General features: G+C 40.8%; 1 protein-coding gene across 1 annotated transcript; it reads right to left on the bottom strand.

Annotated features, from left to right (window-relative positions):
- Positions 1-41,128: 41,128 nt before the first annotated feature.
- On the bottom strand, positions 41,129-119,524 carry LOC308268737 (cytochrome P450 3A2-like; the record flags this gene model as incomplete). Its single annotated transcript, XM_080703845.1, has 12 exons — positions 119,438-119,524; positions 105,013-105,065; positions 102,757-102,856; positions 87,379-87,492; positions 87,027-87,115; positions 81,700-81,848; positions 71,496-71,623; positions 70,232-70,298; positions 57,507-57,667; positions 56,072-56,298; positions 45,222-45,384; positions 41,129-41,224 (listed from the first exon to the last, which is right to left on the bottom strand). Exons 3-12 carry the CDS (start codon positions 102,808-102,810, stop codon positions 41,129-41,131), a joined length of 1,248 nt encoding a protein of 415 aa, XP_080559971.1. The 5' UTR covers positions 102,811-102,856; positions 105,013-105,065; positions 119,438-119,524.
- Between the last annotated feature and the right edge of the window lie 24,655 nt (positions 119,525-144,179).

Below are 144,179 nucleotides of genomic sequence, written 5' to 3'. Positions count from 1 at the left end.
TTTTTTTTTTGGTGGTACTGGGGTTCCTGGAAGCCCTTCTACTTCTGGGCTACACTCCCAGACCTATTTTATATTTTTATTTGGAAACAGGGTCTCCTAAGCCAGCGTGTGTGGCTGGCTTTGAACCTGCGCGATCCTCCTGTCTCCACCTCCCAAGCGCGGGGATTACAAACGTGTACCACCATGCCCGGTGTTATAATTTTTTTTCTTGGTGCATTATATTCATACATCATATTGGGGTAAAAAACTTGTATGTAAATACATGTACACATCACTGATTTAACCCCTACCCAATTCCCACCCCATTCCCTCCCCATCGCTCCTTCCATTGCTTGGCTTAGTGGTTGACTTCAATATGTTTAAGTACGTTGTCTGTTTTAGAGAATTTCCTTCTTCCCATCCCCTCATTTAGGTTGTCTTGTTTGCTGCTCTATAGAATTTCCTTTTTCATCTAGAGTTCCTCCTATGACCCATTTCTCCTTAGCTTTCACATATTAGGGAAAGTATCTGATTTCTTATTTTTTGTGACTAACTAATCTTACATAGCATAATGTCCTCCAGTTCCATCCATTTCCCTGAAAATTATGTAATAGAGGATTTTTTTAACTTCTGAGTAAAATACCATTGGTGTACATATCCCACAGTTTTGTAATCCATTCATCTGTTGATGGATATCTTGGCTGGTTCCATAGTTTGGCTATGGTGAATTGTGCAGCTATGAACATAGATACACATGCATTAGTTTGGTAATTTGGTTTCCTATCTTTTGGATAGATACCCAGAAGTGGTATTGCTGGATTGAATGGTAAATTTGTTCCCATTCTTCTGAGACTTCTCCATACTGTTTTCCAAAGTGTTTGCACTAATTTACAATCCCACCAACAATTGTTTAGAGTTCCCACTTCTCCACATATTCGCCAGCATTTGTTGTTGTTTATGTTTTGAATGATTGCCACTCTAGTTGGGTAAGGTGAAATCTCAGGGTAGTTTTGATTTGCATCTCTCTGATTGCCAATGATGTTAAACATTTTTTTCATGCATTTATTGGCCATTTGAATTTCTTCTTTTGTGAAGTGTCTATTTAGTTCACTAGCCCATTTTTTATTGAATTATTTGTTTTTTTAGTATTGAGTTTCTTGAGTTCTCTAAATATTCTAGGTATTAGTCCTCTATCAGAGGAGTAGGTGGCAAAAGTCTTCTCTCATTCTGTTGGCTCTTCATTGAGGTTCTTGATAGTTTCCTTTGCTGAAACTTTGCTCTTCAGTTTCGTGAAATCCCATGCATTGATTCACCTTTTAGTTTGTTGTGCCTTTGGCCATATTTCCAAAAGTTATCTACAGATTCAACACAATACTCATTAAATTACCAAGATTATTCCTCACAGACATAGAAAAATCATTTCTTAAATTCATTTGGAACAACAACAAAAACCAGAATAGCCAAAGTAGTACTCAGCAACAAAAATCATGCAGAAGGAATCACAATACCTGACTCTAAACTTTATTACAAAGCCATTGTAATAAAAACAGCATGGTACTGGCACAAAAACAGATACATAGACCAATGGAGAAGAAAATAAGATCCAGAAACAAATCCACACACAGACAATTGATTTTTGACAAAGGGGTCCAAAACATACACTGGAAAAAACATAGCCTCTTCAACAAATGGTGTTGGCAAAACTGGTTACCCATATTGTACCAGTATTGGAATGGCCTAGGAAGATTTGGGAAAGCTCTGATTATTAATATATTTCAAAAGAAAATAATTGACATATTTCAAAATAGTTGTGTCAAAATGGCAGCAGACATGGGTAAAGAAAGGACTTGGTTTCTGCCTAAAACAGGCAGCTATTCCAATGTAAATCAACCTACCTCAAAGTAATTAACAAATCAATAGAGGAGAGAGAGGGCTTCTTCTTTCTAAAGACGGGTCTAAGTGATGATCTAGGGAGGATGGGGCAGGGTTTGACCATGCCCTTCATGAAAGGAGACACCTCACCACACCTTGCTAGGGGAGGTACCTTACAGGGTTAAGGGGAGGTACCTTACAGGGACGTTTACAATGTCAGAGTCATGCAAACAAGATTGAGGTCATGGGTATAAAAACTCTGGTCCACATGTAAGCCTTTTGGTGTATTCATTTTGAGTCACCCCCCCATGCCATTTTGGCATGGGGCTGTATTTCTATATTCTGTATTTCTCTCTTTCTAATAAACTTCTTTAAATCTTCAGCAACTGTCCAAGCTATGCATATTTATTCTTAGCTTAGGACAAGAATCCATGATTTTTTCTTCTGTTTGGGGTCGTTTTGGATTTTGTTATGGGTTGGGGAAAGTGTGTCCAGGACCCTCGCAGGGGTTCCCTGGAAACAGTTTCCACAAACCATATTCTCCCAATCCATAACACATATGAATAAAATTGGAAATTAATCCCACTTTCTCACACTGCACAAGAGTCAATTCAAGATGGATCAAAGAGGACTTCCGGGAAGATGGCAACCGAGAAAAGCGGGGCTTAAGAGCCTCGCTAACAACCAATCTCCATTACCACAAAATCAGCGCCTTTCATAGCCAGAAAACACCATCACCAGAGAAACAAAAAAATCACCAGGCTCCAGAGAGAAAGCGGTCTGAGAACAGAGGTCAGAGCCACAGAGGAGATACACTGGACTCACGCCCGAGGACGTGGCAGCAGCACCATACTGCCGGTGGCAGCGGCGAATTCAACGGGCGGCTACAGCAAGCCAAGGTGAGCCGCTGTAGAACAGCTGGACGGGATTTTTCAGCGCAGGGAACATCTAAAGCTCCCAGTGGCTGAGCTCAGCACACGCTGCAAGAACTCAGAGTGGAATTCAAAACCAAGAAGAAATAAGCCAGCCTCACGGCTGAGGGCATAGCAGCGGCGCCATATTGCCACCGGCAGCAGCAGCAGCGAATTCAATGAGTCCAGTACAGCTACATCTGCGAACTCAAGAACAGTGAGTCAAATTGCGGGCCACAGAGGAGAAATCCCAGTACTGTACTTCCTGGGACTTGACCCAGTGGGGGAGTGGCGGTGGCAGAGATATCACACCATAGGAGAACGTGCAACCTGGCACCCCCTATAGTTTAAAGCAGCCTCTATTGATTCCCTGGGTCGGAGACTCTGTGATACAACCCAGTAAAGGAGTAGTGGGGTCTGAGATACTACAGACTTGAGATCCAGAGCACCTTAAGCGAAGTCATAGTGACCTAAGGGAAGAACCCAGAGAAGGCACAAACTTCCGAAATCATGGGAAAGAGGAATAACACTGGAGCAATGAATGCCCACAAACCCACAACATCAGAACCCAATAAAACAGAAAACCAGAGATTTCTAGAAGATCAAATCAGGAAAATAACTGTAGAAATAATAGAGGTGCTTCGAAAAGAACTCAGAGAGAGCCAAAAAGAGATAAAGGATGCAATGAATGAAGTAAAGGCCTCAATTCAAAGCACGAACAACAGATTAGACCACATGGAGAACAGAATCTTGCTCTTAGAAAATGATCATTCCAAAAATGAACACATAGTTTCTAATCTAGAAAAAAATATCCAACAGCAGGAATCTGACATTGAAGAAATATGGGCCCATTTTAAGAGAGCTAACCTAAGAATAATTGGAATAGAGGAGGGAAAAGAAAGTGATACCAAAGGGATCAACAATCTCTTCAAGGAAGTAATAGCAGAAATTTTTCCAAACATAGAGCAAGAGGTTGATACACAGATCCAGGAAACTTATAGAACTCCCTTTAGACAGGATCGGAGAAGAGGATCCCCACGCCACATAATTGTCTAAATGACCACTGTGGAAGCCAAGCAGAGAATCTTAAAGGCAACAAAAACAAAGAGCCAAGTGACATTCAGAGGCAAACCAATTAGAATCACTCCAGACTTCCCAAACCAAGTCATGAGAGACAGAAGGGCTTGGAGTAATATATTCCAAACTCTGAAAGAAAATAACTTTCAGCCAAAAACTTTCTACCCAGCAAAATTTTCTATGAAATTAGATGGAAAATAAGAAGCTTCCATGACAAACAGAAACTGAAGGAACTTATGTCTTCAAAACCAGCGCTAGAGAAAATACTCAAAGAGATTAACTACAAAGAAGAAATAGGTAACACACACCAGAACCAGAGAAACAAGATTTTCCATCCAAGAGACAACTAAGATTGGTTATCTGTGGAGATTCATTATTTATGTTAGTCTTTTTTTTTCATTGCTTTTTCTCTATTTTTATTCTCTAATTCATTTACCTCTAATCTTTTTTTATTAATTTATTTTTAAATTTGTGCATTGTAGTCATATATCAATCCCATTGGAGTACAAGACTTGAGAGGATATACAAGCACACATCATCCAGTTAGCCCTCCTCCAGCCCCCCATTCCCTCCCCCTCCCTCCATCCCACACTTCTTTGGTGATTTACTTTGATACATTTGTTTATGTACCTCCTGCGTTTTAAAGAGGCTTCGTCCTCCAGTATTACATACCCTCTGATTGGTCACATTAGTTGCTTCACTATAGGGCCCTTTCTATAGCTCAACCTCTTCCTGTTGCCCTTTTCCTCCTAGTTATTGCTGATTAAGAGAAGCGTCTGATTTATATTTTCTGCGATATTTCTCTGTGCATGCTGCGTTGCAAGTACCGATCCCACTCTTGATGGTCCCAGTAGTGGCCTGGCTACTCAGTGGACTGATCCAGACCTCGCTGACTCAAGCAGCGGCCTTGCCTCATGGGAGGCCCCAGTTCTGGTCTCGCTGGCCCCTGCACCGGTCTAACCCCTAAGCTGGTTTTGGTCCCGGCCTTGGAGGCCGCAGGAGTGAACTTGCCTCACACCAGGCTCCGATGCTGGCCATTGGCCCCTGCACCTGCCTAACCCCTTGGCAGGATTCCAATCCCGGCCTCGGAGGCCGCAGCACCGGCCTAGCCTCACGGCAGGCTCCAATGCCGGCCTCGTTGGCCCCAGCACCGGCCTAACCCCTCGGCAGGTTCCGTTCCCGGGTTAGGAGGCCCCAGCACCGGCCATGTCTCACGGCAGGCTCCGATGCTGGCCTCGCTGGCCCCAGCACCGGCCTAACCCCTCGGCAGGCTCTTATCCTGGCCTCGGAGGCCCCAGTACCGGCCTTGCCTCACGGCAAGCTCCAATGCCGGCCTCACTGGCCCCAGCACCGGCCTAACCCCTCGGCAGGCTCCGATCCCGGCCTCGGAGGCCCCAGTACCGGCCTTGCCTCGAGGCAGTCTCCGATGCCGGCCTCGCTGGCCCCAACACCGGCCTAACCCCTTAGCAGGCTCCAATCCCGGCCTTGGAGGCCCCAGCACTGGTCATGCCTCATGGCAGGCTCTGATGCTGGCCTCGCTGGCCCCAGCACCGGCCTAACCCCTTGGCAGGCTCTTATCCTGGCCTCGGAGGCCCCAGTACCGGCCTTGCCTCAAGGCAGGCTCTGATGCCGGCCTCGCTGGCCCCAGCACCGGCCTAACCCCTCGGCAGGCTCTTATCCCAGCCTCAGATGCCCCAGTACCGGCCTTGCCTCAAGGCAGGCTGATGCCGGCCTCGGAGGCCCCAGCACCAGCCTTGCCTTACGGCAGGCTCCGATGCCGGCCTCGCTGGCCCCAGCACCGGCCTAACCCCTCGGCAGGCTCTTATCCTGGCCTCGGAGGCCCCAGTACCGGCCTTGCCTCACGGCAAGCTCCGATGCCAGCCTCACTGGCCCCAGCACCGGCCTAACCCCTCGGCAGGCTCCGATCCCGGCCTCGGAGGCCCCAGTACCGGCCTTGCCTCAAGGCAGGCTGATGCCGGCCTCGGAGGCCCCAGCACCAGCCTTGCCTTAGGGCAGGCTCCGATGCCAGCCTCGCTGGCCCCAGCACCGGCCTAACCCCTCAGCAGGCTCTTATCCTGGCCTTGGAGGCCCCAGTACCGGCCTTGCCTCGAGGCAGTCTCCGATGCCGGCCTCACTGGCCCCAACACCGGCCTAACCCCTCGGCAGGCTCCAATCCCGGCCTTGGAGGCCCCAGCACTGGTCATGCCTCAGGGCAGGCTCCGATGCCGGCCTCGCTGGCCCCAGCACTGGCCTAACCCCTCGGCAGGCTCTTATCCTGGCCTCGGAGGCCCCAGTACCGGCCTTGCCTCAAGGCAGGCTCCGATCCCGGCCTTGGAGGCCCCAGCACCGGCCTTGCCTCACGGCAGGCTCCGATGCCGGCCTCGCTGGCCCCAGCACTGGCCTAACCCCTCGGCAGGCTCTTATCCCGGCCTCGGAGCCCCCAGCACCGGCCTTGCCTCACGGCAGGCTCCAATGCCGGCCACACTGGCCCCAGCACCGGCCTAACCCCTGGGCAGGCTCTTATCCTGACCTCGGAGGCCCCAGTACCGGCCTTGCCTCATGGCAGGCTCTGATGCCGGCCTCGCTGGCCCCAGCAGCGGCCTAACCCCTCAGCAGGCTCCGGTCCCGTCCTCGGGGGCCCCAGCACTGGCCTTGCCTCACGGCAGGCTCCGATGCTGGCCTCGCTGACCCCAGCACTGGCCTAACCCCTCAGCAAGTTCCGGACCCGACCTCGGAGGCCCTAGCACAAGCCTTGCCTCATGGCAGGCTCCAATGCCGGCCTCGCTGGCCCCAGCATCGGTCTAACCCCTCTGCAGGTTCCAATCCCAGCCACAGAGGCCTCAGTAATGGCTTTGCCTCACAGCAAGCTCCGATGTCGGCCACTGGCCCCAGCGCCCGCCTAACCCCTCAGCAGGTTCCGATCACTGTCTCTGTGGTTATTATTTCAAAGGTTCCAAGTGTAATGTATCAGATCTCTGCCTTCCCCGAGTATTGGCCACTGGCATTGCCACTGCCTCCACCGTTTCAAATCCTTCCCAGGCTCTTTTTCCACTCTGAATGTTGTCCAGTGTTCCTAAGCATGCGTGATGGTAGCATTCGACATTTGGTGTAATTTCTCCAAAAAAATAAAGTTGGTAAGATCCGGTTTCTGCTTCTCCTGAATACAAGTCTCCACCACCATCGCGGAGAACTCTTTCAACACCGCATTTCTCCTTGGTCTCCGCTAAACTCTCTCCTTACAGGTGATGTCTGAGATTCTTAACAATATAGAGAAATAGCAGTCCTCTTTCACGGCTAATTTTTCCATAAGTTCCAGTGCATTTAGATAAGTTTTGTCTGCATCTCCAGTGTCCTGGCTTCCATAACGGCTTTCTTACCTCCTCTCCGATATTTTTCTTTATATTTTTCTGTTCTGGGCCCGGTTTCTCCAGGGGTCTGGTGTGCTACTCGCAGTTCGGCCTGGGGCCCAGTGTCCCGCGACCCGGGCCCCAGCTGGCGTGCCCCGCGCGCGACCCCCGCCCAGAACCCAGCATCTTACTGGGCCTGGTTTCTCCAGGGGTCTGGCGTGCTACGCGCAGTTCGGCCGGGGCCCAGAGTCCCGCAACCCAGGCCCCAGCTGGCGTGCCCTGCGCACGACCCCCGCCCAGAACCCAGTGTCTTACTGGGCCTGGTTTCTCCAGGGGTCTGGCGTGCTACTCGCAGTTCGGCCTGGGGCCCAGAGTCCCTGCGACCCGACCCGGGCCCCAGCTGGCGTGCCCTGCGCACGACCCCCGCCCAGAACCCAGTGTCTTACTGGGTCTGGTTTCTTCAGGGGTCTGGCGTGCTACTTGCAGTTCGGCCTGGGGCCCAGAGTCCCTGCGACCCGACCCGGGCCCCATCTGGCGTGCCCCGCGTGCGACCCCCGCCCAGAACCCAGCGTCTTACTGGGCCCGGTTTCTCCAGGGGCCTGGCGTGCTACGCGCAGTTCGGCCTGGGGCCCAGAGTCCCTCGACCCGGGCCCCAGCTGGCGTGCCCTGCGCGCGACCCCCGCCTTTATGTTAGTCTTTTACCTATCTCTAAATTGTATTGTTTGCCTTTATTGTTGTTAATTTTTAGGATTTCTAGTTGGAATATTAATATACCTTCAAATACAGCAATTGGAAATATTTTTTCCCATTCTATAAGTAACTTTTAACTCTGTTTACATTGTCTTTGGATATACAATATGTTTTTATTTTTTAGGGAGTTTGTATACTCTTCTGTTGCCTGTGCCATTGAAATCATATCCAAGAAATCACTGCCAATTTCAATGTTGTGAGGCTTTATGACCCAGATATTCTTCTAAAAGTTTATAGTCTTAAGACTTATATTTAGGTCTTTTATCTATTTTGAGTTATTACTTGTATATGGGATTACATAAGGGTCCAATTTTATTATTTTCCATGTAAGTATTATTTTTCAACAATATTTAGGTAAAAGATTATTATTTCCTCCACCAAATGTTCGTGGAAACCTTGTCAAAAATAAATTGATAATATAGGGAAGAATGTATCTCTAGGCTTTTATTTAACTCCAATGGTTTATATATCTGCCTTTAGAACAGTACTACACTGTTTCAATTATTGTAGCTTTATATAGTTTGAAATCAGAAAATATATATCTTCTAGCTTTGTTCTTTTTCAAGATCGTTTTGGGTATCTAGAGTCCATATTCCATATTAGGATAGATTTTTTTTGAAAAATAAATATATAAATATTTGATAGTTTCACCTAAAAAAATAGAAATAAATATATTCTTTGGTAAGAAAGAAAGCAAAAAGAAATACTGAAATGTTATCTTTAAGTCATCAAAAGCTTGGTATCAGACAAATGAAATGGTTATGTGAGATTATCATTTTTAATTTTGGATAATTTGCTATAATACTAGATGTCAACCACTAAGCCAAGCATGGGAGGGAGGGATGGGGAGAGAATGGGGTGGGGATTGGGTGGGGGCTGACTGGGCGATGTGTGCATGTATGTCTACAAAAGTTTGTATCCCACTATGATGTATGAATACAGTGCACCAATAAAATAAATTTAAAAAAAAGATGGATCAAAGACTTGGAAATTAGACTAGAGACCTTAAGGCTCTTCAAAGAAGGCATTGGTCCTCTGCAACACATAGGCACAGATAAAAACTTCCTCTCTCCATTCGTAATATTGAAATTGGTATTGATATACTTTTATTGGCTCATTGTAACCATACATCTTATTGAGTTTTAGTGTGATAGAAACATATATATCATAGAACCTGGATATTGAATACTATTAATGTATCATTATGTGCCTATTACCTGCCACATCCACCACCCACCCACCTGAGTTCCCTGTCCACTCACAACCAGGATATCATCAAGAAGGAACCTGAACTGTGAAAGGTCCCTATATTGTAGCTGAATGCACTCTTGAGGAAAGTTGAGTTTGCACATACTTCAATTTTCTAAGGAACTTCCAAGTCTCCTGTGCTTATTTTCTGTGTTTTAACTCTATGATATCTTTTGGAAAAGATAAAGAGTTAGAATGCCTTTGTTCCACTCCACAATAACAGAAAATACTAACACAGAATTGCAGAGATTTTCAGAAGGAAAAATAAGAACTTTAAAAGTAGAAATGATGCAGGATTTTTTAAAAGAATTTAGAGAAAGCTTTAAAGAAATATAGGAAAAAATTTATTCTGTTTTCTGCAGGGACACAAGATCTGGAGAATGTTGAAGAGCATTCTCTTTATTTGAAGTGATTAACTGTACACATAGGAGAATGAGCTGTCCTGATGATGTACTCCTAGAATAAATAAATTCTGAAGATTTTGAAGCATCAGCAGTATCAAGAATCTATTTCATAGCATTCTAGAATTATGACTTCTTAAAATATTATCTACTACTACTATTACTACAACTACTATGTTTTAACACTGTTTCTTTGTTAAGGATATGAAGGTAAATTATATATATTGTTGAATGTTTTAAGGGAGTCAAATCTAGTGGGCAGAGACACAGCCAACAAGAATACAAGTTCATTAATCATTTATTTTCATTAATTTCCAAGAGGGAAATTAACATAGCACATAGACCAAAGTAGTAAGGGAATCTGGTTAGCCAGGAAGTTCAGGGAAGCCCATTTAGAAGAAATGGTATTTTTTAGCTGAGACCTTAAGAATGAGGCCTCATCCCCATAATAGGTCAGGGGAGGGCTTTCCAGAAGGTAGAATCATCAATGCAAAGGTGCTGAGACAGTACAGGACTTGTCCTTCTTTGATGAGAGACAGAAGGCCTGTGTACTGGAATGTGCTGAGTGAGGTGAGAGGTTGAGCCTGGGGAGTGTGCAGACACTTAATGACCATCATCAAGATCTGACTTGATCATGTACAGTAGGTGTATTATTAACTGCATTGGTGCTCTGCCTCTTTCTTTGCCCCCTTTGAGATTTGGCCAGAGTGCTCAACATGGGGAAATGTGTAAAATATATTTCTTTCCCTGATACAGGGGAGAATAATGGAGGTAATTGCAGGTTTGTAGGATTTCAAGGCTCTAAAAGAATGGTAAAAGGTGAGGTTTTCTGTCTATATAGCTGAGCAGACAATGCCAGTCCCAATTAGTGTCCAGGATATTAACTCCCTGAACACTTGTGACACCTGAAGGTCCTCACAGTGTGTGGTTTGATAGCAAGAACTGGTTTTCTGTAAATGATAAAGAGTCAATAGTCCACTGTTAGCAACTTATGACCTCTGAATTATTTCTCAACTCTAGCTTGAACTTCTATGTCCCCTTTCTCACACAAGAGAACACATTATACAATCTTATGTTACTGTATAACTTTTGTCCTCTCTGAGCCACTAGTTGAGCTTTTTTCATATGAAGTAAACATTTATGGAGTGTCTGAAAGAGGTCAAGTATTGAGATTATGCCATGTTCTGTAGAAATGCTCATGTCTCGGCAATACATCAAGTTTCAGAGGTAGAGCAAGGGTGGAATACAGAAGTCAATGGGTTTGTTGCTTTGAATACTTCCCTTACCATATTCTACCACCATGAAGTCCACCACCAACTAGGGATGGAACCTTTGAAACTGTGCACACAAATAAATTGTTTCTAAGTTGCTTTTTTTTTTTTTGTACTGCAGATTGAATCCTGGAGCATTCTACCTCCAATTTACACCCCCAGCCCTATTTTATTTTTATTTTAAAACAGAGAATTGCTGGGTTGATAAGAGTCTCACTATTCACTATAAGTGTCCTCAAACCTGTGATCCTTCAGTCTAGCCTCCTAAGTACTGGAATTACAAACTTGCACCACCATACCCAGCTTCTAAGTTGTTCTTCACAGGTATTTTTGTCACAATGACAAAAAAGCTAGCTAAACAGAAACTGGTATTAGTAGTTATGTAGTTGTTGTTTCTAACCTTCTAATATGTGTGTTTCAGAGTACACTGAGACTGGTTTGTGGAGATGTTTGGAGATTCAGGCAAGTACAGCCTTAAAAGGTTGTATGTCAAACATAATGGGTAATGATTCTGTGGCCACTCTGAAGGCCAGAATGTGTGTGTATATACATACACATACCAAGTTTTTTTAGCTAGCTTGTTTTGTCATTGTGACCAAATACCTGTGAAGAACAACTTAGAAGCTGGGTATAATGGTGCAAATTTGTAATTCCAGTACTTAGGAGACTAGACTGAAGGATCACAGGTTCGAGGACACTTATAGTGAACAGTGAGACTCTTATAACCATATATATAAGAATATGCTCACAAAGTTTCAGGTACAAGGAGAACTTCATAGAGAATTTTACTAGACACTATTCATGTTAAATTCTGGCAAAGGATTTGTTTAAATTTTCTTCTATCTTTAGACTTTCTGTGAAGCAAAATTTCAATGCTGTTGACTAATAATCAGTTAAAAGAAGTTAAAGAACCTGGGCATGGTGGCACACTTGTAATCTCATCGTTTGGGAGACTGAGACAGGAGGATCGCACAGGTTCAAAGCCAGCCTCAGCTACTTAGTGAGGCTCTCAGTAACTTAGTGAGACCCTGTTTTCAAATAAAATATAAAATAGGTCTGGGAGTATGGCCTGGAGGTAGAAAGCCTCTGGGTTCTACTCCCAGTACCACAACAAAAAGAAGTTAAGGAAGCATATCTTTCAGGTAGTGGCTTGAGTATTGCTAGCAGCCTTTTTCTAGGTTTATTGTGAAAGTCAAAAGTAGAAAGTAGAGAAAAAATGTGTTAGAAATTCAGAGTGTGACAGGATAGGGCATGGAAAACTGAGGCTAAAGAAGATACAGTTGCTTAGAGATTCTGACTACTAAAGATATTTTATTTACCCTGTGCCTTTGAGAGCTGAAAGCATGTAACTTGCTTTTTTTTAATTTTACAAAGGCTCATAGCTAAATTTTTGCCTTAAGTTTTCTGAGAAGAAACTTAACTTTGACTTGTGAGTGATGTTGGAAATATTAATACTATTAGTACTGTCTTGGTCAGGATTCTCACTGTCTCAATCTGACCACATAACTTAGAAAAAGGAAGAATCATTTGCTCACACTTTCCTTTGAGATTTTGGGGTTCCGTACACATAAGGCTGGGGACTCTGGATCTCAGGGAATGGTGACAGAAATTGGAAAGGACACTGCAGGATTTAGCTCTTACATAACAGAGGCCAGAAGCCAGAGAGAGTAATAAACAAGAAAGTAGATACAAAGAGACATGCATAACCACACCTCCACAGACCCACCTCTTTCAACCATGCCCCACTGCCCTAAGTTTCCAGGATAGTGAAATATGCTAAGATTACATCTCTCAAGATTTTACTATATTAACACTGAAAATTTATAAATGAGACTTTTAGGGGGCATCCAATATTTACCTATGACATTTCAACATTGGTTCCTGAAGAAATCATGCCCATTTCAGAATGCAAAATGCACTCAGTCCATCTGCAAGAGTTCCCAAAGTCTTAATAAGTCAAGCATCACTCAAAACTCCCAAATTTCAAAAGCTTCTCAGAGACTCAAGGTGAACTTTTGTGAGTTTCCATAAAAGAAAAAGAAAAATCAAGAAAAAATGCAACTTACATGCATTCAATATACAATAGCACAGAGTAAAGATTTGCATTCCGAAATGAATGAATAAAACCATAAGGAGGAATTCACCAAAAGAATATTGAAATCCAACAAAGCAAGCATTTACTCTTGGAGCTCCATTTCTGGCATCCAGAGCACATGGCAATAGGAAGCAATCTCTAGGGAGCCATGGCAGCAACACCCCTGTGGCCTGGGTGATTGGAAGGGACAGCATACTAACCCTGGCTCAATGGCTCACAGCTTTAAGCCTTTTTTCATGGACATTCCAGGCTTCTGGCATTTCTAATCACAAGGATTTTTCTTGCAGCCTTGTCTTCACCCTCACAGCTTTACAAATTGCCCATTTGGACTTGCTTGCAGGGATTCTAACCTTGTCATATGTTGCCTGGATTCTCAGGCCTTCCTTTAAAATCTGAGGGAAAGTCTCTATAATACCCCTTTTTGTTAGCAAAGTTAGCACTATGTGAGTATAGAGATGGAATACCAACAGAAAAGGTAATATGCCCTTTTTAATCACTGCTGCCATGCTCCTCTCCTTCATGACCATGGAAGAGCCAGATCCCAACATGGGTAGGGCTGACCCTGTCTCCACCTAGGTCACAGAGAAGAAATTTGAGTGAAAATTGTGGACCTGTTTCCTTTCTTCCCCAATTGAACTTTAAATACTCCAACCCAATCTTTGTTTCTATCTAAAACATTTCACCTCCTTTCAGTCATTTTTCTTAATTGTGCAGCACCATCTCCTTGGGCCCCATTTTTAAACATGCTTCTCTGGTCATACTACCAATATATAAATTCTCTCTGCTTTATTTTTCACTCCATAAATTCCATGTACAATGCACTAATTGCTTATCTCAATATTCACAATGCAGTTTAAATATTTTGCTGTTTTAATATTTAATATTTTAAATATTCTGCCAGTTTGTTAATCAGTTCATGATGTTAACTTTATCCTCTTAAAAAATTTTAGGACATGGGAGGATGCTGATAATTTTTTTTGAAAAAGTCTAACATAAGTGACATCTATCCCATTTTCCTATAGAGTCCCATTTGCACTCAAAAATCCCCTGAATACAGTCTCTAATGTCTATCTTACAAGCAACATTCTGACCCTTCCAAATTCACCCAAAAACAGTTGAAAAAATTTAAAACCCACATGAATAAACTTAGATATATCTGGGGCCTCACTCCTCTGGTAACAATATCTATCATAGGACCCTGCTTCAACATACCATTTCAAGTACTCTTGTAGATGGACTAAATATGTTTTATATGGTGAGCTGAGCATGAGATTTCAGGGGCACCAGAGACAGAATGTTATTGTTTGGGTATGTGATGCAGTGCAGAAAGATTCAGAGGTGAAGCATGACTAGAGAAGTTGGGTAATTAGAGGTGTTGTCCTGAGGATTATATGTGTCACTAGCTTCCAATAACATAAACAGGAAATAAAGATAGCCTCTTTTATAAATGGTGCTGGAAAAACTAGTTATCCATAGGAAGAAAAATGGAAATAAGTCCCACTCTCTCACTGTACACAAGAGTCAATTCAAGATGGATCAAAGACCTGGAAACTAGACAAGAGATCTTGCAGTTATTGAAGAGGGCATAGAACCAACACTCCAATATATAAGCATGAATTTAAAAATTCCTCAACAAGAACACAAAAGAACAATAAATTAAAATAAGTATTAATGCATGGGATTGCATTAAACTGAAGAGCTTCTGTGCAGTAGAGATAACTATCCAAAACATCAAGAGAGAGACAACAAAATGGGAGATCATTGCCAACTATTCCTCCAATAGAGGATTAATATCTTGAAAAATGCAAAGAACTTGAGAAACCTAGTCAACAATGTAACAAGATTAAGAGCTAGAAACTTTAAGAAGTGATTAGGCCACAAGGGTTCTGTTCTTATGAATAGATTAATGCGGTTATTGCATGACTGCTTAAGTTATTGCAGGATTTGATTTCTGTTGAAGGTAATGAGTTCATTTATCATTTATCTCCCTTTTCTCCTTTACCATTTTTGTCCACTCCCCACTTCCTTTTTCCTCTCCCAACAATGAGTGTCCAGTTACCAATGCTACATTTATACTTTTACACATATTCGGATGTAGCTCCTCCATTAATCAATCTCAGCCTTTTTCTTCTCCTATCCTTCCATTCTAGCTTTGTTGAGGTTTTTTCTCCATTATCTGGACTTCCTCTGGTATTCTTAATACTCCCTAGTTTGGGCATATTAGAGAAAACATGTGTCTCTTCTCTATCTGTGCTTGGCTGATCTCACTTAAAATAATGTTCTCTAGGTCTTTCCATCTTCTTCTGAATGACATATTTTGTTCTTCTTTATAGATGAGTAGAATTCCATTGTGTGTATTTTCCATAATTTTGCAATCCATCATCTGTTGATGGAGACCTAGGTTGGTTCCATATTTTGACCATTACAAATTGGGCTGCTATGAACATGGGTTCATATGTTACTGTAGTTCTCTGATTTCAACCCCCTTGGAAAGATACTCAGAAGTGGTATAGCTGGATCATATGGTGGATCCACTTCCAGTTTTCTAAGGAATCTGCACACTGATCTCCATAGTGGCTGAACTAGTTTGCACTCCCACCAACAGTGTAAAAGAGTTTCTTTCTCAACTTCCTCACCAGAATTTGTTGTTTTTTTTTTATTTCTTTATGCTTGCCACTCTGATTAGGGTTAGATGGAATCTCCACAGTTTTAATTTGCACCTCCCTAATGTAAAGCCACTCTAATGTGTGAAGTGATGTGGAAATGGTAGGCTTTAGTTTTTCAGAAACAGACTCAAGGATGGAAAGGAAAATGAATACTCTGATACAACTCTCCTTCTTTCCTTTCCCCTAAAATCTACAGGAGGACTTATTCTTCAGAATATAGTGGGTAAAATGTATGTCACACTTTCCTCTCCTCAGCACTCATCAGTGGTCATGCTAGGTCCTCAACTTGTCCCTGTGTAGAGGCAGAGTTTTGAGCAACACCCTTTCAGAATGCACTGTGTACCTGCATCCACAGTCTGTCTATTCATGGGCAAGGCTCAGCCTTTGGAAAATACTAAGGACTTTGAGCTATAGAGCTTAATGATCTAAATTTACATCAAGGCTTTGATAGTAATGACTTATGTAACCTTGGATAGTTAAGTTAACCTTTCTGGTGATTAATATATTCATTTGTAAATGACCATTCATAACAATACACATGTATAAAATAGAGGTGATAACACTTAACTCACTGGGTTGTTGCAGGGATTATACCAGTTAAGTTAGGCCAAGTACTTAGAACAGGAAATATTAATGCTCATTTTCTGAGATAAATGTGTGTGTGTGTGTGTGTGTGTGTGTGTGTGTGTGTGTGTGTGTGTTACTTTTTTCTATAGATTCAGTCTCTCAGGAGCCCCTGTAGAAATCAGGCTTAGGTACACCATGGCAACTGTCTTCTCCTACATCCAGACTATTAAGTAATTTTGCTGCAGTCTTTGCCGAGAAGCTCTTGATTAGTGAATGGACTGGAGAAACTTGGAGACCTTAGGTGATATACAAGATAAGGAGAATAATGAGGAGAAGGTGAATATCTTAGAAAGTCAAAGAGTCATAGAGACTGAGAGAGGGAGGCAGTTATCAGTGTCATGTGATTGGGAAAAGGGGAAGCTTTGTCTGCTTAGGTCAATTCTGGTTCTTTCTCTAATGTTCACATCAGGAAAGAATCCCAGACATTCAGTATTGATAGAGATGTTTATTATACCTGTGTTATTGCTGTACCATAATTACTTATTTGTCTCTATCATCAAACAGAATAACACCTGAATCTTAGTCAGCTTTGAACCTTAAATCATAGGGCAGAGCTTTGAAAGCGTATGGTTATGCTTCCATACAAGAGTGAGTGGATGGGAGATGAAGAGTCATTTGGGTGCTCATCCAATGCATAATATCTTCAGAAATGTTCAATGTAACCATTAGTGTACAAACTCTATGCCAGAAAATGATTGTTCTGCCAGTCATGGTGGCACAGCTTACAATCCCAGTACTTGGGAGACTGAGACAGGAGGATTGCAGGTTTGTGGCCAGCCTCAGCTACTTAGTGGGGTCCTCTGCAACTTAGTGAGACCCTGTTTCGAAATAAAGAATAAAAATTAGGGCTGGAGGTAGAAAGCCCCTGGGTTCAATAACTAGTACCACAAAAACAATATGATTGTCTGTGTAATTAAATGATAGAAAGAATATGTTTTTTGCTGCTATTCTCTGCAGAGAAAGACTATTGCATTGGTTAAAATGTGATGCTGGCTTCTTTTCATTTTAGGCAATGTGAGTTCCTGCACTTGGTGTAGATATGAACCACTACAGCTAGAGCCTAAAATGTTTTGGAGGAAGGGGAAATATTTGAGTTTCCACATGGATTTGGCTTCCAAAAAATAATGAATTCTTTGGATTTATGAAGATTTTAATAGCTGTGGGTTAAAACTATGATCTTTCCTTGTTTTAATGTGTTCTGTGAACCTCCTAATTGGAAACATAGAGAGAAGCCCCACATATCAATTCTTAGTATCTTTATGAATTGAATCCCTGCTGAGATGAGATAGGGTCTTATTCTCAAATACTGAGGGTGAGTTGCTGAGAGAAAATAAATGTAAAGATGGGAGATAAATTTCAAAGGATTTTCTATTGCAGTCTTAAGTCTGGCTATTTCTCTTTTTGACCCTTTTTGGAGGATGGCAGTTGTTGAGTAATTGTGTTACAAAGGATTTTAAACTCTTTTCACATTATCTTTATATTTAATATATTTCTGTGATCCAGAGCTGTTAGTCAGACAAGGAGTAAGAAATGCATTGAATAAACTAAACTTTTGATTCTATAGTCCCTAGTGATTGCTTCTGAGCTTCCCTTATATATCCTTTCTTGATAGTCAAGCCTGTTGCCACTTCTTTAACTACCTTGCTACAGAACTCTATCTACATAGAGATTACATAAGTATGTCACATATACAACTCCATCTCATTCCACTGGTTTTTCTCCCACTCTGCATGAGACTGTGTGCTAGCACACAGACATCTACCTGGAAGGTATTCAGCAGTTTGGCTTTGATTCACTGCATGAATAAGTAGATGCCTTTGTTTTTTTTATACCTGAATGGGACAACTATAAAGTTTAGTGGGTATTTCCTGGAAAAGGCCTTTACTCAAAGTGACAAACTATGACATTAAACATTTCAGAATGTGCCCCAACATCCCAATATGTTCAATAATATATTTGAAGGAACTACATAATGGAGAGAGTTTTAGTTTGAAGTATTTTGAATTAGTTGAAATTAGAAAAATGTGGTTGTATAACACCCTAAGCATTCCTAAATCCCATTGACTTGTAGTTTTTAAATGATTGATTTAGTACTTTTGGGAAGTTGGCAACTGAGAAAAGCAGTGATTATGAGTACTTCTGACACTTGAACTCTGTTGTCTCAAAAACAGCACTTTACATAGCCAGAAAATACCCTCTGTACAGGAATAAAAACTATAAATACAAGGGACAGAGAAAAAGAAGATTAAAAGAACAACCAGAGATCAGAAAAGAAACCTGCCCACCTTGTGCCTGTGCCATCTTGCCTTCACAGCAGCAGACTCCAGAGACAAAAAGGAAAACAAGGAGCAGAAGTGAGCAGCTGCAGATGAGTCAGTTGTAATTCATCAGATCTTCTTGGGCAAAGACTGGCTAAAACTTCCAGTGGCCATATCGACCACACCCTCCAGAGATTCAGAGAAGAGCTCAAAACCAGAAAACAAATATGCCAGCCTTGTGGCCGAGGGCTCTGCAGTGGCACCATCTTGCCGGCAGTGGCTGGCTTCAACATGCCCACCAGAGATCCAGACCAGAGAGCACCAAAATCACAAGTGAAACAGTGGCCTCTGCAAAACAACTCCCAGTGCTGTGCTCCAAGGGACTTGCACAGCTTTGATAAACTCCCTGGGTCTGAGATCTTGCAGTTCAACCCACTGATGGAGTAGTGATGGCAGGGATTACCACACCCTAGTTGCAGGTCCACACAGTAAAACACCCAGCCCAGTGTCCCCAGGGTCTTGCGCATCCAGGAATAATTCCCTTGGTCTGAAACTGTGCAATACAACCCAGTGAGGGAGTAGTGGTGGCTGAGATTACCACAACCTCCACAGATCCAGAACACCATGAGTGAAGTTGTGGTGACCTGGAGAAGAACCCAGACAAGGTAGGAGTGGAATCTGCTGTTGATCATATTAGAAGCTCAGACAAACTCAGGCTCTGATCACTGGGAAGTGTGGGGGGAGTCCTACACTTAACATTAAACCCAATGAGTAGGATCTCCAGGAATACCACAGACCTCCCAATTGTAGTGAAAGGGGAGGTCATTCTAGCCCAGCCCTAGCTCTGGAGAACAGAGACTCCTACATTGAGTTTGGTGTCAGAGACCTATGCTACCAACAGAGGAGAGACCTAGGCTCCAAATCTGTGAAAAGTGTGGAGGGTGATCTTCTATCAGTATTAAATCCAACCCCACCTCCGAAGCCAGGATCAGAGCCTGCCGAGGGGTTAGGCCGGTGCCGGGGCCAGCGAGGCTGGGATCGGAGCCTGCCATGAGGCAAGGTCGGAGCTGGGGCCTCCGAGGCCATGATCGGAGCCTGCTGAGGGGTTAGGCTGATGCTGGGGCCACCGGCCAACATTGGAGCCTTCCGTGAGGCAAGGCTGCTACTGAGGCCTCCGAGGCTGGGATCGGAGCCTGCTGAGGGATTAGGCCAGTGCTGGGGCCAGTGAGGCCTGAATCAGAGCCTGCCGTGAGGCAAGACCAGTGCTGGGGCCTCCTAGGCCAGGATCAGAGCCTGCAAAGGAGTGAGGCTGGAGCCAGGGCCTGCAAGCCTGGGATCAGAACTTGCCATGAGGCAAGGCTGGTGCTGGGGCCTCCGAGGCTGGGATCGGAGCCGGCCGAGGGGTGAGGCCAGAGCTGGGGCCAGTGAGGCCGGGATCAGGGCCTACTGTGAGGCAAGGTCAGCGCTGGGGCCTCTGAGGTCAGAATCGGAGTCTGCCAAGAGGCAAGGCTGGTGCTAGAGCCAGCAAGGCCAGGATCAGTGTCTTCCAGGTGGCCAGGCCAGTGCTGGGGCCTTCAAGGGTGGGATCGGAACTTGCAATGCAGCATACACAGAGAAATATCACAGAAAATAAAAAATCAGATGCTTTTCCTAATATGCAAAAACTAGGGAGAAATGGGTAATAGGAGGAAATAGGTAATAGGAGGAAATCTAGTTGAAGAAAGGGTCCTATGGAGGAGCAGTTAAGGTGACCAATCTGAGGGGATGGGATGGGGAAGATGGAATCTCTTTAAAACACATGATGTTCGTAAACAAATATATCAAAGTTAACCACTAAATCAAGCATGGGATTGAGGGAGGGAAAGGGAATGGGATGGGGATTGGATAAAGGCTAATTGGATGATGTGAGCTTGGATATCCTCACAAATCTTGTATTCCATTGTGATGTTTGACTATAATGCACCAATAAAAATATATTTTAAAAAAAAGGAGCCCCAACCTCTTCTGTCCACTTCAGTCTCTGCTAATTGAAGGACCAGGATAAGGGCATTCTTGTTCTTAGGGCACTCATTTTTCCAGTGCCTCCCCTTCCTCCATTAGGCACATTGGTTTCTATTTGGCAGAGAATGCTCCTGGCATCATTTCTTGTCTCTTACAGACCCTTTCCTAGGACCAGTGGACCCACCAGAGGGGGGTAGTTAATAAAATCTTTGCCACTCACTTAGCCTCTTTATCCTCTGGAGAATCTCTGTTATTGAAGACTCACTGGGCAATTTCCACCAATTCAGACAGCACCTTTCCCTTAAAGCCCTCCAGTTTCTGTCATTTTTTTTCTAATATCTGGGGCCAATTGAGAAACAAAATCCAGATTAATGCCTCCACCTATTTGCAGGGGCCTCTGAGTTTATGGGCATATAAAGCCAGTAGGCTTCCAGGAGGTGCTCAAGGAAGGCACTCCGTGCTGCTGAGGGCCCCTGAATTGTCTCACTTACCTTAGATAAATTTGTGAGATTTTAAGCAGTTTATTGGACCACACAGAGAGGAATCTGGCAATACTGGTCCAGAAACTCCTTAACTCTGTCACCATTGGGGTTCCAGTTTGAGTTGGTGCTCAGGAAAATGGCCTCAAGATGGCCTGAATCTGAAGTAGGGTGTCCACTGGGACCCAGGACAGACCACTGCGCTTCATGGCAACTACACTCCCACACAGGCAAAGAATTGGTTTCCCTTTGGGCCCATATACATAGCTTGTCCAAATATGAGAAAGGGATAATAGGGGAAGGATTTCTGGATAATCAGGGGAGAATGAGGCAGATGGGGAAACAGAAGGGGGAAGCAGAGGATAAAGTGAATTTAGGATGGAGTCAGGGTCTGAGGACTCTTTGGGAGTTTGAAGAACCTCTGGAGGATTAGGGGCCAAGAAAAGGGAAGAAGAGGAATTAGAGACCTTAAGAAAAATAACTCTCTTAGTCCACAGTTGCAAAGTGCTTGAAGGTAGGGAGATCATGTGGGCAACCTGAAAGACAAACTTTAAGCCACTTGTTTTTATCAAAGAGGGTATCTATCCAGACTTGTATATATGCTGCTTGATCTGTATGTTCTGGTTGACCAAAAACAACCCAGTGAAACCTGAGGGCTGTAGGAAGGTCGGTGGTGCCCTCTGGTGGCCAGCTGATGTTAAAAGCTGGCCTATGTATCTCACACAATCTTGGGAAAAGAAAAGGGTCAACTAATGTGCCATATCCAGCAGCGCAATTCTGAAAATAGTCAAGAAAGCACTGGAGGACAGTGGGGCATATGTCCGCTGATGATCGTTGCCCATGATATAGCCCAGCAAAGCAAGAGCACACTACCAAACACAGGCAGGCCACAATATCAAGACAAAGACAAAGACTGGCCACAATATCAAGTCAGACAAAGAATGGCCACAATATCAAGTCAAAGACAAAGACAAAAACTAAAGACAAAGACTAAAAGACAACAGATATTTGACCAAAATGGCCTTAGTGAGTGAGGCTGAGGAACATCTTCTTAGGAACTCCCCTCTACCCTCTTTGCTGACTCTAAGACAAAACTATTGGATATGCACACAATGAAATTTTACTCATCCCTAAAGAAGAACAAAATTATATCACTTGCAGGAAAATGAATGAAACTAGAGAACATTATGCTAAGTGAGACTAGTCAGTCACAAAAAGTAAAAAATTGGATGTTTTTCCTAATATTCAGAAGTTAGGGAGAAAAAGGGTCATAGGAGGAACTCTATACAAAGAAGGAGAAACCATAGATGAGCAAATAAGGTGACTTAACTGAGAGTGATGGGAGAGGGAAAGAGGAAAATTCCCTAATTTGCAAGACATACATTTATGAGAAGGAGGGAGTGGGGAGAGAATGGGGTTGGAATTTGGGAAGGGCTAATTGGGTGATGTGTACATGTATGTCCACACAAGTTTTTTATCCCAATATGATGTATGAATTTAATGCACTGATAAAAAATAAAAATGAATAAATAAATAAATAATAAAAATTTAAAAATAAAAAGAAAGAATTTTGAATTTTTTAGCATAAAGAAAGTATAAATATTAATTACACATGTTTCAAAACAACACATGGCACTCTATTAATATGTACGATTACAACTAACAATACAATTTAGAATAAATTATGTGAACAAATGAAATTCATGTAACATAAGATTGACCATTTTATTTATTTATTTTTATTTATTTATTTTTTATTGGTGCCCTGTATTCATACATCATAGTGGGATACAAACTTTTGTAGACATACATGCACACATCGCCCAGTCAGCCCCCACCCGATCCCCACCCCATTCTCTCCCCATCCCTCCCTCCCATGCTTGGCTTAGTGGTTGACATCTAGTATTATAGCAATTTATCCAAAATTAAAAATGATAATTTCACATAACAGTTTCATTTGTCTTGATACCAAGCTTTTGATGACTTAAAGATAACATTTTAATATTTCTTTTTGCTTTCTTTCTTACCAGAGAATATTTTTTTTATATTTTTAGGTGAAACTATCATATATTTATATATTTATTTTTCAGAAAAAAAATTTATCCTAATATGGAATATGGACTCTAGATACGCAAAACGATCTTGAAAAAGAACAAAGCTAGAAGATATATATTTTCTGATTTCAGACCATATAAAGCTACAATAATTGAAACAGTGTAGTACTGTTATAAAGGCAGATATATAAACCATTGGAGTTAAATAAAAGCTTAGAGATAAATTCTTCCCTATATTGTCAAGTTATTTTTGACAAGGTTTCCACGAACATTTGGTGGTGGAAATAATAATCTTTTACCTAAATATTGTTGAAAAATAATAATTACATGGAAAAGAATAAAATTGGACCCTTACCTAATCCCATATACAAATATTAACTCGAAATAGATAAAAGACCTAAATATAAATCTTAAGACTATAAACTTTTAGAAGAAAATCTGGGTCATAAAACCTCACAACATTGAAATTGGCAGTGATTTCTTGGATATGATTTCAATGGCACAGGCAACAGAAGAGTATACAAACTCCCTAAAAAATAAAAACATATTGTATATCCAAAGACAATGTAAACAGAGTTAAAAGTTACTTATAGAATGGGAAAAATATTTCCAAATGCTATATCTGAAGGTATATTAATATTCCAACTAGAAATCCTAAAAATTAGCAACAATAAAAGCAAACAATACAATTTAGAGATAGATAAAAGACTAACATAAATAATGAATCTCCAAAGATAACCATCTTAGTTGTCTGTTGGGTGGAAAATCTTATTTCTTGGGTTCTGGTGTGTGTTACCTATTTCTTCTTTGTAGTTAATCTCTTTGAGTATTTTCTCTAGTGCTGGTTTTGAAGACATAAATTTATTCAGTTTCTGTTTGTCATGGAAGCTTCTTATTTCCCCATCTAATTTGATAGAAAGTTTTGCTGGGTAGGAAATTTTGGGCTGGAAGTTGTTTTCTTTCAGAGTTTGGAATATGCTACTCCAAGCCCTTCTGGCTCTCATGACTTGGTTTGGGAAGTCTGGAGTGATTCTAATTGGTTTGCCTCTGACTGTCACTTGGCCCTTTGTTTTTGTTGCCTTTAAGATTTTCTGCTTGGCTTCCACAATGGTCATTTTGACAATTATGTGGCGTGGGGATCCTCTTCTCTGATCCTCTCTAAAGGGGGTTCTATAAGTTTCCTGGACCTGTGTATCAACCTCTTGCTCTATGTTTGGAAAATTTTTACTATTATTTCCTTGAAAAGATTGTTAATCCCTTTGGTTTCACCTTCTTTTCTCTCCTCTATTCCAATTATTCTTAGGTTAGCTCTCTTAAAATGGGCCCATATTTCTTCAATGTCAGATTCCTATTGTCGGATATTTTTTTCTAGATTAGAAACTATGCGTTCATTTTTGGAGTGATCATCTTCTAGGAGCGAGATTCTATTCTCCATGTGGTCTAATCGGTTGTTTGTACTTTGAATTGAGGTCTTTACTTCATTAATTGCATCCTTTATCTCTCTTTGGCTCTCTCTGAATTCTTTTCGAAACACCTCTATTATTTCTACAGTTATTTTCCTGATTTGATCTTCTAGAAATCTCTGAATTTCTGTTTTATCAGGTTCTGATGTTATGGGGTTGTGGGCATTCATTGCTCTATTGTTATTCCTCTTTCCCATGATTTCGGAAGTTTGTGCCTTCTCTGGGTTCTTCCCTGGGTCACTACGACTTCACTTAAGGTGCTGTGGATCTCAAGTCTGTGGTATCTCAGTCCCCACTACTCCTTTACTCGGTTGTATCGCAGAGTCTCAGACCCAGGGAGTCAATTGAGGCTGCTTTAGACCATGGGGGGGTGCCAGGTTGGGCGTTCTCCTATGGTGTAATATCTCTGCCACCACCACTCCCCCACTGGGTCAAGTCCCTGGGAGTACAGTACTGGGATTTCTCCTCTAGGGGCTGCAATTTGACTCACTGTTGAGTGCGCAGATGGAGCTGTCATGGACTCGGTGAATTCGCTGCTGCTGCTGCCGGTAGCAATATGGCGCCGCTGCCACGCCCTCGGCCGTGAGGCTGGCATATTTCTTTTCTGTTTTTGAACTCCACTCTGAGTCCCTGCAGGGTGCGCTGAACCCAGCCCCTGGGAGCTTTAGCTGCTCCCTGCGCCAAGAAAACTGCCGAATCCCGCCCAGCTGTTCCGCAGCAGCTCACCTCGGCTCACTGTCCGCCGCTTCTCTCTGGAGCTTGGTGAGCTTTTGAGTGCGATGGTCTGGTGGCGTCCGGTGAACTCGCCACTGCCGCCAGCAATAAGGCGCTGCTGCCACGTTCTCGGGCGTGAGGCCGGCGTATCTCCTCTCTGGTTTCTGAACTCCGTTATGAGTTCCCTTCCTCTCTGGAGCATGGTGCTGAAAGGCAAAATGGCGCCTGCCGCTTCATGCCGTGGCTCCGGCTGCAGCCCTGCGGTCTGGTTTCTGGTGTCTCGTTTTTCCAGCCCTCTTTTTCTCTGTCCCTTAAAATTACATTTTTTGTTTCTCTGCTGATGGTGTTTTCTGGCTATGAAAGTGCTGATTTTGTGCTAATAGAGATTGGTTGTTAGTGGGGCTCGTAAGCCCCATTTTGCTCCATTGCCATCTTTCCGGAAGTCACAACTGATTTCTTTAGGTTGATTTTGTATTCTGCAACTTTGCTGAACTGTTAATCAATTCCAGAAGTCTTTTGCTTGAGTTCATTGGATCTTCTAGATAAAGACTCATATCATTTGCAAATAAGGAAAATTTTAGCTCCTCTCTTCCTATTTGAATTCCTTTTATTTCCTTCTCTTGACTAATTGCTGTGACAAGAGTCTCAAGGACCATATTGAAAAGGAGAGGTGATAATGGGCATCCTTGTCTTGTGCCTGATTTTAAAGGGAATTCTTGCAGTTTTTCTCCATTAAGTATGATGTTGGCTTTGGGTTTATTGTATATAGCCTTGATGATGTTGAAATATGTTTCTTCTATTCCAATTTTCTGCAGTGTTTTTAACATAAATGGGTGTTGGATTTTTCAGCATCTATTGAAATGATCATGTGGTTTTTGTTCTTAGTTCTATTTATGTGGTGAATAACATGTATTGATTTGCATATGTTGAACCAGCCTTGCTTTTCTGGGATGAAACCAATTTGGTCATGGTGTACAATTCTCTTGATATGGTTTTGAATGAGTATAGCTAGTATTTTGTTTAGAATTTTTGCGTCTATGTTCATTAAGGATATTGGTCTGTAATTTTGCTTTCTTGAAGTATCTTTATTTGGTTTGGGGATTAATGTGATACTGGCCTCATAGAAGGAATTAGGAAGAATTCCATCTCTTTCAATTTCCCGGAACAAGTGGTGAAGTATTGGTATTAGTTCTACACTGAAAATTTTGTACAATTCAGCTGGGAACCCATCAGGGCCTGGGCTTTTCTTTGTTTGCAGAATTTTTATTGCCATTTCTATTTCTTTGTTTGCTATTGGTTGGTTTAGGTTTGCTATGTCCTCTTGGTTCAGTTTAGGTAGGTTATATGTGCTTAGAAATCTGTCAATTTCTTCCATGTTTTCCAGTCTGTTGGAGTATAAATTCTCAAAATAGTTTCTGATGATCCCTTGAATTTCCCCTCTGTCTGTGGTGATATCCCCTTTTTCATTTCTGATTTTAATAATTTGAGTTGATTCTCTCTTTCTTTTGATTAGGTTGGCCAGGGGTTTGTCAATCCTATTAATCTCAAAGAACCAGCTTTTTGTTTTGTTGATTCTTTGAATTGTTTTTTGTTGTTGTTGTTCTCTATTTCATTTATTTATGCTCCGATTTTAATAATTTCTTTCCTTCTGCTGGCTTTGGGATTAGACTGTTGCAGTCTTTCTAGGACCTTGAGTTGTGTCATTAGGTTGTTTGCTTGGTGGATTTCTGTTCTTATGTGGGCACTCAATGCTATAAACTTTCCTCTCAACACTGCCTTCAAAGTGTCTCATGATTTTGGTAAGTTGTTTCTCTATTTTCATTTAATTCCATAAATTTCTTTATTTCTCCCCTAATTTCCACTCTTACCCACTCATCGTTCAAGTGTATCATTCAATCTCCATGTATTTAAATAGTTTATTTTGGATTTCCTGTTGTTTATTTCTACTTTCATTCCATTATGGTCTGAAAAGATGCAGGGAATTATATTACATCTTTTGAATTTGCTGGTGCTTGCTTTGTGTCCCAGGATGTGATCTATTTTGGAGAAGGTGCCATGGGCTGCTGAGAAGAATGTGTATTCTTTTGTTCCTGGTTGAAATATTCTGTATATGTCTAATAAGTTCATTTGGTTTATAGTTTTCATTAGTTCTGAAGAGTCTTTACTCATCTTTTGCCTTGAAGGTCGATCCACTGGTGTGAGAGGTGTATTGAAGTCTTCCACTATTACTGTATTTGTGTCTATTTGAGATCGTATGTCCAAGAGGGTTTGTTTTACAAATGTGGCTGCACCCACATTCGGGGCATAAATATTTACTATCATTATATCTTCTTGGTGGGTTGTTCCTTTTAATAAAAGGAAGTGCCCTTCTTTGTCTCTTCTGATGTGTTTTAACTTCAAGTCTGTTTTGTCACTGTTAATAAATTCTGTACAATTCCCAGGTTCTGTGTATTTCCTACCTGTAGTCAGTGCCTCTGCACTCACCACCCTAGACTCAGGCCTGTGCTTCCCTACAACAGGGGTGGAGGATGTCCAAAGTAGACTTGGAACCTCCCCCTGAGGCCCTGTGTAGGTATTGCATCTCAATGAATTTTCCTGTGTCTCTGGAAATTCTAACTGGGCTAGCCCATGTTGTCCCAAGATGCACCCTGGACAAAGGGTTGCTGGTCCCTGGACACACACACTTACTGCCAGGTCCCAGAGTGCAGACTGGGTGCACTGCTATTACTGGACCCTGGTGTGAGTGGGCGCAGATGCCTAGTGCCTTGTCCTGGCCTCCACCAGGGTACACAGGACTGTGCTCTAGACTAGAACTGAGTCTCCAGCTGCTGGGCAGGCGCAGACACCCACCGGTGGGCCAGGGGTATGGGGTGGGCACACACGGGTCCGGGGGCGCAGGCACAGTGCAGGGTCCAGCAATGGTCTCTGGCTCCAGCAGGGCACACAACAGTAGCAGTAGGGTTCAGGGTGTGTGGCGCGCATACACGCTGGTGCTGGCCCCAGTGCGTGGGCTGGGGGCCCAAAGAAATCTCATGGGCACACAGAGCTTTGGCCACCCGGGAAGTAGGCCAGGCTGGTGAGGTAAGTGCCCGGGCTATGGAGGGGGGGGGATCTAGGTGCACAAGGTGAGCACCGAGTTTATAGGTGGGGGTGGCTCAGGCACAGGCAACTAGTGGGGATCCTGGGGTGCAGATCGGGCACATGAGGACAGTGCTGGGTTCTGGGGCAGGGACAGATGCCCAGGGCCAGTGCTGGCCCTGGGGCGCACGCTAAGACCTGCAGCTTCCCTGGACACACTCAGATACCTGGCTTCCTTGATCCAGGCATCTGTGGGACTCACTGTGCTGCTGTGGTCCCGTCTTTGGTGAGCACACAAGATTTTGGCATGGGTGCCGCTCGCTGCTTAAGATGAGACTCTATGACCATTTTCAGTCTCTTGGGTTATTTTGCTATGGTGGTATCTGTCAGGACTAGGGAATGCAGTTTGGGCCAGCAGCCCGCACTGGTGTGTGTGTGTGGGGGGGGGGGCGTTGTGTCTGCAGCAGGTCTGATGCCTGAACTTTCTTCTTCTACTTCTACTTCTTTTTTTTTTTTTTTTTTTTTTTTTTTTCAGTGGATCTTGAGTTCAGGGTTTCTGGATTCCTTCTGCTGAGGTACCTGGATCTATTTTGGTTCCTGGGATATATTTATTTTGTTGGTTAAGACACTGCCTTCTAAGTAGTTGAACTTTATTTGTTTGAGCTACTGAGAAGTGCTGTGTTCCTCAGTCACCATTTTGAATCTCTAGAAAATATTTTATAATGCAAGAACAAAATATATACTACAATTTTAAATCTTTTTAAATATTTAAATGAATATCCCAAATCACAACATTAATTCCATTATAAGATAGGTATATAAATTCAAGTGCTGGACTACAAAACAATCATCACTCACTTGCATGAAAATTTCTCCATAGAAAAAAGGGTAGATGATAAGTTTGATTTCTTATTTTGAGAGAATATGAGTCATTAAAATCATTTTGTAAACAAAAATTATATAAGCATATTTTATGACATGTAAATTTTGGCTTCTCAAATATTTTTAATGTAATGATATCATGTAAAGTTAACTTGCTTTTACAATTGACTCTAAATATTATATTATTTTCATGCCAATTAAACATTTAATGTGATTTGGTTAGAAAATATTAAAGCTAAAGAAGTATAATTTATTTTACAGTATGCTTAGATGTTTCTTTATGAAATAAAGGTTCTATGTAATTATTTTCTAAAAGTGAAAATTATGTATACCAAATGTACTTTACCTCCAACAATTAAATTTAACGTTTATGACAGAATCAATTCAAAACTGAATATCAACATGTTGTGACTTACTTTTCTAATTACCAGCAGTTAAATGAAATACAATTCAATTAAATTTAATTAAAATAATTTTTAAAATTGCGTAGTTAAACCAATCTTCCAGAAAAAAAAGGTCAGTAAAGATGCCTCAGAACTAAAGAACATCATTAATCAAATGGACCTCTGAACACATATAAAATATTTCACCCAACTACAGTGGAGTATACATTTTTCTCAGCTGCTCACGAAACCTTCTCCAAAATAGATCACATCCTGGGGCATAAAATGAGTACTAGTTAATTCAAAAAATGTTACATACTTCCCTGTGTCACTTCAGACCATAACAGAATGAAATTTGAAAGCAAATATAAGAAGACCCAGAGAAACAACATAAATATGTGGAGACTGAACACCACACCTCTAAATGAAGAATGGGTCATGAAAGACATAAGAAGTGAAATCAAAAAATTTCTAGAAACAATGAAAATAAATATACAACATATCAAACCTCTGGGACAGTTTGAAGGCAGTATAAGGAGGAAAATTTATGGCACTGAATGCTCACATAAGAAAAACAGAAAATCTTCAAATAAATAATCTAATGATACACCTCAAAGCCCTTGAAAAGCAGGAATAATCTAACCCCAAAGCCAGTAGAAGAGAGGAAATTATTAAAATTAGAGCAGAAATTAACGAAGTAGAGAATAAAAAAAATACAGAAAATAAACAAAACCAAAAGCTGGTTTCTTGAAAAAATTAACAAGATTGATAAACCACTAGCCAACCTAACTAAAAAAAAAGAGTCTTATGAAGATAAGAGATGAAAAAGGAGACATTACTACTGACAGTATAGAAAAACAGAGGATAATCAGAAACTATTTTGAAAAACTATACTCCAACAAAATGGAAAATCTGGAGAAAATTGAAAACTTTCTGGATAAATACAACCTTCCTAAACTGAGTCAAGAAGATATAGAACACTTAAACCAACCAATAACAATCAAAGAGACTGAAACAGCAATAAAAAGCTTACCATCAAAGAAAAGCCCAGGACCAGATGGTTTTCCAAGTAAATTCTATAAAACCTTTATAGAAGAGCTAGCCCCAATACTCCTCAAATTATTTCATGAAATACAAAAAAAGTGGGACTCTCCCAAACACATTCTATGAAGCCAACATTATTCTAATACCGAAACCAAATAAAGACATTCAAGGAAGGAAAACTACAGGCCTATATCTCTGATGAACTTGGAGGCAAAACTATTTTTTAAAAAAATATTAGCAACACACATTCAAAACCACATCAAGAAAATCATACACCATGACCAGGTAGGGTTCATCCCAGGGATATAAGGCTGGTCCAAGATGCAAAAATCAATCCATGTACCTCATCATATAAACAGAATCAAGGCAAAAATCACATGATCATTTTATAGACACTGAAAAAGCATTTGATAAAATCCAACATCCATTTATGATAAAAGCACTGCAGAGAATTGGAATAGAAGGAACATGTCTCAACATCATTAAGGCAATCTACAATAAGCCCACTGCCAACATCATATTAAATGGGGAAAAACTTCAAGAATTTCCCCTAAAAACTGGAACGAGACAAGGATGTCCACTATCACTTCTCTTCAATATAGTACTAGAGACTCTAGCCAGAACAATAAGGCAAGAAAAGGAAATAAGAGGAGTACAAACAGGAAAAGAAGAACTCAAACTTTCACTATTTGCAGATGACATGATACTATATTTAGAAAACCCAACAAACTCAACCAAAAGGCTTATAGAACTGATCACCAAATTCAGCAAATTGTCTGGATACAAAATCAATCTTAAAAAACCAGAAGCTTTCCTGTACACCAACCATAAATCCACTGAAAAAGAAATTCATAAAAAACTTCCACTCATGATCTCCAACAAGAAAATAAAATACCTAGGAATAAACTTGACCATGGAGGTAAAAGATCTCTACAAAGAAAATTATAAAACACTGAAAAAAGAAATCAAAGAAGATCTTAGAAGATGGAAAGATCTTCCATGTTCATGGGTTGGCAGAATAAATATCATTAAAATGGCCATCCTCCTAAAAGTGATCTACAGATTCAATGCAATGCCCATTAAATTACCAAGATCATTCCTCACAGACATAGAAAAATCAGTCCTTAAATTTATCTGGAATAACGAATAGCCAAGGTAGTTCTCAGCAACAAAAACCACGCAGGAGGAATCACAATACCTGACTTTAAACTGTACTACAAAGCCATTGTAATAAAAACAGCATGGTACTGGCAAAAGAACAGATATATAGAACAATGGAGCAGAATAGAAGACCCAGAAACAAGTCCACACACTTTCAGCCAATTGATTTTTGACAAAGGGGCCAAAAACATACACTGGAAAAAAGATAGCCTCTTCAACAAATGGTGTTGGCAAAACTGGTTAACCATATGCAGAAAATTGGATATTAATCCCACTTTTTCACCCTGTACAAAAGTCAACTCACGATGGATCAAAGACTTGGAAATTAAACCAGAGACTTTGAAGCTCCTTGAAGAGGGCATAGGTCCAACACTACAACACATAGGCACAGACAAACATTTCCTCAACAAGACCCCAAAGGCACAACAAATTAAAAGGAGAATCAATACATGGGATTGCATGAAACTGAAGAGCTTCTGTTCAGCAAAGGAAACTATCAAGAAGTTCAATCAAGAGCCAACAGAATGGGAGAAGATTTTTGCCACCTACACCACCAATAGAGGACTAATATCTAGAATATACAGAGAACTCAAGAAACTCAACACTAAGAAAACAAAGCATCCAATAACAAAATGGGCAAGGGAACTAAATAGACATTTCATGAAAGAAGAAATTCAAATGGCCAAAAAGTGCATGAAAAAATGCTCAACATCACTGGCAATCAGAGAGATGCAAATCAAAACTACCCTGAGATTTCACCTAACTCCAACTACAATGGCAATCATTCAAAAGACAAACAACAACAAATGCTGGCAAGGATGTGGAGAAGTGGGAACTCTAAAACATTGTTGGTGGGATTGCAAATTAGTGCACTTTGGAAAACAGTATGGAGAGGTCTCAGAAGAATGGAAACAAATCTACCATTTGATCCAGCAATACCACTTCTGGGTATCTACCCAAAAGAAAGGAAATCAAACTACCAAACTAATGCATGTGTATCTATGTTCATAGCTGCACAATTCACCATAGCCAAACTATGGAACCAGCCAAGATGTCCATCAACAGATGAATGGATTACAAAACTATGGGATATATACACAATGCTATTTTACTCAGGTATTTTTTAAAAAACTCAATTACATTATTTTCAGGGATATGGATGGACCTGGAGGACATTATGCTAAGTGAGATTAGTCAGTCACAAAAAATAAGAAATCATATGCTTTCCCTAATATGTGAAAGCTAAGGAGAAATGGGTCATAGGAGGAACTCTAGTTGAAAAAGGAAATCCTAGGGGGGAAGAGAGAAAATCTCTAAAACACATAATGTACTTAAACATATCAAAGTCAATCACTAAGCCAAGCAAGGGAGGGAAGGACGGGGAGGGAGAGAAACAAGATTTTCCATCCAACAGACAACTAAGATTAGTTATCTGTGGAGATTCATTATTTATGTTAGTCTTTTACCTACCTCTAAATTGTATTGTTTGCTTTTATTGTTGTTAATTTTTATGATTTCTAGTTTGAATATTAATATACCTTAAGATATAGCATTTGGAAATATTTTATCCCATTCTATCAGTAACTTTTAACTCTGTTTACATTGTCTTTGGATATACAATTTTTTTTTATTTTTTAGGGAGTTTGTTTACCCTTCTGTTGCCTGTGCCATTGAAATCATATCCAAGAAATCACTGCCAATTTCAATGGTGTGAGGTTTTTTGACCCAGATTTTCTTCTAAAAGTTTATAGTCTTAAGATTTATATTTAGGTCTTTTATCTATTTCGAGTTAATATTTGTATATGGGATTAGGTAAGGGTCCAATTTTATTCTTTTCCATGTAATTATTACTTTTCAACAATATTTAGGTAAAAGATTATTATTTCCACCACCAAATGTTCGTGGAAACCTTGTCAAAAATAACTTGACAATATATGGAAGAATTTATCTCTAGGCTTTTATTTAACTCCAATGGTTTATATATCTGCCTTTAGAACAGTACTACACTGTTTCAATTATTGTAGCTTTATATGGTTTGAAATCAGAAAATATACATCTTCTAGCTTTGTTCTTCGAGATTGTTTTGGGTATCTAGAGTCCATATTCCATATTAGGATAGATTTTTTTCTGAAAAATAAATATATAAATATATGATAGTTTCACCTAAAAAAAAAGAAAAAATATTATCTGGTAAGAAAGAAAGCAAAAAGAAATGTTGAAATGTTATCTTTAAGTTATCAAAAGCTTGGTATCAGACAAATGAAACTGTTATGTGAGAGTATCATTTTTAATTTTGGATAAAGTGCTATAATACTAGATGTCAACCATTAAGCCAAGCATGGGAAGGAGGGATGGGGAGGGAATGCGGTGGGGATCGGGTGGGGGTTGACTGGCAATGTGTGCATGTATGTCTACAAAAGTTTTTTTGTATCTCACTATGATCTATGAATACAGTGCACCAATAAAAAAAACATACACTGGAAAAAAATATAGCTTCTTCACCAAATAGTGTTGCCAAAACTGGTTAACCATATGAAGAAAATTAGAAATTAATCTCACTCTCTCACCCTGCACAAGAGTCAATTCAAGATGGATCAAACACTTGGAAATTAGACCAGAGTCCTTGAGGTTCCTTGAAGAGGCATTGGTCCAACACTGCAACACATAGGCACAGATAAAACATTTCTCAACAAGACCCCAAAGGAGCAACAAACTAAAAGGTGAATCAATGCATGGGATTGCATGAAACTGAAGAGCTTCTATTCAGCAAAGGAAACTGTCAAGAACCTCAATCAAGAGCCAACATAATGGGACAAGAGTCCCACCTCTGACAGAGGACTAATATCTAGAATATACAGAGAACTCAAGCAACTCAACACACACAAAAAAAAACAAATAATCCAATAAAAAAATGGGCAAGTGAACTAAATAGTCACTTCATGAAAGAAGAAATTCAAATGGCCAATAAATGCATGAAAAAATGTTCAACATAATTGGCAATCAGAGAGATGCAAATCAAAACTACCCTGAGATTTCACCTTACCCCAACCAGAATGGCAACTTTTCAAAACACAAACAACAACAAATTCTGGAGAGGATGTGGAGTAGTAGGAACTCTAAAACATTTGTGGGGGATTGCCAATTAGTGCAACCGCTTTGGAAAACAGTATGGAGAATTCTCAGAAGGGAACAAATTTACCATTTGATTCAGCAATACCACTTCTGGATGTCTACCCAAAAGGAAGAAAACCAAACTACCAAACTAATGCATGTGTATCTATGTTCATAGCTGCACAATTCACTATAGCCAAACTATGGAACCAGCCAAGATGTCCATCAACAGATGAATGGATTACAAAACTGTGGAATATGTACACAATGGAGTTTTACTCAGCCATAAAAAACACAATTGCAGCACTTACAGGGAAATGGATGGAACTGGAGAACACTATGTTAAGCAAGATTAGTCAGTCGCAAAAAGATAGAAATCGGTTGTTTTCTCTAATATGTGAAAGCTAAGGTGAAATGGGTCATAGGAGAAACTCTAGGTGAAAAAGGCTATCCTATAGAGAAGCAAATAAGGCAACCTAACTGTGAGGATGAGGGGGGAGGGAAGAAAACTCTTTAAAGCACATGATGTGCTTATTCATACTACGGTAAGCCAAGCATGGGAGGGAGTGATAGGGAAGGAGTGGGGTGGAGTCTGGGTGGGGGCTGGCTGGGTGATGTGTGCATTTATGTCTACACAAATTTTTTTACCCCATTATGATGTATAAATACAATCCGCCAATAAAATTTTTTAAAAAGATTAAAAAAAAAAAAGAAAAAGGAAATCCTATAGAGGAGCAAACAAGACAACCTAAAGGAGAAGAAAGGAGGGGGAAAGAGGTAAATCTCTAAAACACACAATGTACTTAAACATATGGAAGTCAACCACTAAGCCAAGCAAGGGAAGGAGGGATGGGAAAAGAATGGGGTGGGAATTGTGTAGGGGTTAAATCAGTGATGTTTACATGTATGTTCACACATGTTTTTACCCCAATATGATGTATTAATATAATGAACCAATAAAAAAATTTAAAAAATAAAAAACATGAAAAAAAGAATTACAGAAGACAGTTACAGCCCCAGGCCATTCAAGAGATGTGCAGCAGGTCATTTGATATGTAGATATCTTGCCCTGTCTCCAACCAGATCTGCTCTGTCTCAGGAACAGACCTTCGTACCTTTTGTTGCACTCCCAAATGTTTTAAGTTGCTTATTGGGAACCTGGGATTTCCTCACATCCTTGAGGAAGTTTGCCTTTCTTTAGAAATGTAACAAGGCCCTAGGCTCTTGTGCTTCTTCTATTCCTTGAAGGCCCTGGCTTTCTTCACTACCAACGATGTATTTTAAAATTGAAAATCTTTTCCAATACTGGTACATTAATACATTTTGAAACCACTTCCCAGTACTGGTACAGTGCTGACCCCCAGATGATTATTTTTTATTTTAATTTTATTTTATTTTTTAATTTTTTTTCTATTTTTTTTTCTATTTTTTTTTAACTCTCAAACCTGCTGTTGCTGCTGCCGCAGCATGCTCTGTGCAGACGCGGCAGAAAACCTCTGCCTATCCAGCCTCTGCTGGTCACATGACCGCTCTTACTGCCTGTGGCAGCAGAGAACACCTCTGCCTGCTTAGCCACCAACCACCTGGCCTCTGGCCACTGGCAGTTGGCCGCCAGTGCCACCTGCCCCACATCCACCCAGGACCTGAAAAGCACTGCGCCTGCTCCATTTGCCTCTCAAACCTCCCACAATCGTAGTTTCAGCTCTGTGCTCACTGCCAGAAATCTCCGCCTGCTTTGTTCCACCCAGCGCGCATCCAGGCTTGGCTTGCAGGGACAGCTCCATTCCCTGCTACCACTCTGTCCCGCCGGCCCTGAGCCAGGCTTGCCGTGGTGCGGGACTCCGCGTCTGCGATGTGCCCCCTGCCATGCATCTGGCAGCTGCACTGTGCACTCGGCACCATTTTAATTCTGCCTTGCACCAGGCAGCCATGCCATTTTACCCAGAAGCCATTTTACCCAGCAGCCATTATACCCAACCGCTGGACCTGGATCCACCACTGGCCCTGGATCCGCAGTTTCTCAGTGTTTCTGCTCAGTCGTCACTGGTCAGCAACACTTTACTTCATTAAGCTTCCTTTCCTTCTCTGGGCCAGTGGGTCCTGGCATCTAGCCTCTCCCAGACTTGGGCTCACGGCTGTTAAAAATCCAAATGTCTGCTGGGTGTGGTGGCACACGCTTGTAATCTCCTCGCTTGGGAGGCGGAGACAGGAGGATCGCATAGGTTCGAAGCCAGCTGTGCTGGCTTAGGAGACCCTGTTTCCAAATAAAAATATAAAAAAATATGTCTGGGAATGTAGCCCAGAGGTAGAAGGGCTTCCAGGAACCCCAGTACAGCCCCCCCCCCAAAAAAAATTCAAATGATCGGTCATGTAAAGAGAGTAGAGATGTCTGTCTCAACCACAACCCCCTTCCAAGGACCCCCACTGGAATTATAACGACAGGGGTGAGAGAATAAAAAAAACAGAAATCACATGATACTATGCCTTCTTGATGGCATGTGAGATACCTCCCACAAAGCAGCTAATTATGATAAGCTTAAGGAAATCATCCAGGTTACGGAAGAAAACCCAGCTATTTTTCTTATTCAGTTGCAGGAGGCTTTTACCTTCTCTACCCACTTAGGTACATCTTCTCAGGCAGGCTCTGTAGTATTGGCAACTCATTTTGTTGGGCAATCAGCCCCTGATATTTTTTTTCTTTCTTTTTTTTTTTTTTTTTTTTTTTGGTGGTGGTGGTGGTACTAGGGTTCCTGGAAACCCTTCTACCTCCGAGCTACACTCCAAGACCTATTTTTATACATTTTTAAATTTGGAAACAGGGTCTCTTAAGCCAGCGTGGCTGGCTTTGAACCTGTGCGATCCTCCTGTCTCTGCCTCCCATGTTTTCATTTGACCAGACTGACCCAAACCCACTCACTGCTGAAAAGAGTGGCATGTGTCTCCCTCAGGAAAAATGCGACTATCATATTAATAAATCTAGTGACAATCTACCTCATATCTGAAAGGGCTCCAAGGGCTAGAATCTGCTGAGAAATTTCCTTTATGGGCAAGGGCTGCTCTCATGATTTGCCATTTCTTTTAATAGCTCCTCATCTGTTAAAGTCTCCTTGAATGCACATTACCAAGCTGTCCAGGGTAACCTCCAACTCCCACTGCAGCTGTACTCCCACCTGCCCACTTCCAGAGGACATGACCTCTCCTGGCCAAGGGTCCTCCTACGATGCCCCCTGACAGCAGGAAATAGCTTAAGACTTGGTCTCTGCTCATTATCACCAAAAGGCAGGGATGATAAGTGGGGTCCCTCCCCTCCCCCACGTGATCTCCCAGCAGAAATAGGAGGCAGAACCCTGGAGATGGAGATGTTGTCAGGTGCCTTGAGACCAGGCCTCATGAGACTACAGATGTCAGGAGAGAATCAGCATTCTCACGCTTAATCCCACCCCTCAAAATACCAGCTTAAAATCAGAAGTACAGCTGGGCGTGGTAGCGCATGCTTGTAATCCCCGCACTTGGGAGGCAGAAACAGGAGGATCACTCAGGTTCGAAGCCAGTGTGTTGGCTTAAGGGACCATGTTTCCAAATAAAAATGTAAAAATTGGTCTGGGACTGTAGCCCAGAGGTAGAAGGGCTTCCAGGAACCCAAGTACCACACAAACACACACACACACACACACACACACACACACACACACACACGCAGAGTACTTCTGTCCAGGCGGAGGGTTAACTCAGCTGGCTGATCCAGACTATGGCAGCATGACTATCAGGGAGGGTGGCTCATGGGTCCCTTCCCCCAACCGGCTGATCTCATTTCAAACCCTGAAGGTGCTGAAGTTTTAAGTTTTGATTCTTTTCATTAAAAGCAGATTTTCTGATACTTCACTGGCTGCTTGCCTCCTTCATCTCCCCAAACCTTTCAATCTTTACACCAGTATTATTGTATTGGAAATTATGTGTGATTTAATGTCACAAAAACATTGTTTTATGAAAGTAGCTGAACCTGTGTTTGGGGCATAAATGTTGACTATCATTGTTTTCTCTTGTTGTACTGTTCCTTTTACCAGTAAAAAAAAAAAAAAAAAAAAAAAAAAAAAAAAAAAAAAAAAAGACCATCTTTGTCTCTTCTACTAAGCTTCAGTTTGAAGTCTAACTTTTCTGATATCATAGTTGCTACTCCTGCTTGTCTTGGAGTTCCATTGGCATGGATTACATTGCTCCACACCTTTACCTTAAGTTTGTGACTATCTTTATTATAAGGTGTGTTTCTTGCAAGCAGCAGATAGATGGATTCTGAATTTTAATCCATTTTATCACCTTCTGTCTTTTTATTGGGGAGTTGAGGCCATTTATGCTCAGTGTGATTATTGAGAGATGGTTTTTAATTCCTAACTTATTGAGATTTAACTTCTATTTGAAGTAGTGTTTGTTCTTCTTTGCTTAGTTGTTTGTGATGGAAATTCTTATTTGTCTGGTTCTGGCATGTATTACTTATTTTTTCTTTGCAATTAACCTCTTTGAGTATTTTTTCTAGTGCTAGTTTGGAAGACATAATTTCCTACAGCTTCTATTTGTTGTGGAAAATTTTTACTTCCCTGTCTAATTTGAGAGATATTTTTGATGGGTAGGAAATTTGGGGTGCAAGTTGTGTTCTTTCAGAGTTTGAAATATGCCACTGGGTCCTTCTGGATTTCATGACATGATTTGGGAAGTCTGGAGTGATTCTAATTTGTTTGCCTCTGAATGTCACTTGGTCTTTTTTTGTTGTTATTGTTGCTCTTAAGATTCTCTCCTTGGCTTTTACATTGGTCAGTTTGACTAGCAATAAAAGAGATGCAAATCAAAACTATTCTGAAATTTCACCTAACTCCAAATTGAATGGCAATAATTCAAAACACAAACAACAACAATGCTGGTGAGAATGTGGAGACATGCAAACTCTACTATATTGTTGGTGGGAAACAATGGAACAGCAATCACTTTGGAAAACAATATGGAGGATCCTCAGAAGAATGGGAACAAACTTACCTTATGATCCAGCAATATCACTTCTGGGTATTTACCAAAAGAGTGTAAACCAAACTACCAAATGAATGCATGTGTATCTATGTTCATAGCTGCACAATTTGTAATTGCCAAACTATGGAACCAGCCAAGATGTCCATCAACAGATGAATGGATTAAAAAATTATGGGATATATACACAATGGAATTTTACTCAGCTATATAGAAAGACACAACTCTGTCATTCATAAGGAAATGGATGGAACTGGAGAACATTATGCTAAGTTAGATTAGTCAGTCACGACAAATAAGAAATCAGTTGCTCTCCCTAATATGCAAAAGCTAGGGAAAAATGGGTCACAGGAGGAACTCTAGACAAAGAAGGGGATACTATAGATAAGCAAATGAGGCAACCTGAGGGAATGGGAGGCAGGGGAGGGAAATTCTCTATGTGCGTGAAGTACATTAACAAACATATCAAAGTCCATCACTAAGCCATACATGAAGAGGGAGGGAGAGGTAATGGGGAGGGAATTGGCTAAGGGCTAAATGGGTGATGTGTGCATTTATACCTCCACCATCTTGCACTCCCTTAACATGTATGACTACAATGCACCAATAAAAAGCTTAAAAAGACATCACATATTTTTGAAAAGATATATTTACTTATATTCTCAACATAATATCTATTATGTAATAATATAAAGAAAACACTAGACATTACTAAGAAATTCCTAAGAAAGGTTTATAATGTACATGATGTACATTTACAGCCATATCAAAGTTAATCACTAAGCAAAACAAGAGAAAGAGTAAGGAGGGAAAAAGGGTGGGCTTGGGAAAGGGCTGATTGAGTGATGTGTGCATGTATGCCTCTACCATCGTATACTCCATTAAGATGTGAGACTACAATGCACCAATTAAAATATTAAAAAATTAAATTACTAATAAAAGTTTAGAAATCAAAAGGAATTCATGATGTTCATAGGAACAGAATAAGATATTTCCAGAAACAAAGATCATGACTCAATATAATGTATGCAAGTGATTTTCTCATTTTCTTTATATTACACAACAGGTCATACTCTACAAGCACACTAATCCAATGTGATAAACTAACAGAATTCTTAATCATTCATCAAGGGCCATAAATTAGAGCACTATTCACGTAGGTTTTATTAAAAAGTAAACAAAATTATCTGGAATATTGCAACACAGGCTGGAAGAAGAACAAAACAGAAGTCTTCAGGGAATATCAGGCTCCATTTGTGGTCCCACCTCTTGAAACAACCTTTAGAGTAATTGGCTTTTGGGGTTCAAGAATTGGTTTTCTGCTTAATTTCAGTGGAACCTACAGCAATTGAACAAGCACATTGAGAAGCAATAAACAATGTATCAACAACCACAGAATAAAAATAGGGAGATACACTAACAACATTAATGTTTTACAAACACAAAAAGCCCCCTTTCCCATCATCTGTCCTGTGTTTCTGTTACCTATTCTATAAGCTATATCAAGAATTAATTGAAAATTCATCCTCTTTCTCAGTAAAATATTTATTAATTACCTATTCTATAAGGGGTGTAAGACAAAATTCTGGTTGTTTCTGTGCTTCCTTGATTTAAATTGGAAATTTAAAAAATGAATGTCAAAAATTAAAACCAGATTCTTAGACATTATGGCAAACTGTTTTTGAAATATTATATAAAGTTAATTTGAGGATACCTAAAACATGCAAGGTGACCCTAAATCAGTACTATAAATTGTAATGCTATAAGCAGTCTTCAGCTTCTGAAGAGTCTAATCACTCCTTCCAATGGATCCTACTCAGTTTCATGAAAAAAAATGTCATTAGAAAGCATTATGCCAGATGCCTTACATTTCTCCTTGGCTCAAAATTGTAGTGTAAATGGAGAACTATCTAGTCCTACACTGCTTTGACTAATGCTTTAGCCCATTCTCTTCAGTATTGCATGGGGGCCTGAGACAAAGTACTTTTCTAAGTTAAGCAAAGGGCAAACAATAGTTCTGGTGATTGAGGAGTATCAGCTGGTAAATGAGTAGGATGTTTTCATGGAGTATTGATACCATGCCTGGTGTGCCAAAGTCCAGATTTCTCTCAACTATGTCCATCGTGTTTACACCCTATATCAAAGATACACAGCTGCACCCAAAACACAAATAAGACAACAACCTCCTCTACTCACTCTTCTTCCAGGAAAAAGCCCAATAACTGAGCACAACTTTCTCTAGTTCTAAACGCTTGCTTGCATATGATATACTTTTGTTCTTTTCTTTATGGCCAAAGACAAAATTCTATTGGCTTGTGTTATCCATTGACTAAAACTTGAATTAAAAGGAATAAGTTTTAAAATTTTAAACCAGATTTTTAGTTATTATGACAAACTTTTTGGAAGACTATATGAAGTTAACTTGTATCATGACCCTAACTAGCTATTTTATATTATAATTTTATTAGTAGTCTTCAAGTTCTAAAGTGTCTAGTCAACCCTCCCAATCAATCTCATGCAGTTTTTTTATTGGTAAAAGGTCTATAGGAAGAATTTTGTTTGATTTCTTCCTTTACTTCTTGGCTTAAAATAGTACTACAAATGGGGAGTTTTGAGTCCTATGCTGGCTTAATTAAATTTTAAGCACCATTCTCTTCAGTGGTGGGTTGAGACCTCCAACAGAGTACTCTTCTAATATCCATAGAAGTATTATCGATTTTCCTGGAGATTGAGAAATGGGAGCTTGTAGATTTCCAGGGAATATCTATGCAAACCTGGTGTGCCAGCGACCTATTTTCTCTCACACCCAATGTGGATACATGCTACAAGTCAAATACACAGCTTCCCCAAAGACATAAAAAATATGATAACTACATCTACCATCCTCTTCTTCCAGATAAAAGCCTATGATGAGGAAGAGTTTGAATATTAAATGCAGCAGTCCCTGATATTAAGTTTATTGAACATTGCTTCATGTGAATCAATGACCACTGCTCATAAAGTTCTTTAGGGGATATATTTCAACCATTTCTATAAATTTACCACATTATTATTTTATTATTTCAATGGACATATATTTGCTTTCCTTGTTGACAAAAGATACCCATACAAACATTTGCTAAACATTTGATTTAAAATAGTTTGAAATTTGTATTAAGAAACTTCAAAATAATTGCAAATCACTCTTTAAACATCTTCTGAGCCAGGGTGGTGGCACATGCTTGTTATGCCCACACTTGGAAGGCAGAGACAGGAGTGTTGTGCAGGTTTGAAGCCAGCCTCACTGGCTTAAGAGACCCTATTTCCAAATAAAAATATAAAATAGGTCTGGGAGCATAGCCCAGAGGTAGAAGTGTTTCCAGGAACCCCAGTACCACCAAAAAAAAAACCCCAAAATCAAGAAACATCTTCTGAGGTTCTTCCATGGACACACTCCTTCAAGTATCCATTGCATGTTTATGGATGGAATAAAATAAGGTTATGTAGAAATGGAGCAGATAAATGCAAAGAAAATCTACAGAAACAAAGTTGATTGTTTATTAATAATGTGTTAACTTAGGCTGTGATAAGAAGCCTGAAGTAATGAGTGACAGAGAAGAGAGTGAAAAGGCCTATTAGCAGACAGAGAAGGCTCCTGAGAGGGCTTTTGGTATTGAATTAGTAGATGAAGGATGAGAACAGAATAAAGAGAAATGAGGGAATAAGTCACATTTTTATTATGAGAATGTACAAGGCACCTGGTGTGTCTGGAGCAGATCTCTTGAATGCACATGAAAACTAATGCTAAAGCCAAAGTCTATGTTTTATTTTAGAATATCTGAGATGACCTGGATTTTCTGAATATATAAAACTTTTTTGTCATTCCCATGTACAGTCATGTATCAAGAACCATCTTCATGAGGAAGCCTTGGTAAGTTCTGATAAGGAAAGCATCACAATGATATCTTAATACTGTGATTATACTAACCTGTGGTTTTGAATGTGTCCATCTCCAGATGGCTTCAAACTACATTTCTAAGTTCATGTAATTTCAAGAAGACCAGACATAATCATGTCATGTTAATCTTACCTAACTCCACATTGTGTTTTTTGCTGTTCTTTGTACAGACACAGACTTACAGCTTTAGAATGAAGCTATAAAAATGAGCCTTAAATCTCATACCTGGATCCAAATAGATAATTTTTTTCAATTTTTAAAAACTTATTGGTGCTTGGCTAATCTCACTTAACATAATGTTCTCTAGGTCTTTTCATCTTCTTGGAAATGACATGATTTTGTTCTTCTTTATTGCTGAGTAGAATTTCATTGTGTGTATTTCCTGTAATTTTGCAATCCATTCATCTGTTGATGGAGACTTAGGCTGGTTCCATATTTTGGCTACTGCAAATTGTGTTTCTATGAAAATGTGTATGTACTTATCACTGTAGTTCTTTGATTTCAACCCCTTTGGAAAGATACCCAGGAGTGGTATAGCCAGATCATATGATGATCCATTCTCAGATTTCTAAGGAATCTCCACACTGATCTCCATATGACAAACTAGTTTTCACTCCCATCATCAGTGTAACAGATTCCTCATTCCCCACATCCTTGCCAGCATTTGTTATTTGACTTCTTTATGTAAGCCACTGATTGAGGTTAGGTGGAATCTCAGTGTAGTTTTGATTTGCATCTCCCTGATGGCTAATGATGCTGAACATTTTTTATATATCTGTAGACAAGCACAGAAAGAGAAGGGACATATGTTTTCTCTAATAGGCTCAGGCTAGGGAGTATTTGAGGTATCAGAGGGACTCGGATAATGGAGGGGAAACCTCAGAAAAGCCAAAAAGGAGGGGTAGGGGAGGAAAGAAGGTTAAAGTTAAGTAATGGAAAAGCTACATTCAAACATGTGTATACATGTAAATATGACATAGTTAACCTAGACACTCAGTATTGGGAGGGAGGGAAAAAGGGAAGTAGTGAGGGGAGAGCACCCAATCCTGTATGAATATATGCCATTGTCAACATGATCCACATTATGATGTGAGACTGCAGTGCATCATAAAGAATTAGTAAATAAATAAATATCAAAGATTTCCACCAACAAAAATCTCCCAATTCTATAAGTAAAAATTGCTTATTCTCAGTTAAAAAAAAAACCTTATTGGTGCTCATACCTGGATCCAAATGGATATCTTATTTTCATTTTTTGAAACTTATTGGTTCATTATAATTATACCTTTTCTAAGGAACTTATTATTAAAAGATGAGTGATAACATGCCTTTCAGCAATACACCCGTCCATTTAAAAAAGACTTAAAACATGATACATCCAGAAATATTACTTTCTCACCTGTGTTTCTTTACAAGGATAAAAGGAGAAGTTCTGCAGTAATTTGACAAGGGCAAGTTTCATGTTCATGAGAGCAAACCTCATGCCAATGCAGTTCCTGGGTCCACTTCCAAAAGGCATGTATAGATAAGGATTGATGCTGTCTTTGTTCTTCTTACTGAACCTGGTTCCACAATAGTAGATGAAAATGACTAAATGAAATATACAAATAAGGATTACATGTTTCTGTGTCTCAACCCTCCTAAAAGGAATATACACGAACTTCTGAGGACTGGTCATTGAAATCCTGCTGTAGTTATTTTGCTCTCAAAACGGTAAACTAAATATATTTTCTGATTTCATATTAATGTATGAGTTTATTCACCAATTATGCATTTTCCTGATGCTTTTTCTTCTCTCCCCTCCACAAAATGGCTTAATAACAAGCTCAATAAGCCTACTTATTGAGATGAAGTGAATGAAAGCTGTTTGAAAGAATACCTATTCTGAAAAAAATGTACACAGATACATTCATTTGATACTGAGTAAAGATGAAAAGTTTTCAAAAATACATTGTTTCACCAAATGGTTCTGAGAAAACTGGATATAGATAGATAGATAGATAGATAGATAGATAGATAGATAGATAGATAGGATAGATAGATGATAGATGATAGATAGGATAGATAGATGATAGATAGATAGATAGATAGATAGATAGATAGATAGATGGATGAATAAAACTGGACACCTATTTTTCACTCTGCACAAGCATGAATTCAAACTAGAACAAAGACATGGGATTTAGACCAAAAACTTTCTATCTTAAATAAGAGTATGTAGGGTCGACACTACAAAGTACCTGGAATCACTTCTGCAAAATGACCTAAGGCTCTGTAAATAACAGCAAGATAAATGGGATGGCACAATATTAAAAAGCGTTTACTTTCCAGGGGTGGTGGCACATGCTTGTAATTCCAGCATTTGGGAGGCAGAGACAGGAGGATCACACAGGTTTGTAGTCAGCCTTGTTGGCTTAAGAGACCCTGTTTCCAAATAAATAAAAATATAAAATAGGTCTGGGAGTGTAACCAGAGATAGAAAGGCTTCCAGAAACCCTAGTACCACACACACAAAAAAAGCTTCTACACAAGAAAAAAAAAAACAGGACTGTGAAGGGAGAACTGGGTGTGTTGGTGCACGCTAGTAATCCCATTATTTGGGAGGCTGAGACAGGAGAATCCGGGTTTGCAGCCAGCCTCAGCTGCTTAGTGAGGCCCTCTGAAACTTAGTGAGACCCTGTTTTAAAATAAAGAATAAAAAATAGGACTGGAGGTGTAGCTCAAAGGTAGAATGATTCTGGGTTCTATCACTGGTACCACACACACACACACACACACACACACACACACACACACACACAGGAAAAATATTGGCCATTTACTCTTCCAACATAAAATATAATAATATCAAGAATATACAAAGAACTAAAAAAGTTTAAATGACAAAAAATCTCTCAAAAATAAAAAGTAAACATTAGAAACTGCAAAATACATAGGAAGATTTAAGGGACATATCAATACATAATTGATGAATGTATGAACATGTCACAGGGAAGCACATTAATTTGTATAATTAATATATGTTAATTTTTAAAGTAGAAATATAGTCCTGGTGCATTGTTCCACACATGTAATTTCAGCTATTTGATCTAATGGTGAGAGAGGTGTGTTGAAGTCTCCCAGTATTATTGTATTTGGATTTATATGTGACTTAATATCACAAAGAGTTTGTTTTATGAAAGTAGCTGCACCTATGTTTAGGGCATAAATGTTGATTCTTGTTATTTCCTCATGCTGGATTGTTCCTTTTACCATTAAAAAATGACCATCTTTGTCTCTTCAAATAAGCTTGAGCTTGAAGTTTAAATTGTCTGATAGCATAGTGACGACTCCTACTTGTCTTCAAATTTCATTGGCATGTATTACCTTGCTCCAACCGTTTACCTGAAATTTGTTTTTATCTTTACTTGTAAAGTGTGTTTCTGCCCTGGGCCCCTGACCCTGGGCGGGTGGGCAGGCGCTGGCGGGGCGCCCCTAGGCGACCCCCCTCTCCACCTGGAAGGACCCCATGTTCTGGGCCCCTGGGCCCCCGACTCTGGGCGGGTGGGCAGGTGCTGGCGGGGTGCCCCTAAGCGACCCCCCCTCTACCCGGAAGGACCCTGTGGTCCGGGCCCCTGGCCCCAACCCTGGGCTGGTGGGCAGGTGCTGGTGGGGCAGCCCTAGGCAAACCCCTCTCCACCCAGAAGGACCCTGTAAAAAAGGAAAAGAAAAAGAAAAAAGGAAAATATCGGAGAGGGGGCAAGGAGGCGGTGGCAGATGCCAGGATACTGGAGATGCAGTCAAAACTTATCCAAATGAACTGGAATTATTGGAAAAAATCCCCACTAAGGAGGACTGCTTCTTCTATACATTGTTAAGAATCTTGGACATCACCTGTAAGGAGAGAGACTTTAGCAGAGACCAAGGAAAAAGGCAGTGCTGAAAGTGGTCTCTGCATTGGCGGTGGAAAATTGTATTCAGGAGAAGCAGAAATCGGAGCCTACCAACCTTATTTTTTTTTTCTTTTTGGAGAAATTACACCAAAGGTTGAATGCGACCATCGTGCATGCTTAGGAAGAATGGACAACATTCAGAGTGGAAAAAGAGCTTGGGAAATATTTGAAATGGTGGAGACAGTGACAATGGCAGTGGCCAGTACTCAGGGGAAGCAGAGATCTGATACATTATACCTGGAACCTTTGAAGTAATGACCCCAGAGGCAGAATGCTACCACCACCACGCACCCTCGAGAACGTGGGACAAATAGTTGGACAAAGAGGGTGCTTGGATTAGAGCCTGCCAAGGGGTGAGGCCGGCGATGGACACAGCAAAGCTGGGATTGGAGCCTGCTGTGAGGCAAGGCCAGTGCTGGGGCCTCTGAGACGGGGATCAGAGCTTGCCGAGGGGTTAGGCTGGTGTTGGGCTTAACAGCCGGCATTGGAGCCTTTCGTGAGGCAAGGCCTTTATTGAGATCTCCGAGGCCGGGATGGGAGCCTGCCGAGGGGTTAGGCCGGTGCTGGTGCCAGCGAGGCTGCGATCGAAGCCTGCCATGAGGCAAGGCTGGTGCTGGAGCCTCTGAGGCCGGGATCAGAGCCTGCTGAGGGGTTAGGCCGGTGCCAGGGCCACTGGCCGGCATCGGAGCCTTCCGTGAGGTAAGGCCACTATTGAGGCCTCTGATGCCAGGATTGGAGCCTGCCAAGGGGTCAGGCTGGTGCCAGGGCCAGCGTGGATGGGATCAGAGCCTGCCGTGAGGCAAGGCCAGTGCTGGGGCCTCCAAGGCCAGGATTAGAGCCTGCTGAGGGGTTAGGCTGGTGCCGGTGCCAATGAGGCCGGGATTAGAGCATGCCATGAGGCAATGCCGGTGTGGGGCCTCCGAGGCTGGGATCAGAGCCTGCTGAGGGGTTCAGCCAGTGCCAGGGCCACTAGCCAGCATCGGAGCCTTCCGTGAGGCAAGGCCGCTATTGAGGCCTCTGAGGCCAGAATCGGAGCCTGCCAAGGGCTTAGGCTGGTGATGGGGCCAGCAAGGCCGGGATCGGAGCCTGCCGTGAGGCAAGGCCGGTGCTGGGGCCTCCGAGGCCGAATCAGAGCCTGCCGAGGGGTTAGGCCAGTGCTGGGGCCAGCGAGGCTGGGATCAAAGCCTGCCACGAGGCAAGGCCGGTGTTGGGGCTTCTGAGGCCAGATCAGAGCCTGCCAAGGGGTTAGGCCGGTGCTGGGGCCAGCGAGGCCGGGATCAAAGCCTGCCACGAGGCAAGGCCGGTGCTGGGGCCTCCAAGGCTGGATCAGAGCCTGCCGAGGGGTTAGGCCAGTGCTAGGGCCAACAACCGGCATCGGAGCCTTCCGTGAGGCAAGGCCATTGAGGCTTCCAAGGCCGGGATGGGAGCCTGCCAAGGGGTTATGCCAGTGCTGGGGCCAGTGAGGCCAGGATTGAAGCCTGCCACGAGGCAAGGCCGGTGCTGGGGCCTCTGAGGCTGGATCGGAGCCTGCCGAGGGGTTAGGCCGGTGCTGGGGCCAGCAAGGCCGGGATCGGAGCCTGCCATGAGGCAAGGCCGATGCTGGGGCCTCCGAGGCTGGGATCAGAGCCTGCTGAGTGGTTAGGCCGGTGCCAGGGCCACTGGCCGGCATCGGAGCCTTCCATGAGGCAAAGCCGCTATTGAGGCCTCTGAGGTCGGGATCGAAGCCTGCCGAGGGGTTAGGCCAGTGCTGGGGCCAGCGAGGCCGGTATCGGAGCCTGCCGTGAGGCAAAGCCAGTGCTGGGGCCTCCGCGGCTGGGATTGGAGCTTGCTGAGGGGTTAAGCCAGTGCTGGGGCCAGTGAGGCCGGTATCGGAGCCTTCTGTGAGGCAAGGCCATTATTGAGGTCTCTGAGGCCGGGATGGGAGCCTGCCGAGGGGTTAGGCTGGTGCTGGGGCCAGTGAGGCCGGGATTGAAGCCTGCCATGAGGCAAGGCCAGTGCTGGAGCCTCCGAGGCCGGGATCAGAGCCTGCTGAGGGGTTAGGCCGGTGCCAGGGCCACTGGCCGGCATCGGAGCCTTCCTTGAGGCAAGGCTGCTATTGAGGCCTCTGAGGCCAGGATCGGAGCCTGCCAAGGGGTCAGGCTGGTGCCAGGGCCAGCGTGGCTGGGATCGGAGCTTGCCATGAGGCAAGGCCAGTGCTGGGGCCTTCAAGGCTGGGATTGGAGCCTGCTGAGGGGTTAGGCTGGTGCCAGGGCCACTGGCCAGCACCGGATCCTTCCATGAGGCAAAGCCGCTACTGAGGCCTCTGAGGTCATGATCGGAGCCTGCCGAGGGGTTAGGCCGGTGCTGGGGCCAGCGAGGCCCTGATTGGAGCCTGCTGAGGGGTTGGGCCGGTGCTGGGGCCAGTGAGGCCAGGATCGGAGCCTGCTGTGAGGCAAGGCCGGTGCTGGGGCCTCTGAGGCCGGGATCAGAGCCTGCCGAGGGGTTAGGCCAGTGCTGGGGCCAACGAGGTCAGGATTGGAGCATGCCGTGAGGCAAGGCTGGTGTGGGGCCTCCGAGGCTGGGATCAGAGCCTGCTGAGGGGTTCGGCCAGTGCCAGGGCCACTAGCCAGCATCAGAGCCTTCTGTGAGGCAAGGCCGCTATTGAGGCCTCTGAGGTCAGAATCGGAGCCTGCCAAGGGCTTAGGCTGGTGATGGGGCCAGCAAGGCCGGGATCGGAGCCTGCCGTGAGGCAAGGACGGTGCTGGGGCCTCTGAGGCTGGATCAGAGCCTGCCGAGGGGTTAGGCCAGTGCTGGGGCCAGCGAGGCCAGTATTGAAGCCTGCCACGAGGCAAGGCCGGTGCTGGAGCCTCCGAGGCCGGGATCAGAGCCTGCCAAGGGGTTAGGCCAGTGCTGGGGCCACCGAAGCCGGGATCGAAGCTTGCCATAAGGCAAGGCCGGTGCTGGAGCCTCCGAGGCTGGGATCAGAGCCTGCTGAGGGGTTAGGCTGGTGCCAGGGCCACTGGCCGGCATCAGAGCCTTCCGTGAGGTAAGGCCACTATTGAGGTTTCTGAGGCCAGGATTGGAGCCTGCCGAGGGGTTAGGCCGGTGCTGGGGCCAACGAGGCCGGCATTGGAGCCTGCCATGAGGCAAGGCCGGTGCTGGGGCCTCCGAGGCCGGGATTGAAGCCTGCCAAGGGGTTAGGCTGGTGCTGGGGCCAACGGCCAGCATCGGAGCCTTCCGTGAGGCAAGGCCATTATTGAGGTCTCAGATGCCGGGATCGGAGCCTGCTGAGGGGTTAGTCCGATGTCGGGGCCATCGGCTAACATCAGAGCCTGCCGTGAGGAAGGCTGGTGCTGGGTCCTCTGAGGCTGGGATCGGAGCCAGCTGAGGGTTTAGGCCAGTGTCGGGGCCAGCGAGGCCAGAGCAGGGGCTTCCCATGAGGCAAGGCCGCTACTTGAGCCAGTGAGGTCTGGATCAGTCCACTGGGTAGCCCGGCCACAACTGGGGCCATCAGGAGTGGTATCGGTATTGCAACGCGGCATACACAGAGAAATATCACAGAAAATTAAAACCAGATGCTTCCCCTAATCAGCAATAACTAGGAGGAAACGGGCAACAGGAAGTGGTCGAGCTATAGAAAGGGCCCTATAGTGAGGCAATTAGGGTGACCAATCAGAGGGTATGGAATAGGGGAGGATGGAGCCTCTTTAAAAAGCAGGAGGTACATAAACATATGTATCAAAGTTAATCACCAAACAAGCATGGGATCGAGGGAGGGGGAGGGAGTGGGATGGGGACTGGATGAGGGCTAATTGGATGATGTGTGCTTGTATATCCTCTCAAGTCTTATATTCCAATGTGATGTATAATTACAATGCACCAATAAAAATAAATTAAAAAATAAAAATAAAGTGTTTCTTGCAAGCAGCATATAGATAAATTCTGGTTTTTAATCCATGTTTCCACTTTATGTCTTTTTATTGGGGAGATGAGACCAGTTACTTTGGAGAGATAATTTTTAATTCCTAACATGTTAAAATTTTACTTCTGTTTGAAATACTGTTTGTTCTTCTCTTCTTAGTTGTCTGCTAGATGGAAATCCTTGTTTCTTTGGTTCTGAGGTGCATTACTAATTTCTTCTTTTCAGTTAATCTCTTTGAGTATTTTTTCTAGTGATAGTTTTAAATACATAAATTCCTTCTGCTTCTGTTTGTCCTGGAAGATTTTTAGTTTCCCATCTAATTTCAGTGATAGTTTTGCAAAATGGGAAATTATTGGCTAGAAGTTTTCTTTCAGAGTTTGGAATATGTTACTCCAGGCCCTTCTAGCTTTCATGACTTGGTTTGGGAAGTCTGGAGTGATTCTAATTGGCTTGCCTCTGAATGTCACTTAGCCTTTGTTTTTGTTGCCTTTAAAATTCTCTCCTTGACTTCTACATTGGTCATTTTGACTATTATGTGGCATGGGGAACCTTTTCTCTGATTTTGTTTGAAGGGGGTTCTATAAATTTTCTGTACATGTGTGTCAATCTCTTGCTCTATGTTTGGAAATTTTTCTGCTATTACTTCTTTGAAAAGATTGTTGATTGGTTTCACCTTTTTTACCCTCCTCTATGCCAATTATTCTTAGGTTAGCTATTTTTAGATGTGCCCATATTTTTTCAATGTCTAATTCTTGCAATTCCTGCTGTCAAATTGTTTTTTCACGTTAATTTTTAAAGTAGAAATATGGGCTTGGTATATTGTTGCACACATGTAATTTCATCTTTCTTTCTTTCTTTCTTTCTTTCTTTCTTTCTTTCTTTCTTTCTTTCTTTTTTTTTTGTGGTGGTACTTGGGTTCCTGAAAATGCTTCTACCTCCGGGCTACACTCCCAGACCTATTTTTTATATTTTTATTTGGAAACAGGGTCTCTTAAGCCGGCAAGGCTGGCTTTGAACCTATGTGATCCTCCTGTCTCCACCTCCCAAGCACAGGGATTACAAGTGTGCACCACCATGCCCAGCCTGAAATTTCAACTATTTCTGAGGCCGAGGCAGGAGGATCACAAGTTTGAGGCCAGCCTGGGAAATTTAGTGTGACCTGTCTCAAAATAAAAAGTGCTGGGGATACAGCTCAGTATTAGAATGCCCCTAGGTTTGAACTCCAGTACCAAGAGGTAAAATATGTATCTTTTTTTTTTTTTTGGTAGTACTGGGGATGGAACCCAGAGGCTTTCTACCTCTGGGCTATATACCCCAGACCTATTTTATATTTTATTTGGAAACAGGGTCTCACTAAGTTGCTGAGAGCCTCACTAAGTAGCTGAGGCTGGCTTCGAACTTGCGCGATCCTCCTGTCTCAGCCTTCCAAGCGCGGGGATTACAAGCGTGCACCACCATGCCCAGCTCAAAATATGTATCTTTAAACACTGAAATTTTATTCAAGATGGGGATATATTGCCACTCTCAAAGATACATAGAAATTGAACTGAGGAAAGGAAAAGCAAATTCCTGCTTCAACTGACACTTAAGTTGGTCACATGATACCATAAGATATATGCATTGTAAAAGTGCACATATGTACTGATGAAAGATCAGAAGAAAATCTATGTCACTATTAAAAATATTTTTCTTTTGCCAGGCGTGGTGGTGCATGCTTATAATCCCCGCGCTTGGGAGGTGGAGACAGGAGGATCACACATGTTCGAAGCCACCCTCGCTGGCTTTAAGAGACCCTGCTTCCAAATTTAAAAAACATAAAAAACAGGTGTCTGGGAGTGTAGCCTGGAGGTAGAAAGGTTTCCAGGAACCCAAGTACCACCAAAAAAAATTTTCTTTCTTATGCTATCTTTTCTCAATTCCTCCCATTCTTTGTCATACTCCACCTTTTCCTTCTCTCCTTCCTTTTTTTTCTATTCTCCCCCTTTTCTTCCTTAATCTTTCAAAAACGTTTTTTCTTCTCTTCCCTCTACAAAATGGTTAAAGTCAGACAGATTACAAGGTCAAATGTTACTTTTCATATTCACTGAATTTCACTGACTTTCTTGCTTATCTCCTCTGAGTTATAAATTACTGAAAATTTGAATCTGTGTCTTATCCCGATCTTATTACCTAATATTTGATTATATGAAAAAACATTGATTTGGAAAGGTGGAAGGAACATAAAAAATATGCTTTTAAAATTCCTTAATGTAGCCAGGCATGGTGGCGCATGCTTGGAATTCCCCTGCTTTGGAGGCAGAGACAGGAGGATCATGTAGGTTCGAAGCTAGACTCGCTGGCTTAAGAGATTCTGTTTCCAAATTTAAAAAATATATAAAATAGGTCTGGGAGTGTTGCCCGGAGGTAGAAGGGTTTCCAGGAACCCCAATACCACAAAAAATTCCCTAATGTATATGAAGTACATTCACACATGGCTCACACTTGTAATCCCAGCATTTGGGAGGCTGAGACTGGAGGATCGCGGTTCACAGACAGCCTCAGCTACTTAGTGAGGCCCTCTGCAACTCAGTGAGACCCAGTTTCAAAATAAAGAATAAAAAATAGGGTAGGGGCTGTAGCTCAGAGGTTGAATGTCCCTGGATTCCATCCCCAGACCCCCCCCAAAGAAAATAAAAATAAAATAAAATAAACTGCATGATCAAGCTCCTAACACATTTAAACATGTATTATCTGGTTAATGAATGAACCACAGAGAATAGTGAGTGGTCCCTGAGTTTAAAGTTGTGAAGTTACAGGAGGTAGAAGTGCTGAGTGTAGAGGATACACAGAAGTTCTGTGGCCAGAAAACAAAGAATTCAGTCAATTGTAGTAGTCGTCCAAAAATTACTAGATACAGAATCAGTGTTGACACTAGGGACACCAAGCCATTTAGAACAAAGTCTAAGTGCTCAAGCCAGCTGGCATGCCAAACAATGCCTTAAACACTCCATTCTCAATTTTGTTTACCAATACAATAAGAAAATACTCTTTCCACAGTAAAAAAAAAAAATGCATCCAAAGGCCAACTGTCACTACAAATTCCAAGATACACATTCTGAAATCACCTGCAAGAGAGAATTTCTCAGATGTCTAGAGACCAGATGACGGCTTTGGAAGAGGCACCAATTATGAGAAGGCTGACCACAGACAGCAGCCAGTGACAGGACCCAGAAGACCTGTGCTCTATCCTATATTCAGTGAGGCTGCCTGGACCATCAGATAAGAGGATTTCTCAGGATATCAACATACACTCTTAAAATAGCACTGAAGAAACGAGAAAAAAACCTTTAACAAAATGTAAGATGGAAATGTTTTCTAAATCTTTCAGTAAATTAAGAGAGTGAATGGGGACTGTATAGGAAAGCTAAAAGGAGTAAATAGCCTCCACACCTGAAAAAAGATAGTGTTTTATAAATTATAAAAGTTATATTCAGTCATCAAAAATATATGTTTGTATAATGTGATAGTGAATCATTTAAAATTTACTGCAAACAAAGCATCGGATTAAAATAAAAGTAATATGTGATACACTTGTTTGTAAATATACATAGGTAAAGAAATATATTTTATATCCTAAGCTATACCCCAACCTTATATCATATAATGAAAGAGATTTATCTTAATGTCTTGGGGATATATTTGATCCATGTTTCATTTTTCTGAAGTAAGATTTGAGCAGTTTCAAAAATTCTCACTTTGTACGGAAGGAAAAATTTGAAAAACAAAAAGTCAGACAGGCATAGTGATGCACATCTATAAATCCAGCCTATGAGAGATTGAGACAGAAGAATTGTGGGTTCAAAGACAGTCTCAGCATATTAGTGAGACACTTTTTCAAAGGGTAAAAAATTTGATGCTCTCCCTAATATGCGTAAGCTAGGGAGAAAAAGTGTCATAGAAGGAACTCTAGACAAAGAAGGAGAAACCATGGATGAGCAAATAATGTGGCTTAACTGAGGGGGATGAGAGAGAGGAAGAAGAAAATTCCCTAATGTACATGAAGTAGATTCACAAACATATCAAAGTTGATCACTAGGCAAAACATGAGAAAGAAGGAGGAGGGAAGGAATGGGTGGTAATTGAAGAAGGGCTAAATGAGTAATGTTTGCATGTATGCCTCTGCCGTCTTTTACTTTATTAAGATGTATGACAAAAATGCAAGGCACCAATAAAAATGAAAATAAAGAAATAAAAGTGCTAAGGTGCAACTCAGAGGTAGAATGCTCCTAGGTTTAAAACTCTTTACACAAAAAAAGGATATGGATTCAAATGAATAGATTCAGAGGAATTAATGTATGTCATCTCCAGTAAGAGACATCATAATATCTTTTTACCAGCCTGGTTAAGGGTGGGTTGCCTCTCCCAGGAACCTTGTACCTTTCAGGACAAAACTCTTCAGGTTCTGGCCAGTGTTTTGGATCATTTTGAAGAGCATAGATTGGTATAATCACTAAAATCCCTTTGGGAATGAACACTCCATTAAGTTCCACATCTTTCTTACAGACTCTCTCAAGTCTGTTAACAATTGGATATAATCTGAGAGTTTCATCCACCACCATGTCCAGATACTCCATCTCTCCCAGAATGTCATAGGTGGGTAGTGCCTTTAAAGAAAGAAACAAAACTTGATTAACAGATATTCATATTTTTCTTTTAATTCAGTCTAGGCAATACCATTGAAATGTTAGGCATTCCAAAGAATGAATTATATTGGTAAAAGACCTAAGCACTTACAAAGAATTTTAATTTTTAATTAATAGTATGATGGTTATTTATCATGCCTTTTAATGTGCTTGCTGTGTGAAATCATTGTGAGTATTAGAGAAATTTAGGACAATCTCACACTGGGGCCTATAATCTTCAGCACTGCTTTCAATCTCTTTTTTCCTTCTCATGTGAACAAACAGGACAGACTATGATTATTAGTCAAGTAAAAAATGCTAAAGTTCTTGTCACATGTCAAAAAAGATACCATATGTCTGTATCAAGGAAATATGGAAAAAAATAAGTCCCCTGTTTTACATAAGGCTTTTCACTTTTTAAATCCTGCTTTGTAACTCTTTTGGTGGTATATTTAAAACTTAAGAAATGCACTATATTAAAGTGACACTCTATAAATAATTTAGAAAGAAATTAGACACTGTCTACACCATTATGAAAAAAGGTTAGAGTTGGATGCCATCAGAATACATATATTCATTTTTAGTGAAAATTCTAAGAAAGGATAGGGGGCTACATTTATCCCCATTCTCTGTTTCAGGGCCAGTTTTCTGGCTGGTGCGTCAGGGCTTAACTGTGAACTCCAAAGATGCTTTGTGTCCACATCACTAAAAAACCAGCCCCACCAACCCCAGCATCCAGGTCTATTCACACTCAAGAGGGAAGGCATTTTCTTGCTTTACCACTATCTCTAAGACTGGAGTGTGCAGATGTGTGGAGCAGAGTAGAATCAGCTGGGACAATACCAGTCTTGCTCAGTTGACAGCCAGGCCAGAGTTTCTGCGGCAATTTCAGTATAGATAAGTATACAGACATTTCATCAAAAAGCTCATTGTTACATGCAATAGAGGTTTTGTGAATAATTCTCTGTATTATTTTGCTAAAAGCTAAGGAAAATACCAGGTCCAGTGCCTTATTACAAAAATCTCCTTTTTATACAAATAACATTTATTTCTATGCTCTTCAGATGCTTCATAGTGATGGTGAAATAATTCAAAGTTGGTTCCACTTGTAAAAGTTCTTTCAAATGACAAAGAGGCAATCTTGTTGTGGTTTCATCTCTGCCCTCACTCTCCAAGTTCCTTCCACCCACCTTATTGGGCAAAGCTGCATCAATCTCCTGCTGCAGTTTCTTCTGGACATCAGGGTGAGTGGCCACTGCATACATAATGAAAGAAAGAGCATTGCTTGTGGTCTCATAGCCAGCAAGAATAAACATGATTGACTGGGCCGTGATCTCCACATCAGTGAGTGCTAAAGGAGATGAAACATTTAAAAATCAAACATCAGCATAGCACATCATAGTATAGATTAAGAGAAAGTCAAATTTAGCTCTTACACACCCAGTGAGAAACATGGAAAAGCAATTTCTTTACACTGAGTTTTCACTCTGATATTTATCTTCGAGAGGCAGGAAAAAAATTATTTTAATCCAGTTAGTCCCAATGTCTGCACAACTTATACCTATCTATTCCTCCTCCTGCAATCCTCACTAGTACTATAGCTGGGAAATATCAAAAGATAATATTGCCAAAAGAAAGGGAAGATGGCGACCAAGTAAAGCAGCATCTACACATACTGCTGACATTTGATCTCAATAGCTTCAAAAATAACACCTTATAGACCCAGAAAATACTATCAATAGAGAAATAAAAGCTATAAATACAAGGGACTGAGAAAAAAAGACTAGAAGAACAACCAGAGAGCAGAATTGAAACCTCCCTGATGTGCATGTCATGGCTGCTGCCAACCCATTGCCATCTTACCTCACAGAACCAGATTCCAGTGATACAAATAAGGAGCTGAATTGACCAGTTGTAGTCCAGACAGTTGTAATTCAGCAGTTCTTTCAGCACATAGACCAGCTAGAATTCCCAGCAGCCAGGCCATCACACTCTCCAGGGATTCAGAGCAGAGATCAAAACCAGAAAACAAATCTCCAGCTCCACAGCCAAGGATGTGGCCTCAGTTTTATATTGCCAGCAGTGGCAGTGAGTTCACCACACCCATGAAATCTCCAGCCCAGCACTCACCACAATCAAAACTGAAATAATGGCCCCTACAGAAGAATCCCAGTGCTGCACACCCAGGGACTCACACAGCTTTGATACACTTCTTGGGTCTGAGATCTTGCAATTCAACAGAGTGAAGGAGTAGTGGTGGCAGAAATTACCACACCCTACTTGCAGTTCCCAGAAAGAAAACACCCAGCCTGGTACCATCAGTGTCTTGCACAGCAGCGACTATCTCCTAGGGTCTGAGACTTTGTGATAAAACCCAAAGAAGGAGTGGTGGCAGCTGAGATTACCACACCCTCCAGAGATCCAGTACACAATAAGTGAAGTCAAGGTGATCCGGAGAAGAACCCAGAGAAGGTGGGAGCAGGATCTGCTGTTGATCATATCAGAAGCTCAGACTGACTCAGGCTTTTATCAGTGGAAAGTATGGGGGTGTTTTTTGTGCATTTTTTGGGATTTTGTTTCATTTTTATTTGTTTTGTTTTGTTTTTTTACACCCTCTTTTCAAATCCTCTCCCAAGCTTCTTCCCTTGTACGTGCTAACTCTTTTCTCTCTCTTTTCTGTCTTTTCTCTTCATTTTATCACATCCTTGTCTTGTATTAAATCCATTTCATATCACTATACCAGAAACTCTACATTGGTTAATAGAATACTACTACATTTGTACTATCTATAATCTCTAGTATATACTACCTTACCAAATTCATACATTCATACTATTCTACCCTATCTGAGACCTTACCCTATTCTACCATTTACTCCTTCACTTCCCTCCTTAATCAACCTTCACTGTTGAGTAAAATACAAATTGCCCTTTGATATACCAGATGACACCTAGAGACAGAGAGAAATCTACCAAAAGCAACAGGTAGAAACTTCTGAAATTATGGGAAGGAGAAACAACAATGGAGCAATGAGTTCTCACAACCCCACAATAACAGAACCTGATAACAGAGAAATGAGAGATCTCCAGATCAAATAAGGAATATAACTGTAGAAATAATGCAGAATGTCAGGAAAGAATTTAGAGAGTCTGAAAGAAATAAAGGATGCAGCGGGAAGATGGCGATCGAGAAAAGCAGGGCTTAAGAGCCCAGCTAACAACCAATCTCTATTACCACAAAATCAGCGCCTTTCATAGCCAGAAAACACCATCACCAGAGAAACAAAAAAATGTAATTACAAGGGACAGAGAAAAGAGGGCTGAAAAAATGGGACACCAGAAAAAAAAAAAAAAAACGGACTGCAGTGCTGTGGCCAGAGCCGCGGTGCAGAGCGGCAGGCGCCATCTTTCCTTGCAGCGCCAGCCCCAGAGAGGAGGGGGACTCAGAACAGAGCTCAGAGCCACAGAGGAGATACGCCGGCCTCACGCCCGAAATGCGGCAGCAGCGAGTTTACCGTACTGCTACGGCTACAGACCAACACACTCAACCGCCCACCAGGCTCCAGAGAGAAGTGGTGGACAGCGAATTGAGGTGAGCCACTGCAGAACAGCCGGGTGGGATTCAGAAGATTTTTCGGCGCAGGGAGCATCTAAAGCTCCCAGTGGCTGGGCTCAGCACATGCTTCAGGGACTCAGAGCGGAGCTCAAAACCAGAGAAGAAATACACCAGACTCACAGCCAAGGGCATGGCAGCGGCACCATATTGCCACCGGCGGCAGCAGCAGCGAATTCACCGAGTCCACTACAGCTCGATCTGCGTACTCAACAAACAGTGAGTCAAATTGCGGGCCCCAGAGGAGAAATCCCAGTACTGCACTCCCAAGGACTTATCCCAGTGGGGGAATGGCGGTGGCAGAGATATCACACCATAGGAGAATGCCCAACCTGGAACCCCCCATAGTCTAAAGCAACCTCTATCGACTCCCTGGGTCTGAGACTGTGCTACAACCCAGTAAAGGAGTAGTGGGGTCTGAGATACAGACTCGAGATCCAGAGCATCTTAAGTGAAGTCATAGTGACCCAAGGGAAGAACCCAGAGAAGGCAAAAACTTCCTAAATCATGGGAAAGGGGAATAACAGTGGAGCAATGAATGCCCACAACCCCACAACATCAGAACCTGATAAAACAGAAATTCAGAGATTTCTAGAAGATCAAATCAGGAAAATAACTATAGAAATAATAGAGGTGTTTCGAAAAGAATTCAGAGAGAGCCAAAAAGAGATAAAGGATGCAATCAATGAAGTAAAGGCCTCAATTCAAAGTATAAACAACCGTATGACCACATGGAGAATAGAATCTCACTCTTGGAAGATGATCACTCCAAAAATAAATGCATAGTTTCTAATTTAGAAAAAATATCTGACAGTAGGAATCTGACATTGAAGAAATATGGACCCACTTTAAGAAAGCTAACCTAAGATTAATTGGAATAGATGAGGGAAAAGAAGGAGAAACCAAAAGGATCAACAATCTCTTCAAAGAAGTAATAGCAGAAAAATTTCCAAACATAGAGCAAGAGTCAATACACAGGTCCAGGAAACTTATAGAACTCCCTTTAGACAGGATCACAGAAGAGGATCACCACACCACATAATTGTCAAAATGACCAATGTGGAAGCCAAGCAGAGAATCTTAAAGGCAACAAAAACAAAGGGCCAAGTGACATTCAGAGGCAAACCAATTAGAATCACTCCAGACTTCCCAAACCAAGTCATGAGAGCCAGAAGGGCTTGGAGTAACATATTCCAAACTCTGAAAGAAAACAACTTCCAGCCAAAAATTTCCTACCCAGCAAAACTTTCTATCAAATTAGATGGGGAAATAAGAAGCTTCCATGACAAACAGAAACTGAATAAATTTATGTCTTCAAAACCAGTGCTAGAGAAAATACTCAAAGAGATTAACTACAAAGAAGAAATAGGTAACACACACCAGAACCAAAGAAACAAGATTTTCCATCCAACAGACAACTAAGATTGGTTATCTGTGGAGATTCATTATTTATGTTATTCTTTTACCTACCTCTAAATTGTATTGTTTGCTTTTATTGTTGCTAATTTTTAGGATTTCTAGTTGGAATATTAATATACCTTCAGATATAGCATTCTATCAGTATCCCATTCTATAAGTAACTTTTAACTCTGTTTACATTTTCTTTGGATATACAATATTTTTTTAGGGAGTTTGTTTACCCTTTTGTTGACTGTGCCATTGAAATCATATCCACTGCCAATTTCTATGTTGTGAGGTTTTATGACCCAGATTTTCTTCTAAAAGTTTATAGTCTTAAGATGTATATTTAGGTATTTTATATCTATTTTGAGTTAATATTTGTATATGGTGTTAGATAAGGGTCCAATTTTATTATTTTTCATGTAATTATTATTTTTCATCAATATTTAGTTAAAAGATTATTATTTCCTCCACCAAATGTTCACGGAAACCTTGTCAAAAATAACTTGACAATATATGGAAGAATTAATCTCTAGGCTTTTATTTTTTATATATCTGCCTTTAGAACAGTACTACACTGTTTCAATTATTGTAGCTTTATATGGTTTGAAATCAGAAAATATACATCTTCTAGCTTTGTTCTTTTGAGATAATTTTGAGTATCTAGAGTCCATATTCCATATTAGGATAGATTTTTTCTGAAAAATAAATAAATAAATGTATGATAGTTTCACCTAAAAAAAAGAAAAAATATTCTCTGGTATATAAATATTCTCTTGTATATAAATAAGAAAGCAAAAAGAAATATTGAAATGTTATCTTTAAGTCATCAAAAGCTTGGTATCAGACAAACAATACTGTTATGTGAGATTATCATTGTTAATTTTGGATAAATTGCTATAAAGTAGATGTCAACCACTAAGCCAAGCATGGGAAGGAGGAATGGGGAGGGAATGGGGTGGGGATCGGGTAGGGGCTAACTGGGTGATGTGTGCATGTATGTCTACAAAAGGTTTTTTTATATCCCATTATGATGTATGAATACAGTGCACCAATAAAATAAATAAATAAAAATACAAAAACATTTTGGCAACCAAAAAAAAGGAAATCAATCCATGTAATTCATCATATAAACAGAAACAAAACAAAAATCACATGATCATTTCAATTGATGTTGAAAAAGCATTTGATAAAATTCAACATCCATTTATGATAAAAGCACTGCAGAGAACTAGAATAGAGGGAAGATATCTCACCATCATAAAGGCAATCTACAATAAGCCCACAGCCAACATCATATTAAATGGGGAAAAATGTCAAGAATTTCCCCTAAAAACTGGAACAAGACAAGGATGTTCATTATCACCACTTCTCTTCAACATAGTACTAGAGACTCTAGCCAGAGCAATAAGGCAAGAAAAGGAAATCAAAGGAGTACAAATAGGAAAAGAAGAACTCAAACTTTCAGTATTTGCAGATGACATGATACTATATTTAGAAAACCCAACAAACTCAAACATAAGACTTATAGAACTGATCAACAAATTCAGCAAAGTGTCTGGATACAAAATCAATCTTTAAAAATCAGAAGCTTTTCTGTACACCAATCATAAATCCACTGAAAAAGAAATTCAGAAAACACTTCCACTCAGGATGTCCCACACAAAAAAAATAAAATACTTAGGAATAAATTTAACCAAGGAGGTAAAATATCTCTACAAATAAACTATAAAACATTGAAAAAAGAAATCAAAGAAGATCTTAGAAGATGGAAAGACCTGCCATGTTTTTATGGATAGGCAAAATAAATATCATTAAAATGGCCATCCTTCCAAAAGTGATCTACAGATTCAATGCAATGCCCATTAAACTACCAAGATCATTCCTCACAGACATAGAAAAATTAGTCCTTAAATTTACTTGGAATAACAAAAAGTCCAGGATAACCAAAATAGTTCTCAGCAACAAAAACCATGCTGGAAGAATCACAATACCTGATTTTAAACTATACTACAAAGCCATTGTAATAAAAACAGCATGGTACTGGCACAAAAACAGATACATTGACCTATGGAGCAGAATAGAAGATCCAGAAACAAGCTCACACATTTTAAGCCAATTGATTTTTGACCAAGGGGCCAACAACATACACTGTTCAAAAAATGGTTTTGATAAAACTGGTTAACCATATGCAGAAAATTGGAAACTAATCCCACTCTCTCACCCTGCACAAGAGTCCATTTAACATTGATCAAAGACTTGTAAATTAAACTGGAGACCTTGAAGCTCCTTAAAGAGGGTGTAGGTTCAACACTGCAACACAAAGGCACAGATAAACACTTTTTCAACAAGACCCCAAAGGCACAACAAATTAAAAGGTGAATCAATATGTGGGATTGCATGAAACTGAAGAGAATTCTCAGATAATGGGAACAAATTTACCATTTGATCCAGTATACCACTTCTGGGTATCTACCCAAAAGAAAGGAAACCAAACTACCAAACTAATGCATGTGTATCTATGTTCATAGCTGCACAATTCACCATAGCCAAATGATGGAACTAGCCAAGATGTCCATTAACAGATGAATGGATTACAAAACTGTGGGATATGTACACAATGGAATTTTACTCAGCCATAAAGAAAAACACAACTGCAGCATTATCAGGGAAATGGATGGGACTAGAGGACATTATGCTAAGCAAGATTAGTCAGTAGCAAAAAGTTAGAAGTTGGATGCTTTCCCTAACATATGAAAGCTAAGGTGAAATGGGTCATAGAAGGAATTCCAGGTTAAAAAGGAGATCCTATAGAGGAGCAAATAAGGCAACCTAACTGTTGGGATGGGAGGAGGAAAAGGAAACTCTTTAAAGCACATGATTTACTTATTCATATCATAGTCCACCACTAAGCCAAGCAGGGGAGGGAGAGATGGGGAGAGATTGGAGTGGGGACTTGGTGGGGAGTGGCTGAGTGATGTCTACACAAGTTTTTTTACCCCGTTATAATGTAAAAATACAATGCTACCAATAAAAATTTGAAAAAAAAAAGACGGAAAGATCTGCTTTGCTCTTAGATAGGAAGAATAAATATTATCAAAATGGTCATTCTACCAAAAATGATCTACAGAGTCAATGCAATCTCTATCATAATACCAATATCATGCTGGGCATTGTGGTGCATGCATGTAATCCCTGCGCTTTGGAGACAGAGACTGGTGGATCATTCAGGTTCTAAGCCACTCTCACTGGCTTAAGACACCCTGTTTCCAAATAAAAAATATAAAAAATAGGTGTCTGGGAGTATAGCCCGGAGGTATAAGGGTTTAGAGGAATTCCAGTACCACCAAAAAAAATACCAATATCATTTTTCAAAGATGTAGAAAAAAATTAGTCATAGATTTCATATGGAAAAACAAAAGACCTAGAATAGCTAAAGCAATCCTCCACAATAGGAACAATGCAGGAGGCATCACAATTACTGACTTCAAATTATACTACAGAGATATAGTAATCAAAACAGTATGGTAAAACAGCATGGTAAAAATAGATACATAGACCAATGGAACAGAACAGAAACAAACTCATACACTTATAATCAATTGATTTTCAACAAAGATGCCAGACATATATGGTGAAAAAAGATAGCCTTTTCAACAAATGGTGTTGGGAAAACTGTTTATCCAGTCATAGAAAAATGGAACTAAATCCTTACCCCTCATCCTGCAGAGGAGTAAGCTCTAGTTGGATCAAAGACCTGGAAGTTACGCCAGAGACTGTGAAGCTACTAGAGAATGGCAAAAGTCCAACACTCTAATATATAGGCACAGGTAGTAACTTCTTAAACAAAACCCCCAAAGTTCAGGATATGAAAAAAAGAATTAATAAATGGGATGGCATTAAATTAAAAACTTTCTTCTCATCAAAAGAAACCATCAATGCTGGGCATGGTGACACATGCTTGTAATCCCCACATTTGGGAGGCAGAGACCGGAGGATCGCGCATGTTCAAAGCCAGCCGCACTGGCTTAAGAGACCCTGTTTCCAAATAAAACGCATAAAAATAGGTCTGGGAGTGTAGCTCAGAGGTAGAAGGGTTTCCAGAAACCCCAATACCACACACACAAAAAAAATCAAAAGTCCAAAGAGAAAACCTACAGAATGGGAGATCTTTGTCAGTCATCCCCCTGATAGAGTACTAATATCTAGAATTTTAAAAAAAGAATTTGAAAACTTTATACTAAAAAAGCCAATCAACAAATGAACAAATAAACTGAATAAACAGTTCACAAAAAATAAAAATGGCCAATATATACATGAAAAAATGTTCAACATCATTAGCAATCAAGGAGATGCAAATCAAAACTACACTGAAATTCCATATAACCTCAATCAGAATGGTAATCATCAAGAAGTAAAAAATTAATAAATGTTGGTGAAGTTGTGGGGAAATTAGAACTCTTCTACATGATTGGTGGGATTACAAATTAGTTCAGCCTCTATGGAGAACAGTGTGGAGATTCCTCAGAAAACTGGGAATGGACCCACCATGTTAATCTGGCTATACCACTCCTGGGTATCTTTCCAAAGAAATTAAAACCAGAGAATTACAGTAACATATGCATACCCATATTTATAGCAGCACAATTCACAACAGCCAAATTACAGAACCAGGCTTCTGGGAAGATGGCGACCGAGAAAAGCGGGGCTTAAGAGCCCCGCTAACAACAAATCTCCATTACCACAAAATCAGCACCTTTCATAGCCAGAAAACACCATCACCAGTGAAACAAAAAATCACCAGGCTCCAGAGAGAAAGCAGACTGAGAACAGAGCCACAGAGGAGATACACCGGCCTCACGCCTGAGGCCGCGGCAGATGCGTCAGCAGCGCCATACTGCCGGCGGCACCAGCGAATTCACGGGACGGCTACAGCAAGCCGAGGTGAGGCACTGCGGAACAGCCAGACGGGATTTCTCCACGCAGAGAGCATCTAAAGCTCCCAGTGGCCGAGCTCAGCACACGCTGCAGGGATTCAGAGTGGAAATCAAAACCAAGAAGAAAAACACCAGCCCCACAGCCGAGGGCGTAGCAGCGGCGCCATATTGCCACCGGCGGCAGCAGCACCGAATTCAGCGAGGCCAGTACAGCTACATCTGCGTACTCAAGAACAGTGAGTCAAATTGCGGGCCACAGAGGAGAAATCCCAGTACTGTACTCCCTGGGACTTGACCCAGTGGGGGAGGGGCGGTGGCAGAGATATCACACCATAGGAGAACGTGCAACCTGGCACCCCCCACAGTCTAAAGCAGCCTCTATCGACTCTCTGGGTCAGAGACTCTGTGATACAACCCAGTAAAGGAGTAGTGGGGTCTGAGATACTACTGACTCGAGATCCAGAACACCTTAAGTGAAGTCATAGCGACCCAAGGGAAGAACCCAGAGAAGGCACAAACTTCCGAAATCATGGGAAAGAGGAATAATACTGGAGCAATAAATGCCCACAACCCCACAACATCAGAACCCGATAAAAGAAAATCAGATATTTCTAGAAGATCAAATCAGGAAAATAACTTTAGAAATAATAGAGGTGCTTCGAAAAGAACTCAGAGAGAGCCAAAAAGAGATAAAGGATGCAATGAATGAAGTAAAGGCCTCAATTCAAAGCACAAACAACCGATTAGAACACATGGGGAACAGAATCTCGCTCTTAGAAGATGAGCAATCCAAAAATGAACGCATAGTTTCTAATCTAAAAAAAATATCCGACAGCAGGAATCTGATATTGAAGAAATATGGGCCCATTTTAAGAGAGCTAACCTAAGAATAATTGGAATAGAGGAGGGAAAAGAAAGTGAAACCAAAGGGATCAACAATCTCTTCAAGGAAGTAATAGCAGAAAATTTTCAGACATAGAGCAAGAGGTCGATACACAGGTCCAGGAAACTTATAGAACTCCCTTTAGACAGGATCGGAGAAGAGGATCCCCATGCCACATAATTGTCAAAATGACCAATGTGGAAGCCAAGCAGAGAATCTTAATGGTAACAAAAGCAAAGGGCCAAGTGACATTCAGAGGCAAACCAATTAGAATCATTCCAGACTTCCCAAACCAAGTTATGAGAGCCAGAAGGGCTTGGAGTAACATATTCCAAACTCTGAAAGAAAACAACTTCCAGCCAAAAATTTCCTACCCAGCAAAACTTTCTATCAAATTAGATGGAGAAATAAGAAGCTTCCATGACAAACAGAAACTGAAGGAATTTATGTCTTCAAAACCAGCACTAGAGAAAATACTCAAAGAGATTAACTACAAAGAAGAAATAGATAACACACTCCAGAACTGGAGAAACAAGATTTTCCATCCAACAGACAACTAAGATTGGTTATCTGTGGAGATTCATTATTTATGTTAGTCTTTTACCTATCTCTAAATGGTATTGTTTGCCTTTATTGTTGTTAATTTTTAGGATTTCTAGTTGGGATATTAATATACCTTCAGATATAGCAATTGGAAATATTTTATCCCATTCTATTAGTAACTGTTAACTCTGTTTACATTGTCTTTGGATATACAATATTTTTTTTATTTTTTAGGGAGTTTGTATACTCCTCTGTTGCCTGTGCCATTGAAATCATAACCAAGAAATCACTATTATCTATTTTGAGTTAGTATTTGTATATGGGATTAGGTAAGGGTCCAATTTTATTCTTTTCCATGTAATTATTATTTTTTAACAATATTTAGTTAAAAGATTAATATTTCCACCACCAAATGTTCGTGGAAACCTTGTCAAAAATAACTTGACAATATAGGGAAGAATTTATCTCTAGGCTTTTATTTAACTCCAATGGTTTATATATCTGCCTTCAGAATAGTACTACACTGTTTCAATTATTGTAGCTTTATATGGTTTGAAATCAGAAAATACATATCTTCTAGCTTTGTTCTTTTTCAAGATCGTTTTGGGTACCTAGAGTCCATATTTCACAGTAGGATAGATTTTTTTCTGAAAAATAAATATATAAATATATGATAGTTTCACCTAAAAAATAGAAAAAAATATTCTCTGGTAAGAAAGAAAGCAAAAAGAAATATTGAAATGTTATCTTTAAGTCATCAAAAGCTTGGTATCAGACAAATAAAACTGTTATGTGAGATTATCATTTTTAATTTTAGATAAATTGCCATAATACTAGATGTCAACTACTAAGCCAAGCATGGGAGGGAGGGATAGGGAGAGAATGGGGTGGGGATTGGGTGGGGGCTGACTGGGAAAAGTGTGCATGTATATCTACAAAAGTATGTATCCTACTATGATGTATGAATACAGTGCACCAATAAAAAAATAATAATAAAAAAATAAAAAATAATAAAATCAAAAATAAAATAAAATAAAACAAAAAAATTACAGAACCAACCTAGGTGTCTATAAACAGATGAATAGATTACAAAATTATTGGAAATATATAGTATGGAATTCTACTCATCAATAGAGAACAAAATTATGTCATTTGCAAGAAAATGGAAGGATCTGGAGAACATTTGTCAAGTGATAGTATCCAGCCACAGAAAGCAGAGGGTCAAACATTTTCTCTAATACACCAAAGCTAGGGAGTAATTAGGATACCAGAGAGACTCCAGATAATGGAGGAGAAGCCTCAGTGGAGCCGGGAAAGTATTCTAAGAGGAGGAAACAGTGAGGTTCTTTAATAGAATTACTACCATCACCTACACATAAAATATGAAAATACCAATGTCAATATCAGTACTCTGTATGAGGAAGAGTGGACATGGGGAGGCAATGGCAGGGGTGGAGACACTAAGTGCTATATGCATGTATATGTCACTGTCAGCATGATTTACATTATTATATGAAGACTGTAAATTATCAATAAAAGCATACTAAAAATAAAAAGGAAAAAAACAAAAAATAATATTGCTATCTAACATATGCCATATTATCAGTATACCACTGAAATTTTTATAAAGTACCTTAGCTATAAGAAAAAATGGGGAGACTTGGTCCCTCAGGAAACTTTAAATTATTCTATCAAAAACATATCTAAAAATTGTTAAGAAAGTTTGTAATAATAAGGCTTCATTGTGTGGTAAATTCAAGAATCATCCATCTAAACATGTTTGGGGAACACAGGGAACAATACTGGACTACAGAGAAACTCTGACTCTAAATTAGTTGTCCATAAACCAGTATGGTGGCCCATGTCTGTAACTCCTGTACATGGAATGTTGAAACAGAAGAATTTTATGCACATCCTAGGTGGAGAAGAAGATATTTTACCTTTGAGAACCATTAAGTAATAGAAATGAATGTACAAAATTCATAGAACAATGAATGTATAAAATTTATAGAACAATTTATAAAAATTAGAAACAAAAAATAAAATAGAAAATGGGTCTACAGAAGGGTATTGGGCATAAAATATAAACAATAGGATCAGGTGAGTGGAATTATCAGTGCCTATTCAACAATGAATGTTGTTTCCACAGTGCATGGCCCCATTAGAAACTTTTGTTAGATCAAAAAGAGGGAGGGAAGCAGGGAATGAGAGAGAAAGGCAGAGAGAGAGGAAATTATCTATAGATAGATGTGTAGAAGCATATGTAGACAAATATGTGTTCACAGTGCTATACAAATATTAGTCTATCTCTGCTCTAGAATCCATTGAAAATGGGTAAGATATTTATAGGGTAATTATCAAACCATTGGAAGCTTGGATTTGACAATAATGGAAATGTTGTGTTGGTAGCATACAGCCATATGTCTTTCTGAAATTTGGCAGAATTTCTCCTCTGCATGGGAAACTTCCTACTCATTTCCAGAATAATCCCTCCCTCTGAGCTTATCTGTCAGTAGACTAATGGAGCATCCTTGATTACCTTTATGGGGCTCTGAGTCTTTGAAATTCTGGGAGTTCAGCATCAACTGAAGAAAATCCACTCGGTTCTGGAAAGAGAAATTTCAAAGAAAGAAGGTCACTCATGAGGTCAGAAGTAAATAAGTACAGAACACAAACACCTGAAAATTTGGGTCCTATAAGCCCAGAATTTGGGCTGAGCATGTCTGATCAACAACAACAAAAAAAAATTCATCAGCAATCTTTGGAAACAAAGATGTTTTCTGAATGAAAATCAGCTGTGGTTCCCAAGGTTTTTGGTTTTGCTCTCCCTTGTCCTAGTCTTCTCTGGTTTCTAAACACAGCTTCCTGGCAAGAGAGTGGATGAATCTTTCCTGTCACACTTGCTAGCTCACTAAGAGGGCCAGATTTTAATCCTATCTCATCTCCAGCCTTAAGTTAAGGAATGGCCTCCTGGATTTCCTTGTTGCCATTTCTACAAATTCTTACCAGGGTTTAGTGTGTGTGTGTGTGTGTGTGTGTGTGTGTGTGTGTGTGTGTGTGTGTGTCTTGAGATGCTCCAAGCTCACAGAACACTATAAAAATCTCAGTGAACCTGGAGTAACAATCCTGGGTCTGAGACCTGCAGACATCATTCTTTGCCAATATAAAACATGGTGACATTATAGTACCATTCAAATAATGTTTAAAAATATTTTACACCCTGTTAGTCACAAAAAGTAAAAAATGATATACTCTCCCTAATATGTGAAAGCTTACAGGAGGAACTCTAGACAAAGTGAAATCATAAATGAGCAAATAAGGTGACCTAATCGTGGGTGATGGGAAGGGAGAAGAGGGAAATTCCCTATTGTACATGATGTACATTCATAAACTGTCAATGTCAATTACTAAGCCAAACATGAGAAGGTATGTATTCCTCTACCATTTTGTACCCCATTAAGATGCACAACTACAAAACACCAATAAAAATAATGAAATAATTTACATCTCTGAATAAAGTTTTGAGGAAAAGAGTAGAAAGATTTCTATTTCAGCAATACTAAATCCATAGCATGATAATTTTTATTCTTATTCTTAAATGTTAAACACTGTGTATCAAGTTCCTCTTATCAATTTTCCCAAACTTGACCTTCTTCGCTACCCAATATAAATGCTCTCCTGCTCAAACCTAGAATCCTCCATCAACCTTTAACAAATACAGATAAAATACACAAATTTTATGTGAGTCCAATACATTATCAAGAAATGAACATACTCATGTTTACCACAGAGTCATATTTTACCTTCTGTCTACCATCAAGACGATTTTTCTTCATCTTTTTTACAAATTGCTGGAAAAATCTTGTAGAGTCTTTTGGAAAAATGGAAATATTTAACTTCTCAAATATTGGAGTAAGGAATGGAAAGATCACTACAGAGAAAAAAATAAGTATTAATTAAAAGGCAAAATGTAGCTGGAGGAATTGCACAATCTAAAAAACTTATATAGCATATGCTCCTCAACTACTGTGGATGAAGTCAGAAATCAAGCACAGAGAGAAAACTGGGAAACTCATAAATATAAGGAAATCAAATGATGCATTCAATAATGACTAAAGGGCCATAGACCTCAAAAGACCAATTAAAAATTCTTTTCTGGAGACTTCCAGAAAGATGGTGACTGAGAAAAGCGGCATTTATGAGTCCTGCTAACACTCAATCTCTATTGCCACAAAATTAGTGCTTTTCATAGCCAGAAATAACTATCAGCAGAGAAATAGGAACTGTAAATACAAGGGACAGAGAAAATGAAGACTAGAAGAACAACCAGAGACCAGAGAAGAAACCAGCCCGCATCGTGGTAGTGGAGCTGCGCTGACACCATCTTGCCTCACAGCATCAGGCTCCAGAGAGGAAAGATAAACTAGGAGCTGAGAAAAACAGCTGCGGATCATTTGGGTGTAGTTCAGCAGTTCTTTCAGCACAAAGAGCGTCTAAAGCTCCCAGTGGCCAAGCTCATCATGCCCTCCAGGGACTCAGAGCAGAGCTCAAAGCCAGAGAAGAAATACACCAGCCTCACGGCTGAAAGGGTTGAAACAGCGCCATATTTCCAGCAGTGGTGGAGAGTTCACCATGCCTGGGACAGCTCCAGATCAGTGCACACAACAACCATAAGTGAAATTGTGGCCCCTACAGAAGAAATCCCAGCACTGCACCCCCAGGGACTTGTGCAGCTTTAATAATCTCCCTGGGCCTGAGATTTTGCAGTCCAACCTAGTGAAGGAGTAGTGGTGGCAGAGATACCACACCCTAGTTGCAGCTTCCCATAGGAAAACACCCAGCCCGACACACCTACAGTCACTGCAGCCTCAATTAACTCCCTGGGTCTGAGACTTTGCAATACACCCCAGTCAAAGAGTAGTGGCAATTGAGATAACCACAAACTCAAGATCCAGAAAACACTAAGTGAAGTCGTGGTGACCCGGGAAGAACCCACAGAAGGCACAAACTTCTGAAATCATGGGGAAAAAGTACAATAATGGAACAATGAACGCCCACAACCCCACAATATCAGAACCTGATAACACAGAAACCCAGATATCTCCAAAATATCAAATCAAAAGTATAACTGTAAAAATAATACAGTATTGTGGTACCCCCTGGAAGGTCCAGAGGCCCAGGCCACAAGGTCCCGGCCCCAGGCGGGAGGCACATGCAGGGCCTGCCAGCACCCCACAGAAGGTCTGGAGGCCTGGGGCGCAAGGCCCCCAGCCCCTAGCAGGGGGTGTGCTCAGGCCCACAAGCACCCCCCAAAAGGTCCGGAGGCCCAGGCCATAAGGCCCCTGCCCCAGGCAGGGGGCATGCTTGGAGCCCACCAGCACCCCCTGGAAGGCCTGGGGCCTGAGTAGGAGGCCAAGCCCGAGTTCTGGAGGTCTGGTACCAAACAGGAGGCCCTGCCACAAGCTACAGAGGAACCCAGCACTGCTGTGCTGAGCCAGGCCGTGGTGCACTTAGAACAGCAGATGCTGCTCTGCGTGGTGAGGCTGTTGAAAGGGAGGAAAGAAAAAAATTCATCGCTACTGAGTGCCTGATCCCACAACCTCCTCAAACCACACATGCTGTCTTCTCTTATTTAAAAAAAGGGAAAGAAAAAAGAAATTAAAAATATTGGAGAGGGGTTAAGATGGCCGTGATGGCAACAGGATACTGGAGATGCAGACAAAACATATCCAACTGAACTGGAACTTTTGGAAAAATTCCCCACGAAGGAGGACTGCTTCTTCTCTAGATCATTAAGAATACTAAAAATCACCTGTAAGGAGAGAGTCCAGCATAGACCTAGGAGGATGGTGCTGGCAGCGGTGGCAGTGATGGCAGTGGAGGCTTATATTTGGGAGAAGCAGAAATCTGATCCAACCCATCCTGATCTTCTGAAGAAATTACCCCAAAGGTCGAATTCAACCGTCGCGTAGGCTTAGGAACACTGGACAGCATGCAGTGTCAGAAAAGAGCTTGGGAAAGATTTGAAATGGTAGAGGCAGCAGCAATGACAGCAGCAAGTACTCAGGGGAGGCAGAGATCTGACACAATACACCAGGAACTTTTGAAGAAACAACCCCAGAGGCAGAATATTACCACCACGCACCCTCGAGAACATGGGACAATCTGCTGGGTGAAGAGGGTGCTCAGATCGGAGCCTGCCGAGGGGTGAGGCCAGTGACAGGGACAGCAAAGCTGGGATTGGAGCCCGCCATGAGGCAAGGCCGGTGCTGGGGCCTTCGAGGTGGGGATTGGAGCCTGCCAAGGAGTGAGGCTGGTGCCGGGCCCAGCGAGGCCAGGATCAGAGCCTGCTGTGAAGCAAGGCCAATGCTGGATCCTCTAGGACCAGGATTGGAGCCTGCAGAGGGGTTAGGCCAGTGCAGGGGCGAGCAAGGCCAGGATCGAAGCCTGCTGTGAGGCAAGGCCGGTGCTGGGGCCTCCAAGGCTGGGATCAGAACCTGCTGAGGGGTTAGGCCGGTGCTGGGGCCAGCGAAGCCAGGATTGGAGCCTGCCATGAGGCAAGGCCGGTGCTGGGGCCTCCGAGGCCAGGATTGGAGCCTACTGAGGGGAAAGACTGGTGCTGGGGCCAGCGAGGCCAGGATCAGAGCCTGCTGTGAGGCAAGGCTGGTACTGGGGCCATCGAGGCCATGCTAGGAGCCTGCCATGGGGTTAGGACAGTGCCAGGATCAGTGAGGCTGGGATCAGAGCCTGCCGTGAGGCAACGCTAGTGCTGGGGCCTCCGAGGCTGGGATCAGAGCCTACTGAGGGGTTAGGCCGGTTCTGGGGCCAGCGAGGCCAGGATCAGAGCCTGCGCTGAGGCAAGGCCGGTGCTGGGGCCTCCAAGGCCATGGAGCCTGCTGAGGGATTAGGCTGGTGGCAGGGCCAGCAAGGCCGGGTTCAGAGCCTGCCGTGAGGCAAGGCCAGTGCTGGGGGCCTCTGAGGCCAGGATCGGAGCCTGCTGAGGGGTAAGGCCGGTGCTGAGTCCAGCGAGGCCGAGATCGAAGCCTGCCATGAAGCAAAGATGGAGCTGGGGCCTCCAGGACCAGAATAGGAGCCTGCCAAGAGGTTAGGCCAGTGCCAGGGTCAGCAAGGCTGGGATCGGAGCCTGCCATCACGCAAAGCTGGTATTGGGGCCTCCAAGGCCGGGATCAGAGCCAGCCAAGGGGTTAGTTCAGTGCAGGGGCCAGCGAGGCCAGGATCAGGGCCAGATGCTTCCCCTAATTAGCAAAAGCTAGGAGGAAAGGGGTAACAGGAGGTCGGGTTGTAGAAAAGGCCCTATTGAGAAGCAATTAAGGTGACCAATGAGAGGGGATGGGATGGGGGAGGATGGAACCTCTTTAAAACTCAAGAGGGTGGACTGCCTGTCCCCAACCCTGGGTGGATGGACAGGTGCTGTCAGGGCACCCTTAGGCGACCCCCTCCCCACCCAGAAGGACCCTGAGGTCCAGGACGCCCAGCCCTGACCCTGGGCGGATGGGCAGGCACTGGCGGGGCACCCTTAGGCAAGCCCCTCCCCATCTGGAAGGACCCTGAGGTCCGCGCTGCCTGGCCCTGACCCTGGGCGCATGGGCGGGCATGGGCGGGGCACCCTTAGGAGACTCCCACCCCACACACCTGGAATGAAAAAAAAATTTTCATCATTACCGAGTGTCTGAACCCACATCCTCCCAAAACTACACATACTCTCTTCTCTCTTTTTTTTTTTTTTAAAAAGGGAAAATAAAAAAAGAAAAATATTCGAGAGGGGTTAAGATGGCCGAAGCAGCAGCTAGAATATTGGAGATGCAGACAAAACATATACATCTGAACTGGAACTTTTGGAAAAATTCTCCGTGAAGGAGGACTGAGGCTTCTCTACATCTTTAAGAATCCTGGACATCACCTGTAAGGAGAGAGTCTAGCAGAGACCTAGGAGGAAGGCGGTGGTGGCAGCAGTGGCCGAGATGGCAGTGGAGACTTTTCTTTGGGAGAGGCAGACATCTGATCCAACCCACCCTGATCCTCTGAATAAATTACCCCAAAGGTCAAATGCTACCGTCGCACATACTTTGGAACACTGGACATTGTGCGGTATGGGAAAAGAGCTTGGGAAAGATTTGAAAGGGTGGAGACAGTCGCATTGGCAAGTGGCAAGTACTCAGGGAAGGCAGAGATCTGACATAATACACCTGGAACTTTTGAAGAAATTACCTCAGAGGTGGAATACTACCACCATGCACCTCGGGAACGTGGGACAACCTGCTGGGTGAAGAGGGTGCTCTGATCAGAGCCTGCTGTGAGGCAAGGCAGGTGATGGGGCCTCCGAGGCCAGGATCAGAGCCTGCTGAGGGATTAGGTCGGTGCCGGGGCCAGCGAGTCCAGAATCGGAGCCTGCCGAGGGGTTAGGTCAGTGCCGGGGCCAGCGAGGCTGGGATTGGAGCATGCCTTGAGGCAAGGCCGGTGCTGGGGCCTCCGAGGCCAGGTTCAGAGCCTGCCAAGGGTTTAAGCTGGTGCCAGGGCCAGCAAGGCCAGGATCAGAGCCTGCCGTGAGACAAGGTTGGTGCTGGGGCCTCTGAGATGGGGATCAGAGCCAGCTGACATGTTAGGCCAGTGCCAGAGCCAGTGAGGCTGGGATCGAAGCCTGCTGTGAGATAAGGCCGGTGCTGAGGCCTCCAAGGCTGGGATCGGAGCCTGCCAAGGGGTTAGGTCAATACCAGGGACATCGAGGCCAGGATCAGAGCCTGCTGTGAGGCAAGGCTGGTACCGGGGCCTCCAAGGCCTGGATAGGAGCCTGCCAAGGAGTTAGACCGGTGCCGGGACCAGCGAGGCTGGGATCGAAGCCTGCCTTGAGGTATGGCTGGTACTGGGGCCTCCAAGGCCAGGATTGGAGCCTGCCAAGGGGTGAGGTCAGTGCTGGGGCCAATCAGGCCAGGTTCAGAGCCTGCCATGAGGCAAGGCCGCTACTGAGGCCTCCGAGGCAGGGATTGGTGCCAACCGAGGGGTTAGGCTGGTGCCGGAGCCAGAAAGGTTGGGATTGGAGCCTGCCGTGAGGCAAAACTGGTGCTGGGACCTCCAAGGCTGGGATCAGACTCTGCCGAGGGGTAAGGCCAGTGCCAGGGCCAGCGAGGCCGGGATCAGAAACTGCTGTGAGGCAAGAACGGAGCTGGGACATGCGAGACCAGGATAGGAGCCTGCCAAGCAGTTAGGCCAGTGCCAGGGTCAGCGAGGCCGGGATTGGAGCCTGTCATGAGGCTAGGCCGGTGCTGGGGCCTCTAAGGCCAGGAGCAGAACTAACCAGCTGAGGGGTTAGTTCTGTGTGGGGGCCAGCAAGGCCAGGATCAGGACCTCCCATGAGGCAAAGCCGGTGCTGGAGCCAGCAAGATCGGGATAAGAGTCCCCTGGGTGGCCAGGCCACTACTGGGGCCGTCAAGAGTAGGATCAGAACTTGCAATGCAGCATGCATATAGAAATAGCACATAAAATAAAATCCAGATGCTTCCCCTAATTAACAAGAACTAGGAGGAAAGGGGTAACAGGAAGAGGTCGAGTAGTAGAAAAGGCCCTATTGAGAAGCAATTAAGGTGACCAATCAGAGGGGAGGGGATGGGGGAGGATGAAATATCTTTAAAACTCGTGAGGTGTGTAAACAAATATATCAAAGATAATTACCAATTAAGCATGCGATTGACAGAGGGGGAGGGAATGGGATGGAGATTGGATGAGGACTTATTGGATGATATGTGCTTGTATATCCTCTCAAATCTTGTATTCCAAAGTGATGTATGATTACAAAAAAATAATAAATAAAATATATATATAATAAATAAATAATAAAAAGAAATAAAACTCAAGAGGTACATAAACAAATGTATCAAAGATAATCACCAATCAAGTATGGTATCGAGGGAGGGGGAGGGAATAGGATGGGGATTGGATGAGGTCTAATTAATTTGGTAATTAATTTGTGAGACAGGGTAAGATGGCAGCAGCCCAGCCACCGCAATGAACATGCATTTCTCGGAGAAGCCCTGGACATCAGATTTTGGTTTAATACCTGATTGGGACAACTTAAGGAGACATTTCCAGCTGTGATTTTCTACCTAGAATTCAGGAGAGAGTGGATAACGGTGAGATTAGAAGCAAGAGGACAATGAGGCGCCAGCCACACAAGAAAAATGATATCTGGAAGAACTCTTAACAGCACACCTTGTAAGAAAAATAATCCTGGTGTGGTGGAGGGTGCCCGGAAGACTGGGCGGGAAGCTGGCTGCATGTCCAGGGCAGCTCAGCACAGGGATAGGAAGCCCTCCCACGTGTCCCAGGAGCTCAGAATAGAGACAGGAAGCCCAGCTGTGTGTCCCAGGAGCTCAGCGCAAGGGCAGGAAGCCCTCCCACACGTCCCAGAAGCTCAGTCCACAGGTGGGAAGCCCACCCACGCATCCTGGGAACTCAGGGCACAGAAAGGAAGCCCTCCTGCAAGTCCTGGTTGCTCAGCATACAGGCGGGAAGCCCTCCCCCGCATCCTGGGAGCTCAACACAGGGACAGGAAGCCCAGCCACGCATCCTGGGAGCTCAGTGCATCATTGGAAAGCCCAGCCGTGCATCCCAGGAGCTCATCCCTCAGGTGGGAAACCCAGCTACCACCACTCACACTGGGGAATTTGGGACAACATGCTATGTGAATAAGGTGTTCAGAAAAGAACTGAGAAGGCTGTGGCAGTGGCAACAGTGGTTAGTAGTGGGTAGAGGCAGAGATTCAATCCAATCCACCTCATAAGTTTAAAGAAATACCCTCAAAGGTATACAGCTACTACTGCATATGCTCAGGAATTGTGGAAAACAAACTGTGGAAAAGGTGTTCAGGAGAGAACCGAGATGGCAGCAGAGGCAGCAGCAGTGGTGGTGACCAGAATTTGGAGGGGAAGACAGATCCAGTCCAGTCTACCTTGAACTTTTGAGGAAATCTCCCCAAAAGTAGACTGCTCCTGCAACACATGCTTGGGAATTCTGGACAACATGTTAAGTGGTAAAAGTGTTTGGAGAGTTTCAGAGGGAGTCCCATGTAGTCAGGATGGGCTGCCACGCTGCGTGTACTAGGAGTCATCGGCCCTCATGGTCACCACGCTCCCCTGTGCAGAGCGGGAGGCCAGGGTGCATGTGGAGCAGCAGAGCCTGCTCTCCAAAGTGAAGCTGTGGACCTCTGCCTTTGAAGGGAAGACAAAATTCATTGACACTTAGGTATTTGAGGTCACAGCTTTCGCAAAAGACATATACTACTCTCTCATGTTTAAAAAGAAAAATTGAAGAGCTCCAGGCAAGGTGGCACATGCTTGTAATCCCCACATTTGGGAGGCGGAGACAGGAGGATAGCCCAGGTTCGAGGCCAGCCTCACTGGCTTAAGAGACCCTACTTCAAAATAAAAATATATTTTAAAAATAGGTCTCCGGGAGTATAGCCCGGAGGTAGAAGGGTATCCAGGAACCTCAGTACCACCAAAAAAAAAAAAAAGTAGAAAAAGGGAACATCTGTAGATGACCTCCTCATAGTTACAGAGACCAGAGCCTGATGCACAGCAAGGCTGGTACCGGGCCCTCTGAGGCCAGGATAGGAGCCTGCTGGGTGGCTAGGCCAGTGCAGGGGCCAGAAAGGCCAGGATCAGAGCCTGCCATGAGGCAAGGCTGGTAATGGGGCCTCCAAGACAGGGATCAGAGCCTGCCAATGGGTGAGACTTGTGTTGGAGCCAGTGAGACCGGGATCAGAACCAGCCATGAGGCAAAGCTGGAGCTAGGGCCTCCAAGGTCTGCCAAGGGGTGAGGCTGGAGCTGGGGCCAGTGAGGCTGGGATCAGAGCCTGTCGTGAGGCAAGGCTGGTGCTGGGGCCTCAGAGGCCAGGATCGGAGCATACCATGAGACAAGGCCAGTGCTTGGGCCTCCGAGGCTGGGATTAGAGCCTGCCAAAAGGTGAGGCCAGTGCTGGGGTCAGCATGGCTGGGATTGGAGCCTGCTGTGAGGCAAGGCCAGTGCTGGGGCCTCCAAGGCCGTAATTGGAGCCTGCCAAGGGGTGAGACCAGTGCCGGGGCCAGCAAGGCCGGGATCAGAACTTTCCGCGAGGCAAGGCTGGGGCTGGGGTTTCAGAGGCTGGGATCGGAGTCTGCCGAGGGTTGAGGCCGGTGCTGGGGCCAGCAAGGCAGAGATCAGAGCCTCCCATGAAGCAAGGCTGGTGCTGGGGCCTCCTAGGCCAGGATCGAAGCTTGCCAAGGGGTAAGGCCAGTGCTGACAGTGAGGTCAGGATTGGGGCCTGCTGTGAGGCAAGGCCAATGCTGGAGCCTCGGAGGCCAGGATCAGAGCCTGCTGAGGGATGAGGCTGGTGTCAGGGCCAGTGAGGCCAGGATTGGAGACTGCCATGAAGCATGGCCAGTGCTGGGGTCTCCAAGGCCGGGATCGGAGCCTGCCTTGTGGCGAGGCTGGTCCTGGAGCCAGAAAGGCCGGGATTATTGCCTGCCATGTTGTGAGGCTTTAGCTGGAGCCAAAGAGGCTGGGATAGGAGCTTGCCTTAAGGTAAGGCCTGTTCTGGGGCCTCTGAGGCCAGGATGGAGCCTGCCATGAGGCAAGGCTAGTACTGGAGCCAGCGAAGCAGGATTAGAGTCTGTCGGGTGGCCAGAATGGTGCTGGGGCCTTCAAGAGTGGGATCAGAATTTGCATTGGGGTATACACAAAGAAATATCACAGAAAACAAAAAAAATCAGATGCTTTCCCTAATATGCAAAAACTAGGAAAAATGGGTAATAGGAGGAAATCTGATTGAAGAAGGGGCCCTATGGAGGAGCAATTAAGGTGAACAATCAGAGAGAATGGAATGGGGGAAGATGGAATCTCTTTACAACACATGATGTATGTAAACAAATATATCAAAGTTAATTACTAAATCAAGTATGGGATTGACGGAGGGGGAGGGAGTGGGATGGGGATTGGATAAGGGCCAATTGGATGATGTGTGCTTGGAAATCCTCAAAAGTCTTGTATTCCATTGTGATGTTTCCCTAAAATGCACCAATAAAAATATATTTTAAAATATCAAACATTTAATAAAAGAAATTAATTTGTGAGGAAAAAGAAAAGAAAGCTCAGTTCCAGATGGCTTCAATGCTAAATTTTACCAAACATTTAAAGAATAGCTAACACCAAATCTTCACAAACACTTCCAAATTTAGAAAAATAGTAAATACTTCTAAATTCATTCTATAGTTCCAGTATTACTGTGATACAAAAACCAGATGATTGTATAAAAAAGGAAAACTGCAAATAAATATGTCCTGACAGGAATGCAAAAGCACCACAGCTAATGTGGGAAATATTTTATCAGTTCCTTAATATGTTAAGTACATAAATGCTTATAATTCAGCAATTCCACCCCCAAGTATATGTCCAGAAGTACTGAAAACAAGTGTTCAAACACAATATTGGACATAAATTAATGATATCACTATTTACAATGACCAAATGTAGAAATAATATAAATATCCATCTACTAATTAATAAATATACAAAATGCATTAAATAGATATATTGTTCATTGAAATAACATAATAATACATGTTTTACTTGAAAACATTACTTTATCAAAAATGCCAGTAACAGAAGACCACATGGTCTATTATTTTAATTCTGTGAGCTGTCCAGAATAGGCACATCCACAGAAACAAAGTATATTGGTGGTTGTTTAGGACAAGTGGGTTAATGTTGAAAGTGAAAATCCAAAAGTTTTCTTACTGAAGAAAAATGTTCTATAATTTACAGTGGTGATAGGTGCACAAGTGTTTGAAAGTACAAAATCACTGAGTTCTATATTTTAAGTAGATGAATTATATAGCATGTGGAATTATATCTCTAAAAATTATTTTTAAGGGAGGCCAAGAGAGAGAGAGAGAGAGAGAGAGAGAGAGAGAGAGAGAGAGAGAGAGAGAGAGAGAGAAGAAATAGTTTACCTACCTACTGATAAAAACAATGGATCAAAAAAATCGAACTTTAGGAGCTTCTTTGTTTGGGCCACAAAGGGATCATGTGGGTTGTTGAGAGAATCAACATTCACTCCAAATGATGTGGCAGTGATCACATCCATGCTATAGGCCCCAAAGATGCTGAGTAGAAAAAGAAATGCAAAATTAAACCTTGCACCTCTTTTCAGTCCTGCTACCTGTGAAGAAAGAAGTGAGCCAAGATGTCCATCAATAGATGAATGGATTACAAAACTGTAGGATAAGTACACAATGGAATTTCACTCAGCCATAAAAAAACACAATTACATCATTTACAGGGAAATGGATGGAATTGGAGGACATTATGCCAAGTGAGATTAGTCAGTCACAAACAATAAGAAAGCAGATGCTTTTCCTAATATGTGAAAGCTAAGAAGAAATGGTCATAGGTGGAACTCTAGATGAAAAAGGAGATTCTATAGAGAAGCAAATAAGACAACCTAACTGAGGGGATGTTAGGGGGAAGAAGGAAACTCTCCAAAGCACATGATGTACTTAAACATATCAAAGTCAACCACTATGCCAAACATGGGAAGGAGGAATGGGGGGGGGATGCAGTAGGGGCTAACTGGGTGATGTGTGCATGTATATCTACACAAGTTTTTGCCACATTATGATATATAAATACAATGCACCAATAAAAAATAAAAAATAAAAAAGAAGTGAGAATAAATTTATATGACCAGGCAAGATAGTCAGACCCTCACATTGTCAGAATTACCTGCTGGACCATGTGATGAGCCTGTGCTCCTATCACATTCACTTGTGAGCTCCTTATCACATGCAAATGGCACAGCTTCCCTGTGCTAGAGGTGATGGAGACATTCAGGTGAGTTAAACTCACCTCTGAACTCAAGGAACAAAATCACAGAGACATAGAGACTCATAATCAGACAAATTACAGCAGTATGAGTGGAATGTGGACATTAATAGAAGTGTAAACACTGAGCATCAGCAAGACAGGTGGAGAAATTGACTCTTCTTAGGGGACTCAATTAAAGTTACCTTGACCTATGTCTTGCCCAAGCACAGTATCTCCTCTGAACTGATTTTTCCTCAGTCCATCATGCTACACCAACATCCTCTTCTGAGCCTCAGGAACATCATCCTTACTTCTCCATACCCTTGCTACAGCCCTGGAGAAAACTTTTCTTTCCCAGGTCCAAGGATCGAAGGTTTTCCTGAAGGAAGAGTCATTACTGTGCCATGTAAGAACTAAGACTATTCCCATTAAAATCAATAATAAATCAGACAATGATTTTAAATGGCAGAACAGAGGGAGTCTGCAAATTCCAGCTGTTTTATGATTTGGAATTGAACCAAGAGATAATACTTGCAAGAGAAGAAACAGAGTCTGAACTCAGAAGAAGAAATACAGTTATAACTTTAGCTGCATCAGAAGATCCACAAAGAGCAGATGTCTGAAAAGACCTCTGTGCATCTAATCTGGTGAATGAGGAGCTGAGGTGGGGGCCATTGGATGATCCCATGCTGGAGCTGGCAGCTGTGTTAAACTATTCCAGCCAGCAGTTAGACATGTCTAAATTTGGAGTCTATGCCTTGGAAATCCATATTCAAAGGCACAGAAGTCTCCAGGTCCTGCAGAGATAATTTTCACTGAGGGGAGTTGGTGTTATTGCCCTTTTAGTGGAATCCTTGGATGGCCCTGCAATCCAGATGTTCAACAGAGATCAGCATCCACTTGTCCATCAGAGTGTGTTGATAGAATCTCTCCAAAGTGGCTAACAGTTTCAAAGTTCCAATCAAACCTAGACCCCTACTGCAAATCCAGTAGTGTAATTTATCACATAAACAGAACTAATGACAAAAACCATATTATTATCTCAACAGACTCAGAAAAAAGCATTTGTCAAAATCCAGCACCCATTTATGATAAAAAAAAAACATTAAAGAAATTAGGGATAGAAGGAACTTACCATAATATATAAAGGCAATATGTGATAATCCAATGCCAAAATCATGAATAGGGAAAACTGAAAGCATTTGCTCTAAAATCAGAAACAAGGGAAGAATGTCCACTATCCCCACTCATATTCAATATTATTTTTGAAATCTTATCCAGCACAATTTGGCAAAAGAAGAAAATTAAAGAGATACAAATAGACAAAAACAAAGAGAAATTATCTTTTTCAGGTGATATGACTCTATACTTAGAAGATCCAAAAATAATAATAAAACATTATCCAGAAGAATTCCAGTGCTGAAACACCATTTCATCAAAATGTCCAGGTACTATATTAACATATAACAATTAAAAGCTTTTCTATACACAAACCCACTGAAAAGGAAATCCAGAAGGAATTCCATTCACAATAGCCTTAAAAAAGTATGTAGGAGCCAGCCATGGTGCTGCACACTTGTAATCCCAGTATTTGGAAGGCCAGGCAGGTGGATCACAGATTTACACAGCCAAACTCAGACTTAGTGAGGCCCTCCACAACTTAGTGAGACTCTGTTTCAAAATAAAGAATAAAAAATAGGGCTGGTGCTATAACCCAGAGATAGAATGTCCCTGGGTTCAATCCCCAATACCACAAAAAAGTACTTAGGTACAAATGCAACCAAAGAGGTAAAATATTTCCTCAATGAAAATGATAGAACACTGAAGAAAGAAATTGAAAAACGCAGAAGATGGAAAGACCTCCCCATTTCTTGGTAAAGCAGAATAAATATCATGAAAATAGCCATACTACCACAAACAAGCTACGGATATAATACAATTCCTAATACAATACCAATTTCATTCTTCACTGAGCTAGAAGAAAGAAACAGTCCTAAAATTTATATGAAGGGATAAAAGAGTCAGAATATCCAAAGAAATCCTGAGCAATAAGAACAATACAAGAAGGAATCAGTACGTAAATTCAAATTAAGTTATAGAAATACAGTAACAAAAATCACATGGTACTGACAAAAATCAGACACATAGATTAATGGAATGGAATAGAAGAGAAAAATAAATTAGATAAAAGAGGAGAGGAGAAGATAGAAAGAAGAGAACAAATCCTTATATGCATAGTCAGTTGATTTTTGCAAAGTGCCCTACACATATGCTTAGTTGGAAAAGACACCCTTTTCAAAAAAAAAGGTATTGGAAAAACTGGATATTCATATGTAGAGAAATGAAAGTGGGCCTCCATCTCTTGCCCTGAACAAAGTCAACTCAAAAGGGTTCAAAAACATTAGAAATTATGCCGGCATGGTGGTGCACACTTGTAATCCCAACATTTGGGAGGCTGAGACTGGGATATCATGATTTGTGAACAGCCTCAGCTACATAGTGAGACCCTTTGCAACTCAGTGAGGGCCAGTGTCAAAATAAAGAATAAAAAATAGGGCTGGAGGTGTAGCTCAGTGGTAGAATGCCTCTGGGTTCTATCTCCAGTACCACACACACACACACACAAAAAAAAATAGAAATTAAATCAGAAATTCTTCAGCACGTAGTCACTGGTAGAGACTTCCTCAACAAGAAAATAAAATTGAGAATTAATAAATGGGATTTCATCAAATTAAAAAATTTCTGTATAGCAAAGTATACAATCAAGAATTTAATGAGAGAGCCAAAAGATTGGGAGAAAATTCTTCAAAGCTACTCTTATGATAGAATACTATATCTAGAATATTCTAGAATAAGGAACTCAAAAAATTAATTCCAAAAAATGGGCTACAGAAATGAATAAACACTTCCAAAATTAAGAAACACAAATGGCTCAGAATGTGAAAAAATTTTCAACATCATTAGCAATCAGGAAAATGCAAATCCAAACTACCCTGAGATTTCATCTAACCACGATTAGAATGGCTGTCATCCAGAATACAAACAATAATAAATGCTGGAAAGGATGTGTGGAAATAGAAATTATTTTACATTATTGGTAGTATCATAAACTAGTACAACCTTCATGGCAATCAGTATGGTGATTACTGAAAAGATTAAGAATGTAACCAACGCATAACCTAGCCATACCTCTTGTAGGTACCTTTCCAAAAGAATTTCTGTTAGAAAGCCATAATAATAAATGCATGCTCCCCTTTATCAAATCACAACTCAAAATAGGCAAATTATATGGGAAAAAGTATGCTCACGACAAATATATAGATAACAAAAATGTGGCATATACACAAAATGGAATTTTACTCAGCCATAAGGAAGAACAAAATTATGTCATTTGCAGGAAAAAGGGTGAAACTAGAGAATATCATATGAGGTGAGACCAGCCAGTCTCTGAAAACGAAGGGTCATATATTTTCTCTGGTATGTGGAAGCTAGAATAAAATAGGAGACAAAAGAGACTTCAGTAAAGTGAAGGGAAAAACCCATAGAATCATGAGAAAAGATTGGAGGAGGAAATTGGGGAGGAGGAAAATGATGACTGAGGAAGAGAACAGTTCAAATAAGGATAGGTCTATTTAAGATTTCACTACCAATCTCACTAATATATATGGGGAGGAAGAACAAAATTGGGAGGGGTTGGTATGGAAAGGAAAATATGCTATGTGGTGAGTGCATGTATGTTTCTTGAATCTCATTATTATGTAAAATTATACTATCGATAAAAAATTTTTAATGAATAACAAATCAATCCAAAATGAATATAGCAATATGTGAGGTAACTAATCACATGTCCCAGTCTGCCTAGGACACTCTGAGTTTACACCTGTTGTTCCTGTGTAATTAAAAGTGTCTAAAAAAATAAAAATGCCCCCACTTGCATAATTAATGATACTGATATTCTACACTTATCCTTTCTACAGCCTTATTTCTTTTTACTTTAGAGGAAGGAAAATTGGTGGGGATTCTAATACTGAGCATTCTCCTCATATTCTTATCAAAAGCAGAGTTTTAAGTTGTTCCGAGTTCCACATTGTAACTTTCCTGTCCTGTTACCTGCCTCTCACTAGGTATCAAGCACTTTCTTCTCCCACTATTCCCTAGTCTCAACAACTCCCAATGTAGATATGAGTATGTTTCTCTTTTATAGAGTATTTATTTTGTCATCTAAGGACATTCAAGTTGAAAGGTAAAAGCTAAACTAACCCTGGCTCCTATACACAAAGGAGGGGCACTTTTTTCACACAGCTCTGCCTACTCCTGGAGCCACCTGTTCTTGGGTGGCCCATTGAAGTCTTAACTCCACACCTCAGCTTCTCTGTGGTCAGTGGAGTAACTCAACAGTGAAGAATTTATCTCCCTTGCAGGCAACTAGAGTATGCTGTGACTCAACTTTGAACTCCAGTGGTTACACCGATACTTACTCTTTCATGGTGACAGGCTTGCCTTTGTCTGCTTCTCGCCTCAGGTTTTCAACCAACACATCTCCATACTTATCAATGATGGGGAACATCTAAGCACAAAACATAAAACCATCTACAGTTAAACATGAATAATCAAATCCTGAAAAGATAAGACATTGATAAACATGAAGTAGTATGTGACATTTTACAATAAAATTTAGAGAGATTAATGTAGGACATAGAGACAAAACACCATTCTTAGGAATCACTTTCTCAGAAGACCAACACTTGCAAAGGAAATATGACTTCACTTTGAACCTGACCCCCTGATTCATTCTTTAAGCTTTTAATAAAAGTCCTCTTATTTTCTAACCTCCTTGAGTTTTCCACTGGTGAATGTTGGAGATAACACCATTCTAATTCTCTTCCATTCTTCATCTTCAGATATGAAGATGGCTTTCTTCATAAATCCCATTGGACCAAATTCCTAAAATTAAAAAACAAAAGATAATTCATCTCAAAATTTGGCAATGTTTACAGTTGTGTAACATCCTAAGCAAACATCACTTTTTAGTTTAGTTTAGTTTAGTTTAGTTTAATTTAGTTTAGTTTTTGTGGGTCTGGGTATGGAACCCAGGAGCATTCTACCTCAAAGATACACCCCCTGCCTATTTTTTATTCTTTATTTTGAAACAGGGCCTCATTAGTAAGGCCCTCATTAAGTTACGGAGGGCCTTACTAAGTAGTTGAGGCTGTCCACAAACCACGATCCTCCAGTCTCACCCTATTGAATGCTGGGATTACAAGAGTGCATCACAATTCCTGGCTCACTTTTTTTAAATAAAATTTTATTGGTGCATCATAGTCATACATCTTAATGAGATTTTAAAAACTTGTGGAGATATACATGCACACATCACACAGTCACTCCCTACAGTGTCCCTAAGCCATCCCTCCCCATACCTCCTTCCCATACTTGGTTTCCTGATTAACTTTGATAAGTTTGGGGTTTTTTTTTCCATATATGGTCAAGTTATTTTTGACAAGGTTTTCAAGAACATTGGTGAAGAAAATAATATTCTTTTCACTAAATATAGTTGAAAAATAATAACTACATTTAAAAGAATAAAATTGGGCCCTTACCTAACACCATATACAAATATTAACTCAAAACAGATAAAAGACCTAAATGTAAATCTTAATACTATAAAAATTTTAGAAGAAAACCTGGGACATAAAACTTCACAACAGATGGACTTCTGGGAAGATGGAGATGGAGCAAAATGGGGCTTATGAGCCCTGCTAACAACCAATCTCTATTACCACAAAATCAGCGCCTTTCATAGCCAGAAAACACCATCAGAAGAGAAACAGAAAATGTAATTGTAAGGGACAGAGAAAAAGAGGGCTGGAAAAACGAAACACCAGAAGCCAGACCGCAGTGCTGCAGCCGGAGCCGCAGCATGAAATGGCGGGCGCCATTTTGCCTTGCAGCACCAGGCTCCAGAGAGGAAGGTAACTCATAACAGAGCTCAGAAACCAGAGAGGAGATACGCCGGCCTCATGCCCGAGAACGCGCCAGAAGCGCCTTACTGCTGGCGGCAGTGGCGAGTTCACCAGACAGCACCAGACCAACTCACTCAACGGCCCACCAAGTTCCAGAGAGGAGCGGCGGACATTGAGCCGAGGTGAGCCGCTGCGGAACAGCCGGGCGGGATTCAGCAAATTTCTCGGTGCAGGGATCAGCTAAAGCTCCCAGGGGCTGGGCTCAGTGCACCCTGCACGGACTCAGAGTGGAGTTCAAAATCAGAAAAGAAATACGCCAGCCTCACGGCCGAGGGCGTAGCAACGGCGCCATATTGCTACCGATGGCAGCAGCAGCGAATTCACCGAGTCCATGACAACTCCATCTGCGCACTAACAGTGAGTCAAATTGTGGCCCCTAGAGGAGAAATCCCAGTACTGTACTCCTAGGGACTTGACCCAGTGGGGGAGTGGTGGTGGCAGAGATATTAAACCATAGGAGAACGCCCAAACTGGCACCCCCCATGGTCTAAAGCAGCCTCGATTGACTCCCTGGGTCGGAGACTCTGCAATACAACCCAGTAAAGGAGTAGTGGGGACTGAGATACCACAGACTCGAGATCCACAGCACCTTAAGTGAAGTCGTAGTGACCTAGGGAAGAACCCAGAGAGGGCACAAACTTCCAAAATCATGGGAAAGAGGAATAACAATGGGGCAATGAATGCCCACAACCCCACAACATCAGACCTTATAAAACAGAAATTCAGAGATTTATAGAAGAGCAAATCAGGAAAATAACTGTAGAAATAATAGAGGTGTTTCAAAAAGAATTCAGAGAGCCAAAGAGAGATAAAGGATGCAATTAATGAAGTAAAGGCCTCAATTCAAAGTACAAACAACCGATTAGAACACATGGAGAATAGAATCTCGCTCCTAGAAGATGATCATTCAAAAAATGAACGCATAGTTTCTAATTTAGAAAAAAAAATCCAACAGCAGAAATCTGACATTGAAGAAAAATGGGCCCATTTTAAGACAGCTAACATAAATATAATTGGAATAGAGGAGAGAAAAGAAGGTGAAACCAAAGGGATTAACAATCTTTTCAAGGAAATAATAGCAGAAAATTTTCCAAACATAGAGCAAGAGGTTGATACACAGGTCCAGGAAACTTATAGAACCCCCTTTAGAGAGGATCAGAGAAGAGGATCCCCACGCCACATAATTGTCAAAATGACCAATGTGGAAGCCAAGCAGAGAATCTTAAAGGCAACAAAAACAAAGGGCCAAGTGACATTCAGAGGCAAACCAATTAGAATCACTCCAGACTTCCCAAACCAAGTCATGAGAGCCAGAAGGGCTTGGAGTAACATATTCCAAACTCTGAAAGAAAACAACTTCCAGCCAAAAATTTCCTACCCAGCAAAACTTTCTATCAAATTAGATGGGGAAATAAGAAGCTTCCACGATAAACAGAAACTGAAGGAATTTATGTCTTCAAAACCAGCGCTAGAGAAAATACTCAAAGAGATTAACTACAAAGAAGAAATAGGTAACACACACCACACCAGAGAAATAAGATTTTCCATCCAACAGACAACTAAGATTGGTTATCTGTGGAGATTCCTTATGTTAGTCTTTTACCTATCTCTAAATGGTATTGTTTGCCTTTATTATTGTTAATTTTTAGGATTTCTAGTTGGAATATTAATATACCTTCAGATATAGCATTTGGAAATATTTTATCCCATTCTATCAGTATCTTTTAACTCTGTTTACATTGTCTTTGGATATACAATATTTTTTTTATTTTTTAGGGAGTTTGTATACCCTTCTGTTGCCTGTGCCATTGAAATCATATCCAAGAAATCACTGCCAATTTCAATGTTGTGAGGTTTTATGACCCAGATTTTCTTCTAAAAGTTTATAGTCTTAAGATTTATATTTAGGTCTTTTATCTATTTCGAGTTAATATTTGTATATGTGTTAGGTAAGGGTCCAATTTTATTTTTTTCATGTAATTATTATTTTTCAACAATATTTAGTTAAAAGATTATTATTTCCTCCACCAAATGTTCGTGGAAACATTGTCAAAAATAACTTGACAATATATGGAAGAATTTATCTCTAAGCTTTTTATTTAACTCCAATGGTTTATATATCTGCCTTTAGAACAGTACTACACTGTTTCAATTATTGTAGCTTTATATGGTTTGAAATAAAAAAATATACATCTTCTAGCTTTGTTCTTTTTCAAGATTGTTTTGGGTATCTAGAGTCCATATTCCATATCAGGATAGATTTTTTCTGAAAAATAAATAAATAAATGTATGATAGCTTCACCTAAAAAAAAAAGAAAAGAAAAAAATATTCTCTGGTAAGAAAGAAAGCAAAAAGAAATTTTGAACTGTTATCTTTTAGTCATCAAAAGCTTGGTATCAGACAAATGAAACTGTTTTGTGAGATTATCATCGTTAATATTGGATAAATTGCTATAAAACTAGATGTCAACCACTAAGCCAAGCATGGGAAGGAGGGATGGGGAGGGAACCGGGTGGGGATCAGGTAGGGGCTAACTGGGTAATGTGTGCATGTATGTCTACAAAAGTATTTTCTTTATACCATTATGATGTATGAATACATTGCACCAATAAAAAATAAAAAATTAAAAAAAAAACTTCACAACATTTAAATTGGAAGTGATTTCTTGGATATGATTCTAAAGGTGCAGGCAAAAAAAAGAATAAACAAACAAACTTCATAAAAAATATAAAAATATTGTATATCCAAAGATAATGTAAACAGAATTAAAAGTTACTGATAGAATGGGATAAAATATTTCCAAATGCTTTATCTGAAGACATATTAATATTCCAAATAGAAATCCTAGAAATTAGCAATAATAAAAGCAAACAATACAATTTAGAAATAGGTAAAAGACTAAAATAGATAATGAATCTCCAAAGATTTTTATATGACCAATAAACACATAAATATCACTCATCATTATCATAATATAACTAATCATTAAGGAAATACAAATAAAAACTACAGTAAAATACTACTTCACGTTTGTTAGGATGGCTACTTAACATGAATTACCTTGCTCCAGCCCTTTACCTTGAGTTTGTTACTATCTTTACTTGTAAAGTGCGTTTCTTGTAAGCAGCAGATGGATGGATTCTGGTTTTTAATTCATTTTGCCATTTTATGTCTTTTTATTGGGGAACTGAGGCCATTTCCATTCAGTGTGATTATTGAGAGATAACTTTTAATTCCTAACATGTTTAGGTTTTATTTCTGTTTGAAATACTGTTTATTCTTCTTTGCTTAGTTGTCTGCTGGATGGAAAACCTTGTTTCTCTGGTTCTCTGGTGTGTATTACCTATTTTGTCTTTGTAGTTAATCTCTGAGTATTTTCTCTAGCGCTGGTTTTGAAGACATAAATTCCTTAAGTTTCTGATTGTCATGGAAGCTTCTTATTTCCCCATCTAATTTGATAGAAAGTTGTGCTGGGTAGGAAATTTTTGGCTGGAAGTTGTTTTCTTTCAGAGTTTGGAATATGTTACTCCAAGCCCTTCTGACTTTCATGACTTGGTTTGGGAAGTCTGGAGTGATTCTAATTGGTTTGCCTCTGAATGTCACTTGGCCTTTTGTTTTGTTGCTTTTAAGATTCTCTCCTAATCCTAAGAAAGGTGGGAATAGATCCACCATATGATCCAGCTATACCACTCCTGGGTATCTTTCCAAAAGGGTTGAATTCAGAGAAATACAGCAACATATGCATACCTATGTTCATAGCAGCACAATTTGTAATAGCCAAAATATGGATCCAACCCAGATCACCATCAACAGATGAATGGATAGCAAAACTGTGGGAAATACACACAATGGAATTCTATTCAGCCATAAAGAAGAACAAAATTTTATCATTTGCAAGAAGATGGAAAGCCCTGGAAAGCATCATGTTAAGTGAGATCAGCCAAGCACAGAAGGAGAAGATACACATGTTTCCTCTAATATGCCCAAACTAGAAAACACAAAGGATACCAGTAGGACCCCAGATATTAGAGGGGAAATACTAGCTAAGTTTTAATGGAAAGATAGGAGAGGAGAAAGGCCGATCTTGATTAAGGAGCATCTTCACCTGAACATGTGTAAAATTATGAATAAGACATGGTTAACCTGGCCAACCATTGGTGGGGGGGGGAGAAAACGGGGGCGGGGGGAGAGGGCACCAAATATAGTGTAAATGTATACTATTTATGTTCAATAAAAAAAATTGTTAAAAAAAAAAAAAAAAAAAAAAAAAAAAAAAGATTCTCTCCTTGGCTTCTACATTTGTCAATTATGTGGTGTGGAGAACCTTTTCTCTGATCCTGTCTAAAGGGAGTTCTATAAGTTTCCTGGACCTGTGTCTCGACTTCTTGCTCTATGTTAGAAAACTTTTCTGCTATTATTTCTTTGAAGAGATAATTGATCCCTTTGGTTTCACCTTCTTTTCCCACCTCTATTCTGATTATTCTTAGGTTAGCTCTCTTAAAGTGGGCCCTATTTCTCCAATGTCAGATTCCTGCTGTCAATTTTTTTCCTAAGTTATAAATTATGCATTCATTTTTGAAGTGATCATCTTCTAGGAGCGAGATGCTATTCTCCATGTGGTCTAATTGATTGTTTAAACTTTGAATTGATGGCTTTACTTCAATGATTGCTTCCTTTATTTCTTTTAGACTCTCTCTAAATTCTTTTTGAAAACCTATATTATTTTTATAGTTATATTCCTGATTTGATCTTCTGGAGATCTCTGAATTTGTGTGTTATCTGGTTCTGATATTATGGGGTTGTGGGCATTCATTACTCTATTGTTGTTACACTTTCCCATGATTCCAGAAGTTTGTGCCTTCTCTGGGTTCTTCCTTGGGTCATGATGACTTTACTTAGGGTGCTCTGGATCTCAAGTTTGTGGTAATCTCAGCCACCACTACTCATTTACTAGGTTGTATCATAAAGTCTCAGACCCAGGGAGTTAATCAAGGCTGCATAAAACCATGGGGGTGCCGAGCTGGGCATTTTCCCTTGGGGAACTGTGACTAGGGTGTGGCATCTTTGCCACCACTACTCTTTCACTGGGTTGAACTGCAAAATCTCAGACCCAGGGAGATTAACAAAGCTGCACAAGTCTCTGGGGATTTCTCCGCTGCAATTTCACTTATGGTTATTGTGCACACTGTTGCAGGCGTGGTGAACTCGCTGCTGCTGCTGCTGCTGCTGCTGCTGCTGCTGCTGCTGCTGCTGCTGCTGGCAATATGGCGCTACTGCCATGCCCTTGGCCATGAGGCTGGTGTATTTCTTTTCTGGATTTAAGCTCTGTTCTGAGTCCCTGGAAGGCATTATGAACTTGGCCACTGGGAGTTTTAGATGTTCTTTTCACTGAAAGAACTGCTAAATTACTCCTGAATAATCCGTAGCTGCTCACTTCAGCTCCTTGTTTGCCTTTCCTCTCTGGAGTCTGGTGCTGTGATGCATGATGGCGCTGGTGCAGCTCTGCAATCCAGGCTGGTTTCATTTCTGGTCTCTGGTTGTTCTTCTAGTTTTCTTTTTCTCTATCCCTTGTGTTTATATTTTTTATTTCTCTGCTGATAGTGTTTTCTGGCTATGAAATGCACTGACTTTGTGGCAATAGAAATCAAGTGTTAGCAGGACTCGTAAATGCTGCTTTTCTCAGTTGCCATCTTCCCAGAAGTCCTGGCTCAGTTTTAAAAGTAAAAATATTTGTGACTATCTATCTAGTAGTCACTAGATCCCATGCTAGGTGTTCAACAAATGTCTATCAAATTCCCTGACCTCCTATGAGGAAGGAAGGTGCGTCTAGTCACTTAGTGTGTTTTCAGACCTTTACGATACAGCTTTTTGTTTACTGTAGTTCCCTCTAGTAATGAGGACACTCTGCTCCTAAGGAATATTTAGGGGAAAAAACCTAGTGCACTTTTCAAGACTGTGAAAAATACAAACATATTGGTGACATATACAAGATACTTTGGTAAATGGATTTTGCCTCAGAAAAATTCTATATCCACATAAATCCACAACATAAAAAATTGAGAAGAAAATGACTGATATTAGATGATTTTGTTTTGAAGTGTAGTTAAGGAAAAGCAAAGATTATTCATTTTACTTTACCCTTCTTACATATTTTATAACTATAAGTCATTCTAAAGTGGAATCTCCAGCATTCATTTATGATAAAGTATCAGCAAATAAAATGGGACAGGAATGTCCTCACATTGGTTAACAGAACCTGGAATTAAAGCCTTTAGCTGACATAACAGTAAAAGGGGAAAAACTGAATACTTTTCCTAAGGATCAGGATTAAATCTAAAATTCCTGAACTAACCATACTTTTCAACATCATCCTGACTGATGGAGCAGAATACAAGATGAGAAACAAATTCACACAGAGCCAATTAATTTTTTAAAAGGGGCCAGAAACATACACTGGAATAAAGATAGCCTATTTAACAAATGGTATTGGCAAAATTTGTTACCCATATGCAAAAAATGGAAATAAATACAATTTTCTCACTTTGCAAAAGAGTTATTTCAAAGATGGATCAAGAGAGACTTCCAGGAAGATAGTGACAGAGAAAAGCGGGGCTTACGAACCCCGTTTAAAACCAATCTCTATTACCACAAAATCAGTGCCTTTCATAGCCAGAAAACACCATCAGCAGAGAAACAAAAAATGCAAATACAAAGGACAGATAGAAAGAGGGCTGGAAAAATGAGACACCAGAAAGAAACCAGACCGCAGTGCTGTGGTCGGAGCTGTGGCACAGAATGGTGTGGGCACCATTTCCCCTTGCAGCACCAGGCCCCAGAGAGGAGGGGGACTCAGAATGGAGCTCAGAGCCACAGAGGAGATACGCCGGCCTCACAGCCGAGGATGCAGCAGCAGCGCCTTACTGCCAGTGGCAGTGGCGAGTTCACCGGATGGCACCAGACCAAGGTACTCAACAGCCCACCAGACTCCAGAGAGGAGCAACAGACAGTGAGCCAAGGTGAGCGGCTGCTGATCAGCCGGGTGGAATTCAGCAGATTTCTCAGCGCAGGGAGCATCTAAAGCTCCCAGGGGCTGGGCTCAGCACACCCTGCAGGGACTCAGAGCAGAGCTCAAAAACAGAGAAGAAATACGCCAGCCTCACGGCCAAGGGTGTGGCAGTGGTGCCATATTGCCACCGGTGGCAGCAGCAGCGAATTCACTGAGTCCACTACAGCTTCATCAGCGCACTCAACAAAGTGAATCAAATTGTGGCCCCTAGAGGAGAAATCCCAGTACTGCACTCCCAGGGACTGGACCCATTGGGGGAGTGGTGATGGCAGAGATATTACACCATAGCCACAACTCCCCACAGGAGAACACCCAACCTGGCACCCCCCATGGTCTAAAGCAGCCTTGATTGACTCCCTGGGTGTCTGAGACTTTGCAATAAAACCCAGTAAAGGAGTAGTGGTGACTGAGATACCACAGACTCGAGATCGAAAGCACCTAAAGTGAAGTCGTAGTAACCCAAGGGAAGAACCCAGAGAAGGCACAAACTTCCGAAATCATGGGAAAGAGAAATAACAGTGGAGCAATGAATGCACACAACCCCACAACATCAGAACCTGATAAAACAGAAATTCAAGTTTTCTAGAAGACCAAATCAGGAAAATAACCGTATAAATAATAGAGGTGTATCAAAAAGAATTCAGAGAGAGCCAAAAAGAGATAAAGGATGCAATCAATGAAGTAAAGACCTCAATAAAGTATAAACAACCAATTAGACCACATGGAGAATAGAATCTCACTTCTAGAAGATGATCACTCCAAAATGAACGCATAGCTTCTAATTTAGAAAAAAAAAAATCTGACAGCAGGAATCTGACATTGAAGAAATATGGGCCCATTTTAAGAGAGCTAACCTAAGAATAATTGGAATAGAGGAGGGAAAAGAAGGTGAAACCAAAGGGATCAACAATCTCTTCAAGGTAGTAATAGCAGAAAATTTTCCAAACATAGAGCAAGAGGTTGATACACAGGTCCAGGAAACTTATAGAACCCCCTTTAGACAAGATCGGAGAATAGGATCCCCATGCCACATAATTGTCAAAATGACCAATGTGGAAGCCAAGCAGAGAATCTTAAAGGCAACAAAAACAAAAAAGGTCCAAGTGACATTCAGAGGCAAACCAATTAGAATCACTCCAGACTTCCCAAACCAAGTCATGAGAGCCAGAAGGGCTTGGAGTAACATAGTCCAAACTCTGAAAGAAAACAACTTCCAGCCCAAAATTTCCTACCCAGCAAAACTTTCTATCAAATTAGATGGAGAAATAAGAAGCTTCCATGACAAACAGAAACTGAAGGAATTTATGTCTTCAAAACCAGTGCTAGAGAAAATGCTCAAAGAGATTAACTACAAAGAAGAAATAGGTAACACACACCAGAACCAGAGAAACAAGATTTTCCATCCAAGAGACAACTAAGATTGGTTATCTGTGGAGATTCATTACTTATGTTAGTCTTTTACCTATCTCTAAATGGTATTGTTTGCTTTTATTGTTGCTAATTTTTAGGATTTCTAGTTGGAATATTAATATACCTTCAGATATAGCATTCTATCAGTATGCCATTCTATCCGTAACTTTTAACTCTGTTTACATTGTCTTTGGATATACAATATTTTTTTAGGGAGTTTGTTTACCCTTCTGTTGATTGTGCCATTGAAATCATATCTAAGAAATCACTGCCAATTTCAATGTTGTGAGGTTTCATGACCCAGATTTTCTTCTAAAAGTTTATAGTGTTAAGATTTATATTTAGGTCTTTTATCTATTTTGAGTTAATGTTTGTATATGGTGTTAGGTAAGGGTCCAATTTTATTCTTTTTTTGATGTAATTATTATTTTTCAACAATATTTAGTTAAAAGATTATTATTTCCTCCACCAAATGTTCATGGAAACCTTGTCAAAAATAATTTGACAATGTATGGAAGAATTTATCTCTAGGCTTTTATTTAACTCCAATGGTTTATATATCTGCCTTTAGAACAGTACTACGCTGTTTCAATTATTGTAGCTTTATAAGGTTTGAAATTAGAAAATATACATCTTCTAGCTTTGTTCTCTTTCAAGATTGTTTTGGGTATCTAGAGTCCATATTCCATATTAGGATAGATTTTTTTTCTGAAAAATAAATAAATGTATGATAGTTTCACCTAAAAAGAAAAGAAAGAAATATTCTCTGGTAAGAAAGAAAGCAAAAAGAAATATTGAAATGTTATCTTTAAGTCATCAAAAGCTTAGTATCAGACAAATGAAACTGTTATGTGAGATTATCATTGTTAATTTTGGACAAATTGCTATAATACTAGATGTCAACCATTAAGCCAAGCATAGGAAGGAGGGATGGGAAGGGAACGGGATGGAGATTGGGTAGGGGCTAACTGGGCAATGTGTGCATGTATGTCTACAAAAATTTTTTTATCCCATTATGATGTATGAATACAGTGCACCAATTAAAAAAAAGTGAAAAAAGATGGATCAAAAGCTTAGAAATTAGAACAGAGACCTAGAGGCTCCTTGAAGAGGGCATAGGTCCAACATTGCAACACATAGGCACAGATTAAAACTTTCTCAACAAGACCCAAAAGTCACAACAGACAAACAGACTAATAAATACATTGGATTCCTCTAAACTCAAGAACTTCTGTAAAGCAAAGGAAACTATCAAGAACCTCAACCAAGAGACAACACAATGAGAGATTTTTGCCTCCTATTCCTCCAATAGAGGGTTAATATCTAGACTATAAAGGGAACCCAAAAAACTCAACACTAAGAAAACAAATGATCCAATCAAAACTGGGCAAGTGAACTAAATAGACACTTCACAAAGAAAGAAATTTAAATGGCCAATAAATGCATAAAAATGCTCAGCATCATTAGCAGTCAGAGAGATGCAAATCAAAACTACCCTGATATTTCACCTAACTCCAACTGAAATCACAATCATTCAAAACACAAAAAACAACAAATGCTGGCAAGGATGTGGAGAAGTGGGAACTCTAAAACACTGTTGATAGGATTGCAAATTAGTGCAACCAATTTGGAAAAAAGTGTGGAGCAACAGTGTGGAATTAATTTACCATATGATCTAGCAATACCACTTCTGGGAATCTACCCAAAATAAAGAAAAACAAACTATCAAAATAATATGTATATCTATGATCATAACTGTACAATTCATCATTGCCAAACTATAGAGCCAGCCAATATGTCCATCAACAGATGAATGATTTACAAAACTATGGGACAACTACACAATGAAATTTTACTCAGCCATAAAGAAAAACACAATTACATCATTTACAGGGAAATGGATGGAACTGGAGGACATTATGCTAAGTGAGATAAGTCAGTCACAAAAAATAAGAAATCAGATGCTCTCCCTAATATGTGAAAGCTAGAAAAAAATGGGTCATAGGAGGAACTCTAGATGAAGAAGGGGATTCTATAGATGACCAAATAAGAAGAGCTAACTGAGAGAATGGGAGGGGGAAGATGGAAATTCTCTAATGCACATGATCTACATTAATAAACATATCAATGTACTAAACCAAACATGAGAAGGAGGGAGGGAGAGGAAATGGGGTGGAAACTGGGTAAGGATTAATTGGGCAATGTGTGCATGTATTTCTCCATCATCTTGTATCCCATTAAGATGTATGAATACAATGCACCAAAAAAATTAAATTCATTCTGAAAGATTGCAATGGTAGACATAGATGCTCCCTCTTATCACGACATCATGGTTAATGTAGAATATTATAAAGAACATAAAAGTCTTCTAGAAAACACACAAGTGAATTCAGCAATGTTGTAGGATATAGGTCTTCTCAAAGTTCAATTGCATTTGTATATAACAACAATAATATGTGAAAATATAAAAAACAAAATCTATTTGCAACATATATTCATAAACATCAAAGTCAATCAGTAAGCTGAACATAAGAAGGGATGGGGAGAGAATGGGTTGGGAATTGGGGAAGGGCTAAATATTTGATGTGTGCATGTATACCTCTACCATCTGGTATCTCATTAAGATGTAGGACTACAATGCACCAGTATAAAAATGCAGTACTTGATATATAAATGTATATGTATGTATATATGCATATTTATATATGACACAAAAATATATACAGGATCTCTACACCAAAAGTTGGACAATGTTAAGGAAAGAAATTAAAAACTAGAGACCCTCAGTGTGTTCATTGATTGTAAGGCTCAACACAGTAGAGCATCCCCTTGATTTATTAATAAGTTTAGTTCCATCTTTATCAAAATATCACCAATATATTTTTAAAATTATTTAGAATTTGTAAATTATCCTGAATTGAGATGGAAGTACAGAAATCCAAGAATGGCTTGATTCTGCCAAGGAATTAAATGGGAGAAATCACTTTCCCTGATATGAAGACTTACTATGCTGCAATCAAGACTGGAGTGTGGTACTGGAGGAGGGGAAGACACAATGAATGATGAAAACAAGTTAGAATGGGAAACACTTGCACAAAAACAGGCCCAAATAATTTTGAGTCAAGTGTGAACAGAAACCAGGGAGGTAGGACAGGCTTCCAAAGGTGGTGTTGGAATAACAGAACAACTTTCTGGGGAAAAAAAATAAAACAACTGAACCTTGACATGAATGACTTACCTAATACAAAAATTAACAGAAATAATCCACAGACCTAAATGGAAAGCTTGAACCCATAGGACTTCTACCAAAGGGGGTAAAAAATATAGGTAAGATAGGAAAACAGTTATAAAAATTGACAGCAAAAGAACAATCCATACAAAAAAATATAGAAAGGACCCAGCCAAGAGAAAAATAGAAGCAACACATTGTAACTCTAAAAAACAAACAAGAGGGAATTTGTTGAAAGAGAAGTTAACTATTTTGACTGTGCTGGTTGGTCTACATGTGCACACATGATAAATTTGAATAAACCCACAGATACACCAAGGGCCTGAAAATGGGGGCATGTGAAACTGATAAAATGTAAATAAACTCCATGGGATATATCCATATCAGTGCCCTGTTGTTCTGTGTTACAGGAATATGTTATATTTATACTTAAGCAACTCATTACCTTTAAAAAACAGTATGAATGGTACATGGACCTCCCTGTAACTTCTTTTAGAAACTTTCAATTAAGTTATTTCAATTAAGTTACTTCCAAGTAGAAACCTAATAAACAGTAAATGAATAATTGAATATTTAAACTGGGTACTTACTGTCATAGTTAGATAAAAAATATCCCTTAATGGAAACATTCAGGTTATATTTAATAGAGTCATGAGGGTTGTAAACTATGTAGTGGATAAATCCACTGTAGCAGACATCCCTGTGGTGCTCAGTAGAAGGGGAGGCTTTGGTTGAAGGAGGTGATCCACTGGGTTACAACCTTGGGGATTAAATTTATGGTTAATCCCCTCCTGATTTCTCTTCTTGCTACAAGCCTCAATGATGTAAGGAGACAGTTTATTGCCGCCGCCCTTCCTTGGCATCTGCACATGTGAACCCGCGAGCATGACTGGCTAAATGCTTAAAGAAAACAAAGCCCTGAGGAGGGAGCATTGTCTCCAGCCAAAGTACTCCTTGCTCTTAGAATTCTATACTAATGGCTCCAATGATGTAAAACGGGATCCCAAAAAATTAGGACTGTGGGAGAGGTTGAGTCCGTGGAAGATAAGTTTTCTAGTAATATGTCTGAGCCCTCAGACTTTCTCTGCATTGTTCCAAGCTGTAATAAAACATAGTCAGAGTTCAGGGGCTGGAGAGGGGATGCAAAGTTCCTCCCTATTTTTGACCTTCATTCTAATCATTACAATAGAGCTGAGGGCTAAGAAGAATCTTGACCCTTGTACTTAGTATGTGCATTGCCCAGAGACAGAGCAACACCACCTGGTTAAAAATAGTTATGACAGAACAAAAGACAGATATAATAAATGTGCAGGTATGAAGTTTTGGTGGTTAAAAGAGGATGGGGGAGGCTAAAGGAGTACACCTGACTGTTAAATCTAAAAACTTCATGTCGTTTTTTGGGGCCCTGTCTGCTAAAATATATTTTAAGTGTTGTTTAATAGGGCAGACATTAGATGGTATTGCAGACAAAATCCGGCAGACATTCATCGCAATCCTCTGGATCATCATAAATGTACATGACACAGATTTCCCTATGCCAACTACATGTATGAAAGCTGGAACCTCTGACTTTATCCCCATCCAGCTCAAAGTAGGTTGCTAGATAGAAAAGGACATTGGACTAAGCCCTAGGAATAGAAGATTCCTAAAGGGTTAAAGAAAACTCTAAAAACCGAATTCCTCAAGTGATTTTGGGTGTGACTTTTATTCTTCTGGAATTTGCCCTCTAAAAGCCATGCAGCTGCAAGGCCAAGGGAAGGCGAAAGGGATTGACTTGAGTCACAAGACCCACCTGCAGGGTCATGGGACTGATTTCAATCACAAAAGACCTGTGATGTCACAGGCCTTACTTTTGTCTTGTTTAGGGTTGGTGATTTACATGTATATTTCACTATTGTTTTTTGATGTTTACACTTTTCTACTAGGGAATCACTGGGAAATAGGGATAGATAAAAAAAATCTTGTTTCTAAAATAAAGTGGTAAATTTCACGAGAGGCAGTTGTCCGTGTCAGATTTCTCTCTCCCAAGTCCTGGGGAAAATCCCCACATTTAGCGCCGAACAAGGACTTGAAGGAGTTTTACTTGGCCAGAGAGGGAAATCGCTGTAGAGAGGCCTCTGCAAAACTACAACCGAAACCTTTGCCCACCTTTCAAGAAATCAGTCCCAAAGGGTCCCGACACCCTGGCAGAGTCCCTAAGTGCTCCTACCGAGCCAGTCCATCACAGTTTATGTTCTTCTCTCTCTCTCTCTCTCTCTCTCTCTCTCTCTCTCTCTCTCTCTCTCTCTCTCTCTCTCTCTCTCTGTCGCTCTCATAATGTCTCCCTTTCTCCACCTCCCATTCCCATGCCCTCAGATCCGATGTGCCTGGCCTCACATGGACTGAACCAGAAACCATATGTAAATAAATCTTCTTTTTTCTAAATTACATGGTGAATATTTTAGGTTATATCTGCAAGAATGCTGACCGGAACACCTACCCTCCGGTTGGTGAAGACAGAATAACACTCTCTCACCAACACTGCTTTGATCATCTCTGGATCTGTGATAGCCAACACAGGCCGCCGACCATTATACAATCTGTGTTGAGAAAGCATAACTAATTAAACCTGACAAGCCTAATTTGATTCCTGGAGGCCTACCCATGAGTCCACAGTTTGATCTTGACATCACAAAGTCAAAAGCTTGTCCATTCAATGTACAACATTAACTTGCATAAGAAGTAAAATATTGCCAGGAGATGATACATTCCTGTAATTCAAGTACTTTGGAGGCTGAGAAAGGAGAATCACAATTTGAGGACAGCTTCAACAACTTAGTAAAACCCTCAGCAATGTAGACCCTTTTTCAAAATGAATAACAAGGGCTGAGTGTGGAGTTTGAACATAGAATGCCCCTGGGTTTAGTCCCCAGTTCCACACAGACACACTCACTCACACACACACACACACACACACACAGAAAAAAAAAAAAAAAAAAAAAAACAGAAATTCTGTCCATATGCCGGGCATGGTGGCACACAGTTGTAATCCCTGCGCTTGGGAGGTGGAGACAGGAGGATCGTGCAGGTTCGAAGCCAGCCTCGCTGGATTAAGAGACCCTGTTTCCAAATAAAAATATAAAAAATAGGTCTGGGAATGTAGCCCAGTGTTAGAAGGGTTCCATCCCCAATACCACCAAAAAAAAAAAAAGAAAAGAAAAGAAATTCTATCCATAGGACTAAATCCAGGAAGAGAAATTTAAGAGCCAAAATATATGTTCAAAGCTATGATAATTAGAAAAATATCACAACTCTTGTAGTATGTACATGTCACTGATACTATTTCTCAAAATATGTGTATCCTTAAAATATTTCAATATTAGCATCAAAGGTTTAACTGAGTGGAAGAGTACTTGTCTAACATGTGAAAGGCCTGGGGGTCAAAACCTGTATTAAAATTTTTAATTAAATTATTTCAGTATCAAGGGGTTAAACTAGTGTTCATGAATATGGAATTATGAAAGGGGAACTTTGGGTCTGATTATGGTGATCCAGTGCTCTGTTCTCTTGCTATTAGATCACATTCCCTTTTCGGGGCCAGGTCAACTCAGCAGACCCTATGATTAGCCATGTTTTGTAAGGACTGGAGACAAAAGTCACCACATAGTAAGATGCAAAGCCTCTGACTCATGCGTGTAGCTTGTAAGCAAGATCATACCACTTCCTCTGCTCTCAGAAAATTTCTAGCAACTCCTAAAGAAAGCAGCTGCCATACTGGCTCAGGTCACCCTTCAAAGTTATTAAGTATATACTACAAAGGAAGTACAGTGGTTTAAAAATATTCATCATCTCTTCTTCAAAGTTAGTAATGCCAACCTAAACAATATAGAAAGACTCTTAGCAACCTGATGAGAATCTATTTTGAATCAAAAAATAAAATAGGGATTGGAATGCATGCAGCTCAGACACAGAATGCCTTTGATTCAATTCCCAGTACCACCTCTCTCCTAAAAATAAAGTATTGGGTTGACGTTAAAAATTGAACAAAACAAATAGAAAAACTGTATACTTGCAGATCGGATTTTAAAAAAATAGTTTAACAATGTTTTCCAACCTGCTTAGGTATATCCACCAGCCCATCTTTTTAAAAAATTAAATTTGATGTTATTATTAATGAGTTTTGCCTCTTTTTTGGTGGTACTGGGATTCCTGGAAGCCCTTCTACCTCCAGGCTACACTCCCAGACCTATTTTATATATTTTTATTTAGAAACAGGGTCTCCTAAGCAAGCATGCGTGGCTGGCTTCGAACCTATGTGATCCTCCTGTCTCTGCCTCCCAAGCGCAGGGATTACAAGTGTGCACCACCACGCCCGGCGAGTTTTGCCTTTTAACTGAAATTAAATAAATGAAGGAAATATTATTGGACATTTATGAGTAAAACTTGTAATATAGTCAAGGGGGGTCCAAAGAAGAAACAAATGGATACCAGAGAAATAACAAGACATTAGACACAAGGTAAGGCTGAGACCCTGGGCTATCAAAGCCGGGGGAATATATATCTTTTGAAGGTTGTCATTGTAATTGAGACTGTGGACCTTGGCACTTGATGACATATGGAGCTGTTGACAGAATAAGCCTCCAAACACCTCACAACATAGAGCTACAGTCTATGAGGTCTGTGCTGAGACTCTCCTCATGTGTTGGGGAATCACATCATCACAAGTCTACCCATGGGAAGTTTTCAAAATACTCACCCCCATATTTTTCCATACTTTTTGTAGCACTCTATGTCACATTTCCACAAGCCCTGGTTAAAGAAAATGAAAAATTTTACTCAGCCATATAAAAGAACAAAATCACATCATTTGTGGGGAACCTAGAGAACATTATGCTAAGTGAGATCAGTCTGTCAAAAAAAGTAAAAAATGGGATGCTCTCCCTAATATGTGGACACTAGGGAGATAAAAGGTCATATAAGGAACTCTAGATGAAGAAAGAGAAACCATATGGGAGCAAATATGGTGACATAAGAGAGAGGGATGAGAGGGGGAAAGAGCAAAATTCCCTAATATGTATGATATGATGTACATTCACAAATAAATCAAAGTAAACCACTAAGCCAAGCATGAGAAAGAGGGAGGGGAGAAGGAATGGGTGGGAATTGGGAAAGGGCTAAATGAGTGATGTGTGCATGTATGCCTTTACCATCTTGTACTCCATTACAATGCACCAATAAAAAAAAAGAAAGAAAATTCATGAATTGTTCTAAAAGTTCTCACCATATCCCTAATGGAAAATAAAGAACTGTATTCCCATTAAATAAGAGAAGCTCTTCTTCATAGGCATTTGAGGAAAAAGGACAGAAAATGTAGAAGATATTTGAAAATAAGAATACAGCCACACTTGTTTCATGGAGTCATGCACATATTGCAGAAATTGTTCTTATCTTTAAAGATTAAGTAAACACTTATAGCTTAAATTTTTTGGATTGTGCCTGTGTTATCTCTAAAATCCTGAAAATCTGTGAATTCCTCCCTTTATGGGCATGTGAAGAAACAAAAACAAAGGGACAATGAAGGAGGTTTCTAGAGATGTGCACACACATTATTTTCCACCATTAGTGCTATGATTAGATATAAAATGTCTCCTAAAGAGCTCATTTATTACTCTTCTGGGTTGATATAGTTAAATCATGAGAGTTTTAATCTCAACAGTGGGCAAATTTATCTGGGTGGTAGGCTGACCCAGTAAGGTGTAGCTGAAGAAAGTGTGACCCTGGAACTGCACCCTTAGAGATTATGATTCATCTTCCCCTCACTTTCTCTGTTGCTTCTGGACTCCATAATGCAAGGGTCAAGTGTTAAAGTTTGGGGATCTTTGTTAGACCCCTGGTAATATTTTCCTGAAAACTCCCCAAAGAAACAAACAAAAAAAAAAAACCAGAAAAACAGAAAAACAGTGGGTTCTTGTCCTGAGCTAAGGATAAGTATACATAGCTCAGATGCTTACTGAAGATTTAAAGAAGTTTATTAAAAAGATAGAAATACAGAAGATAGTTCCAGCCCCATGCCATTGGAGGCTGTCCGAGCCAATTCACCACCCCAAGATACAGCACATGGACTGGACTTTTTATACCCATGACCTCCATCTTGTTTATGTAATTCTGATGTAGTAAATGTCCCTGTAAGGTTTCTCCCCTTACCCTGTAAGGCACCTCCCCCAGCAAGGTGTGGCAAGGTGTCTCCTTTTATGAAGGGCAAAGGTCAACCCCCTTCTCCATCCTTCCTAGACTATCATGTAGATCTGTCTTTAGAAAGAGGAAGCCCTAGCTCTCCTCTATTGATTTCTTAATTACTTTAGCTAGGTTAATTTACATTGGAATTGCCTTTTTCTTTTGGCAGAAACCAAGTCCTTTCTTTACCCACATCTGCTGCCATTTTGACATAATTATTTTTTGAAATATATCTATTAATAATCAGAGCTTTCTCAAATCTTCCTAGGCCATTCCCAATATTGGTACAAAAAAGTGTGCTCTTCCTCTCTCTACTTACCACCTCTGTCATTCCCTGACATCAGTATCTCCAGCCTCACAGGGAACCCTAATATCTTCAAAGAAAACTATGAGCAAATATATCTTCCTACCACTAAGTTATGTGCTTAGGTTTTTAGATTATGGCTGTGAAAATGCTGACCAATAGAGTAAGCATTTTTTTCACTTGTTGAGTGCACTTTCTCTAGATTTCTGGTAGAATTTGGAAGTTGAAGACAACAGTAACATCTTTAGTCTAGCAGACTTCTGCAAATCTCTGCTATGTTGCTTACTAAGACACTAAGTCATTAGGCAAATTAAAATGGAGACTCGCCTCCAGTTTTCCAGCCCCCTTGGAAGATGGAAAGATGCCACCACTATACATAGGATATAACATATTAAATATTGGCTCTTAGTTGTCTCTTCTGAAACTTAAAAAGAAGTCTTCATAATGCTAAGATGCAGTTGTGATATCTGATTCTCAAAAACTGAATCCCCAAAAGGAGGATCTTTGGTATATCTACCAAAGATCTCATTTGGGAAGAATGAAGAAAAATTATTGCTTTTTTTAAAGTGCATGGAATTCTTAGGTAGTCACAGCAAAGAAGGGCTCAATTTCAAAAGTTAGAATCTGAGATATAAGCATGGAGCCTTGAGATAGGAAGTCTGAATAGAGAGTGGGCTGCCCACAGGCTTTGCTGTTGGTCCCCTGGATGTTAGCTGGAGAATGTCCTTACAGGTGCCATTCCCTGGTTAGCCACAAAGGCTCACCCAAAATTCACAGTGCCTGAAATTACACCCAGCTTAACTAGTTTTTAAGTTCTTAAACTATAATTTTTTAAATTTATTTTTAAGTTTTTTATTTGTCCATTGTAGTCATGCATCATAATGGGGTAAAAGATGGTAGAGGCATCTGTATACACATTACTAATTAACATTTTTTTACATTTTTTATTTTTATGTGGAACATATTGAAAATGGCATACATTCAGACTATGCTTGGTACTTCCCCACTTCTCCTTACCCCCTCCCAACAATGAGTGTCCAGGTTAACCATGCTATATTTATATTTTTACACAAATTTGGATGTAGCTCCTTTATTAATCAACCTCAACCTTCTTCCTCTCCTATCCTTCCATTCTAGTTTTGAAGAGGTTTCTCCTCCATTGTCTGGAGTCCCTCTGGTATCCCTAATACTCTTTAAACATAAGTCTCTTCTCTTTTTGTGCTTGGCTGATCTCACTTAACATAATGTTCTGCAGGTTTTTTCATCCTCTTGCAAATGACATGATTTTGTTCTTTTTTATAGCTGAATAAAATTCCATTGTGTGTACTTTCCATAATTTTGCAATCCATTCATCTGTTGATAGAGACCTAGATTGGTTCCATAAATGGCTATTACAAATTGTGCTGCTATGAATATGGGTATGCATATGTTACTATAGTTCTCTGATTTCAACCCCTTTGGAAAGATACCCAGGAGTGGTAAAGCTGGATCATATGGTAGATCCATTCCAAGTTTTCTAAGGAATCTCTGCACTGTTCTCCATAGTGGCTGAACTAGTTTACATTCCCACCAATAGTGTAAAAGAGTTCCTCTTTCCCTGCATCCTCACCAGCATTTGTTGTTATTTCATTTCTTTTTTTAAATGAATACGTATAACATTTTTATTCTTGTCATCAGTCTCAAACAATACGCCATCACAACTATTTACACAGCATTTGCATTGTATTAGGTACTATAAGTAATCTAGAGATGGTTAAAAGTACATAGAGAATGTGTATAGGTTCTATGCAAAAACTGTGCCATTTTATATAAGGATCTTTAGCATTAGTAAACTTGGGTATTCATGGGGGTCCTGCAGCCAATCCATTATGTATTCTGAGGGATGGCTGTATTTTTCTTTCAGGTTTTTTTTTTGTTGTTTTTATTGGTGCACTGTATTCATACATCATAATGGTATAAAGAAGATACTTTTGTAGACATACATGCACACATCTCCCAGTTAGCCCCTACCCGATCACCACCCCGTTCCCTCCCATCCCTCCTTCCCATGCTTGACTTTGTAGTTGACATCTAGTTTTATAGCAATTTATCCAATATTAATGATGATAATCTCACATAACAGTTTCATTTGTCTGATACCAAGCTTTTGATGACTTAAAGATAACATTTCAATATTTCTTTTTACATTCTTTCTTACCAGAGAATATTTCTTTCTTTCTTTTTTTTTAGGTGAAATTATCATACATTTATTTATTTATTTATTTTTCAGAAAAAATCTATCCTGGTTGGACTTCCGGGAAGATGGCGACCGAGAAAAGCGGGGCTTAAGAGTCCCGCTAACAACCAATCTCCATTACCACAAAAAGAGCGCCTTTCATAGCCAGAAAACACCATCACCAGAAAAACAAAAAAACCACCAGGCTCCAGAGAGAAAGCGGACTGAGAACAGAGCTCAGGGCCACAGAGGAGACACATGCGCCCGAGGACGCGGCAGCAGCGCCATACTGCCGGCGGCAGCGGCGAACTCAACAGACGGCTACAGCAAGCCGAGGTGAGCCGATGCGGAACAGCCAGGCAGGATCTTTTGGCGCAGACAGCATTTAAAGCTCCCAGTGGCTGAGCTCAGCACACGCTGCAGGGATTCAGAGTGGAAATCAAAACCAGAGAAGAAAAAATACACCAGCCTCATGGCCGAGGGCGTAGCAGAGGCGCCATATTGCCACCGGCGGCGGCAGCAGCAGTGAATTCACCGAGTCCAGTACAGCTACATCTACGTACTCAAGAACAGTGAGTCAAATTGCGGGCCACAGAGGAGAAATCCCAGTATTGTGCCTCCTGGGTCTTGACCCAGTGAGGGAGTGGTGGTGGCAGAGATATCACACCATAGGAGAGTGTGCAACCTGTCACCCCCCATAGTTTAAAGCAGCCTGTATCGACTCCCTGGGTCGGAGACTCTGTGATACAACCCAGTAAAGGAGTAGTGGGGTCTGAGATAATACAGACTCGAGATCCAGAGCACCTTAAGTGAAGCCATAGTGACCCAAGGGAAGAACCCAGAGAAGGCACAAACCTCCGAAATCATGGGAAAGAGGAATAACACTGGAGTAATGAATGTGCACAACCCCACAACATCAGAACCCAATAAAACAGAAAATCAGAGATTTCTAGAAGATCAAATCAGGAAAATAACTGTAGAAATAATAGAGGTGCTTCGAAAAGAACTCAGAGAGAGCCAAAAAGAGATAAAGGATGCAATTAATGAAGTAAAGGCCTCAATTCAAAGCACAAACAACCGATTAGACCACATGGAGAACAGAATCTCGCTCTTAGAAGATGAGCAATCCAAAAATGAATGCATAGTTTCTAATCTAGAAAAAGATATCCAACAGCAGGAATCTGACATTGAAGAAATATGGGCCCATCTTAAGAGAGCTAACCTAAGAATAATTGGAATAGAGGAGGGAAAAGAAAGTGATACCAAAGGGATCAACAATCTCTTCAAGGAAGTAATAGCAGAAAATTTTCCAAATATAGAGCAAGAGGTTGATACACAGGTCCAGGAAACTTATAGAACTCCCTTTAGACAGGATCCGAGAAGAGGATCCCCACGCCATATAATTGTCAAAATGACCAATGTGGAAGCCAAGCAGAGAATCTTAAAGGCAACAAAAACAAAGGGCCAAGTGACATTCAGAGGCAAACCAATTAGAATCACTCCAGACTTCCCAAACCAAGTCATGAGAGTCAGAAGGGCTTGGAGTAACATATTCCAAACTCTGAAAGAAAACAACTTCCAGCCAAAAATTTTCTATCCAGCAAAACTTTCTATCAAATTAGATGGAGAAATAAGAAGCTTCCATGACAAACAGAAATTGAAGGAATTTATGTCTTCAAAACCAGCGCTAGAGAAAATACTCAAAGAGATTAACTACAAAGAAGAAATAGGTAACACTCACCAGAACCAGAGAAACAAGAGTTTCCATCCAACAGACAACTAAGATTGGTTATCTGTGGAGATTCATTATTTATGTTAGTCTTTTACCTATCTCTAAATTGTATTGTTTGCCTTTATTGTTGTTAATTTTTAGGATTTCTAGTTGGAATATTAATATACCTTCAGATATAGCATTTGGAAATATTTTATCCCATTCTATTAGTAACTGTTAACTCTGTTTACATTGTCTTTGGATATACAATATTTTCTTTTATTTTTTAGGGAGTTTGTATATTCTTCTGTTGCCTGTGCCATTGAAATCATATCCAAGAAATCACTGCCAATTTCAATGTCGTGAGGTTTTATGAACCAGATTTTCTCCTAAATGTTTATAGTCTTAAGATCTATATTTAGGTCTTTTATCTAGTTTGAGTTAATACTTGTATGTGGGATTAGGTAAGGGTCCAATTTTATTCTTTTCCATGTAATTATTATTTTTCAACAATATTTAGTTAAAAGATTATTATTTCCACCACCAAATCTTCGTGGAAACCTTGTCAAAAATAACTTGACAATATAGGGAAGAAGTTAGCTCTAGGCTTGTATTGAACTCCAATGGTCTATATATCTGCCTTTAGAACAGTACTACACTGTTTCAATTATTGTAGCTTTATATGGTTTGAAATCAGAAAATATATATCTGCTAGCTTTGTTCTTTTTCAAGATCGTTTTGGGTATCTAGAATTCATATTCCATATTAGGATAGATTTTTTTTCTGAAAAATGAATATATAAATATATGATAGTTTCACCTAAAAAAACAGAAAAAAATATGCTCTGGTAAGAAAGAAAGCAAAAAGAAATATTGAAATGTTATCTTTAAATCATCAAACGCTTGGTATCAGACAAATGAAACTGTTATGTGAGATTATCATTTTTAATTTTGGATAAATTGCTATAATACTAGATGTCAACCACTAAGCCAAGCATGGGAAGGAGGGATGGGGAGAGAATGGGGTGGGGATTGGGTGGGGGCTGACTGGGCAATGTGTGCATGTATGTCTACAAAAATTTGTATCCCACTATGATGTATGAATACAGTAAACCAATAAAATAAAATTTAAAAAAATTTAAAAAAAGAAAAAAGAAAAAAGAAAAAAAAAAGAAAAAGAAAAAGAAAAAATCTATCCTGATATGGAATATGGACTCTAGATACCCAAAACAATCTCGAAGAACAAAGCTAGAAGATGTATATTTTCTAATTTCAAACCATATAAAGCTACAATAATTGAAACAGTGTAGTACTGTTCTAAAGGCAGATATATAAACCATTGGAGTTAAATAAAAGCCTAGAGATAAATTCTTCCATATATTGTCAAGTTATTTTTGACAAGGTTTCCATGAATATTTGGTGGGGGAAATAATAATCTTTTAACTAAATATTGTGGAAAAATAATAATTATAAGAAAAAGAATAAAATTGGACCCTTACCTAACACCATATACAAACATTAACTCAATATAGATAAAAGACCTAAATATAGATCTTAACACTATAAACTTTTAGAAGAAAATCTGGGTCATAAAACCTCACAACATTGAAATTGGCAGTGATTTTTTAGATATGATTTCAATGGCACAGGCAACAAAAGGGTAAACAAACTCCCTAAAAAATAAAAAAATATTGTATATCCAAAAACAATGTAAACAGAGTTAAAAGTTACTGATAGAATGGGATAAAATATTTCCAAATGCTATATCTGAAGGTATATTAATATTCCAACTAGAAATCCTAAAAATTAGCAACAATAAAAGCAAACAATACCATTTAGAGATAGGTAAAAGACTAACCTAAGTAATGAATCTCCACAGATAACCAATCTTAGTTGTCTGTTGGATGGAAAATCTTGTTTCTCTGGTTCTGGTGAGTGTTACCTATTTCTTCTTTGTAGTTAATCTCTTTGAGTATTTTCTCTAGCACTGGTTTTGAAGACATAAATTCCTTCAGTGTCTGTTTGTCATGGAAGCTTCTTATTTCCCCATCTAATTTGATAGAAAGTTTTGCTGGTTAGGAAATTTTTGGCTGGAAGTTGTTTTCTTTCAGAGTTTGGATTATGTTACTCCAAGCCCTTCTGGCTCTCATGACTTGGTTTGGGAAGTCTGGAGTGATTCTAATTGGTTTGCCTCTGAATGTCACTTGGACCTTTTTTGTTTTTGTTGCCTTTAAGATTCTCTGCTTGGCTTCCACATTGGTCATTTTGACAATTATGTGGCATGGGGATCCTATTCTCCGATCCTGTCTACAGGGAGTTCTATAAGTTTCCTGGACCTGTGTATCAACCTCTTGCTCTATGTTTGGAAAATTTTCTGCTATTACTACCTTGAAGAGATTGTTGATCCCTTTGGTTTCCCCTTCTTTTCCCTCCTTCTATTCCAATTATTCTTAGGTTAGCTCTCTTAAAATGGACCCATATTTCTTCAATGTCAGATTCCTGCTGTCAGATATTTTTTCTAGATTAGAAACTATGTGTTCATTTTTGGAATGATCATCTTCTAAGAGCGAGATCTGTTCTCCATGTGGTCTAAAAGGTTGTTCATGCCTTGAATTGAGGTCTTTACTTCATTAATTGCATCCTTTATCTCTTTTTGGCTCTCTCTGAATTCTTTTCGAAGCACCTCTATTATTTCTACAGTTATTTTCCTGATTTGATCTTCTAGAAATCTCTGATTTTCTGTTTTATCAGGTTCTGATGTTGTGGGTTTGTGGGCATTCATTGCTCCATTGTTATTCCTCTTTTTCATGATTTTGGAAGTTTGTGCCTTCTCTGGGTTCTTCCCTTGGGTCACTACGACTTCACTTAAGGTGCTCTGGATCTCGAGTCTGTGGTATCTTGGTCCCCACTACTCCTTTACTTCATTGTATCACAAAGTCTTAGACACTGGGAGTCAATCAAGGCTGCTTTAGACCATGGGGAGTGCCAGGTTGGGCGATCTCCTATGGTGTGATATCTCTGCCACAGCCATTCCCTACTGGGTCAAGTGCCTGGGAGTACAGTACTGGGATTTCTCCTCTAGAGGCCACAATTTGACTGTTGTTGAGTGCGCAGATTGAGCTGTAGTGGACTCGGTGAATTCGCTGCTGCTGCCGCTGGTGGCAATATGGTGCCGCTGCCACGCCCTGGGCTGTGAGGCTGGCGTATTTCTTTTCTGTTTTTTGTTTGTTTGTTTGTTTGTTTGTTTGTTTGTTTGTGGGTCTGGGGATAGAACCCGGGGCATTTGATCTCCGAGCTACACCCCCTGCTCCATATTTTATTCTTTATTTTGAAACCGGGTCTCACTGAGTTTCAGAGGGCCTCACTAAGTAGCTGAGGCTGTCCTTACTAGCTGAGGCTGTCCACGAACTGTGATCCTTCAGGTCTCAGCCTCCCAAATGCTGGGATTACATGCATGTGCCACCACGCCCGGCTTCTTTTCTGTTTTTGAGCACCGCTCTGAGTCCCTGCAGGGTGTGCTGAGCCCAGCCTCTGGGAACTTTAAATGCTCCCTGAGCCAAGAAATCAGCCAAATTCCTGCCGGCAGTAAGACGCTGCTGCCGCGTCCTTGAGCGTGAGGCCGGCTTATCTCCTCTCTGGTTCTGAGCTCCGTTATGAGTTCCCCTCCTCTCTGGAGCCTGGTGCTGCAAGGGAAAATGGCACCCGCCACTTCACGCCGGGGCTTCGCCTGCAGCACTGTTGTCTGGTTTCTTTCTGGTGTCTTGTTTTTCCAGCCCTCTTTTTCTCTGTCCCTTGTAGTTACATTTTTTGTTTCTCTGCTGATGGTGTTTCCTGGCTATGAAAGGCACTGATTTTGTGGTAATAGAGATTGGTTGTTAGCAGGGCTCATAAGCCCCGCTTTTCTCCATCGCCATCTTCCCGGAAGTCTATTTGATTTCTTTATGCTTGGCACTCTGATTGGGGTTAGATGAAATCTCATCGTAGTTTTGATTTGCATCTCTCTGATAGCTAATGATGTTGAACATCTTTTCATGCTTCTATTGGCCATTTGTGTCTCTTCTGTTGTGAAGTGTCTATTCAGTTCAGTTGCCCATTTCTTGATTGGGTTGTTTTGCTAGTGTAGAGTCTTTTGAGCTCTTTGTATATTCCGAGTATTAGCCCTCTATTTGAGTGGTGGCTGTTAAAGATCTTCTCCCATTCTGTAGGCTTTCTCTTTAGGTTCTCGATAGTTTCCTTTGATGAGAAGAAACTTTTTAGTTTGATTCCACCCCATTTGTTAATTCTTGTTTAATTTCCTGAGCTTTGGAGGTCTTGTTGAGATAGTTACTGCCTGTGCCTATATGTTAGAGTTTTGAGCCAATGCTTCCTCTAATAACTTCACAGTCTCTAGTCTAACTTCTTTTTTTTTTATTGGTGCACTGTATTCATACATCATAGTGGGATACAAAAAACTTTTGTAGACATACATGCACACATCGCCCAGTCAGCCCCCACCTGATCCCCACCCCATTCCCTCCCCATCCCTCCTTCTCATGCTTGGCTTAGTGGTTGACATCTAGTATTATAGCAATTTATCCAAAATTAAAAATGATAATCTCACATAACAGTTTCATTTGTCTGATACCAAGCTTTTGATAACTTAAAGATAACATTTTAATATTTCTTTTTGCTTTTTTTCTTACCAGAGAATATTTTTTTCTTTTTTTTTTTTTTTAGGTGAAACTATCTCCCAGCACCATTTGTTGAAAAGGCTGTCTTTTCTCTAGTGTACAACATTGGCCCCTTTGTCAAAGATCAATTGACTATAGGTGTGTGGATTTGTTTCTGTATCTTTTATTCTATTCCACTGCTCAGTCTGCCTGTTGTACAAATACCATGCTCTTTTTACTACTATTTCTCTAGAGTATAATTTGAAGTCTGGGTATGTGATGCTTCCTGACTGGTTTTTATTCCTGAGGATTGCTTTGGCTATTCTGGGTCTTTTCTTTCTCCATATAAAATTCATGAGTGATTTTTCTAGGTCTATGAAGAAAGTCATTGGTATTTTAATAGGAATTACATTGAATCTATAGGTCACTTTTGGCATAATAGACATTTTGATTATATTCATTCTGTCTATCCATGAGCAAGGGAGATCTTTCCATCTTCCAAGTCTTCCTCAATTTCTTTCTTTACTGTTTTATAGTTTTTGTTGTAGGGGTCTTTTACATCTTTGGTTAGGTTTATTCCTAGGTATTTTATTGGTTTTGAGGTTATAGTGAATGGAATTGTTTTCTTTATTTCTTTCATTGTGGATTCATTGTTAGCATAAAGAAAGGCAACTGATTTCTTTAGATTGATTTTGTATCCTACTACTTTCCTGAATTGGTTAATCAGCACCACTAGTCTTTTGATTGAGTTTGTTGGATCTTCTAGATAAAGGATCATGTCATCTGCAAATGAGGATAGTTTTAATTCTTCTCTTCCTATTTGAATTCCTTTGATTTCCTTCTCTTGTCTTATTGCTGTAGCAAGAGTCTCTAGGACTATATCGAAAAGGAGTGGTGATAGTGGGCATCCTTGTCTTGTTCCTGATTTTAGAGAAAATTCTTGCAGTATTTCCCCATTCAATATGATGTTAGCTTGGGGTTTATTGTATATTGCCATAATGATGTTGAAATACATTCCTTCTATTCCAATTTTCTCCAGTGTTTTTAAGATAAATGGGTGTTGGATTTTGTCAAATGCTTTTTCAGCATCTATTGCTATTATTATGGGGTTTTTGTTCTCAGTTCTATTTATGTGGTGATTAACATGTATTGATTTGTGTATGTTGAACCACCCTTGCTTTTCTGGGATGAAACTGACTTTGTCATGGTTTACAATTCTCTTGATATGGTTTTGAATGTGTATACTAGAATTTTGTTTAGAATTTTTGCATCTATGTTCATCAAAGCTATTGGTCTGTAATTTTCCTTTTTTCCTTTTTTGAGGTATCTTTATTGGGTTTGGGGATTAATGTGATACTGACCTCATAGAAAGAATTTGGGAGACTTCCATCTCTTTCAAATTCCTGGAACAATTTGTGAAGTATTAAGATTAGTTCTTCACTAAAGGTTTTATACAATTTGGCTGGAAACCCATCAGTGCCTGAGATTTTCTTTGATGGCAAAATTTTTACTGCTGTTTCTATTTCATTGCTTGTTGTTGGTTGGTTTAGGTTTGCTATGCCCTCTTAGTTCAGTTTGGGTAGGTTATATGTGCTTAGAAATCTGTTGATTTCTTCCATGGTTTCCAGTCTATTGGAGTATAAATTTTCAAAATACATTCTGATAGGTCGGGTGTGGTGGTGCACACTTGTAATCCCAGTGCGTGGGAGGATAAGACAGGAGAATTGCACAGTTTCGAAGCCAACCTCAGCTACTTAGGCTCTCAGCAACCTAGTGAGACCCTGTTTCCAAATAAAATTATAAAATAGGTCAGGGGTGTAGCTCAGAGATAGAAAAGCCCCTAGTTCCACCCCCACCACACCAAAAAAATAAAAAAAAGGTCAAGTATGAAAGGTTTTTCCGGGCGTGGTGGCGCACACTTGTAATCCCTGTGCTTGGGAGGCTGAGACAGGAGGATCGCACAGGTTCAAAGCCAGCCTCAGCTACTTAGTGAGGCTCTCAGCAACTTAGTGAGACCTTGTTTCCAAATAAAGTATAAATAGGTCTGGGAGTATAGCCCAGAGGTAGAAAGCCTCTGGGTTCCACCCCAGTACCACCAAAAAAAAAAAAGTTTCTGATAATCCTTTGATTTTCCTAACTTTCTGTGGTAATGTCTCTTTTTTCATTTCTGATTTTAATAATTAGAGTTGATTATCTCTTTCTTTTGGTTAGGTTGGCTAGGGGTTTGTCAATCTTATTAATCTTTTCAAAGAACCAGCTTTTTGTTTTGTTGATTCTTTTAATTGTTTTATTTTTTGTTCTCTATTTCATTTATTTTTGCTCTGACTTTAATAATTTTCTGCCTTCTGATGGCTTTGAGATTACACTGTTGCAGTCTTTCTGGGTCTTTGAGATGTGGCATTAGGTTGTTTACTTGGCAACTCTCTGTTCTTCTTATGTGGGCAATCAATGCTATCAACTTTCCTCTTAACACTGCCTTCAAAGTGTCCCATAAAGTTTGGTAAGTTGTTCCTACATTTTTATTTAATTCCAGAAATTTCTTTATTTCTCCCCTAATTTCTAATCTTACCCACTTGACATTCAATAGTGTATCATTCAATCTCCATGCATTTAAATAGTTTTGGGGTGGGGTTTCCTGTTGATGATTTCTACTTTCATTCCATTATGGTCTAAAATGAGGCAGGGAATTATACTACATCTTTTGAAATTGCCTGATTTGTGGCCCTGGATGTGATCTATTTTGGAGAAGGTTCCATGGGCTGCTGAGAAGAATATGTATTCTGTTGTTCCTGGTTGAAATATTCTGTATATGTCTATTAGCTCCATTTGGCTTATAGTTTTCTTTAGTTCTAAAGAATCTTTAGTCATGTTTTGCCTTAAAGATCGATCTAGTGGTGTGAGAGGTGTATTGAAATCTCCCAATATTATTCTATTTGGGTCTATTTTAGATCTGATGTCCTGGTGGGTTTGTTTTACAAATGTGGATGCCCCCACATTTCGGCATAAACATTTACTATCAATATATCTTCTTGGTGAATTGATTCCTTTAATAAAAGGAAGTGTCCTCCTTTGTCTCTTCTGATATGTTTTAGCTTAAAGTCTGTTTTGCTGGATATCAGTATTGCTATTCCTGCCCATTTTGGTCTCCATTAGCATGGTATATATTTTTATATCCTTTCACTTTCAGTCTTTGAATGCCTTTGTCTGTAAGGTGAGTTTCTTGAAAACAGCATATATTTGGATTATGTTTTTTAATCCACATTGCCACTCTATGTATTTTGACTGGTGAGTTAAGTCCTTTGACATTCAGAATTATTATTGAAATATGATTTTTGTTTCCTGTCAAATTGTGTTCTGTCTTCTGTTTGGTATCCTGTTATTTCTTCTTTACTTAGATGCCTGACTGATCACCTTCATCTCTTCTCTGGTTCTGAAGTCTGCTTCTTTTTTCTTCTTTATGGTTTATTTCTTTAAGTATTTTCTCTAGTATTGGCTTTGAATTCATGAATTTTTTGAAGTTCTGCTTATCTTGAACACTTTTGTTTCTCCATCAATTTTGAATAACAGTTTTTCTGGATATAGCAATTTTGGTTGGAAGTTATTTTCTTCCAGGGTCTGGATCACATCATACCAGTCACTCCTGGCATTCATGACTTGGATTGAAAATGCTGGGGTTGTTTTTATTGTTTTGCCCCTATTTGTCACCCATCCTTCTGTTCTCACTGCTTTTAACAATCTTTCCTTGGTCTCTATGTTGGTCATTTTGACTATTATGTGGTGTGGGGAGGTCCTTCTTTGATTTTGTCTTAATGGCATTCTGTATGTCTCCTGGACATGAAGATCCAAGTCTCTTTCCATGTTTGGAAAATTCTCTGAAATTACTGGTGACCCCGAAGGCCTGTGAACAGAGCCCCAGTAAAAACGTGCCAGGCTCTGGGTGAGGCCACACACAGTTTCTGAAAGCCTGAAACAAGTGAACTTTCTACCATGGAGCTACATTTTGAATGATGGAAGTAAACCAATCTTTGAAACTATAAGAAGCAAAATACTGAGTTCAAACAATACCCACCTTGAGGTATCTAAGAAGAGTTCCCAAAAAAGGCAGAGGCTTTGGTCCAGGAATTCCCAGCTTTGTAAAAAGGCCATGTGTATAGGTCCCATATCTACACGGAGAAAGATAAAGCCAGGTCACAGAGATTGTGAGTCTTCATTTTGTGGACTCACAAGTAATAGACACAAGACTTGAGACATTAAAGCCAGGGAGGTGAAGGGTAGACAATAAATAACTAAAAAAAAACCTTAACACCTAAAAAATAAATAAATAAATAAATAAAAATAAAAATAATAAAAAATAAATTAATTAAATAAAAATAAAATAAATTAAATTTAAAAATTTAAAAAAAATTTAAGAGATGTCAGCAGTGGACTTCCGGGAAGATGGCGATGGAGGAAAGCGGCACTTACAAGTCCCACTAACAATCCAACTATACTACCACAAAACCAGCTCCTTTCAGAGCCAGAAAACACCACGAGCAAAGAAATAAAAACGGGAACATCTAAAGCTCACAAGGGCCGGGCACAGCACAACTGGCAAGGACTCAGAGTGGAGCTCAAAACCAGAGAAGAAATACGCCGCATCACGGCCGAGGGCATGGCAGTGGTGCCATATTGCCAGTGGCGGCAGCAGCGAATCCACCGAGTTCACTACAGCTCCATCAGCGCACTCAACAACCGTGAGTCAAATTGCGGCCCCTAGGGGAGAAATCCCAGTACTGCACTCCCAGGGACTTGCGCAGATAGTCTCCCTGGGTCGAATAATTTAGCAGTGCAGCCCAGTGGGGGAGTGGCACTGGCAGAGATATCATACCATAGTCACAACTCCCCACTGGAGAACGCCCAACTTGGCACCCCCCACGGTCTAAGCAGCCTTGATTGACTCCCTGGGTCTGAGACTTTGTGATACAACCCAGTAAAGGAGTAGTGGTGACTGAGATACCACAGACTCGAGATCGAAAGCACCTAAAGTGAACTCATAGTGACTCAGGGAAGAACCCAGAGAAGGCACAAACTTCCAAAATCATGGGAAAGAGAAATAACAATGGAGCAGTGAATGCAAACACCCCAAAACATTAGAATCTGATAACACAGAAATCCAAAGATCTCTAGAAGATCAAATTAGGAAAATAACTTTAGAAATAATAGAGGGCTTTCGAAAAGAATTTAGAGAGAGTCAAAAAGAGATAAAGGATGCAATTAATGAAGTAAAGGCTTCAGTTCAAAGTATAAACAACAGATTAGACCACATGGAGAATAGAATCTCGCTTCTTGAAGATGATCATTCTAAAAATGAACGCATAGTTTCTAATTTAGAAAAAAAAACCCGACAGCAGGAATCTGACATTGAAGAAATATGGGCCCATTTCAAGAGAGCTAACCTAAGAATAATTGGAATAGAGGGAAAAGAAGGTGAAACCAAAGGGATCAACAATCTCTTCAAGGAAGTAATAGCAGAAAATTTTCCAAACATAGAGCAAGAAGTCGATACACAGGTCCAGGAAACTTATAGAACTCCCTTTAGACAGGATCAGAGAAGAGGATCCCCACGCCACATAATTGTCAAAATGACTAATGTGGAAGCCAAGGAGAGAATCTTAAAGGCAACAAAAACAAAAGGCCACGTGACATACAGAGGCAAACCAATTAGAATCACTCCAGACTTCCCAAACCAAGTCATGAGAGCCAGAAGGGCTTGGAGTAACATAGTCCAAACTCTGAAAGAAAACAACTTCCAGCCAAAAATTTTCTACCCAGCAAAACTATCCATCAAATTAGATGGGGAAATAAGAAGCTTCCATGACAAACAGCAACTGAAGGAATTTATGTCTTCAAAACCAGCGCTAGAGAAAAATACTCAAGGAGATTAACTGAAAAGAGGAAATGGGTAATACACGCCAGAACCAAAGAAACAAGAATTCCCATCCAGCAGACAACTAAGCAAATAGAATAAACAGTATCTCAAACAGAAATAAGATCTTAACATGTTGGGAATTAAAAATTATCTCTCTATAATCACACTGAAAGTAAACAGCCTCAACTCCCCAATAAAAAGACATAAAGTGGCAAAATGGATTAAAAGCCAGAATCCATCCATCTGCTGCTTATAAGAAACACACCTTACAAGTAAAGATAGGAACAAACTCAAGGTAAAGGGCTGGAGCAAGGTAATCCATGCTAATGGTACTCGAAGACAAGCAGGAGTAGCAACTATGATATCAGACAAGTTAGACTTCAAACCCAAACTTATTAGAAGAGACAAAGAAGGTCACATTTTACTGGTAAAAGGAATAGTCCAACAAGAGGAAATAACAATAATCAACATCTATGCCCCAAACATAGGGGCAGCTACTTTCATAAATCAAACTCTTAGTGATATGAAGTCACACATAAATCTCAACACAATAATACTGGGAGACTTCAACACACCTCTCACAATACTAGACCGATCTTCCAGACAAAGGGTCAGTAAAGATGTCTCAGAACTAAAGAACACCATTAACCAAATGGACCTGTTGGACACATATAGAATATTTCACCCAACTACAGCAGAGTTTACATTTTTCTCAGCTGCTCACAGAACCTTCTCCAAAATAGATCACATCCTGGGACACAAAATGAGCACTAGCAAATTTAAAAAATGTTACATACTTCCCTGTGTTATTTCAGACCATAATGGAATGAAACTAGAAATCAACTATAAGAAGACACAGAGAAACAACATAAACATGTGGAGACTGAACACCACACTTTTGAATGAAGAATGGGTCATAGAAGATGTAAGAGGTGAAATCAAAAAATTTCTAGAAACAAATGAAAATAAAGAAACAACATATCAAAACCTCTGGGACACTTTGAAGGCAGTATTAAGAGGAAAATTTATAGCACTGAGTGCTCACATAAGAAAAACAGAATATCTTCAAATAAATAGCCTTATGACACACCTCAAAGCCCTTGAAAAGCAGGAACAATTGAACCCCAAAGCCAGCAGAAGACGGGAAATTATTAAAATTAGAGCAGAAATTAACGAAATAGAGAATAAAAAAACAATACAGAAAATCAACAAAACCAAAAGCTGGTTTCTTGAAAAAATTAACAAGATTGATAAACCACTAGCCAACCTAACTAAAAAAAGAGAATCAACCCAAATTATGAAGATAAGGGATGAAAAAGGAGACATTACTACTGACAGCATAGAAATCCAGAGGATTATCAGAAACTACTTTGAAAAACTATACTCCAACAAAATGGAAAATCTGGAGGAAATCGACAACTTCCTAGATAAATACAACCTTCCTAAACTGAGTCAAGAAGATATAGAACACTTAAACCAACCAATAACAATCAAAGAGATTGAAATAGCAATAAAGAGCTTACCATCAAAGAAAAGCCCAGGACCAGATGGTTTCCCAAGTGAATTCTATAAAACCTTTATAGGAGAACTAATCCCAATACTACTCAAACTATTTTGGGAAATAGAAAAAACTGGGACTCTCCCAAATACATTCTATGAAGCCAACATCACACTAATACCCAAACCGAATAAAGACAGTTCAAGGAAGGAAAACTACAGGCCTATATCTCTGATGAACTTGGATGCAAAACTATTAAACAAAATACTAGCAACACGTATTCAAAACCACATCAAGAAAATCATTCACCATGACCAGGTAGGGTTCATCCCAGGGATGCAAGGCTGGTTCAATATACGAAAATCAATCCATGTAATTCATCATATAAACAGAATCAAAGACAAAAACTACATGATCATCTCAATAGATGCTGAAAAAGCATTTGATAAAATTCAACATCCATTTATGATAAAAACACTGCAGAGAATTGGAATAGAAGGAACATATCTCAACATTATTAAGGCAATCTACAACAAGCCCACTGCCAGCATCATATTAAATGGGGAAAAACTTCAAGAATTTCCCCTAAAAACTGGAACGAGACAAGGATGTCCACTATCACCACTTCTCTTCAATATAGTACTAGAGACTCTAGCCAGAGCAATAAGGCAAGAAAAGGAAATCAAAGGAGTACAAATAGGAAAAGAAGAACTTAAGCTTTCACTATTTGCAGATGACATGATACTATATTTAGAAAACCCAACAAACTCAACCAAAAGGCTTATAGAACTGATCAACAAATTCAGCAAGGTATCTGGATACAAAATCAATCTTAAAAAATCAGAAGCTTTCCTGTACACCAACCATAAATCCACTGAAAAAGAAATTCAGAAAATACTTCGACTTGGGATCTCCCACAAAAAAATAAAATACCAAGGAGGTAAAAGATCTCTACAAAGAAAATTATAAAACACTGAAAAAAGAAATCGAAGAAGATCTTAGAAGATGGAAAGACCTTCCATGTTCATGGATTGGCAGAATAAATATCATTAAAATGGCCATCCTCCCAAAAGTGATCTACAGATTTAATGCAATGCCCATTAAACTACCAAGATCATTCCTCACAGACATAGAAAAATCAGTCCTTAAATTTATCTGGAATAACACAAAGCCCAGAATAGCCAAGGTAGTTCTCAGCAACAAAAACCACGCAGGAGGAATCACAATACCTGACTTTATACTACAAAGCCATTGTAATAAAAACAGCATGGTACTGGCAAAAGAACAGATATATAGACCAATGGAGCAGAATAGAAGACCCAGAAACAAGTCCACACACTTTCAGCCAATTGATTTTTGACAAAGAGGCCAAAAACATACACTGGAAAAAAGATAGCCTCTTCAACAAATGGTGTTGGCAAAACTGGTTAACCATATGCAGAAAATTGGATGTTAATCCCACTTTTTCACCCTGTACAAAAGTCAATTCACGATGGATCAAAGACTTGGAAATTAAACCAGAGACTTTGAAGCTCCTTGAAGAGGGCATAGGTCCAACACTACAACACATAGGCACAGACAAACATTTCCTCAACAAGACCCCAAAGGCACAACAAATTAAAAGGAGAATCAATACATGGGATTGCATGAAACTGAAGAGCTTCTGTTCAGCAAAGGAAACTATCAAGAATCTCAATCGAGAGCCAACAGAATGGGAGAAGATTTTTGCCACCTACACCACTGATAGAGAAATAATATCTAGAATATACAGAGAACTCAAGAAACGCAACACTAAGAAAACAAAGCATCCAATAACAAAATGGGCAAATGAACTAAATAGACACTTCACAAAAGAAGAAATTCAAATGGCCAATAAATGCATGAAAAAATGCTCAACATCACTGGCAATCAGAGAGATGCGAATCAAAACTACTCTGAGATTTCACCTAACTCCAACTAGAATGGCCATCATTCAAAACACAAACAACAACAGATGCTGGCGAGGATGTGGAGAAGTGGAAACTCTAAGACATTGTTGGTGGGATTGCAGATTAGTGCAACCACTTTGGAAAACAGTATGGAGAATCCTCAGAAGAATGGGAACAAATCTACCATTTGATCCAGCAATACCACTGTTGGGTATTTACCCAAAAGAAAAGAAACCAAACTACCAAACTAATGCATGTGTATCTATGTTCATAGCTGCACAATTCACCATAGCCAAACTATGGAACCAGCCAAGATGTCCATCAACAGATGAATGGATTACAAAACTGTGGGATATGTACACAATGGAATTTTACTCAGCCATCAAAAAAAACTCAATTACATCATTTTCAGGGAAATGGATGGAACTGGAGGACATTATGCTAAGTGAGATTAGTCAGGCACAAAAAATAAGAAATCAGATGCTTTCCCTAATATGTGAGAGTTAGGGAGAAATGGGTCATAGGAGGAACTCTTGGAAGAGGATCAGTAACTTTTAACTCTGTTTACATTGTCTTTGGATATACAATATGTTTTTTTACTTTTTAGGGAGTTTATTTACTCTTTTGTTGCCTGTGCCATTGAAATCATATCCAAGAAATCACTTCCAACTTCAATGTTGTGAGGTTTTATGACCCAGATTTTCTTCTAAAAGCTTATAGTATTAAGATTTATATTTAGGTCTTTTATCTATTTTGAGTTAATATTTGTATATGTGTTAGGTAAGGGTCCAATTTTATTCTTTTTCATTTATTATTATTTTTCAACAATATTTAGTTAAAAGACTAGTATTTCCTCCACCAAAAGTTCATGGAAACCTTGTCAAAAATAACTTGACAATGTATGGAAGAATTTATCTCTAGGCTTTTATTTAGCTCCAATGGTTTATATATCTGCCTTTAGAACAGTACTACACTGTTTCAATTATTGTAGCTTTATATGGTTTGAAATCAGAAAATATACATCTTCTAGCTTTGTTCTTCTTTGAGACTGTTTTGGGTATCTAGAGTCCATATTCCATATCAGGATAGATTTTTTCTGAAAAATAAATAAATAAATGTATGATAGTTTCACCTAAAAAAAAAAGAAAAAAATATTCTCTGGTAAGAAAGAAAGCAAAAAGAAATATTGAAATGTTATCTTTAAGTCATCAAAAGTTTGGTACCAGACAAATGAAACTGTTATGTGAGAATATCAATGTTAATATTGTATAAATTGCTATAATACTAGATGTCAACCAGTAAGCCAAGCGTGGGAAGGAGGGATGTGGAGGGAATGGGGTGGGGATCGTGGTAGGGGCTACCTGGGCGAAATGTGCATGTATGTCTACAAAAGTATTTTCTTTATACCACTATGATGTATGAATACATTGCACCAATAAAAAATAAATTAAAAAATATGCAAAAAAAAATAAAATAAAAAATAAAAAAATAAAAAAATAAAAATAAATTTAAAAAATAAAAATAAAAATAAATTTTTAAAAATTAAAAAATTTTAAAAACCCTAACACCAGTAATCAATCATTCACCAGCACATTTTCCACCTCCACTGAGAAAACTCCAAACATTCACTCTGACGAAAAGCAGCTGAGTTATTTGGGCTTCTAATATTAAGCTGAATAATTGATTACATATAGATATAGATATAGATATATAGATATATCACATATATAATTAATTATATGTATGTAATATCTATTTTTATATATTAATTATATACTAAACATATATATTTATTATATATCATAATTATAACTATATATTTATAATTATATATAATTAACATATAATTGATATATAATTATAATATATTTATTATTTATTATATATTATATATTATATATATTTATATTATATATATTCAAGAGACTCAACCTGAAAATTTTTGAAAGGCATTTTATTTGATTATGGCACTTTAGAAAACTGTCCCTTCCACAAAGTAGGGATTTACATTTTGGTTTGGAAAGAGATTTTTTTCCCCCTTCTACTCCAATGGTAAGATTTTGTAAAAGTGCACCAACTCAATGAAACAGGGTCATGAATACACAACCATAACATTGCACTTGCAGGTTGTTTCAAGCTTTTTTATTTCCTTTTGTTTAAGACATATACCTTTATTAGGATATAGTGCTTCTTTAATTTGCCTTCCCAGAAAGAGTGGGAGGATGGTCACCATGTTCTTTTTCCATTGAACAACAACTGCAATCAAAGCTCCCATTGGCTTCAGAGAAAGAGTAATGCATTTCAAAGACACCCAGATCTCTATAAAAAAAAAACTCTTGTTGACCCCAGCTACAGGAAAGGATGATTTCCTATAAATTCCTTGAGTGACACTGTGATGAGGTTTGAATAACTCAGAAATCATATCTAGTCCATTCAACTCCTTACTGAATAATTTTCTAAAACTGATAATGTTCAACTGCCAGGCATACTCTTCTTTACTGAGATGGTCAGTCATAAAGCAGTGTGTTCCCTGCTTCTACCCATCAACTCTCTCTGCAGGAGAACCCATTAAGGCTGTTTTCCGAGGAAGGTCTACTTGCTCCATATCTTTGATGTGTCATGTCCTGATCACCAGAGTTGTAGCTTCTGGATGATGCAAACAACCCTGCTTCTGTGTGGCTTACAGATGGCTGACTAAGTAGAGAAGAGAGACTGAAGTAAGAGGCTGACAACAGCCATGTTAAGCTTGCAGATGCTATTCACACATGTTAACTTCATAGTGGCAAATGGGAAATTATGGCTGAATAATATGGTATGTATAAATGGTTTGACATTGCATAAGAGTGCTTTCAACTACAAGAGAGGGGCCTACCAAAGTTCAGATTATTTCCTGTTTATAGGAATATATGCATTAGGAAACATAAAATATGTAACATTTTTTACAGTTGAATTAACAACTTGTTTCTTCTTTAGAGGTAAATTTTAATACAATGTGGTTTGCAATAGTCTATATAAATATAGTATAACTCATAAAATGTCATAAAATGAAACTAAAAATTTCATGACAGGAGTTGTTTATAGATCCTCAGGGGCACCTCTACAAGGCCAAGCTGTGGAGTGAGGTTCCTCCCCAAGATTTCTGCCAGATATTCTCTGCTCTAAAACATTATCATTTAGAGGTAAATAGTTTTGCATATTACTGGGTAAAGAAATACAGTTTTAGGATGGGAGATAGATGCAAAGGTCACAGAAAAGGGAGAAGAGTAGAATCTAAGCCTCTGATGAAGTCTGGGGAGCAGCAAGGAGCCTCGCGTGAGCCTTGCTGAGGGTGGGTGGGAAGGAAGCTGGAAATGCCCACATTCACAGCGCAGAAACTTCCACATGTCTCTTCAAGCAGACAGAACACAGAAGACAAAAATACTGAGACAAAACCCCAAATAATTCAGCTGTCCTAGAATTCCAAAGGTTTGGAAAGATGGTGAGTTTCCCACTGGACTTAGTGGTCAGTTGTTGTAATCTGTATCTGCTGGACTCTGGTACATTTCTCTAGGTCCCAACTTAGATTATCCCCAGGATCAAACCTTGTCAGTTATTCTCCTATGCACAGGAATAGTTAGTGGGTGTGAGCAGAAGGATGAGCTCTGGGTATATGCCTTAAGAGTTTGAAGCATCTTCCCTTCCAGCATATGTTTTGATCTTCTAAATCAGATGACAGAAAGAGAACCCTGGTGTGTACTCCAACTCCTGAGTTAAAGGGGAAGATCATGGTCAGTTACTCACATGTAGAAGAGCAGCAGGCTGATAGCCAGGAGAAGCCAGGATTCCATGGAAAAGTTGAAAATCAGATTCATCACTGCTTTCTTTCACCAATTCTCTCCTTGAGATTATCTTTCAAATGGTGTCCTGTACTTTTTAGGGCTAAACCTGCACAGTAGCCAGTATCTGCCCAGCTGTGATCCAGAGAGGGCAGCCTGGTAGCTTTATGGTCTTAGAAAGGAGGTGGTGCTGTGACTGCAGCCAATAGAAGGGCCACCTTTGTATTATCTGGAATTGAATAATACATGTGTCCTTTGTACTTTGGCAAAAAATCATGTACAACAAAGCTCTGACCTTTTCAGAAAACATACTTCTCTGCTAAATCAAAGAGAAACTCTATTAGTGTTATCATAACCCAAGGACTATTTCATGCTTACCAGAAATTCAACTAAAGCTTTTGGCAATAAATTTCCTCTAACTTGTGTTGGCCTTGTAGCTACTCTCATTCACAAATACTTGAATTTGATCTCATAAACTACATCTACACATCCTTAACAATGCAGCTTCCTCTCTCTAGAATGACCCTGTGCCCTGTGGAAGACTTAATCCTCCTTCAAGATTCAGATCTGACACAAAACTAGTTGAGACTGCCCTCACCGATTGTCTCCAACAAGTAAAACCAGTTCATCCTCTGGCCAAATTCTATCCACAGCACACATTTACAAGAGTGAGCTCTCTACTCTGTCTCTGTTGGTGGTTTCCATGCTGAAACTGTCAAAAAATAGTCTGGATATTATTCATTGTTATTTCCTTACTAACTAGCAGAATACTTTACAGAGAGTGGGCATCTACTGGGCAAGTTTGGTAGCATCAGGTGCCTTTGCTGAGCCTCTGTGTGTCCTCCCCTATGAGTGCTTGATGAACACTCCATCTTCCCAGTGTTAGAACAACAAAATGGATCACTAGTGTCTTGGCCACCATCGTGGCACATTCAGGCAGATCCACCAGGACCTGTTGGGAAGCACATATGACTCCATAATTATGATACCAGAATTTTCCTTTAATGTAGAATAGAGCTCTTGAATTCTAATTTTTTGATGAATGGATGATTACTCAACTAGGTGGAGAAAACCCTGGGAACCAGGTCCTAATCAGTAGTATACTAGCTATCTGTGTCACCTTTGAGCCTCCACTACATTTCTGATGGCAAACACCCAATGACTGATTACTTGAAAAACAAACAGGTTCATCATTCTGTCTAATGTTCTGCATAATCTTTACCTGAAAAGTTGAGGATTGCATGCAAAAAGCATCACATTTATTTTAAAGGAACATAAATAGAAGACATTTATGATGCCCTTGCACATTTTTTTGGTGGAACTGGGGTTCCAGGAAGCCTTTCTACCTCTGGGCTACACTCCCAGACCTATATTTTTATATTTTTATTTAGAAACAGGGTCCCTTAAGCCAGCGTGGCTGGCTTCAAACCTGTGCGATCCTCCTGTCTCCACCTCCCAAGCGTGGGGATTACGAGCATGTGCCACCACGCCCGGCTGTACATGTCTTTTTTTCACTTTACTCTTTCTCATCATTGTCAGCTCCCCTGCACAAAGTGATATGTTGTGCATAACTCACAGTTCAAGAAGTCAAGCACCTACTCCACATTGGAAGTTGGCAATGAATTGTGCATGCCCTTCTGTGACATCTTTTAAATTTATATTTTGTGTGAGCTCAATTAGTACTTTGATTGGTACGATCAGGATACACCAAGGTTACTTATCACAATCACCATTTCTTCCCATATTTATGGCTTCTAATTCTCTGGGACTGCCAGACATTGACCTGATTAGGGGGATGTCTCAGTGGCAAATTTATTAATTCACATCCTTCTAAACTTCCTCCATTCTCTACTTGGGAGTTTGGGGCACAGCCTGAAATGTCTAATGTTATAGTTTGTCACATTGAATAGAAGCTTTCTCAATAAGCTACACACTATACTCCATCCATGCCACTTTAAAGTATAAAAAACAAAGGCATCTATTCATTCATGAACTGATTCAAAGCCAATCTCATGAATATCTCATAAACAGGGGAAATACATCAACAGGTTCAGATGGATATTTACCTATGATATACATATGTAATCTCTATTAAGGTGGAACTCTGAAGATAGGTAGCTAAGGAAAGAAGTTGCAGTCGGCTTGAATATCAACAAAAAATGTAAGGAGGACTCAGAAACAATCACCATAGAATCAAAAACTCAGAAATTCCAATGCATTTCTAACTTCTTATCTGACCAACATCTATTGATCAAACTGCAACAGCAAATTCATTGAATTCTATCTCTGTTATCCTCATGTTTATTTCCCTCGTGAGTTCTTCCTTGGTCTTCCAGAACTAAGAATCCATCTCTTAATGTGGAAATATTAAGAGTATTTTTATGCAGAACATTACTTTGTGTCTCCAACCAGGAGGTTCATAGGATACATTCAAACAAGGAAAGGTCAGAGTACCATCTCATCGCTTTTGATATTTTAATTGCCTCACCTAAACCCTAAGGCTTCTCTATTATTTTGGAAACCAAACCTATGTGGAAGTGTAAATGCTTTCTCTTTCCTCCAAAATATCTCAGGCTCTTGGCACAGTGGTTTAAAAAAAAAAAAGCAGTAACTAGCATTGTCTAAAGAAAAAAAAAAGCCATATCATGTCAAAACCAATTGCAACTGTCTTGCACTGCAGAGAACAACAACAAAACACATGTTCTTCCTGTCATTTAATTCCACAAAACAAACATCTTCTAACACAGAGTAACAGTTGTAACAGAGCAACAGTAACAGTTGTGTTGAACGTGCCTGAAGATACTATGTGTTGAGAGAGCATCTAAACCACCCCTTGTCTTACATCCACTCATTAAGTAGGGAAGCACTCACCATGACCTTTCAAAGCTCTGCCCTAAGTGCTGAAGTTCAAAGTTGACTATGGTTCAGGTGATATTCTAGTTGATGATAAAAACAAATAAACAGCTGGGCGTGGTGGCACACGCTTGTAATCCCCGTGCTTGGGAGGCAGAGACAGGAGGATCTCGCAGGTTCGAAGTGAGCCGCACTGGCTTAAGAGACCCTGTTTCCACATAAAAACGTATAAAAATAGGTCTGGGAGTGTAGCCAGAGGTAGAAGGGCTTCCAGGAACCCCAGTACCACCAATATAAACAAAAAATAAACAAATAAACAGATTGCTACAGCACAACAATAACACAAGTATCACAAATCTCCTTTAGAATATTAAATGTCTTAGTTTCTGTCTCCTTGTGCTTTACAAAGATTTAAAGTGTGCTGTGTAATAATATTCATGAGGCATTAGACACTTATCAACAGAAATGTACATCTATTCAGGAACTCAGTGATATAAAGATGATTATGTGTCTAATTTTTCTGTCCCTTATATTGTTAATCCAAGTTTCATGTCTTTTGGGAAGCCTTTTCTGCCTTCCACTGCTGGAGCAAGTTGTACTTGTTGTAGGAATGCAACATTTCATTGCAATTATTTGAATATTAGATTCAAGCTTTAAAATTCATTATCTTCATTATAAATTTTTAAGTGAAACCAGATATTTTGTTTAACTCAACTACCAAGAGTTCATCCTTCTCATTAGGATTAAACTAGATATTGACAAGTTGAGGGACAATTGTGGAATCTAGTGGAATCTTCTTTGGTTGCTGGCACAGGGGAATAACCATTTCCTATGGGCCTCCTGATGGTAAGTCCCAGGACATTTTCTCCTGATATTAGAGGAGGTGGGTAGCTGGAAATAGTGTCATTGCAAGATGGTTAGACGGTGTGCCTGCTGTGCTCAGAACATGTACTGAAGGTTAAATGCAGGATAGTCAGAATCCTCATACTAACACAGTTTAACAGGGAGCAAGGGCTGAAACACTGAGCAAACAAGTACATGATAAATATTGAATGAACTGCAAATTGAACTGCAAATAAATGTTGTAAAGTAAAAGAAATCTTAACTGAAAAGTACCAGAAGGATTTGAACAAATCACCATTTCTTCTCTCATTCAAATCTCATTTTTAAAAAGTATGAAGACAACATAATGAAGGGGACTTGCAGGATGGGAAGTGGAAGGCCTTCGGCATGCCTGGACCTCTTCTGTCATCTGTACATTAGAAAATAGGACAAGAATTGACCAAAAAGGCCAAGGTTCTCCTTATCCCAATCACAAGACCCTCAGGACTTCCTGCCTTTCTAAAACCTCTGTGCCTCTGTAACTTTCTAAGACAACCACATCCTCCTCATTATTTTCCTTGTCTTTCACATCCAGTCCATCCAGGAATCAAGAGCTTCTCAGGGAAAAACAGTAGAATATTCTTGACATAGGAGAAGACAGTTGTCATAGAGTACTGAAACCTGAATTTTAAAAATATTCTTGAGCCAGGCGTGGTGGCGCATGCTTGTAATCCCCGCGCTTGGGAGGCAGAGACAGGAGGATCACGCAGGTTCAAAGCCAGCCATGCTGGCTTAAGAGACCCTGTTTCCAAAAATAAAATAGGTCTGGGAGTGTAGCCTGGAGGTAGCAGGGTTTCCAGGAACCCCAGTACCACACAAAAAAAGATATTCTTGAGAGACTGAGTCTAATGAAAAGGAGACAATACACATGAGAGAGAAGAGAAAGATAGAAGAGAAAGGAATAAAAATCTTACCACAGGAAAGCTAATAGTTACTGTTTTAAGTACTTTCCCAAAGTTAAATAGTATAGTCCATGCAACAACTTGTGAGATAAGTGTTGTTATCAACTCCATTGTGTACATTTTTATTACTATGAACTCATTTATATATCAGTACACTAAGCACTGAGAAGTTAATACAACCATCTAAGGTTACATAGTTCATTATTATTATAGCCATGATTAAAATGTAGATCATCTTGCTCTAGAATTCAGTGTCCCTATTCTTTCACAAATGCCAATTAATAGAGTGTGGAGTCAGGGGAAGAGAGCATGCTGAAAGGATGTTTCTCAAAGCTCTTAACATACACAGAGACAGGGTGAGGACACCAATGTGACCACTGAAAATGCTGATGGAAGAAAGGATGATATCCATTCTGTTCATGAAGCTCTGAGGAGGGGGAGAGAATTGAATGTGAATTGAGGAAGGGATAAACAAGTGATGTGGCATGTATATCTCTACCATCTTATACTCGATTAAAAGATATGTGACTACAATGCACCAATAAAAAAATGAAAAAATATAAGCCCTTCTGTAGATTTTTGGGCAAAGGAAAGAAAGAGGAGGATTGCATCATGATTATTCACTTTCCTCTCTGTCCTTGAGTCTTTCTTACTGATAAAGTAACCCAAAACATCTCCACAGAACTTTACACATTATAATTCTACACCTTTCTTCACATCTCTCCCAATTAATCAATCCTTACATGAAGTCATTGAGATACATAGAGCTAGGTCATCTTAATTTTGACTTTATAGATGTGGAAAGGGAACAGTGGGGAAGAGATTTGCCCATATCATTGAACCTTGTAAACCTCCAAAAATCTTACAGTGTAGTTACAAATTAAGAACACAAAAATGGCAGACATGTTCCTTTAGTCATACTAAATTTTTCATTCACCTTATTCATTGTACCAGCAGAAGGCAGATTTTCCAAAGAGTTCATATATGTAAAATTGAGAACCATTTGAGCTGCCAGGAAAGGAGAAAGTAAAAGGTGATGAAACCAAGGGGAAGAAGAAATCACAAAACATTATACACCAGCTAACATTCTCATAGACTGTGACAATGTCTCAGTGTAATTAATCTTTATGGTTTCAGCTCATTTGTGATGCTATTACAGACTATGAAAACTTGCAATAAACCCATGGACACATTTCCCCCAGCATTGACAAAACATGATTTTTTTTGGGGGGGGGACATTTTATATCCAAACCATAACAGCATAGTACATTTCTAGAGAGATAATGGCATTGTCTCAATATATGACACTCTGCAGACCCTCTATAAATGTTCACTTCACATGAGAAAAGTTCAACTACTGGCCTCAGAGGTGACCGGAATTAGAGAGTAACATCAAATTGCATAATGTGTCAAAAAATAACACAGAAGTTCTGGCAGAGGCGGCACCATTCCTGCTGTATGACAGGGTTGCAGCTGGGAAGAGAATTTTGCAGGGCTGGAAGACTCTGGCAAAACTGAAGCCATTATCCCTCTTGATTTTAGTTATAATAATGATGATATTAATGAAATTTGAATCATGCTTTGATTGAGGATTGATGTTTTATAATAATCTGAAAATTGATATGAATATGACTGGAAAATGCCCTAAGATTTGTGCTGGGAATAGCATTAAGAAGAATATGACTATGAGAGAAATTTCAAAAAGCTACATAGAAAAAGGCTTTAGTAATAAAAGGAAAAAGTTAACTTTAGGCAAATTATACCTACTGTGCAAGGCCCTCCACATGACTGCTTATAAGTTAGGGGGTCAACTATAGTATCCCCCCCAGGGGGCTAGCACTAATCAGAATACTTTTCCACCTCCAACCATCCTCCACTTTCCTGTAAGGAGCGAAGATCATTGGAAAACAGAGTTAATATTACTGGAAAATGGCTTGATGTCAGGACTCCGCAGTTCCTATAGAGAGTTGGGCAGGCAAGGACCTCCTTGGTGACTGCTCACTAAAGACAAAAGAGTTCTCTTGGTAAACAACTTAATAGGTATTATAGGAAATTAGATGTAGGCATTGTATGTTAAAAAAATAGAATAAGTTTAGTATAAATTTGGTGGTTGGGTCAAAATAAGTTATAGAATACCTAGTAGTCAAAAATAAGAAATTAAAATTTTAGAAGTAGAAATAGTAAGTTTAGCATTTAGTAGTTGCGGATAAGTTTAGTTAAAGTTTATTATGTGTGATGAAGAAATTGGCTAGACAGGCCTCCCCCCCTTTCTGGTGTTTTTTATTAAAGATCACAAGAATTTAAGAAAATAAATTGTACACTTAGTATTTTAAAATATGAAATATAAAAGTAAAATGTTTTGTGCCCCTTAAAGATCTTTTTAAAATCTTTGTGTTTCTTTTAATGGAAAAGCCCTTTGTTTTCTGTACTTTCAGTTTAGTTTTAGGTTTGAATGTGCTTTGCAGAGCTCCATTGTTAGTTAGGTTAATAATTAGAATAAAATTGATGTTTGTGGCTAGGTAACCAGAATGATTTGTATGACGTTAATTTGGATAATTTTGGATACTGGGATATGAGCTCATTGAGGCAGGTTGAATTGTTTCAAATAAAGTGCAAAATGTACCTAGATATATTAAAAACACATATTGCTAAAAGTTGTTTGTATCCAGGTATATTAAGGACATGTTTTGCCAAAGTCGTTAATACCAAATATTTCCATGTAAAAGCATACAAAAAAAAAAAAACAGGTGGCTTTGAGGTGTGCCTGCTACATGAAATTCAGGTTAATGAAAAACTAAATGAAAAACAATGTATGTGTAATGTGGTTTTAAAAAACTAAATGAAAAGCAAAATACGTATGATGTGGCTTGCTGTAATTTGTCAGATTCATGTATAAATAAAGTATATTCTCGAGACCCCTGGAGAAACCGGGCCCAGTAAGACGCTGGGTTCTGGGCAGGGGTCGCGCGCGGGACACGCCAGATGGGGCCCGGGTCGCGGGACTCTGGGCCCCGGGCCGAACTGCGAGTAGCACGCCAGACCCCTGGAGAAACCGGGCCCAGTAAGACGCTGGGTTCTGGGCGGGGGTCGCGCGCGGCGCACACCAACCGGGGCCCGGGTTGCGGGACCCTGGGCCCCAGGCTGAACTGCGAGTAGCACGCCAGACCCCTGGAGAAACCGGGCCCAGTAAGACGCTGGGTTCTGGGCAGGGGTCGCGCGCGGGGCACGCCAGATGGGGCCCGGGTAGCGGGACTCTGGGCCCCAGGCTGAACTGCGTGTAGCAGGCCAGACCCCTGGAGAAACCGGGCCCAGAACAGAAAAAGATAAAGAAAAATATCGGAGAGGAGGTAAGAAAGCCGTTATGGATGCCAGGACACTGGAGATGCAGACAAAACTTATCTAAATGCACTGGAACTTATGGAAAAATTCGCCGTGAAAGAGGACTGCTATTTCTCTATATTGTTAAGAATCTCAGACATCACCTGTAAGGAGAGAGTTTAGCGGAGACCAAGGAGAAATGTGGTGTTGAAAGAGTTCTCCGCGATGGTGGTGGAGACTTGTATTCAGGAGAAGCAGAAACCGGATCTTACCAACTTTATTTTTTTGGAGAAATTACACCAACTGTCGAATGCTACCATCACACATGCTTAGGAACACTGGACAACATTCAGAGTGGAAAAAGAGCCTGGGAAGGATTTGAAACGGTGGAGGCAGTGGCAATGCCAGTGGCCAATACTCAGGGGAGGCAGAGATCTGATACATTACACCTGCAACCTTTGAAATAATAACCACAGAGACAGTGATCGGAACCTGTTGAGGGGTTAGGCGGGCGCCGGGGCCAGTGGCCAACATCGGAACTTGCTGTGAGGCAAGGCCACTACTGAGGCCTCCGTGGCCGGGATTGGAACCTGCCGAGGGGTTAGACCGATGCTGGGGCCAGCGAGGCCGGCATTGGAGCCTGCCATGAGGCAAGGCTTGTGCTGGGGCCTCCGAGGTCGGGTCCGGAACCTGCTGAGGGGTTAGGCCAGTGCTGGGGCCAGCGAGGCTGGCATCGGAGCCTGCCGTGAGGCAAGGCCAGTGCTGGGGCCTCCGAGGACGGGACCGGAGCCTGCTGAGGGGTTAGGCCGTTGCTGGGGCCAGCAAGGCCGGCATCAGAGCCTGCCATGAGGCAAGGCCGGAACTGGAGCCTCCGAGGCCAGGATAGCCTGCCAAGGGGTTAGGCCAGTGCTGGGGTCAGCGAGGCCAGCATCGGAGCCTGCCGTGAGGCAAGGCCAGTGCTGGGGCCTCCGAGGATGGGACTGGAGCCTGCTGAGGGGTTAGGCCGGTGCTGGGGCCAGCAAGACCGGCATCAGAGCCTGCCATGAGGCAAGGCTGGTACTGGGGCCTCCGAGGTCAGGATAAGAGCCTGCCAAGGGGTTAGGCCAGTGCTGGGGCCAGTGAGGCCAGCATCGGAGCCTGCCATGAGACAAGGCCGGTATTGGGGCGTCCAAGGCCAGGATAAGAGCCTGCCGAGTGTTAGGCCGGTGCTGGGGCCAGCGAGGACGGCATCGGAGCCTGCCATGAGGCAAGGCCAGTGATGGGGCCTCCGAGGCTGGGATAAGAGCCTGCCAAGGGGTTAGGCCAGTGCTGGGGCGAGCGAGGCTGGCATCAGAGCCTGCCGTGAGGCATGACCAGTGCTGTGGCTTCCAAGGCCGGGATTGGAGCCTGCCGAGGGGTTAGGCCGGTGCTGGGGCCTCTGAGGCCAGGATAAGAGCCTGCCGAGGGGTTAGGCCGGTGCTGGGGCCAGCGAGGCCGGCATCGAAGCCTGCCGTGAGGCATGACCAGTGCTGGGGCCTCCGAGGCCGGGATCGGAGCCTGCCAAGGGGTTAGGCCGGTGCTGGGGCCAGTGAGGCCGGCATCGCAGCCTGCCTTGAGGCAAGGCCAGTACTGGGGCCTCGAGGCCAGGATAAGAGCCTGCAGCGGGGTTAGGCCGGTGCTGGGGCCAGCGAGGCCGGCATTGGAGCCTGCCATGAGGCATGACCAGTGCTGGGGCTTCCAAGGCTGGGATCAGAGCCTGCCGAGGGGTTAGGCTGGTGCTGGGGCCAGTGAGGCCGGCATCGGAGCCTGCCTTGAGGCAAGGCCGGTACTAGGGCCTCCGAGGCCAGAATAAGAGCCTGCCGAGGGGTTAGGCCAGTGCTGGGGCCAGCGAGGCCGGCATCGGAGCATGCCGTGAGGCAAGGCCGATACTTGGGCCTCCTAAGCCAGTATAAGATCCTGCTGAGGGGTTAGGCCAGTGCTGGAGCCAGTGAGGCTGGCATCGCAGCCTGCTGTGAGGCATGGCCAGTGCTGGGACCTCCAAGGCCAGTATCGGAGCCGGCCGAGGGGTTAGGCCGGTGCTGGGGCCAGCGAGGCCGGCACCGAAGCCTGCCATGAGGCAAGGCCGGTACTGGGGCCTCCGAGGCTGGGATTGGAGCCTGCCTTAAGGCAAAGCTGGTACTGGGGCCTCCGAGGCCAGGATAACAGCCTGCTGAGGGGTTAGGCCGGTGCTGGGGCCAGTGAGGCTGGCATCGGAGCTTGCCGTGAGACAAGGCCGGTACTGGGACCTCCAAGGCCGGGATAAGAGCCTGTCGAGGGGTTAGGGCGGTGCTGGTGCCAGCGAGGCTGGCATCGGAGCCTGCTGTGAGGCAAGGCCTGTACTGGGGCCTCCGAGGCCAGGATAACAACCTGCCGAAGGGCTAGACCGGTGCTGGGGCCAGCAAGGCCAGCATTGGAGCCTGCCGTGAGGCGAGGCCATCATCGGAACCTGCCATGAGACATGGCCAGTGCTGGGGCCTCCTAACCCGGGAACGGAACCTTTCGAGGGGTTAGGCCGGTGTTGGGGCCAACAAGGACAGCATTGGAGCCTGCCGTTAGGCTAGGCTGGTGCTGGGGCCTCCGAGGCCGGGATTGTAATCCTGCCAAGGGGTTAGGCAGGTGCAGGGGCCAATGGCCAGCATCGGAGCCTGGCGTGAAGCAAGTTCACTCCTGCGGCCTCCAAGGCCGGGACCAAAGCCAGCTTAGGGGTTAGACCGGTACAGGGGTCAGCAAGACCAGAACTGGGGCCTCCCATGAGGCAAGGCCGCTGCTTGAGCCAGCGAGGTCTGGATCAGTCCACTGAGTAGCCAGGCCACTACTGGGACCATCAAGAGTGGGATCGGTACTTGCAACGCAGCATGCACACAGAAATATCACAGAAAATATAAATCAGACGCTTCTCTTAATCAGCAATAACTAGGAGGAAAAGGGCAACAGGAAGAGGTTGAGCTATAGAAAGGGCCCTATAGTGAAGCAACTAATGTGACCAATCAGAGGGTATGTAATACTGGAGGACGGAGCCTCTTTAAAACGCAGGAGGTACATAAACAAATGTATCATAGTAAATCACTAAAGAAGCGTGGGATGGAGGGAGGGGGAGGGAATGGGATGGGGGCTGGAGGAGGGCTAATTGGATGATGTGTGCTTGTATATCCTCTCAAGTCTTGTACTCCAGTGTGATTAATATATGACTACAATGCACCAATTTAAAAAATAAATTAATAAAAAAATAAAAGAAAATAAAAAATTAAAAGAAAAAGATACAAAAAGAGGTAGGTAAAAGACTAACATAAATAATGAATCTCCACAGATAACCAATCTTAGTTGTCTCTTGGATGGAAAATCTTGTTTCTCTGGTTTTGGTGTGTGTTACCTATTTCTTCTTTGTAGTTAATCTCTTTGAGTATTTTCTCTAGTGCTGGTTTTGAAGACATAAATTCCTTCAGTTTCTGTTTGTCATGGAAGCTTCTTATTTCTCCATCTAATTTGATAGAAAGTTTTGCTGGGTAGGAAATTTTTGGCTGGAAGTTGTTTTCTTTCAGAGTTTGGAATATGTTACTCCAAGCCCTTCTGGCTCTCATGACTTGGTTTGGGAAGTCTGGAGTGATTCTAATTGGTTTGCCTCTGTATGTCACTTGGCCCTTTGTTTTTGTTGCCTTTAAGATTCTCTGCTTGGCTTCCACATTGGTCATTTTGACAATTATGTGGCGTGGGGATCCTCTTCTCTGATCCTGTCTAAAGGGAGTTCTATACGTTTCCTGGACCTGTGTATCGGCCTCTTGCTCGATGTCTGGAAAATTTTCTGCTATTACTTCCTTGAAGAGATTGTTGATCCCTTAGGTTTCACTTTCTTTTCCCTCCTCTATTACAATTATTCTTAGGTTAGCTCTCTTAAAATGGGCCCATATTTATTCAATGTCAGATTCCTGCTGTCGGATTTTTTTTCTAGATTAGAAACTATGCGTTCATTTTTGGAATGTTCATCTTCTAAGAGCAAGATTCTATTCTCCATGTGGTCTAATCGGTTGTTTGTACTTTGAATTGAGGCCTTTACTTCATTCATTGCATCCTTTATCTCTCTTTGGCTCTCTCTGAATTCTTTTCGAAACACCTCTATTATTTCTACAGTTATTTTCCTGATTTGATCTTCTAGAAATCTCTGAATTTCTGTTTTATCGGGTTCTGATGTTGTGGGATTGTGGGCATTCATTGCTCCATTGTTATTCCTCTTTCCCATTATTTCAGAAGTTTGTGCCTTCTCTGGGTTCTTCCTTGGGTCACTACGACATCACTTAAGGTGCTGTGGATCTCGAGTCTGTGGTATCTCAGTCACCAGTACTCCTTTACTGGGTTGTATCGCAAAGTCTCAGACCTAGGGAGTCAATAGAGGCTGCTTTAGACTATGGAGGGTGCCAGGTTGCGCGTTCTCCTATGGTGTGATATATCTGCCACCGCCACTCCACCACTGGGTCAAGTCCCTGAGAGTCAGTACTGGGATTTCTCCTCTGGGGCCTGCAATTTGACTCACTGTTGTTGAATATGCAGATGTAGCTGTACTGGATTCGGTGAATTCGCTGCTGCTGCCGCTGGTGGCAATATGAAGCCGTTGTCACACCCTCGGCCGTGAGGCTGGCGTATTTCTTCTCTGTTTTTGAGCTCCGCTCTGAGTCCCTGCAGCGTGTGCTGAGCTCAGCCACTGGGAGCTTTAGATGCTCCCTGAGCCGAAAAATCTGCCGAATCCGCCGGGCTGTTTCGCAGCGGCTCACCTCGGCTCGCTGTCCGGGCTCTTTCGCAGCGGCTCACCTCGGCTCGCTGTCCGGGCTCTTCCGCAGCGGCTCACCTCGGCTTCCTGTCCGCCGCTCCTCTCTGGAGCCTGGTGGGCTGTTGAGTGCGTTGGTCTGGAGCTGTCCGGTGAGTTCGCCGCTGCCGCCGGCAGTAAAGCACTGCTGCCTTGTTCTTGGCCGTGAGACTGGCGTATCTCCTCTGTGGCTCTGAGCTCCGTTATGAGACCCCCTCCTCTCTGGGGTGGTGATTTTTTTGTTTCTCTGGTGATGGTGTTTTCTGGCCATGAAAGGCGCTGATTTTGTGGTAATAGAGATTGGTTGTTAGCGGGGCTCTTAAGCCCCACTTTTCTTGGTCGCCATCTTCCCGGAGGTCCATCAATCAAGTATTGATCATGCCCCCTTTCTCCTGTGTTCGCTAAACTCCCCTATGCCTTTCCAATTTCTAATAGTTACTTTTCTATTTTCAGGTTATCATTTTGTCAGTTGAGTTTTTAAAAAATATACCTTTATTGGTGCATTATAGCCTCACATCATAATGCAAAAATCATGTTGTCATTTACATACATGCACACAACACTTGGTGCCACTCCCAGTCTTCCTTTCCCAATATAGAATATTGAGACCAACATTGGTATTATAACATATATACACATAGTTGATGGTAGTAATTTTATTAATGAACCTCACTCTCTTCCTCCCCTTTCTTTAGACCCCTCCTGAATTCACTGAAGCTTCTCCTCCATTGTCTAGAGTCCTTCTGGTATCGCAATTACTCTCTATCTTGCACATATTAGAAAGAACATGATTCTTCATTTTCTGTGACTGGCTAATCTCATGATGGCATGCACCTGTAGTCCTTGCTATTTGGGAGGCTGAGGCAGGAGGAATGCTTGAGTCTAGACATTCTGGGCTGTATTGTGCTATGCCCATCAGGTATCTGTATTAAGTTTGACATCAATATGGTGACCTCCTGGGAGCAGAGGACCACTAGGTTGTCTCAGTAGGGGTGAACTGACCCAGGTCAGAAATGAAGCAGGCCAAAAATTCTGTGCTAGTTGGTTAATTTTTTGAGATCTTGGTATATTCTTGATATTTTGACTCTTTTTGAAGAGTAGATGGCAAAGATTTTCCCCCTTTCTTATGTTCTCTCTTCACAGTCTTATTTTCTTTGTTGTATGGGAGTTTTCTAATTTGATGCCATCCTACTTATTATATCTTGCTATTGTTTCCTGAGCCTTAGGATTTGTTGCAGAAGTCATTGCCTGTGTCTATATTTTGGAATGTTGACCTTTTATATATTATTATACCAGTTGTAAATTTCTTGTTTAAATCTCAGGTCTTTGATCTATTTTAATTCTTTTTTTGTGCAGAGTGAAAGTTAAGTGTCTAGTTTCATTCATCTACATATGGATATACAGTTTCCTCAGCACCACTTGCTAATTACATTTGATTTTCTGCAAACTGTGTCATCTTTGTTAAGAATGAAATGACTGTATCTGTTTGCATTTTTTCTGAATAGGTATTCTTTCAAACAGCTTTAATTCATCTCATCTCAATAAGATTGTAAACTCATACAGTGATATGGGAGCAGAAATGACCTTTAGCTTCCAACTTTGAGAATAGAATAATTGTAGCAGAATTTTAATGACCAGCTCTCAGAAGTGCACATATATACAACTTTTAGGGGAGCTGAGACCTACACACATGTAGTTCTTGGTGTTTGTATGTTTCATTAACTTGTTTTCATCTATTATTGTGGAAACATGTTCAGTAAGGAGAACAAGGAAAGCATCAGTCCTTACAAATACATGCCCTTTGGAATTGGACCCAGAAACTGCATTGGCATGAGGTTTGCTCTCATGAGCATAAAACTTGCTCTTGTCCTATTACTGCAGAACTTCTCCTTCCATCCTTGCAAAGAAACACAGGTGAGACCGGGAGATTTCTGGATGAATCATGTTTTATGGGAGGTTTGTTTTAACTCAGGGATCTATACAAAAAAAAAGAGAACATGTTAATTCATCTTTTAATAATAAGTTATATAGAAAAAAGTATCTACTTGAATCCAGGAATGAGCTTGATGACTCATCTTTACAGCTTTCTTTTAGAGCTGTAAATTTGTCTGTATAAAGCCTAGCAAACAACAAAATGTAGAGTTAATGATAATTAGCATGACATGATTATGTGTGACCTTCTTGAAATTTTATGAACTTTGAAATGTATGTAGACATCTCGAGACTGGATATGTTAACAATCACAGGGTGATAATGATCAGATTATTGTTATGTTGGTGTGGTGATTTCCTCATCAGTACTTACAGAAGCTACCTCATAATGATGGCTCTTGACCCTTGGTTGTGCCCTGGAATGACTGAAGGTACTTAAAATCTCTGAATGCCCATGTCATCTTAGAAATTCTAAAAAAATTCACCTACACTGTGGCTTTAATAGCTATCAGTCAGTTTTCATGTGCCTCTAAGGTTAACAATCAATGTTTCAAAACCATGAGGCTGAATATAAAGGATTTCCACTGTTATGAGCCATTCTGAACTATTTGACCTCTTATTTTCAGAGCTCATCTCCAGAAACACAGTGACTTTTTCATTTGGACAATAACTGAATGAGCCTTCTCTTTTTTCTTCTTCTTGTTTTAAGTTATTAATTCAATTACAAATTCAATGCCAAAGCCCTCTAAGGAGCCTTTCCAGTCTGGTCCAGGGCCTATGAACTCCTCTTCTCTGTTACTCATTATTGTAGACTATTATAATTATCTAAGTTAACACTTTGTCAATGAATAATCCACTTTGTATCTCTAGGTTATTTTTGCATTTCTCTATATTTTATTTCTACATCACCTCATTTTATTCCTTCCATAAACACCCAATGGTTAGTTTAGGTGAGAGTATTAG

The sequence above is a fragment of the Muscardinus avellanarius genome (genome assembly GCF_963383645.1).
Source record: "Muscardinus avellanarius genome assembly, chromosome: 10".
In the NCBI taxonomy this organism is placed as follows: Eukaryota; Metazoa; Chordata; class Mammalia; order Rodentia; family Gliridae; genus Muscardinus; species Muscardinus avellanarius.
Note: the sequence above shows the minus strand (reverse complement) of the source record. Positions and strands in the feature narration are given on the sequence as shown.